The 141,114-nt window shown below is 53.0% G+C and overlaps 3 protein-coding genes across 5 annotated transcripts in view; all 3 read left to right on the top strand.

Moving 5' to 3' along the window:
- ZNF892 (zinc finger protein 892) overlaps positions 1–3,620 on the top strand; it is an 11,784-nt gene extending 8,164 nt beyond the window's left edge. For 2 of the 3 annotated variants that reach the window (XM_079941299.1, XM_079941298.1), the window contains one exon: positions 1–3,620. This exon is cut by the window's left edge and continues 575 nt beyond it. In XM_079941299.1, the coding sequence (XP_079797425.1) occupies positions 1–693 (693 nt within the window). In that variant the 3' untranslated portion in view covers positions 694–3,620. The other variant, XM_079941300.1, reaches the window with a different exon arrangement.
- A 22,950-nt stretch (positions 3,621–26,570) lies between these two features.
- Positions 26,571–40,206, top strand: PROM2 (prominin 2; the record flags this gene model as incomplete). Its single annotated transcript, XM_079940790.1, has 23 exons — positions 26,571–26,930; positions 27,598–27,647; positions 28,079–28,281; positions 28,377–28,497; positions 28,793–28,856; positions 29,081–29,170; positions 29,452–29,651; positions 30,046–30,120; positions 30,959–31,022; positions 31,267–31,426; positions 31,745–31,897; positions 32,846–32,969; positions 33,520–33,611; positions 33,739–33,823; positions 36,516–36,662; positions 37,156–37,227; positions 37,847–37,939; positions 38,075–38,128; positions 38,412–38,492; positions 38,715–38,783; positions 39,396–39,485; positions 39,686–39,792; positions 40,143–40,206. Exons 1-23 carry the CDS (start codon positions 26,687–26,689, stop codon positions 40,204–40,206), a joined length of 2,502 nt encoding a protein of 833 aa, XP_079796916.1. The 5' UTR covers positions 26,571–26,686.
- Positions 40,207–48,384: 8,178 nt separating this feature from the next.
- KCNIP3 (potassium voltage-gated channel interacting protein 3) lies at positions 48,385–138,592 on the top strand (the record flags this gene model as incomplete). Its single annotated transcript, XM_079940427.1, is given in 10 exon segments — positions 48,385–48,402; positions 48,404–48,487; positions 61,698–61,860; positions 128,155–128,279; positions 128,732–128,801; positions 129,059–129,129; positions 134,189–134,296; positions 135,034–135,138; positions 135,886–135,948; positions 136,461–138,592. Coding segments are annotated over 10 exon segments (855 nt in total). The 3' UTR covers positions 136,509–138,592.
- Between the last annotated feature and the right edge of the window lie 2,522 nt (positions 138,593–141,114).

Below are 141,114 nucleotides of genomic sequence, written 5' to 3'. Positions count from 1 at the left end.
ATTCGGCATCATATAATCCATACTGGGGAGAAACCCTATGAATGCAATGCATGTGGGAAGGCCTTTAATCAGAGTTCATACCTCACTCAACATCAGCGAATTCATACTGGAGAGAAACCTTATGAGTGTAATGAATGTGGAAAGGCCTTCAGCCAAAGCACATTCCTTACCCAGCATCAGGTCATTCACACTGGAGAAAAACCCTATAAGTGTAATGAATGTAGGAAAGCTTTTAGTGATCGTTCAGGCCTTATTCAGCACCAGAGAACTCATACTGGGGAGAGGCCTTATGAGTGTAATGAATGTGGGAAAGCCTTTGGCTACTGTTCAGCCCTGACTCAACACCAGAGAACTCACACTGGGGAGAAACCCTACAAATGCAATGATTGTGCCAAAGCCTTCAGTGACCGCTCAGCCCTTATTCGTCATCAGAGAACACACACTGGAGAGAAACCTTACAAGTGTAAGGATTGTGGAAAAGCTTTCAGCCAGAGCTCATCTCTTACAAAGCATCAGAAAACTCACACTGGAGAAAAACCTTATAAGTGTAAGGAATGTGGAAAAGCTTTCAGCCAGAGTTCATCCCTTTCTCAACATCAGAAAACTCATTCTGGAGGGAAAACCAAGGAATATGGAAAAGCCTTTAGTGAGCATTCAGCCTTTGGCCAGCAAAAGAGAATTCATACTGGATAAAGGTCCTGTACGTGTAGTATGTTCAGAACATATTTATTGAACAATTACTATACATGCTGTGAGGGCTACAAAGGAATTTAAGACTGTGTTACAAAAAAAGATCTAATTGAGAAGTCATTGTTGATATGGGACATAGCTTATTTAGAGTGTGAAAGAAGGGTTTTACATTTTTTTAAGTAACAGAGGAAGTTGTGTATTTCCCTGGGGAGAGAGGGAAATTATTTCCAACACCCTAATGTGTATGTAAGCTACCAAATCCTTGTGAGAGAAATAGGGTGTGCCATGATGGAAAGAGGCCATCTTGGCTGGGGTAGGTGGTCTCATAATGCTAAGGAGATGAAGTTTTGAAGGGATAAATGGTCCTTTTAGGCAAATTGCAAGGGTGGAAATAAGAGGTTGGCAATTCACAATGAACCCGTACAGGGTTGAGAGTGGTGGTGGAAGGGACGTTGTCCTTGGTCTTAAATACCAGAGCACTTAGGAGGTGGATAGAAAGCATAGACAAAAAGAGCTTGGGGATGAACTCACATGTTGATTGAGATAACTACTCAAATGAGTACCAAGAACCAGGAAAAATATCAGTCAGGCTTGTTAGTTAGTCACAAAGTTTCCATCTTGAAGCCAAGGAATATTGGCCCGGCAAGTCCACTTCTGTACTTTTGCTCTTTTAGACAATGTTCATTGAGAAGTTACCTACTAAGAATCACAACTCCAAGGGTCAAGGCTGACAACCTAGAAAGGGAGATTACAGAAGGGACCTCTGATGCTTTCAGTCTGTTTTAAGGTGAGTTACCTGAGAATGTGCATATTTATAAAAATTTGCCTCAGTTGTATGTAGTTTGTACCCTAACCTTTTTCATACCATCGTTTAATTTACCTGTAGACCTGAACTGACACGGCATATTAGGTGGTAAACAACTTGAAAACACTAGAAACACCTTTCATCATTTTACTCTTAAATAGAGGCAGGTGACATCTTTATATTTGTTTTTTTTTTTCACTGAAACTTTGAAGATTATTTTTGCAAACATTTTGAGTACTGTGTTTTTAGTGGTTACAAGTTCGACTGTGATGTCTTAGTGTGCATTTCTTTCAGTTTATCCTGCTTTCTGTGCTTCTTGAGGCTGTAGGTGTGTGTCTTTTGCCAGATTTGGGGGATTCTCAGCCACCATTTCTTTGAATACATCTTCAGCCTCCACCCCCACCCCTTCTAACAAATGTTAGATCTGTAGTCTCACAGGTTCCTGAGACTCTGTTTACTTACTTTTTGGTACGTTTTTATCTTAGTCTGCATGGGTTGCCATAGCAAAGTGCCATAGCTTGGGTGATTCAAACAACGGAAATTAATTTCTCACAGTTTTGGAGGCTGGAAGTCCAAGATCAAGGTGTTGGCCTTGGTCTCTGATGAGGGCTCTCTTCCTGGCTTGCAGATGGCTGCCTTCTTGCTGTGTCCTCATATGGCCTTTTCTTGGTGCCTGAGCATGGAAGGAGAGAAAGAAAGTGCTTGCTCTCTTCCTTTTGTAAAACCACCAGTCCTGTCCGATTAGGAATCCAGCCTTATGACCTCATGTAGCCTTAATTTACTCTGAAAAACCCTATCTCCAAATACAGTCTCATTGGAAGTTAGCACTTCAACATATGAATTTTGGTGGGATACAATTCAGTCCGTAGCATTTCAGTCCCTGGCCCCCCAAATTCATGTTCTCACATGCAAAAATATATCCACTCCCTCCCAACAACCCCCAAAGTCTTAACTTATTGCAGCATCAACTCTAAAGTCAAGTTCAAAGTCTCACCTAAATATCACATAAATGAGATATGGGTGAGACTTGAAGTATCATTCATCCTGAGGCAAAATTCATGTCCAGCTGTGAACCTGTAACACCAGATAGGTGATGTGCTTCCAAAATTCGATTGTGGGACAGCATAAGATAGACATTCTCACTCCAAAAAGGAGAAATAGGAAAGAAGAAAGGGGTGATGGATCCCAAGCAAGCCCAAAACCTAGCAAAGCAAGCTCCGTGAGATCTTCAGGTGAGGATAAACCTCTCTGGCTTTGTGTCCCACCTTCCAGACCTGCTCGTGCAGCCATCCTGCTGCCTAGCTCTGCTGGGCAGCCCTGCCTCCAAACTGTGGCTGGAGGCTGTCTGGCCTGTTGAAACCAAGCTGATGTCCCCACCCTTTGAAACTGAGGAGGCAGCCTCAAGATCTCTGAGTCGACTTCAGAGTCATTCTTCCCTTTCTTGAAGCACAGCGCACGTTTGCAGCTGAATAAGCTCTATTGTCTGGCCCTATAGGATCTAAGAATTCCAACAGCCTTCCTTCATTTGTCTGGTTTTTCTATCCCCTTTAGTCCCAGCTGGCTGTGTTTCTGCTGGTATAGTCCCATTTCTGTCCCTGGCTTCTGCTGAGATGGCTGATTAAATCTACGAGTCACATCCATGATCTCGTTATCAAATGGTTGCTCAGCCTCGCCCTTAGTGTTCTCTTCAGAACAAGTTTTCTCGTGTTTTGCAACATGGATAGAATTTACTAAACCTCCAAGTTCTAGTTCCTTTTGGGTTAACAGTTCCTTTTTCATTCATCTCTCTTCTCTCGAATATTTTGTTTCTTGGCTGGGTTGGGTCTTCGTTGTTGCGCACAGGCTTTTTCTAGTCGCAGCGAGTGGGGGCTATTCTTCGTTGCGGTGCATGGGCTACTCATTGTGGTGGCTTCTCTTGTTGCTGAGCGTGGGCTCTAGACGCGTGGGCTTCAGTAGTTGTGGCGCATGGGCTCAGGAGTTGTGGCACACGGGCTTAGTTGTTCTGCGGCATGTGGGATCTTCCTGGACCAGGGCTCAAACCAGTGTCCCCTGCACTGGCAGGCGGATTCTTAACCACTGCGCCACCAGGGAAGTCCCTCTCCTCTCGAATTTTGCTCTAATCAGTAAGGAGGACCCAAGCTGTGCCTTCAATACTTTGCTTGGAAATCTCCTATGTTGAACATCCAGTTTCATTGCTCACACGTTCTACATTCCACAGAACACTGGAACACAGTGCAGTGAAGTTCTTTGCCACTTTACAACAAGGATTGCCTTTCTTCCCGTTTCCAATGATGTGTTCCTCATTTCTGATGTCTGAGACCTCACCAGAATGGCCTTTAATTCTAGGAGTCACCTCAAAACTCTTCCAGCCTCTTTCCGTAACCCAGTTCCAAAGCTACTTCCACATTCTTAGGTATTTGTTAGAGCAGCATCCCTCTTCTAGGTACCAAAACCTGTCTTAATCTGTTTGGGTTCCAAACCAAAATACAGGCAGACCTTGTTTTATTGTGTTTCATTTTATTTGCACTTTGCAGGTATTCTGGGATTGTTTTTCTGTTTTTTGTTTTCCAAATGTAAGGTTTGTGGCAACCTGGTGTTGAGCAACTCTATTGGTGCCATTTTTCCAACAGCATTTCTCAGTTCGTGTCCCTGTCATATTTTGGTAATTCTCTCAATATTTCAAACTTTTTCATTATTATTATATGTGTTATGGTGATCTGTGAACAGTGGTCTTTGATGTTACTAGTATGATTCGCTGAAAGTTAGCATCTTTTAGCAATAAAGTTTTTTTTTTTTTTTTTTTTTTTTTTGCGGTATGCGGGCCTTTCACTGTTGTGGCCTCTCCCATTGCGGAGCACAGGCTCCAGACGCGCAGACTCAGCGGCCATGGCTTACGGACCCAGCCGCTCCGCGGCATGTGGGATCTTCCCAGACCGGGGCACAAACCCATGTCCCCTGCATCGGCAGGCGGACTCTCAACCACTGCGCCACCAGGGAAGCCTGCAATAAAGTATTTTTAAATCGAGGTACGTACTTGTTTTTTAGACATAATACCATTGCACACTCGATAGACTACAGTATAAAGATAACTTTTATATGCACTGGGAAACCAAAAAACAGTATGTGACTCACTGTTGCGATATTCACTTTATTGTGGCTTTCTGGAACTGAACGCACAATATCTCTGAGGTGTGCCTGTACCATAGGCTGGGTGGCTCAAACAGAGATTTAATTCTCACAGCTCTGGAGCTGGGAAGGCTAAGATGATTTGGTTTCAAGGGGCCAGCAGATTTGGTTTCTGGTAGGAGCTCTCTTCCTGGCTTGCAGGTGGCCACCTTCTTGCTGTGTTTTCATGGCCTTCCCTCAGTGCATGGGTGTGGAGAGAGAGAATTCTTTCCCCCTCTTCTTAGAAGTCTACCAGTCTTATCACATTAAGACCCCATACTTATAACCTCATTTAACCTAATTACCTTCTAAAAGCCCCATCTCTAAATACAGTCATATTGGGGGTTAGGGCTTCAACATATAAATTCAGGGGACACAGTTCAGTCCATAGCAATTTTCTCTTTGTTGTTCAGATTGGGTATTTTCTATTGTTCTGTCTTCAAGTTCACTGGTTCCTCTGTCCCTTCCATTCTACTATTTGAGCCCATTATTGGGTTTTATGTCAGTTATTGTGTTTCTCACTTGCACTTGATTCTCTATTCTGTTTCTCTGCTGAGACTTCTATTTTTTAAATTTGTGTCAGGTGTGTTTGTAATTGCTCACCGAGGCATTGTTATAATGACTGTTTTAAAATCCTTGTCAGGTAATTCTCACATTTGTGCCATGTCAGTGTTGGCATCTGTGGATCATCTCACTCAGGTTGAGATTTTCCTGGTTCTTTGTGTGATGAGTGATTTTCCATTGAAATCTGGACATTTTGAGTATTATGAGGCCCTGACTCTCTTTGGAGATTCCGTCTGGGCAGCCTTCCTCTGACACTGCTCTGGTGGAAAGGGTTGGGGGGACACTGCCTTATGACTATAAGTTGGTGTTGGAAGTCCCGGTCCATCATTGGCCTCTGTTGATACGTGGGACAGGGATCCTCAGTACTGCTGGGCTGGGGGTGCAGAGGAGTTCCAGCTCCCCATGTGGCCTCCACTGACACCACACCAGTAAGGAAGGGGAGAGACGTCTTATCTCTGGGTAGGGTTGGAAGCCTAGTCTCCCCTAGAGTCCCCGGTGACACTGCTGAGGTGGGATGGGGGAGGGGTTGGCTTTGACAATCCTGTCCCCCACTTGACCTTCTCTGACACCACTCAGGGTGGGGATGGGGCATTGAGGAGCCTCATTACAGCCTGTGAGGGTGGATATGTAGGCTCCCCACTTGGCCTTTGTTGGTTGTGGATAAGAGCACAGTGTTTTTCCATGGTCTCTGGCCAGAGTAGGGTGGTTCTTGTCTAAAAGTTTTCTGTCTTGCTAAGCTGCTCTTTTTTCCTAGTCCTTTGGCTAGAATGAGCAGACTTTTCTTGGGCTTTTTTTTTTTGGTCTGTGCTTGTTGTTGTTTCTGGATTTCCTGCTTCTTCAGAACCCAGTCTGGGACAAATGAAGCAAAAAGAAAACCCAAGGAGCCCGGCGTTGTTCTTCAGGTCCAGAGGTCCCCAGCCTGTATTCTCTCCACCTTTCAGAATCTTATGTTGTTTTTTATAGAACGTGCAGGGGTTTTAGCTATACTTAGAGTAATGGGGGAAATCACCACTCCACCTTTCCCATGACATCCTCCATCTGACACTGAAATGGCAGGTCAAGTTGCATCAAAGGTTTGTAGCTTACACCGGGCATTTGTAACCAAGTAAGGACCAAGAGGAATGCTCACTTGTTCCCCAAAGATACATTGCCTAGTTGGAAGGTAGAAACTATCAGGCTGCAAGCGTCATCTAGCTTTGAGGGAACTATAGTTTTTAAGTTGAGGAAATACCAGCATTTAATTGTAGTTTACAAATTCAAGAAGGAAGAATAAATATGACTAAGAATATAAACTATGAGGTTAAGCATTTTTATTTGTATCTTTGCTCCAAGAACATGTGAGGACCACTGGAGAATTAGATTCAGAATTGTGTGTTTTTTTCCTATTATGTATTATCTATGTGTGTATATCACAAAGAACCAACAAAATAAAGAAGGAAAATAATTGGAATTTGGGACAAATCACGTCATCCTTTTAAATCTGTTTCCTCATTTATATATATTTTAACCTGTCATACCTCCTTGAGAGTGGCTAGATTAGGTAGATAATGGGTGCAGAGTGATTTGTAAGCTATCAAGTGCTGTATGACTATTAGGTATTGGTATAGCTGTTTCTATGACCTGCCATCAGCTTTATGATGGTGTAGCCCAATAAAATGATGATGAATATAACATGTGTCTTTTAATCTTTTATTTAAAAAAGTTTTTTTTAATGAACAGTAGTAAAATCTGCATCTTTTGAGATGATTGTATGGTTTTCTGTAATCTGTTAATGTGGTAAATTACATTGATAAATTTTCTAATGTTAAAGAACACTTGCATTCCTGGGATTTACACAACTTAATGATTTTCCCTACCCTTGGAAGAGTTTGTGCTCCTTGAATGTTTAGTTACATTCACCTGTTAAACTGGGATTATTGTTGTATAGTGTGTGTTTTGACTGGTTTTAGGGGATATTCAGACTTTCTATCTCTTCTTGAATTTTTTTAAGTTAGGCTTTTCTAAAAGTTTTCTTTTTTGCCATTAAGTTGTTCAAATATTTTTATTTTATTTAAAATCCCTGTTTTATCTGTAGTTATGATCTCTTTTTCATTCCTGGAATTGCTTGTTTGTCTCCTTTTCTCTTGATTGTGTTTCCAGAGGTTTGTCAGTTTTACTACTCCAAAAAAAAACCTGGCTTTTGGGCATTTTATAAAATCAACTTTATTAAAGTATACTTTTAGATAAATAAATTCACCCATTTAAAGTGTCCAGTGAGTTTGATAAATATAATACCTGTTTAACCACCAAACTTGTGTGTGTGTTTATAGTATGGTTTTTTCCTTCTTTCTTTCCTCCTTTAATCTCATTGACCCAACTAAAATAACCCAACTATTAGTTTCATTGATTTGTTTCTATTGTTTATTCTCTATTTTATTTATTTCTGCTCTAATCTTTATTAGTTTCTTCCTTCTGCTAACTTTAGTCTTAGTTCTTTTTTTTTTTTTTTTTTTGTGGTACGCGGGCCTCTCACTGTTGTGGCCTCTCCTGTTGCGGAGCACAGGCTCCGGACGCGCAGGCTCAGTGGCCATGGCTCACGGGCCTAGCCACTCCGCAGCATGTGGGATCTTCCCAGACCAGGGCACGAACCCATGTCCCCTGCATCGGCAGGCGGACTCTCAACCACTGCGCCACCAGGGAAGCCCCAGTTCTTTTTTTAAAAATATTTTTCTGACGTGGACCATTTTTAAAGTCTTTATTGAATTTGTTACAATATTGCTTCTGTTTTATGTTTTGGTGTTTTTTCTGATTTCGTTTTTGTTTTTTTATTTGGCCGCAAGGCATGTGGGATCTTAGCTCTCCAACCAGGGATCGAACCCACACCCCCTGCATTGGAAGGCAAAGTCTTAACCACTGGACCACCAGGGAAGTCCCTAGTTTGTTCTTCTTTTACTGCTTCCTTGAGGTATAAAGTTAGGTTGTTGATTTGAGTTCTTTTTTAGTGTAGGTATCTACTACTATAAACTTCCCTTTTGGTACTGCTTTTGCTGCAAACTGTAAGTTTTAGTATGTTGTGTTTTCATTTTCATTTGTCTCAATATTTTTTATTTTTTTTATTTTTTGCGGTACGCGGGCCTCTCACTGTTGTGGCCTCTCCCATTGCAGAGCACAGGCTCCGGACGCACAGGTTCAGCGGCCATGGCTCACAGGCCCAGCCGCTCCATGGCATGTGGGATCCTCCTGGACCGGGGCATGAACCCGTGTCCCCTGCATCGGCAGGCGGACTCTCAACCACTGCGCCACCAGGGAAGCCCCAAGATTTTTTTTTTTTTATCAAGATATTTTTTAAGTTCCTTGTGATATCTTCTTTGACCCATTTGTTGTTCAAGAGTGTGTTGTTTAATTTCCACATATGTGTGAATTTTCCAGTTTTCCTTTTGCTATTCATTTCTAGTTTCATTCCACTGTGGTCAAAAAAGACACTTAATGTGATTTCAATCTTCTTAAAAATTTTAAGACTTGTTTCGTGACCTAAAATGTGATTTATTGTGGAGAATGTTCCATATGCACTTGAGAAGGGAATGTAAATCTCTGAGTTTTTTCTTTTACCACTTTGCCCAACAAGATCAGGAGTAACCAGCCAACTTTATTCTCTTTGTTTGTTTTTGTGTTGTCAATCTCAGCCTATAATGATGCTATTGGCTAGAAGTGCCTGAGGTACTCACCTAGGCCCATACTACTTGTAGTGAGCCCGGAGCCAATGTTGTGGCTGGACCAGCCCTTGTGTTTCTTGTTATGACTGCAATATGCACTTCAGCAACAACCATCAGAGTACTTCAAAAAAAAGATTTATTACTCACAGGTCGTAGAGGGTACCTGGCAGGCCCAAGGGCTATACAGCATGGTCAGGGGTAGAAAGAGAGAGAGTGTGGACCTGGGACTCTGCCTTTATTGGGGTCTGAGTGTTTCACAGTTTTATTCTTTATTTGTGAATTTAAAACATAAGAGCAGGAATTAGTGCAGGGGAAGAGAAAAGCAGGGTCACTGGAGTAGTCAGTTACCTGGGTTGCCTAGGGCTTTCTAAAAGGGGAACATACATCATGGGTGGGGCAGCCCGGTTTCTTATCTAGTTGCTTTACTATTAGGTGTGTCATACCACTGACAATTTATTTATTTGAGATGGATGTCTTTGAAATGGATGTCTTGGCAATCAAAAGCTTAATGTCAGACACACAACAGTTAGTTTTCTAAAAGCGTCCCTCCCAGCTTCTTGCCTTTTTACAAATGGTGGAAATGATTAAGAGTATCCAGGGCAGATATTTTGCATATCTCTGTGGCCAGATCACATCATAGACTGTCGGTGCTCTCTTTACTACTGGAAATAGCGTCATGAGGGTCTTTAAATCGAATCGGATTAGAGAGCCAATTCCAGAACCCCTAGGACCAATTCAGAAAACTCATCCTTAAAGTTTTGATTTTCTAGAACCACTCTTGGTACCAAACTCTGTATTAGTCAGGGTTCTCCAGAGACACAGAACCAATAGGAGATAGATATAGGTATAGATGGTATAGATATAGATATCTATCTATATCTCCAATTGGATAAATAATGATATTTATTGTAAGGAATTGGCTCCTGCATTTATGGAGACTGAGAAGTCCCATGACCTGTTGTTTGCAAGGGGAAACCAGTTTTCTGGGGACCCAGAAAAGCTGGTATATAGTTAGAAGGCCTGAGAGCCAGAGAACAATGCTGTCGATTCCATTCCCAGTCTGAAGACCTGAGAGCCAGGAGTGCTGAGGGCAGGAGAAGACCTATGTCCCAGCTCAGCACTCAGGCAGGGAGAGCCAGCTCACCTGTCCTCTGCCCTTTTGTTCTATTCATGCCTTCAGCACGTTGCATGATGCCCACCCACACTGGGGAGGGTACTCTTCTTTACTCAGTCCACCAATTCAAATGCTAATCTCTTCTGGAAACACCATCACAGACACCATGTTTAACCAGCTATCTGGACATCCCCAGGCCCAGTCAAATTGATCCATAAAATTGGCCATCACACTAATATATTTTTACCATTTAGTCTTGTGCTTTTTTTTTTTTTCCTCCCTCCACTTTTCTGTTTTCTTTTGGATTAATTAATAAGTTTTATTAAATTTCTTTTTTTCACTTTATGAGTTTGAAACATATATACCCTGTTTCTATTCTTTTTGGTGGTTATTGTTCATATTTTAACAAGCTGAGTTAGCTTAAAGCATGTTTAACTGAAACTCTAAAGTTAATCAATTTCATTCCTACAAAGAAATTAGGGACCTCAGAATCCTTTAACTTCAATCACTCCTATATCAGCTAGCTATTGTTGCATAGCAAACCATTCTAAAATTTAGTGGTTTAAAGCAATAACTATGTCTTATTCTCCATGAATCTCTGGGTCAGCTGGATGGTGCTACAGATCTGATCTCAGCTGGGCTCGGTCATGTGTATATAGACAGGCTGGCTGGCCGAGGATGGCCTTGGATGGGATGCCACTGCCCTCCTTCTGCCATTCCAGCAGGCTAGCTCAGGCATGCTCTCCTGGTGACAGGGGTCCAAGAGAGTGGAAGCATGCAAGGCTAGAAATTAGCACACCAACTCTTTCATCACATTCCTGGGCCAAAGCAAGTCACAAGGCCAGCCTGGATTCAAGAGGTAGGGAAATAGATTCTATCTCTGTATTTAAGTCACCAGGGACTCCCCTGGTGGTCCAGTGGTAAAGAATCCACCTTCCAATGCATGGGACGAAGGTTCGATCCCTGGTCGGAGAACTAAGATCCCACATGCCGCAGGGCAGCTAAACCCGCATGCTGCAAGCGCCTCAACGAGAGAGCCCGCGTGCCCCAAACTACAGAGCCCACGCGCCCTGGAGCCCAAGCACGGCAACTGGAGAGATAACCGAGCAGACCGTTTGCCGTAAGGAAAAAAAAGATCCCACATGCCTCAACGGAGATCCCGTGTGCCGCAACTAAGACCCGACACAGCCAAAAATAAATAAATTTTAAAAAGGAAAATAAATAAAATAAATATTTAAAAAAATAAAAATAAAGTCACATTACAAAGGCTGTGGACATGGAGGGGTGAAGAATTGGGTCAGTCTTTGCAACTGATATACCACACTCACCCTCCCATCTTAAATATTTAAGATATAAATATCTTAAATATTAACTTATAATATTAAATATTATAAGTACTGACATGGTCATTGTTTTATAAAGTCAATGTTCATTTAGATTTGCCCACAAATTTATCTCTATTCCTTCTTGCATTCCAGAAGACCTTCCTTCTGGAATCATCTTTCTTCCTGAAGGATATCTTTTAGAGGTTACTCTCGTGAGGATCTGTTGTAAATTGTCAGTTTTTTGTTGATTGATGTCTTTATTTTTGCCCCAGTTCTTGATGTATATTTTCACTGGGTATAGAGTTCAAGGCTGACTGTTACTTTTCTCTCAGCATTTTTTTTTTATTGGCTTGCGGGACCTTAGTTCCCAGACCAGGGATTGAACCTGGGTCCCATCAGTGAAAGCACTGAATCCTAACCACTGGACCGCCAGGGAATTCCCTTCCTCAGCACTTTAAAGATACTGTTCTACTTTTATTCTGGTTTCGTTTTTCATGGTTTCATAGTCAGGAGTTGTGAGCTTAAATCTTCCTGATCTTTTTTTTTTAATTTTATTTAGTTATTTTTGGTTGTTTATGTTTTTCCTTTGCCAACCTATTTGAAACTAGATTGTTGACATTCAGTTTCAGCCCTGATGTCATATATTTTATAAGAATATGTATCAGCGTGTGAGCAAGTATATCCTCCGACATAACCACAATACCATTATTCAACCCCCAAAATCTAACATTTATGCAATAATATTATCTAACATATAGTCAGTTTTTTTCTTAAAATATTTATTTATTTATTTATTTTGCTGTGCCAGGCAGGTCTTAGTTGCGGCACATGGGATCTTTAGTTGCAGCATGCAGGATCTGGTTCCCTGACCAGGGATCAAACCCGGGCCCCTGCATTGGGAGTGTGGAGTCTTAACCACTGTTCCACCAGGGAAGTCCTTGGTCAGTTTTAATTTATCCACGGTTATCCCAAAATGTCATTTACAGCTCCACCGTCTGTTTCCAATCAATGATGGCACATTGCATTTTTTTGGTCCTGCCTCTGTAGTCTGCTTCAGTTTAGAATGGTCTTTTAACCTCTTTTTGTCTTTCACGGCATTAACATTTTGAGGAGTCCAGGCCAGTTGTTTTGTGGAATGTCCCACAATCTGTATTTTCTGATTATTTTCTCATGATTAGATGCAGATTAAGCATTACTGGCAAGAAAGCTATATAGCTGTTGTGTAATCCTCAAATCACATCAAGAAACTCAAGATGCCAATTTGTCTATTGTTCCTAATGCTAAGTTTGATTACTTTGCCTTTGGTTCCTTTTAATGAGAAATGATTTTTTTAAATATTTATTTATTTATTTTGGTTGCACCAGGTTTCAGTTGAGGCTCGCCGGCTCCTTAGTTGCAGCACGTGGGCTCCTTAGTTGTGGCATGTGGGATCTAGTTCCCTGACCAGGGATTGAACCCAGGCCCCCTGCATTACCTACTGCGCCACTAGGGAAGGCCCGAGGGTTTTTTTTTTTTTTTTTTTGGTTTTGACATCTGAAAGTAGTTCTTACATTTCTATGAGCAGACCTATGATTTTTTTTAAATACTGTTTTATTATTTTTTTAATTTATTTTTGGCTGCTTTGGGTCTTCGTTGCTGTGTGTGGGCTTTCTCTAGTTGCGGAGAGCAGGGGCTACTCTTCATTGCGGTGCGCGGGCTTATTGCAGTGGCTTCTCTTGTTTCGGAGCGTGGGCTCTAGACGTGTGGACTTCAGTAGCTGTGGTGTATGGGCTTAGTTGCTCTGCGACATGTGGAATCTTCCCAGACCAGGGATCAAACCCGTGACCCCTGAATTGGCAGGCAGATTCTCAATCTCTGCGCCACCAGGGAAGTCCCACTTATGATGTTTTAATCCAGCATTTCCATCTGTGTGTGGAGTTTTAGAAAGAACATCTGCCTCACTGAATGCTGACATAATAGTTTATATGAACGTTTATTCTCCTTGTTTCCCTGCTCATATAGAATTGGACTTCTCCAAACTTTAGAAATAAAAGGAAACTCGTACACTGATGGTGGGAAGGTAAAAATGCTACCACCGCTTCGGAAAATGGTTTAGCAGTTTCTTAGAAAGTTAAACATATACCTACCCATTGACCCAGAACTCTGACTCCTAAATATTTACCCAAGAGAAATGAAAACATTTGTTCACAAAAGCACTTACACAAGGTTGTTGCTAGTAGTGCTGTTCTTAGTAGCCAAAACCGGAAACAGCCCAAATGTCCACCAGCAGTGTAATAGCAAACTAAAGGACAGCATATGCACACAATGGACTACTGCTCAACAATAAAAAGAATGAGCTACTGATGTATGGACGGATTTAAAAAACATCATGTGAGTGAAAGAAATCAGAACATACAGTACATGCAATACGATTCCATTTATACGAAAGTCTAGAAAAGACAAAACTGATCTATAGTGACGGAAGGTAGGAGAGTCACTGCTTCCTGCGGGAGCACTGCGTGGGAAGGGGCACAGGGAACTTTCTAGGGTGACGAAAATGTTCCTCCTTATCTTGATTGGATGTGGATTCTACAAGTGTGTATCTGTCAAAACTGTACAGTTAAGGTTTATGTATGCATGGTACGCGACATGTTTCTAAAATGCAAATAAATGTATGTGTGTATGATTCACATCTCCACGTTTAAAAAGAGATAAAAAGGGAAGGAAGGAAAAAATTTTTTAACATCTTTATTGGAGTAGAATTGCTTTACCCTGGTGTGTTAGTTTCTGCTGTATAACAAAGTGAATCGGCTATACATGTACATATATCCCCATATCCCCTCCCTCTTGCGTCTCCCTCCCACCCTCCCTATCCCACCCCTCTAGGTGGGCACAAAGCACAGAGCTGATCTCCCTGTGCTATGCGGCTGCTTCCCGCTAGCCACTCTCTCACTTCGTCCCAGCTAACCCTTGAAGGAAGGAAATATTAACTGCCTGGCAAAGACTCAGAATTAACTGAGTAGATCACATTAATTTAAGATTAGGCGAAAGGGGGAACTGAGATCTCTGCAGTGTGCTGGATCCCCTGGCACTGCTGTCCAGGAGCTCAGCTTCGGTTTTGCCCTTTTAAGCGGCTTATTGTCTTTTTAAGAACTGCCCTGTAGTTCCCTTTGGCTTCACCAGGTGGCAGTGTTGTACCAATCAGTCAGGGGCGGGGACCAGTCAGATCTCTGGAGATGCCTGTGGTGTCCAGAGCCGCTAAGGAGAACTGGTTTCCTTTTTGTCATCATTATCATCATCATCCACTTTTGGGCAGATGACATTACTCATCTCAATTACCTATTTAATTTACCAGCCTCAGCTGAAAATGACTCATCTTTTTCCAGCCTGAGGAGGAGTCTGGAAAATGATTTACCTTCACAGAGCCGTGCCCCTGAGATTTTCAATTTATTAATGAGCTCCAGGCTCATTATATTGAAAATTACCAACATTTATTGAGCGTTTGCCACGCAGCAGGAGCTGTGTAAGTGCTGAATATATATTATATCATTTCTGCTTCCGGAGGGAGGGACTGTTCATAAACCAAACTTTCAGGTGAAGAAACAGATGAAAAGGGTCCTGTGATGTCCCAGTGCAGGGAAGAGGGGAACTGGGCCTGGCTCCAGCAGCGGGCTCCAGGGCCACGGTCAAGGCGAGTGGACCTGGGACTCTCCTGGTCTCGTTGCTGAGCAGAACAATAGGAGACAAGTTTTGCTTGACGTTTCCATGACAGGACTTTGCTTTTCATCCCTTCCAAACTCTGGGGTGGCTTCACCACTTCAGTGCATGTCATTCTTAGTACATCCTGTGGACTGCCAACAGGATTTTCAGCCTGTCTGCTTCAAAGAGGAATGAGGTGATTGGTCTCTTTAGAAGCCTTGTCTATGGAGAAATCACAACAAGAAAATGATTCTCTTTTCTTGTCATTACTGAGCACATCTCTGTGCCCTGATCCCTGCCATGGGTCCTGCTAATTTAGACCGCTCCTTTTATATCTTCAGGAGACAGAGTTGTAGAAATATTCCTCCATCGCCTTGTGCTCCCAGCTCCCAGCACGGTGGTGGATACACAATGGGTACTCAGTGGAGGTTGGTGGACTGAAAGGCCTTTTGAATTCTTGGCAAAACACACCTGAAATTATTTTTAGCTCTCTAATGATAATTTGCCTCATTATGTGGGATGTCCTGTTCTCTGTTGGACTCACTGTTTTCGAAAGATGCGCTTTCTCTGGGGCTGACTTCAAGTCACGTTCGAGGCTTATGGTTTTAGATTTTAGGAGCACACCTTCACCCAGAGTTCCTTTTTTTTTTTTGCAGTACGAGGGCCTCTCACTGCTGTGGCTTCTCCCGTTGTGGAGCACAGGCTCCGGACGCGCAGGCTCAGCAGCACGTGGGATCCTCCCGGACCGGGGCACGAACCCGTGTTCCCTGCATCGGCAGGCGGACTCTCAACCACCGCGCCACCAGCGAAGCCCCCAGGGTTTCTTTTAAGGACTCCAAATTCTAGCTCTTCGTTTTAGCTTTTTACAGACACACACACACACACACACACACACACACACACACACACAGGTTTTTAATAGTTCTTTTCCTTTTCAATACACACGTTTGCTCAGCTGGGGCTGCTGCTTTGTGCTCCTGCCGCCCCACAGAACCAACAGCTGACACATGGTTCATCACCCCGTGTCTCCCACAGAGTCAGGTCTGTAAAGTCGTTGCCATGGAGATGACTGGAGGCCGAAGGATGGGGGAGCAGAACACGACCTGCTGTGGGGAGATAGCTCTGACCCCAGCTTCTCGGCCAGGAAGAAGGAGGGCCCTGTGCCTTTGAGTTGGGGTTCCTTCTGACTATGTGCTGAGGTGAGACCCAAGGCCCCTTGCCTGGAAACATGCCCTTGGGTGGTTCTGGTCCAAGCGAGGCCTTCACACGGAAACCCAGTCCAGCGTCCTGGTGAGCCTGCTCCGAATTCTTGCAGTGCTGTAGACTCATTTCTCAGAAACTTGAGTCAAGTGGAGACAGGAGCAGAAACAGTTACACTCGCAGAGCAGAGGTGCAAGACAGGTGCTCGGGCCTCAGCCCCACTGGGCGATGCAGTCAGCGGCTTAGCCGCCAGGAACTTCAGGAGGGTACTTGGGTCGGGACACAGCCTGTCCAACAGCAGAGAAATAGAAGCATGAAACACGGGCAGGCTGGGGGCAGAGCAACTTCAGCGCGGCTGTCTGGGGCTGGAGGGGTACGGCAAAGTCTCTGGAGTTGATGGTTGATGGAGAGCGCCTGATCCCCGGGGTGTGGGTGGAGGGAATGTATTTAGTTAGGATCGTCTAGGTTATGCTTCAGTAACAGATGAACGCCAGACCTCAGTGCCTAATCCAACGAGGATTCATTTTTCACTCTGGTGGCCCAGGGTTGGGGGGCCAGTGTAGTCTGGGGCAGGGGCGGAGGGTGTTGGGTTTGGCAGCTCTGCCAAGGCCCCGGGATCCAGGCTCATGGAGGTGCCACCGTCCTGTAACATCCTCATCTTTATGTGCGGCTGCAGGGGCCCGACGCAGAGGGAGAGAGTTGTGGGACCTCATACCTGCCCTGCTGTGCTTTGGCCACAGAATAACTCCCTCTACTTCTGCTCACAGCCCGTTCGCCAGGATTAACCAATCACACGGCCTCAACCCAACTACAAGGGAGGCTGGGAAACGCAGTCTGCCTCGGCCTCCGGGAGAGGAGGCTGAACCGGGGCTGGGGCTGGTGAAGGCGGACACTGTCTGTGCTGCAGCATCTGACCAGCGCTGGGGACGGAACATTATTAGGGGCACGAGTAGCCCTGAAGTATTTCACGTAGGGGGGTGTCATGACCAGATGGGGTCCCCTGTGGGCCATTCCCAGGACAGGCAGACGGGAGGTGCAGAGGCTCCACAGGTGCTGCTGAATCACAAGGATTTTCATCTGCCAGAGAATCAGGGGAAGGGATTCCCGCTGTGCCCACTTCCCCGACCTGAAGCAAAGGCCATTTCTCCCCGAGAGTTTCCAGGTGTTCCTGGGTGCCTTCCATCTACCCAAGAGGAGCCACGTTCGGCCCAAGTCTCCTTACGAGAACTTGGGTTTGGAGGGACCTGAGTCCTTGAGCTGACCCTGGGGGGCTCCCAGCAGGCCCCAGAGCTGGGCCTCCTTCTTCCCACCACCCTGGGCCAGCTTTCCTGCCCTGGCTGCCTGTTGCCTGCTGAGACTTACGCTCACCTGCTGGTGCCTTGGAATCTGCACTCACCTGGGTCCCACCTGCGTATCTAGTTCCTGCCGTCCTTAGCCTGCTGCTACCTCTTTTTTGTTTGTTTTTGGCCTCGCAGGCTGACTTGCAGGATCTTAGTTCTCTGACCAGATTGAATCCACGCCCTTGGCAGTGAAAGCGCGGAGTCCTAAACACTGGACCACCAAGGAATTCCCGTGCTGCTACCTCTCGATGCCAAACTTCTGTCCACCGAAGGTTTGCCACCTCATTGCCTTACACTGACTCTGATGTGTGTGTCTGGACTGCATACATCCTGCCGGGTCCCCAGTTTAGTCTAGATCCTTGGTCCCAGTGTACTCCCTTAGCTCTTCCTCTCGTTGAGCTATCCTGCTGACACCCACATCCCTGCTTTGTCCCGCCTCCTTTCGAAGGGCCCAGTCTGCTTTGGGGTGCAGTGCCCTCATCACCAAAGTGTGCTCCTGGCCTGGCCATCCTCGAGCAGTCCCCTTCCCAGCTTGCAGTCATTCATCCCACGGGTCGCCTCGCGGGGCATCAGCGTTCACCCCAGCTGCCCCTCCATCGATGCCCTGATGTTCTCCGTCTCTTGGGTTTGCACCCTCCCTCCTTCTGGGCCAGAAAGACCCCGGCTCTGTCTCAACCCTGGAAACGGGCACCCTTGCCTCTCGTCCCCGGCCTGCCTCATCTGTGGGAACGATGCTGTCTGGACCAGAACTCGCCCTGCTGCAATCAGTGGAAGTCAGCCGTCACTGTGTGGGATTGAGGGGCCGACCTCAGCAATCAGGCAAGACCAAACCTCCCTTTTGCATTTGCGGAAACTGAGGTCCTAAGAGGTTAATGAGTCTGAAGTGAGAGGCCGGAACCCAGAGCCGACCTCCCTGGGTGTGACAGACGTGTCCTTGAAGTGTCACCTGCTGTGTACACGGAGGGCGCTCATATCCCAGCCCGAACAGAATCCCTTGACGACTGTACCCTCAGGTTACAAGTTGGGGTTTTCAATACCAGGACCTGGGACAGGAGGAAGACTTAAGACAGCACAGTGGAGGAAGGGCCTGAGGACAGACAGAGCCCCGGAGAAACTTCCCCCCGGCGAGAGCTGAGCGGGTTGCTAGGAACGCGATGACTGACATTTCAGTTTGAGGATTTTTTCCTTCATCTGCCGCAGTCACCTTCCTTTACCCCCTAGCCCTTAGTCAGAGATCTTTACATAATTGTTTTAGTGGTGAGTCAGGGATGAAGGAAAAAGGCCGGCTCCCCAGATGCCAGGTGATGACTGCTGCAAGGTGAACAGGGGCCCTGAAATATGGTCCTCGTTCGCTCCAAGGCCTCCAACAGAGAAGTGACCTTGAAAGGGAGTGGGGGCGGATGGTGCAGGGCAGGAGTTGAGCCGTATGACCGGGACAGGAGAGGAGAGGAGGAGCTTGGGACCTCCAGGCAGCAGTCCCTGCTCAGGGGTCCAGTCCCGGGGGTGCAGCTGGCAGCATGGGCCCCAATGCAGGACCTGCAGCTCCCCTGCACCTTGAAGGCTTTGCCTGGAGCTGTTGTACCCGCCATGCACGCTGTACCACATTTGAGTCCCAGCAGAGTCAAACGCGAGCGAAAGGGGAAGAGGAAGACACGAATGATGTGGCTTGGGCTTGGCAAGCACAGGGTCCTGTTCTGATACAATTTAGGGATGAACGTTTACGTTTTCTTCAGTACTGTATAATTCGGTCTTAAAATACTTTAACTACTCGGGGACTAGGAGAGTAGAACCTAAACGTATTGGGCAGCTAGACGTAACACATTATTCTGCAGGTTAAAGGAAAACACACTTTCTGAACTGTGCTCTGAAAACAAAGGCTTCTGTAGTCAAATATGCTTGGAGCACCCAGGGTAGCAGTGAAAGCTCGATCTACCCAGTGTCCACACCCCACTTCTTCCTGAGCCACGGAACCCTGGCTTTATTCCAGGCACAGAGCACCAGCCCAAAGAGCATGTTCCCAGCCTCCCTGTAGCTCCGTGTGGCCTTCTGATCAAGCGCTGGTCAATGAAATGTAAATTCAAGGTCTGGGAGTGACATGGTGGGGGGTGGGTTGTGGGGGGGTGTAGAGGCTGCTTTAAAGGAAGTTGCCTTAGCCAGGAGGGATATCAGCCCCTCCCAGCTGTTCCCCAGCCCGGAATGTCAATGTGATGACTGGACCTCCAACCCTCATTTTGTTCCAGGAGGCAATCACGAGGTTGGAAACCGCCAGAGTAAACAAAAGAGAGGAGGAGCCTGGGTGCTGTTGCTTCGTGGAACTGCCGGGCCAGCCCTGGATGACCAACCTCCAGTCTCACTTTATGTGAGACTACATTCCTGTTTTGGTTTACCCATTGTTATTTTGGATTTTCTGACGTAGTCAGTTGAATCTAATCTTAACAGAAACGGCTGGCATAGAAGACTTCCTTTTGGGAGACTCAGAGATCATATTAGCAAATTAGAGACAAATGAGAAGCTTTGCAATAAAGTAACCTATCATACGCAGAAGTCTAGAGATATCCCCTGAAGATTCCTGTCCCTTGGTTATTCACCAAACACTATTCTAGGCACTGCTGTGATGGGATTTTGCAGATGTAATTAAGGTTACTAATCTTCTGGCTTTAAGATAGAAAGCCAGTTCTGGAGCATCCAGGTGCGAGTCCCTAATCACAGACTGGGGAGAAGAGTCGGCCAGAGAGACGAGCTGGAAGAGGCAAGAGAAATATGATTGATGGGGAAGTCAGTATGGGAAGGATCGGAGGCACCATCGCCGGCTAAGGGATGTAGGGGCCCACGTATGGGAGCAGAGAGCAGCTGCTAAGATCTGCCCGAGGCTGACAGCCAGCCAGGAAGTGGGGACCCCAGCTTGAGGCACTGCTGCCCTCTCCTCTCCGTTTGGAAGCCGATGCTACCCTTCACTGCTCCACTGCCGTTTTTTTTTTTTTTTGGCGGTACGCGGGCCTCTCACTGTTGTGGCCTCTCCCGTTGCGGAGCACAGGCTCCGGACGCGCAGGCTCAGCAGCCATGGCTCACAGGCCCAGCCGCTCCATGGCACGTGGGATCTTCCCGGACTGGGGCACGAACCCGTGTCCCCTGCATTGGCAGGTGGACTCTCAACCACTGTGCCACCAGGGAAGCCCTCCACTGCCTTTTGAAGGGACTGCTCCTTTGCCAACTATTTTGGACGTCATCTGCATCTGGAGGTGGTCCTCCTCTCTCCCCGGCGTGTGGAAGGTGCTGAGCCCGGAAAAGCAACTACCCAGTTCCCTCCTGCAGAGAGCGTCCTGCCTCCTAGAGGGTGGTCACTGCAGACATACTTCTCAGGGGCCTGCTGCAGGGGTGCAGGAGTGCCTGGGACCTCTTGGGTATCCGGGCGCTTCCTGTGTCCTCATACACGGTCTAGGGGGACGCTGACGCGTTCAGCCCCATCGTCAGCCTGGAGGACACACCAGCAGCACGGAAAAGGGGAAATGCTGCTGGCGTGGAGCCCCAGCAGGGCTTCGTGTGCCCGTCCGTGTCCCCAGTGGCTGTGACCAGGTTCATGGCCCGGTCTGCAGTGGGGCAGAGGAGGAAGGAGACAGGTAGGGGCGGGGTTGGGGGGACAGGCAGGGCAGGTCTCGTGGCTGCTTCCAGCATGGAAGACGGGAAGCCAATGGGGTCTTTTCCCTGGCTCTCCTGTCCTTCCTCCTGACCCCTGGGGGTGGTCCTCTCCTGGGCACAGGTGGCCGCTCCTGGCTTGGTGCTCTGGCCCTGCCTCACCTACCTAGTCGTGGCTGTCACGAGAGGGAGTTTAAGTTCCAGAGCAGGGCTGAGCCGCACAGGACAATGGCCCTGGCCTCCGCAGGGGGGACCTTTGACCTCTCAGGCTGGCTAGCATTACAAAGGCATCTTAGCTGTCTGACCTCATTATTGAGGTGCTGCCTCAATAGTGTGCTGCCTTGTGGTCAGCTGGCCCATTATGGTCTTTTCGTTTCCACAAACAGTGATGAATCTAGGAATCTGTTTGTGAATTGCCTGTGAATAGTTCTCCTGGCTGCATTTCATGCTGCGGGTTTGAACCCCCCAGTCCCGTGGATTGAGATTCTTTCGAACCCTCACTCTGTTATCAGGACCACACACCATTCCTCCTGGTTTCGCGTAGTCGATGTTGAACAGGAGACAGGTTCTGATTCAGAGTAGGCAACACGCCACCTGAAACTACGCTGTGGACTTTAGATATCACTTTTCAACTCTCCACGATGTAACCCATCTGCTGGTCATGGTGGGGTGGGCTTATCTTTTGGGCTTAGCCCCCCTCTTCCAGGTCTCCACTCTCGGGGAGCCTCTGCTTCTATAGCCTGTGTCCTCGCAGAGCTGTCTTAAGGGGACAGAGGGTGGAGCCATTTTTTCCTAGCTACAATATAGGACCTTCCTCTTTAAGACTTTTGGTCTGGACCTCCTGGGCACCTGAATGTGCCCAAGAGGAGACTCAGGGGTCAGACAGAGCTCCTGAGGGTCTGGTCAGTGGTGCTGTCACAAGCACCCAAGGGGAAGCAAGGGACGCAGGGCACCTCCAAAGAGGGACCATCAACAACCTTCCCTGGCACCTACTGTGGTGATGGGAGGAGGCTGCGCTGGAGAATAGGGCCAGCGGCCCTTCTCCAACCTGTGCCTCTTTCCCTTCTAAGTCAGGCTCTAGGGGAGGCGCCACCGGCTCCTGCGGTGCTCCTGGACCTCACGACTCCCAAAATGGCCCCGAGGTTCTGCAAACCAGGCCTCTGTCTGTCTTCTCCCCAAGAGACCATGGCCGCAAGTGCCACAGGGTGAGGAGGGAGCTGATGTCAGTGTCAGATGAGACCTGGGCCCTGACCTTGGAGAGAGAGGGCAGCCCAGGAAGTCTGGCTCAGGCCAGAAGATGCTGTCCTCCCAACTGACACAGAGATCAGGTCTTGAGGACATGGTGACCTTGAATCACATTCAGTTTCAGACTCTCTGGCTGCAAGAAAATCTTATCTTCAAAGGTTTTGAAATCTGCTTTCCTCAAGCCTAGGGAAACATTTATGAAGGAATAGTCGGTGTGCCGGGGACTGTACATGGGGCTGAGGAGATGGTGAAGGTGAATAAAATACAACCTGTTGGTACTTCCCTGGTGGTCCAGTGATTAAGACTCTGCACTTTCAGTGCAGGGGCCCAGGTTCCATCCCTGGTAGGGGAACTAAGATCCCACATGCCGCATTGCACAGTCAAAAAAAAAATTAAGAAAAAACCCTAATGAATAAATACAGCTTGTTTATGTGGGGGAGACAGACTGGTGAACAAGTGATAGGGAAGCAGCCTGAAGGGGCCCCCAACTCAGCCTGGGGGAACGGTCCGGGGAGCCTCCTAGAAATGACCACCAAGCCAAGTCTTAGGGGATTAACAGAAGTGGGGTGCAAGATGGGAACAAGAGTGAAGAAGAGGGGATCCTGTGGCAGGAACAGGACAGAGGGGAATGTCACAGGGAGGGCAGAGCACTCGGGAAATTGCCGGGGGGACTGAGGTGGGACCAGTGGCCAAGGGCCTGGTGAGCCAGGTTAAGGAATTCACTTCTATCCCGAGGCTGGTGCAAGAGCCATTGGAGGGTTTGACGCTGAGGAGTCACGTAGCCTGATACCCACTTTCGATGGTCCATTCTGAAGAAATGCCCGGGAGGGGGCACTGGAAGGACACTGCTGCGTGGCTGGATGCAGGTATGAGGGACGAGAAGCCAGGGATGCTCTCGTGGGTCTGGGTTTCCCCAGGTCTCCACCTCCACTCTCCCCTCCCTGACCTCAGGGCTGTGGGGTTTGGAGACCATCAAACTTCTGATGATGTTTGAAGTCAAGTGTGGGAAAGTGGCCCTGGGAAGTGTTCCCAAGGTAACAAGGGCCAGCTTATCCTAGATCAACCAGAGAATTTCCATGGGGCTTCCCTGGTGGCGCAGTGGTTGAGAGTCCGCCTGCCAATGCAGGGGATGCGGGTTCGTGCCCTGGTCCGGGAAGATCCCACATGCCACGGAGCAGCTGGGCCCGTGAGCCATGGCCGCTGAGCCTGCGCGTCCGGAGCCTGTGCTCCGCAATGGGAGAGGCCACAACGGTGAGACGCCCGCGTACCGCAAAAAAAAAAAAAAAAAAGAAAGAATTTCCATGGATGGTAGCGGGGCCCAGGAGCAGCGGGACGAAGGGAGGTGCAGGTGTGCCCAGAAAGGCATGACTAAAAGGAGTGCGCAGGACAGAACCTCCTTTGGACCCCCTTCCCGACATCTGGAAGCCCTCCAGCCCTGCTGCCTGCCAGCCCCATGCCCTTAGAGGCTGCTGCAGGGGTATCCCCGCTGCCGAGGGGCCCGGCCCCACACAGTCTGCTCGGTCTGTTCCTCCAAGGAATTCAATTCTAGCAGCAATTTCATCTCCTCCTCTGCCCAGCACCCAGGGCTGACCCCTGAACCCCACCTGCTCTCCCAGTTAGGGCTGGGGGAGGGGAGGAGACTCAGGCTGACCAGCCAGCTTGATGATAGATTGTTCCATCAGGATCTGGCTCAGGAAGGAGGCTCTTGACTTGGCCACTGACTCGGGAAAATCCCTTCTTCGATGCCTCACTTTGTCCACCTATCAAATAGGCAGATTCAGTATCTTTATCAACCCTCCTGGCCCTATGCTAGAAAAGAGGCTTGGTACGTTTTGTTTTTTTCTTGGGTGAACGCTTATCTTCAACGTGCAGCGCTTTTATTAGAGACACAGGAAAACAAGAGCAGTCGCGACTGATTGCCTTAATTACAGCAGCTGAGAAGAGTCTGGCGGGGAGACAGGACCTGGGGGCCTGGGCTGCGTATTTCCCAAAGCTCCAAGGGTTCCTAATCCTCCCCAGGAGGCTGGGACCTCAACTCTCCTACACTCTCTGGGATGCACCCAAGTCAGAAAATACAAAAAAGCCTAAAGGGCATTTACTAAATCACAAAGGTGGATTATATCAACCTGGGAAAGGGCTATTTCCATGCTGCTGGTGGCGGGACTCGTTATTGATAGAAAGTGATGGCCGGGGGAGTCATTCCTTCTGACAGCTCACATTGGAGGAGGAGAGCGAAGAGGGGCAGGCAGGCTGTGGGGAGACCAGGCCTTCCTGACGGCAGCTTCCGGGAGGCCAAGACACCCCCCAGCACAGCTGCTGAGCTCAGGTGAATCACATGGGAAGGGTGAGGGGTGGGTACGGCCTGCGTTTAGCTTTTCAGCACAGTCAGAGGGGGGAGGGGTCAGGGGCCTTCCCCCGCGACTGAGGTTGGGCTCCAGGGGTCAGTGCTGGCCCTGGACTGCACCCCCTGCCCTGGACCTGAGGAACTAGGGCACCCCCAGCCCATTCCCCACTGCAGCCGTGACCCTCATCTCTGAGTCACCCTTTGATGAGGTTCCGATTCCTGTCTGCACCCCGTTATTAACTGGACTCTTCCTTCCACAACTGTGTACTCTTATCCCCCGGCTCTGAGCAAACTGTGGGGGCAGCAGTGGGAAGCGTGGGCACTCTGCCGCAGGCCCAGCCGTGACTTACACTTAAATCACTTCCCTACTGCAGACTCCCGTGAGCAGCCAAAGACCCCTGTGCCCCTCACACACCCCGCAGACCAGGGCTGAGCCGGGGGGACGCAGGGACAGGCCCAGCCTCTCCCTCCAGGGCTCCCATGGGGGCTGCTGTGGAAACTCACAAACTTCTAATACTTCTTTGAACGCAAGTAACGCATGCTTGTTGCACACACATTAGGAAGCACAGATGAGCAGAAGAGAATTAAAAATTGCCCGTGATTCCACCCGGAGATGATCATTGTTTTATGCCTTCACTCCGTGTATTCAGCCATTTGTCATCAGCTGTTCACACTTGTTAGTGCGCTGCGAGCGTCGTTCAGGGCAAAAGAGCCATTTCCACATCATTTTCTTTAATGACAGCCCAGTGTGTGAGGTGGTCATTTCCCCAATTTTTTCGCGGTAGTGCCATCGGGGCTGCTTCCTGTATCATGAATAACGTTGCCAGGATCATCTTCCATCCATTTAGCAATATTTTCCCCGACTGCTCAGCTACAGGCATCCTCTGGGTACTGGGCTTACAGCCACTGACAAAACAGAGGCCTGTGCAGACACATCTCTGGGCATATTCTTTTTTGTTTTTTTTTTTAACATCTTTATTGGAGTAGAATTGCTTTACAATGGTGTGTTAGTTTCTGCTTTATAACAAAGTGCATCAGCTATACATGTACATATAACCCCATATCTCCTCCCTCTTGCGTCTCCCTCCCACCCTCCCTATCCCACCCCTCTAGGTGGTCACAAAGCACTGAGCTGAGCTACCTGTGCTATGCGGCTGCTTCCCACTAGCTATCGATTTCATATTTGGTAGTGTACATATGTCCAGGCCACTCTCTCACTTCATCTCTGGGTATATTCCTGATAGTTCTTTCAGCTGATGACTGGATGGGACATTGCTGGGCACAGCTTTGCTGGGATTCACTCTCCCAAAGGATTGTGCCCGTCTCAGTGGCCCTTCAGAGAGCCGCTCTGGACAAAGCCCTGTGGCCTCTGTGCTCCAGAATGACCTGGCATGGGCACAGGCATGACCCTAGGAAACAGAGCAGGCCCCAGAGGAGTCTGGCCGCACTCTGGGCCAGACTTTCACAGGGTGGTTGTTTTCCCAGGCCCCAGATTTGGCGGCTGCGTCTGGGCGCAGGATGTAATAGTTGAAATTGGGCCATCCTAGATAACCCAGAGGTACTGAGGTGCCTTCCCCACCCAGCTCCGGAGGCAGCCCTCCCAGAAGCATCTGGGGAGGGGAGAGGGCGCCCAGGCTCCCACCCCAGGCCGCTGGGAGCGGGTCCGGACCAGGCCCTGCCCCCCACCCCACAAACCCCACCCCCAGCCCAGGCCTCCGCCCCTGCCCCGGCCGCGCTCCGGCGGGTGCCCAGGTAGCCCAAACCTGTCGGGCCGGTTTCGAGAGCAGCGGGACGGAGGCTGGTGAAGGATGCACGGCCAGCCCCGTGCGCGGCCCGCACTCTCGGCCGCCTGAGCCCCGTCCGCCCGGCCCGCAGCCCACCGGCCGACCCCATGGTGCGTGCGCCCGGCCTCCTGGCGGCCCTGCTGGGCCTGGGCCTGGGGCTGGCCCTGGCCCTGCGGCGGGTGGGCGCGGCGGACTGCGGGGCCCTCGGCCCGGCGGAGCGCCTGGCGTTCGCCCCGGCGGCCAAGACCCGCTGGCTGGCCCCTCGCGTCCGCGCGCCGGGGCCCCTGGACCCCCTCTACGGCGCCGTGCGCCGATTCCTCTCCATGGTGCAGCTCAACCCCTTCCCCGCCGGTGAGTGCGTCCCTCCCCCGGGCGGGCCTCGGCGGGTGTTGGGTCCCCACTCTGCACCCTAATCTCCTCTCCACCAAGGGGCGCACCCACCGTCGGCAGGCACTTGGAGGGCAGGGTCCCCAGCACTCCCCAGCCCCATCTTCCTCCCCAGAAGGCCCGGGCACCCAGGGCATCACCTTCCTGTGTGACCTTGGACAAGCCCCTTTCCCTCTCTGAGCCGCGGTTTCTCTGTCCTAAGGTAGAGGAAGGTACAGGCAAAGTTCTCCAGCAGCGGGTTGAGCTTTTTCTCTGGGTCTGGTGGCTCCGTGCTGGCTGTGAGGACCAGGACGGGCAGCAGGACAGCTCCCAGCCCGTCGCCTGCCTCTTAGGGGAAGGGCTGCTGCTAGGCCAGGCCCCTTCTCTGCTTTTAACCGGGCTGCCGGCTTCCCCGCTGCAGGGCCTACCTGGGAGGCGCAGGAGGAGGGGGGAGCCAGGCCTCCCTGCAGACACAGCCTCCTGTAGCCCGGCTGAGGCACGAGGGCTCCGGGCTGTGGTGACACTGCCTTCTCCGAGGGTGCCGAGGTGGTGGGAGGACCCCCTTCGGAGAGCCCACCTTTGCCTGGCAGCGGGGGTGGACGCAGGGGCAGGGCAGTCGCTGCCCCCAGACCCAGCTTGACTCTTTTCCTAGAGCTGATAAAGGCCTTGCTGAATGAGCCATCCTCCGTGAAGGCGGATGAGGTGAGCGGCCGGGGGGCGCTGCCAGGGGAGGGCGTTCAGCGGTGAGCACGAGGGACCGGAGAAGGAGAGGGGCCTCGTCGGCTCAGCCCACTTGCTGGGTGTGCCCCAGGGTGGGGTTTCTGGCATCCCTTCCCCTTTTCCGTGAGCACTGCAGTCCGCGGACCTGATTTCTAACCACGGCTCTGCCCTTCAGCGGCTGTGGGGTTTGCAGGGAGCCCTAGCCTCTCTGGACTTCAGTGTCCTTTGTTTGTAGGATGGTAACACGGTGCCCCTCACAAGAGTTAAAGGAGATGCGAGATGTGTGCATAGTGCCCCCGCCGCCCCGCCCCCAAGTGTGCCTCCCTCCCCTCGGGTTTCCCTCCGGAGTCAGGCGGGAGAGGGCTGGGATGGCAGGGTCAGGACAGCCCCTCATGCCTTGCTGCCCTGCCCAGGTGGTACAGTATGAGGCAGGCTACGTGGTGTGTGCCGTGATCACCGGCCTCTACCTCCTGGTGGTACCCGCCGCTGGGCTCTGCTTTTGTTGCTGCCGCTGCCGCCGGCCCTGTGGTGGCCGAGTGAAGATGGAGCACAAGACGATGGCCTGCGAGCGAGGCACCCTCATGGCCTTCCTGCTGCTGACCACCCTCGTACTGCTGTGAGGGGCGCCCAGGTCAGGCGGGAGGCGTGGGCCGAGGCCCAAGGTGTCCACAGGCATCCAGCCAGCCCCTTGCTCTTCCCCCATTCCTGCAGGATCGGCGTGGTCACTGCCTTTGTCACCAACCAGCGCACGCATGAGCAGATGGGCCCCAGTGCCAAGGCCCTGCCGGAGACTCTGCTCAGCCTCCGGGGCCTGGTCTCCGATGTCCCCCAGGTGAGTGCCAAGTAACCCCGCACGTGCCCCCATGAGCGCCAGCCGTGGGCGGGACAGAGCAGGGTAGGTCCTGCAAATTCATGCGTAGCCTGCGCATTAGAGAGGGTGCCCCTTCCAGCACGCGCCTGACTGCCCCCTGCTGGAGAGTCCCTGTAATCCATGACGGCACCCATGGTATTCTCAGGACAGACGCCCAGTTGTGGCGGGTAGTGGGGGAATAAGGGCTGGGGAAGGGCCAGGAGCCGGGGTGTCCGGGGACAGGAAGGAGCAGCCTCGCGGCCCTGTGTTTGCCTAGGAGCTGCAGGCCGTGGCACAGCAGTTTTCCCTTCCTCAGGAGCAAGTCTTGGAGGAACTGAATGGTGAGGATTCCAGCTCAGGCCTGCCTTGGGGAGGCCTCTCATCCCCTCATCCCGGGCTCCACCTGGGAACACCCTCGCAGAGGCGGGGATAGGGTCCAGCTGGGGAGCACGGCGGCCGCTCTGCCGCAAGACCACCCTCCGGAACCCAGGGGAGGAGGATGGTTGGCTGGGGAGGCCCCTAGTCTCCTGGGGGCCAGCCCTGCAGACTGCCCTGCGCTCTCCAGGTGTCCACAGGAGCATTGGGAACACGATCCACACGCAGCTCCGGAGCACCGTGTATGAGGTCCTGGCCTCTGTGCTCAGCCTGGGCCAGGGTGAGTGTCGCTGGGGGGCAGGCCCCGCCCTCGCCCAGCCCTGCATTTCTTACACTGTCGGCGGTCCGCCCCTGACTTTCTCACGGCTTTATCCTAGGATCCCTTGTGGCACCTTTGCCCACTCCTGGCTTAACGTGCCCCAGGGCAGTTTCCATTATAACTACAGAGATTAAGGACCACCGGTCCCCTGGGTTTGGGAGGGAAAGATGTTCTGCCTCCTGCAAGGTCTCCAAGGATGCTGTAGCAGTGGAGACCACTCAGTCCAAATGTGGGTCTCGCAGCCCTGCAGGTCTCCGTGGACCACCTCCGAGCCCTGAACGCCACCTCCGTGGAACTCCAGGAGGGGCAGCGGGCCCTGGCGCCGGCTGTCCAGGGGCACCGGGAGCGCCTCCTGGCCCTGCTGCAGGAGCCCAGCTGCCAGGGCTGTGCAGAGGCCCTGGACAGAGCCCACGCCTTGGAGCTGGGAGCTGACTTCAGCCAGGTGCAGGCCCAGGCCTGAGGCCCCTTGGGGTGAAAGGGGTTGCTCTGCCCGCTGCCCCAGGAATCCCTGGGCAGCCTCTGTTCCGGCTGTTTCCTGAAGCGGACTCCTGATCCCTCTCCCTGGGCTGCCCCTGCCCTCTCCACGCACCCAGAGTTAACGATGGTCATCCTGGCAGTGGAGTGAGAGCTTCCCTGGGCCACGCGCTGTGTCGTGAGCCTCGTGTGACTTTGCTTCTTGAGTTCTCACTGCCACCCAGGGCCTTCGAGGCTGTGGTGGTCCCCATCTTGCACACGAGGACACAGTATTCAGAGGCCTCTGCCCCCATCCTTCCCCAAGGACCCCTCCCAGGCCTCTCTGTGGACTTTGTCATAAGAAGCTCCTCAAACCATTTCAGGTGCCCTCTGTGGACGAAGCCCTGCATCGGCTGAAAGGTGTCCCAGAGGCCAGCTTCTCCAGCATGGTCCAGGAGGTGAGTGCCCGCCCCAGTCTACCCGATGGTCCAGGAGGTGAGTGCCCGCCCCAGTCTACCCGACTTCTTCGCAACCTGGCTGGGAACTCAAATGTGAGGGGCCTCAGTTTTTCTCTTTTGGGGTGGGAACCCAGTTGAACCTAAGACTTGGGTCACATCAGGGCCTCGCCTACCCCGTGGCGCCCTGGGCTGGAGGCTCGCGATGCTGGTCCTTGTGTGCACGGGGTCTGGTGGGGGAGGCAAGCCTGGAGCTCAGAAGGAAGAGCTAGGACCCTCAGGAGCTGGGGTCTGGGGATGGCCAAGGAGCGAGCACACCAGCTGAGCCCCAGACGACAGGCGGGCTCTCCTGGGTGGAGACGGGCTGTGGGAAAAGGTGCAGCATGAGTCAGCGCCTGTGACCCGGGGCCTGGAAAATGCCGGGGTTGGGGAAACGGTGAGTCAGTCGTGCTGGGTAACTAGAGCAGAGTGTTCCAGGAGGAGGGAAATAGGGCCTGAGGCTGGAAGAATAGACTGGAGCTGGACTTCAGGGAAATAGCCCTGGTGGTCCTGTGCAGAGTGGCTGGGAGAGATGAGAGGATGGCTAGGAGTCTACTGCAACAGCCTAAGCAAGAGGGGCGGGGACAGAAAGGAGCAATGTTTGGGGGAATTGAGTCAGGCCAGGCTGAGGGAGGGGAGAAGAAGGCACTGACTAAGAGAGCAAAGGGAAGCCTGTTTCCTGATTTCCTGGTCTGGGAGCACCGAGGGGGGCTGCTCTCCCACTGGACCTGGCATGCAGGGGTCCCCCAAGCTAGGACACCCGGGCGGACAGCAGGAGGCACAGCTGCATTTGCTTCCGCAGGAGAACAGTACCTTCAACGCCCTCCCGGCTCTGGCTACCTTGCAGACGGCCGACGTGATCAGAGGTGAGGCCCCGCCCAGGGGCCAGGCTGGCTGCCTAGGATGCCCCCCAACCCAGCCCTACTGACGAGGCTTGTTGAGAGAGGAGTGGGGTAGTGGGGTGGGGAGGGTGCAGGCTGTCCTCTTGGCTGGACCTGGACAGAGAGTGAACCATCTCTGTGCATCCCAGATGTTCTTCCTGTCCATCCGTCTCCTCCCTGGGCCCCTGGGGGTCTTCCCCATCCCATAAGCCCCTGCTGCTTTGGGCAGAGCTGAAGAAGGTGGTGGCCCAGCAGCCTAGAGAGCTAAGGACACTGGTCGAAGCATTCCCAGGCTGGGAGGCGGCTTCTCGCTGGAGCCAAGCACTGGAGGAGGTGGAACAGTGCAGCCGCCCCTACCTGAAGGAGGTGCAGAGATATGAGAAATACAGGTGCCTGGGAACCCGTGGGCGTGGGTGGAATGGGCAGCTCAGCTTCTCAGCCACCCTGGAACCAATTTCCAGCCCTCATCAACCCTCCTTATACTAAGTCTCCGCCTCCATTTAAGCCAAGACCCCTCTCTCGTTGGGCCTCCGTGTCCCCACCTTGGCTGTGTGCCCTGGGGATCTGAGCCTGGGGACCCTGTAGGAAGTCACACTTCTAAAGCCTCAGCCTCAGGGTAGTGGCCCCACCCAGCCACTAGGTCCTCCACCAGCCCCTCCTGTGCCCACTACTGCCCTTTCCGTGACGTCCCACCTTCTCTGTGGCAGGTGGATGGTGGGCTGCCTGCTGTGCTCTGTGGTCCTGCTTGTGGTGGTCTGTAACCTGCTGGGCCTCAACCTGGGCATCTGGGGGCTCTGTAACAGGGAAGACCCCAGCCACTCGGAAGCCAAGGGCAAGGCTGGAGCCCGCTTCCTCATGGTGTAAGAAGGGCTGGGGAGAGGGGGAGGGTCTCTCCCCCTGCCCCCGGGCTGGCACATTCCTCTCATGCCCATGGACAGCTTCTGGTGTAGCTGCAGGAGCGAGTCCTGGGGATCAAGAGACTGAGCTGTGGTCTGGCTCTGGGCTGACTTGCTGGGTGGCCCTGGGCAAATTATAACCCACCTGGGCCTCAGTTTGTGTAAAAGCGTTGGCCTAGAGCAGGAATGCAAATAAGAAGCACTTCCCCTTCCCACACCAGTGGCAACTTTAATAATTAATGGGCACCTTTTCTCTCTGAGCCCAGATACAGCCTCAGAATCCTGCTTAACCCAGTGTCCAGGCAGCACTGCCATTAGGAGGTGGCACCAGAGGTAGAATCTGTTTGCCAGCCCTGAACTAGATAGTCTCTAAGGCCAGGGCTGCCACATTCAGTTGTGCAGGAGGGTCACTGTATAAAGGTGCCTGGCCAAAGGGGTGAGTGAAATCCAGCCCATGTTTCACTCTCCAAGCCTCAAATCCTGGCATGGGGCCACGCCTGTCTCACAAAGAAGCCTTGGTCAGTGGCACAGGTCCTACTCAGATGCTGTAGGTTGCTGCCTCTGCTGGTGGGTCATGGCTGGCCATGCCAGGTGGCCCCGTTGAGGCTGAGCTCTGGAGCTGGTCACCTCCATGTGTCCTCGGCCCAGAGGCCAGCAGCCCTGGCTCTTTGAGCAGAACAGCTGTGCTCTCCTCTAGGCTGCCAGGGCCAGCCAGGGCAGCAGCGGTAGAGTGGGGATGGGGGAGGATGAGGTGGGGCCGGTGAGCAGAGTTCTGCTCTGAGTTCTGAGTCCTCTCTCCTGCGCCGGGGCTGACTCACTGACCATGCTGGCCCCGGGATGGAGATGGGGATGGAGCGCACGATCCAGGGCATCCTCCCTCCTGTCTCAAGCCTGTCTCTCCGCCTTCCCCAGGGGTGTGGGCTTCAGCTTCCTCTTCGCCGCGCCCCTCATCCTCCTTGTCTTCGCCACCTTCCTGCTGGGCGGCAACGTGCAGACCCTGGTGTGCCGGAGCTGGGAGAGCGGGGAGCTCTATGAGGTGGGCCTGCCCCGCTCTGGGGCCCAGAGGGACGAGGACAGAGCTGTGGGCAGAGCAGGAGGTTTAGAAGGAAGTAGGAGCCCGAGGGGTTGGAAGGGAGAGAGAGACAGGAGGAATGATGGAGACGGCCAAGGAAAGAGATGGAAAACCACCAGTGAGAGAAAAGAGCCAGTGAGTCCCCGGAAGGCTGCCCAGGCCCCAGGCAGGGACCTCGAAGGATGGCCCCCAGACCTGAGGCCCTCTGCCCTCCTAACACTGAGTCTTGGAATTGGGGATCCTTGTTCCCTGTTGCACTGAGCAGGTGAGCCGAGATGCTGGCCTGGGTCCTCTGCTGAAGACAGGCCGGCCACCCTCCTGGAGAGTCACGGGGAGGGTCCCTGCCAGGATTTAGGGCCCTGGAGTGATCTGAGTTAGAGGCAGGTGTGGGCTGGAGTCCCAGGGTTGTGGTCTCTGCTGTGCCAGGGCAACGTGGGACTAGGCCCTGGGAAGCTGGGTGGCCTTGCCCCCCCACTCCCCGCTCCAGGCCCGTTCCTCTGTGTCCCATCCCCAGTTTGCAGACACTCCGAGGAGCTTGCCGTCATCCATGAACTTGTCCCAACTTCTTGGCCTGAAGAAGAACCTCAGCGTCCTCCTGGCCTATCAGTGAGCAGGGAGTCTGGGCTGGGGGCCGGGGTGTGAGGAGGGGCTGAGGCGGGCATCCCATTAGGATGACGTCAGCCCCCACCTGCCCGCCCTTCTCTCATCTCTGATGCCTGTCATTCCTCCGCAGGCAGTGCAGGCAAGGGGCTGCGCTCTGGACGGTCCTGCAGCTCAATGACTCCTATGACCTGGAGAAGCACCTGGATATCAGCGAGGTGAGAGAACCTTCTGGAACACACATTCCTGCAGATCCCCCCTCTTCTGGTCTTGCCTTGCTGGAGGGACCATCTCCTTGAACCCGAGAAGTCCACAAGAGCAGTTGAGGCGCCTCAGGGGCAGAGGACCCAGGTGCAAGCTCAGGACCTGGCCCAGGGCTAGGGCCCAGGGCAGCTTCCAGAGCGTATGGGTGAGTGCGCAAATGCCTGGAGGCTCTGACCAGCTCTGAGCACTGCGCTCCCGGAAGAGCCGAACACAGGTGAGGTTGAGGCCAGGGTGGTGACAGTGAGTGAGAGGACCAGGGTGTGTGTCCTGACTGAGGACAGGCATCGGTTTGGATGCTGCAGTGGGAGCGGGGTGGTTGGCGAGGGAGTGTGACAGTGAAAACGATGGTGATGAAGTTGGGTACCACTGGAGGAGGGCTCCCCACAGCCTGTTCCCTAACCACTGGACTTTGTCAGAACTTGCTATGTAGAACTGGAGAGATTTACTCACACTGGCAAGAGACAGTTCTATAGAACAAAGAAAAGGAAGTGCTCCTTCATGAGAGGAGACGTCCTTTGAGAACGTGGTTCTCCTAAGGGTGCACAGAAGCTGTAAAACACCCCCTCCTTTCCTCTCTTCACGCCTAAATGAGGTGGGAGGAGAGCTGCCTTGGCTCCCAGGGTCCGCCAGGAGCCCTTCCCAAGCATATCCTGGGAAAACCACATTTCTCCCACCTGCTTCTCCCCCACCCCTCCTAAACTGCTAACTCCTGATTCTGCCTTGTCTCCAGAAACCTTCCAACTCCTCTTGAACCCACCACCTGCACCTAGTCCGCAGGCTAGCATAGCCAAGTGGTCCAGATTTCAGTCCCAACTCCACGCCTTAAACTATAACCTGGAGCAGTTTCCTTAATACCATAGCCGTCTCCTCTTTCAGCGTCTCTAATCAGAAGAGAGGCCCACTGAGCCGGCACTGTCCTGGTGCAAGGCTGGCCACAGAGGCCTGCAGCAGGGGGCCTGAGCAGAGGAGGCCCTGTGCTCTGCTGGCTGAAAGGGGAGGGCTCTCAGCCCTGGTCCAGGGAAGGGAGGGGTCCAGGTCACAGAAGAGTCTGGACAGATAGGGCTTCAGGTCCAGAGGGACTGGGCAGTCCTTGGGGGCCATCTGGCAACAAACCAAATGTGACCTTAGGAGAACTTGTCCTCGAAGGAGATAATAGTGAGCTGATGATGCAGAGATAATTAAGACAAGGTGTGCTTTCCCAGGCACCACGAGGACTCTGCCCGCCTTGAGACATCTCCTTTACCTGTGTGTTACTGGTGCCTGAAATGCTGCTCCAAGACCCCTGCCTCTGAGAGGATGGGTCTTTTCTCCCCCTGGGGAAGGCAGTGAGGGATGGCGAGAGGTGAGCTGAGCTGGGCTCCGTACTCTGAGGCTCCGCCCTGTCTTCAGCCTCTCACCTGTGAAACACTGGGGCTGAATTTCATGCCCTTTAAATCTCTCCCAGCAATGGTTGGAAAATGTCGAGTCCCTTTTTTTTTGCGGTACGTGGGCCTCTCGCTGCTGTGGCCTCTCCCGTTGCGGAGCACAGGCTCCGGACGCGCAGGCTTAGCGGCCATGGCTCACGGGCCCAGCCACTCCACCGCACGTGGGATCTTCCCGGACCAAGGCATGAACCCGTGTCCCCTTCATCGGCAGGTGGACTCTCAACCACTGCGCCACCAGGGAAGCCCTCGAGTCCCTTTTTTTTTTTTTTTTTTCTTTTTGCGGTACGCGGGCCTCTCACTGTTGTGGCCTCTCCCGTTGCGGAGCACAGGCTCTGGACGCGCAGGCTCAGCAGCCATGGCTCACGGGCCCAGCCGCTCCGCGGCATGTGGGATCTTCCCGGACCGGGTCACAAACCCGTGTCCCCTGCATCGGCAGGCGGACTCTCAACCACTGCGCCACCAGGGAAGCCCTCGAGTCCCTTTTTATTTTTATTTATTTATTTTTTATTTTTTTAACACCTTTATTGGGGTATAATTACTTTACAATGGTGTGTTAGTTTCTGCTTTATAACAAAGTGAATCAGTTATACATATACATATGTTCCCATATCTCTTCCCTCTTGCGTCTCCCTCCCTCCCACCCTCCCTATCCCACCCCTCCAGGCTCGAGTCCCTTTTTAAACTGTGCTCTGTCTTAGAAATGTGATTGGGTCTATTCACTCATTCATTCATTCACTCATTTTTACACATTCGACAAATTTGTACAGCCCCACCACGTAAGAGCCTCTGCTCTAGACGCTGAGGGTTTGGTAGAGTGGGCAGATGAGGTGCGGTTCTCGTGGAGCTGATGGCAGTAAACTAGTACCCAGATAAGTAAATAGCACACAGGTGCTGTGAAGACCTTAACACAAGGTGACGTGATAAAGATGGGCCGGGGAAGCTCTTTTTCTTCTGTGTGGCCTGGGAAGGTCTGTGCTGCCGTCCAGTAGCCAGATAGGCGCTGGAGGAGAGCTGGGTCTCGGTGGGGGTAAGGTGGAGTTGGGGATGGGTGGGGAGCAGAGGCCTGCTGGGAGCCTGTCTGGGGCTGGGAGTGTCCAGAGTAGGGGCCCTGGATATCCAGAAGGAGGGCCCTGAGGGCCTGCTGACCCCTCACTTAGGATAGCAGCTGTGGGGTCCTGGCTCACCCACAGAGCACGGCTCCACCCTGCTCCCTCCCTCCCAGTACACTGCCAAGCTGCAGCAGGAGTTGCATAAGCTCAAAGTGGACGTGAAGAATCTGGACCTGCTGAGCCCAGCCGCCCGCCAGGACCTGGAGGCGCTACAGAGCAGTGGGATCGAGAGCATCCACTACCCAGGCTTCCTTGTTGAGGTCAGCAGTGGGCGCCTCAGGCCAGACCACGGCAGAGCAGAGGGGCCCGCAGAGGAGCTGGGGGTCGGGGAGCTGTCTCACCTTGTCTTGGCCCTCCACCGTCCCTGGACCCCTCCCCCTCCACATGTCCCTGGGGCCTCTTCTGCCAGGGGTGTCTCCAGACCCTGTGTCCCAGCTGCCAGCACCTGGGCTGGGCGAGAATGAACGCGCCTCCACCCAACAGCGTGTGTTGCTGTCCGTGGTCCTGAACCCACTGCTGTGGCGAATGCTGGTGGGACGTCACCTCTCCGTTGGGTTACACCAGAGGGCGCCTCATTGTTTTTTCTTTCCTAATGGAAAGTGTCTCATACGTTTCGCAATTTCAGGTCAAACCCACTGTGACTGATGTGTCACAATAGACTCAGCTGGTGTGGGTGCTTTTGCAAAGACTGGGAATTCTGGGGCTGGGGGAGCCGGGGTTCACCCCCTCTTGGCCTCTCCTGTCCGTCTCCAGATTCAGAAGCCTGTGGTGAACATCAGCGTGGAGAAGCTGGCCCGGGAGCTGGAGGGACTGGCCCAGACCCAAGTGAGAAGGGAGCAGAGACCCCACTTGGCAGGCTGGAGCCAGGGGCCTGGGAGGGGGGACGGGATGGGAGTGCCTGGATTGGGGAGGGGACTGAGGGCCCCTGTCACCGAGGGCTGAGACTCTGGACCCCCGGCTGGGGTGAAGGGTTCTGTAGCATCAGATGCTACATCTGACATCGCACAGCTGGGCAAGCATCGCTAGGTGCACACCGCTTGTGGAATCTGCTGGGACAGATGCTGTGAGGACAGCTCGACGGATCAGATATCATGACAGTTGCCTCTAGAAGCTTCAAATGGACTGGGAAAAGTAGCACTTTGTATTTATAAATATAGAGAGTTTAAAAAGTTCTCTTCAAGACATCTCATAGACACCCCTCCCCTACCCCCCACGATGCGCAGAGCAAGCTAGGGCCGGACCTGGAACTTGGGCTCAGGCCCCCAAACCCAGATCTGGCCAAGGAACTTAAGGAGGCCTCAGTTTTCTGCCTCTGAGGCTAACCTCTGATTCCAGCGCTTTCCACATCCCTCCAGTATGTCTGGTTGAACGGTTTGGTGAAGGATGTGTCGTCAAAGCCTGTCTCGGCCCAGGCAGAGTGCCATTCTGATATGTCTCCCCTCAGGGCAATACTGTGCTGGCGCAGCAGCTGCAGAAGGAGGCCCAGGGGCTCAGAAACCTCCATCAGGAGAAGCTCCTCCTCCAGCAGAGGCTTGTGGTAAGTCTGGAGGCTCAGGGAGTCCGGGACCTGGAGAGGAGATGCAGGCAGGGGGCAAGGAGGAGGAGAGGGATGCTGGGAACCCTCCCTCCTACCAGTTCCTTCCCCTGACCAGCCCTGATCTCTTTTTCACAGGCTAAGCTCAACCTCAGTGTCCATGCCCTGGCATCCTCTGCCCCACTTCTCCAGGTGGCTGCTGGGGATGGATGGGGTGGGGGGGAGCAGGTGGGCAGCAGAGGGAGCAAGAACGTGCGGGCCCAGCTGGCTTGGGACCTCACCTGCTCTACCCAGGCCCACTGGAAGTTGAGGGTGGGGTGGGAAGATCCTTGAGGACCGCCATATGTGTCCTCTGTCCTTAGGGCCTAACACCACCCACCCCAAGGTGAGTATGTTGTGTGTCGTACGTTGAGTTAATGAATGGATGAGTGAATGAGTGGCTGTTCCCTGACCGAGCCCCTCTCCTCTCCCCCAGCTGGAGACCTCAGATGTCCTGGACAGAGTCACTCACCTGAAAGGAGAGCTGCCTACCTGGGCCACCCGTATACTGAAGAATGTGAGTGGGAGGATGGGGCAGGGCTGGGGGGTGGCTTCAGAGTCAGAGGTGAGTTGAAGGGTTAAGGCTCGCAGGGCTCCCACCCCAGGATTCTCCAGCCCTGCCGCCTCACCGTGGCTCCCAGGAAAGCCAGCTTGGCCTGTCCTGATGGTGCCAGGCATGGGGGGCAGGGGTGCTGGCCCTGGGACTCCGACCAGCCCAGGGCTCCTCTCTTCCCTGCAGGAAACTGAGTGTTTCCTGACCCGGGAGATGGGCTACTTCTCCCAGTACGTGGCCTGGGTGAGAGAGGAGGTGAGTGTGGGCTCAGACCCTCCTGGCCTCAGGCAAGCTTCCAGCGGTACCAGCTGTTCGACCTCCTCTGCCCCCTGAGAGCCCCTGGGGGTGCCCTAGGCCTTCAGGATTGAACCCAAACTCCCAAACCTGGCATCTGGCTGGCTGGGTTCTGCCCATCCCCCAAACTCTGCCATAGCCCTTCTCTGAGGCCTGAGCGTGGACCGGGCTGTCTACCACCCACACTGGACTGGCAGGGGTCTCGCTTAACCCTGAGTGTGTCTGTACATGGGTGTGTGAGTATGTGTGTGTGCAAGTATGTACGTGTGTGCAGTGCATTGTGTGTGTGTGCACACGTGTTGCCTCCCAGTGAGAGTGTGACTTAGAGAACAGCTCTGGGCACACAGTAGGGGCTTAACCCAGGCTGGTGAACAGGGTGGGAAAGGCAGGAGGTGAGCGATGAGCTGATGGCAGTGTGTCCTCCCTTCTCTGTGTTGCCACATCCGTGTGTCTGTGTACAGCTGTGCAGTGGCTCCCCACTGTGTCCCTGGGCCTGTCTGTGTCCCTGTCAACCTCCCTCTGAGGTTGGGTCTGGGTGTGTCTGCATGTACCTGCCTCACGTTGACACCACAGGTGACTCAGCGCATCGCCACCTGCCAGCCCCTCTCCACAGCCCTGGACAATGGCCGTGTGATCCTGTGTGACATGGTGGCTGACCCCTGGGTGAGTGCCCCCCAGCCCATCAGGGCTCATGGACGTGGAGGCCCCCACGGGAGGGGCAGCGTGAGCGGGGCCCTGCCCTGGGCCTACACCCCCGCCCTTTCCCTCAGCTCTGAGAATGCGTTCCCGTGCCCCACACTGAGTCAGCGGGGGGACTGGGGGTGCCCAGACGCAGTGCGCTGACCTCACCTCCTCTGCTCCAGAATGCCTTCTGGTTCTGCCTGGGCTGGTGCGCCTTCTTCCTGATCCCCAGCGTCATCTTCGCTGTCAAGACCTCCAGATACTTCCATCCCATCGGGAAACGCCTCAGGTGAGGAGGCTGCCAGGCCTGTAGGGTGCAGCAGGGGCCCAGGCAGGAGCCCTTCCGGCTGCTGGGCCCGGCCCCTGCTGCACGCCATCTTGAGACCTCCAGGCAGGGGAGGCTTACGCCTAACCCTGAAGTCACACAGTCTGAGGAGCTCCAGGGCCAGAAAGTTCTTCCATGTGTCTACCCTGAATCCTTCTTGCTGCAACGCATCCACCAGACCTAACTTTTGGGCACCCTTGCTACCCCTGAAGAGCTTCTGAGGCAGGAAATTTCGGGCTCTGGGCTTGTTCCTGTGTCGGGGCTGAGGGCCTGGGCCTGGGGGCCTCACTCACTCACTCCCTGTGATGCTGCAGCGCCAGCAGCTCTGAGGACACTCAGCCCTTCCACATCCCCCGTGTCACCTCCCTGAAGCTCTAGGACCGCAGTGAGTGAGTTTCCCCCTGCTTTACTGCTTGGTGCCAAGGGTGGGGCTGAGAAGGGAAGGGAAGGGTTTGGGTTCTGGGGTCTCCAGGGCCCAGGAGAGCAGGAAGGTTCTGGGACTTGGCTGGGACTGATAGGCCTGAGCTCAGCTCCTCCCCTCCCTCCCCTCCCCTCCCCTCCCCTCCCCTCCCTTCCCTTCCCTTCCCCCTCCCCTCCCCCTCCCCTGTTTGTTCTTAATCCACAACAGGGATATGGACGCAAGGTGATGCATGGGGCTGCCTGCCTTCCCTGCTGACTTTGCCTGGACCAGAGGATTTCTGTCGCTTTTGCCACCAGAGCCCAGGCTGGCATCCAGGCCTGGATTGTCCCCCAATTCCAGTTACCTGAGCCCATCTTGCTACTCCCTTTGCACCCCTTTCTGCTCACGACCCCTTCATTCATGCTCAAAAACACACTTACCTTCTGTTGAATCTCAGAGCAAACAGGTTCCTCCAGGTGTGTCTCCCTCATCCTCCTTGCTGCAATATATTAGCTCCAGGAAGAGCCTGTTCTCCACCTAGTGGAACCTCCTCTTCAGCCCCTTGGGCAGGACAGAGGCCCTGGCCAGCCCCACTCTGTCCCATCTGCCCCTCCCCCTGCCCATGCCTCCCACACGTCTCCAAGCTCCTTGCCCCTTTTCCTCCTCTCCTCTGACCCCCCACTTGCCCCACTTCACTCTGTCCCCTCCCCAGCCCTCACTCCCTCCCCCCAGGGAAGCCCTTTCCCCCCCTTTGTCCCCTCTTTACCTGTCCCCTTACTACCTGTCGGCCACAGGGACCCCTCCTGCCACCAAGCAGGCCAGGGGCCACCATGGCCTGGGCCCGGGCCGGCTGCAGGCTCTGCCTCGTGGCCCCTGAGCCCTCCGCTGCTCAGGGGGTGGGACCCTCCACAGACCCCGGCCTGGATGTCTGGCCCCCAGGGGGTGTGGGAGGCCCGTGTGAAGGCTGAGCCCCCGTCTGCACCTTGGGCTGGAAGTCACACTGCTGTCCCTCGCCTTAGGGAGCACTGACTCCCTAAGAAGGGACCTGGGATGTGGGCTGGAGCAGGGGCTCCCCCTCAGCTCCCGAGAAGGTAGCCTCTTCGACAGTCACCACCCAGCTTTCCAGGAGAGATCTGGTGGCCACAAGAGGATTTGGCACTGTGGCCCTTACCTCTTCTATCCTATGCCCCTGACTGGGCATCACCCCTAGTCCATCCCTGTGCCCTCCCTGCATGCTGGACCCTGAGTTCCAGAAATGGGGAGGAGGAGGGGAGAGAAGAGGTGGACAGGACGGATCCATTAAAGTGTTCTCACCTGGCTAAGTCTTGGCCTTGGATCCTTCCACTCTCCCAGGTAGGGCCCTGGATGGGGTTGGCGCTTAGTGAGTGTTTGTGGAGAGAATCCAAGGCCTCCTCTGACCACAGGCATCCAGGGGTCCCCCCAGTAATCAGCAGGTGGGGAGTGGGGCCCACACTGAGAGCAGGCAGACTTGGGTTCACACCTGGCTCTAACGTTTGGTAACCAGGGCACCTTGAACATGATCCATGGGTCCCCTAGACCTCAGTTTTTCCACCTATAAAATGGGGAAAATAGTCATAGCCGCCTCCTAGGGTTGTGAATAATGTGACAGTGTGTGGAAATCCCTTGGCAGGGGCCTGGCACAAAACAAAGACTCAAATGCTGCTTTTTTTTTTTGCCATGACTGCTCTGGGCTGGGGGCAGAGCTGGGTCTGGGCAGATACAAGCGAAGTGGGAGATGGGTCCCTGTTCAAAGGAGCAAAGCCCTTCAAGATTAGAGTCTGCTGAGTTTCAGAGGGTGTCTATGTTTAGTTGCATCTTACAAACCAGCAACAAATTTGCTACTAGAAATTGGGATGGTGCCTACACAATGTATGGTCACTGTGGCACGCACACTCTCAGACCAGCATCCTTGAATGTAGCACGATCGCCTCTTCTGGGCTTTTCCCAGAGGATTCTTGGCTTGCTTTTCATGTTGCCCTGTGTGGGGAACTGAAGCACCCTGCATTTTAAGAATGAGATTGATGGGATAAAAATAGAACTAGAAAATGATTAAAAAATCATTTCTAGTTCTCTATCAAAATTGCCTATCTTACCTTTTATGTATCTGAGCAAACAAGTATGGTTATTTTAAAGTTCAATAACTCCCTAATATGGAGCCTCTGTGAGTCTGTTTCCAGTGTCTGTTGTTTCTCTTGGTTTTTGTTAATATTGTCTTGTCTCCTCACATACTTGGCAAAAATTGAGTGCCACACTTTGTTTTTTTTTCTTTTTTCTTTTTTTTTTTTGCGGTTTGCGGGCCTCTCACTGCTGTGGCCTCTCCCATTGCGGGGCACAGGCTCTGGACACGCAGGCTCAGCGGCCATGGCTCACGGGCCCAGCCGCTCTGCGGCATGCGGGATCCTCCCAGACCGGGGCACGAACCCGCGTCCCCTGCATCGGCAGGCGGACTCTCAACCACTGCGCCACCAGGGAAGCCCAAGTGCCACACATTTTATATGAAAACCTGTAGAAATAATTTGAGGCACAGGATGAAATTATCTTGCTCCGTGAGGATTATGTTTACCTCGGGCAGATGCCTTGGGATCCTGCAAACCAGGTTGTTTTACTTTACTTTCAGGGACTGAGATGATTTGCAGTCCCTTGGAGCACTTGTCTATTTCTAGTTCATTCATATTCTGGGGATGAAACCCTCTGGGGTCCCAACCCAAAGCATGAAAGATTTGCCGGGTACCCCCTGCTCTTGGTGCGCCTGGTTTTGACCTCCTTAGTCCCAGAGGCTGTTAACAGCTCTGCTCGCACCTTTGCAGTATCTTCTGGGCTCAGCAGACCCCCTAGGGAGAACGTAACCCCAGCTGCCAGCACACATCTCTGGGTTTCCTTCTTTTCCCAGAACTTGGCCCTGTGATTTTTTTACTGCCTTGTTTGCTCCCTGATACCCCTGAATCAAACTTTAAAAAATATATTTTTTGAGCAGCTTTTCGTTGTCCTCAGTTGGGAATTTAGTCCAAATTACCTAGTCCAGCATGATCAGAAGTTAATAGTCCTAAAAAATTAACTGAGCTTCCCCCTGTGAATTGGGAAAGGCTGCCACTCATTGAATTTAGTATCCAGAAACCTTGGCCTAGGGCATTGCACAGGGACTTTTCAAAGGAGCTCAGTTCAGAGCATCACTGTGGGCTCTGGTAACCTGGGGGTGGGGTGGCACTCAGCAGGTGACAGACAGAAATAGCCACAGAGAGAAATATATTACATATTTTCCCAGTTTTAAAATGCTGGGATCCTACAATGCTCACCCTACGTTATGTGTGAAACAAAGCCCCTTCGAGGTCACAGTCTCATCTGTTCTTAGGACACTCCCTGAAGCAGGTGGGGATCGTCATCCTTGTTTCACGGTTGAGCAGATGAAGCTCTGAGAAGCTCTGTGGCTGATTCAAGGTCCCGTAAGTTGAAGCCCCGCCAGGCCTTGATTCAGATGCCCTGACCCTGGTCTGGTGGCTCTGGAGGTTTCCTCCTGGGCACGCTGTCAGCCGCGTTCCCTGTGGGTGTGTGGGAGGGAGGCTCCGTCTCCCAGGAGATGTGATCCAAGTGTCCTTGCTGTCCCTGTAGCAGGAGGGATGACAGATTGGAGGCCCTGGGAGTTCTGCCAGCCTGGCCATCCCAGAGCAAAGGCCATAAGCAATGAGTGGCAGATTCTGCCAGAGAAATGCTACGTGGGCCAGGGTGTCAGGTCCCAGGTGGCTGGCCAGTGTAGTTCTGTCTGGCTCCAGGTGTGCAAAGGAAGGGCCATGCGGTTAGGGGCCTGCCTAGGCTCCCTGAGGGGCAAACAGTTTCACTTATTGAGCTCTGAGTATAAATCGGGAAGTGTGTTGAGCACACACATGTATTAGCTACGAGATAGACACGTTATTTACCTATTTATGGTTGAGAAAACTAAGGCACAGGACTGGATGCGGGCTGAGGAGAAAGGGCGCAACTTACCCCAAAGAATCAACTGATAATGGTAGCACTTTATAATTCAGGGGATACCTGAATCCTCCGGGTGGTCAAGGCCAGTGTCCCTCCTACCCTCCTGGACCCAGGGCCTGTGCTCGGAGCTCCTCGTGCCCTGTCTCTCCAGACCTGAATGCAGGGACTGAACCAGGAGTCTGGTGGCCAGCCTGGGCCACACCCCAGGAATGCTGGAATGAAGCCTCTTCTCCATGGCCCCTAATCCTTCCTTGCACTTCACGGCTGTGTCACCCCCGGAGCAGTTAGCAGTTACCCATCTTACAAACCGCACTGCAGCACCGGGGGAGGGGAAGGCAGGGTGTGCACAGAGATGAGCCCACCCGGCCCCTGACTTCTGCCCAGCAGCAATGCACAAGTTCAGCAGCCCGAGCCCTCACCATACTGACGGTACCCAGGAGTCAGGCTTTGGGGCTGGGGGAGAGATTTGGGGGAGGTGAGATGAGCCCAAGGGGAGGGGTGGGGGACCCTCCCTTCGCATCAAGCCAGAAGGAAGGGGCTTTAAAGAAAGGCTTCAGAGCCTTCCAGGTGTCCCTGCAGTTTGAGAAATCCAGCGGACGGGTCCCAGCCCCACCTGCGAGGTCTAAAGCACAAGAGACAGGCTGGCTGCTTTGCCGGCAGAGCCAGGAAGAAGGCTGCTGGGCCAGACAAGAGCCTCGTGGGAGGGAGGGTCAGCTGGAGGCTGCCTGGGGGGGTGGACAAGCCTCAGCTGTGCGGAGATGGAGCTGCCTGGCGGGCTGGGGCTCCTTGGCACCCCTGAGACCTACGTGAAGTACCCTGGTCAGGGGGAAGCTGCAGAGGTGCCCAGTGGTGGCCAGGCTCTGAGGACACATGGAGGCGCCTGCAGGAGGGAGAGGTATAGTTTCCAACCTCTGCCAAACCCAGAGTGACGTTCAGGACAGCTCCAGTGGGAGGCCCCAGCCCACCTGAGCTGGGCGGAGGCCTGGGCTGTGCAGCAGGAGGCCTGGCCTTGAGCAGGGCCCGGACCCCAGCTGAGACTGTTGTGTGAGGTGTAGTGAACCGCCGTATCTCCCTACCAGCGGCATCCCGGGTCTGCTGGGTTTCCATCCAGCCGCCGGGCGGCGGGCAGCGGAAGAGGTTTCCAGGGCCAGTGGAAGACGCAAATAAGGCTGCGTTCGGTGGCTTTCCAGTTCCACAGCTGTGCCAGCTCATGGTGACACCGGAGTGCTGTGGTGTCCAGGGAAGCACTGTTGTGGGGCAACAGACGTTTCTTGAACTCCTGTGGGGAGGGGTTTCCACATGCCTGGTGAGACCCACCTCCACCCAGAGGGGGCCTTCCTCACAGGCAGGGGCTCTTGGTGGAGCAAGGGCCCAAACCCTGAAACTGTATTGAACATCTTTCTGTCTGTCTCTGTCTGTGTGTCTGCCTCTCTGTGCCCCTCAGCCAGGGGAAGGCAGAACCAGGGCCCGAAAGGGTCTGGAAGAAACATACAGACTGGGGACTCCATGGGGCCAGGTTTGGGGTACTGAGGAGGAGGGGTTTGAACCTGGGCCTGGAGTGGAGAGGATTGTGTGTAACAATTGAGGAAGGTCCGGAAGACCCCCAAGGCTTGTGGGTAGGGGTGGTGTGAGCCCCTCACCAAGATGGGATTAGAGTGAGGCTCTGAGCCAGCTCAGATGGCCTGCCACTGCCTCTTCTCAAATGCAAGCTACTCAACCTTCCTCCAGGCTTGAAATGAGCCCCTCCTTCCCCCTTCCACACTCCCGCATCCTCGGGCTCGCCACTCTGCAGTGTGAGGAAAACCACAGCTGAAGCCTATCAGGCTGGAGTTCGTGGCCGGCAAGGCAAGGTCGTCCTGGAGCCTTCCTTGATCTTTTTCGGGTCTGGTGCACTGCCAAAGAATCTCCGGAAACTCCCAGACATTCTCAGGGAGAGTTAGCCGCTGCCCACGTGCCCACACCACTGTCGGGCCCGCTGAGGCCCACGTGGGGAGCCCTGCTCTGGGGTGTCCTTGACCTCCACGCTCTCCGGCCCTTTCTCATCCCTGCATTCCCCACAGGCCTGTGTGGGACCAGCTGGAAGCGCTCTAGAAAAGCCCCCGAGGGCGCTGGGGGAGGAGGGAGGATGGGGGGCACAGATCACGGCGGGGCACCCCCCCATGGGTGTTTTATGAGGTGCACCCCCTTGGTGGCAGCTGAAGTGGGAGGTACCCCAGGCCCAAGGGCATGGGGGCCTGGCGGGGGTGGGCGGCTGCCCTGTTTTCTTGTAGTTGGAAGCTCATTAGCTTGTTAATTCAGAAGAAAGCGTCTCTGGGTAGCAGAAGTTCAGTCCTGACGCCAAACCTGGGGGGAGGGGCCTTCTCTGGTTCCACCTCTGAGTGCCAGGCCATACCTAAGGCCAGGCCTGTCCTGGACAGCACGACTGGCAAGTGTCCAAGTTGATGTCTGGAGCGTGGGAGGTTTGGCGGGTCTTAGCCACGTGTTCACTTAGGGGTGAAAGGAACAGGCTTTTTGCACCAGCTTTGTCACTTTCTAGCCCATGACCTTGGGCAAATCCTTTAACTTTTCTGGGTGTCACTTTCATCATCTGCAGAGATAATGGCACTTCCCTGCCAAGGCCACTGTGAGGACTCAACATGTTCAGGGAACCCCTGCTTGTGCAGAGCCAAGGTCGCCAGGTGAAAAGGCCCCCAGGCTCTCAAGGAGCTCAGCCTCTGAGCCTGACCCTGCAGCCGCCCTCACCTCTTCCAGGGCACAGCCATGGGCGGCGGAAGGGGGGCCAGGGTCTGCTGAGTTCCTGCCTGGCACGAGGCCCAGGCGGTCCTGGAAGTCCAGCGGGGCCAGACACACGGGCTGCCTCCTGTCTAGAAATAGTCGTCCTCCCTCCATGGGCAAACAGCTCCAGACTATTTTCTTCCTCCCACGATCTGAAAGTTGGAGCTGATTGGCTGGCTCAAAAAAAAAAAAACACCCAAAAACAAAAAAAGAGAAGGACGTGCAAGTGCTCTTGTGTGCCCAGAAGAGGGGGTGTCTCAGGGCTCTGTTTCCAGGGGAACCAGTGGCACAGGCTGGCTCCTTCCTCAGGGTGTAGAAAAGAGAAACTTGCCTGAGGTTTCAGGCACCTGGCTCCTGGGTGGTTTCCCTGGGGGCTGAGCAAATGCCCAGGAGTCTGCCCTCCTGAGGGGCAGCCAGGGTCCCCCCTCCCCAGGATGCTCAGGGGCCCTCACCCCTTTCCTCCACCACCACAAGCCCCAGGAGGTCTGGTCAGGTCCCTCAGCTGCCCTGATGTGGTCCCAACGCGAGACACAGACGATGGGAACAGACACCAGGCTCCCTGGAGTGTATAAGGAGCTCAGGTTTGGAGAGGGCTCCCCGACGGCAAGGCCCCGCGTGCGGTGAAAGGAGATGAGTAAGCGTGGGGCACCCGTGAAACTAGTTGAAGGACCCCTGCCTGTGACCCACGTGACGTGGCCCTGGTAGCCATCACCATCTCTGGGTGGTGAGCCCCCATCAGTGGGGCCATTGAGGGCCCAGTGCCCAGAGCGATGTCCCCATCAGGAGGATGCTCCAGATGCCAGGGGTGCCCAGGGGTCATCTGCAGGGTGGCTGGAGGGACACCAGGGAGATCCCCCTCCACAGCCCACCTTGACTGCAATGGCCCGAGGTCATGGGGGGGGGGTCACTCCACCTGGTGTCCATAGAAACCAGTAGGATGAGAGAGGGGACAGCAAGGAGGGGAGGGCTGGCCTCTGCGCGCTCCACTGCCACGCCTCCCCGTGCTGGGACAGGAACTTGTGCCGGAGCTCCCTGCCCCCAGCCCAGGCTCTCGGCAACCCCCCACCTCTCCCCGCTCCAAGGTTGGGGAGCAGAGTGTGTGCTACAGACAGACGGGGCGGGGGAGGGGGACACAGAGAGAGAGAGACCCCTGGCGACAGGCTGAGAGGGCAGGGTTAGGAGTGGTTTATACCCAGAGAATAGGACGGAGAGGCTGGGAGAGAGACGGAAAAGATGCGAGAGGGAGAGGGAGAGACACACACGGTGGGAGGTTGAGCGGGGGAGGAGACAGAGCAGAAGGGGCGGAGCTTAGGGTAGAAGCGCGCAGGGAGGGCGGGTGGACAGGGGGCGGGCGCGGAGCCGCCGGTAACAATTACGTCTGGGTCCCAGCAAACATGAGGCAGCTGCCAGCCGGGCCCGGCAGTCCTGTTCTCTTCGGCTGCGCAGTGGGGAAGCCGGCAACAGTTTCCTCCGGTGCCCAGGATGCAGCGGGCCAAGGTAGGCGCCGGCGCGGGTGGAGAGCGGGAGCTTCTGGGGGTTGCCCCGGACCGGGGAGCCTTGCTGTGCCTCCACCTTTGACCCCAGCCCCTGCTGTCTCCTGTAGGGTCGCTTTTGGGAAAGTAAGTGTTGGGGTGTCCTGGCTGGGAGGCTGCCCCGTTTGGACGGCAGGGGCTTTAGGTATTTGTGGAACTGAAGCTGGACGGAGGAGGAGCTTGGGGTCAGCCACCTGGTTCAGTTAAGTCCCTGGGAGTGCTGACCCTGAGCCTGGGTCCATGGCCTTTTGCGTTGGGGGAAGGCTGAGTGCTGGGAGGCCGTGTCTTACGCTCGAAGGCTGGTCAGTGAGTGCATCGTCTAATTATCCAAGTAATTAATGAGTAGCCACTTCCTAAAGGGCTAGGAGACCCCTGACAAGGACGACTGTGATTAGTTCCTACTCTGTGGGGCTCTTGGGAGGTTGGAGACAGAGAGTGCAAGGAAAATGCCTGGAACAAAGTTCAAGAGATGGTAGCGAGGTGTTGGGAAGGATGAAGGATAATTAAATGAAGAATAAAGAGGGAAAGGAAAATACGCTAACCCCCAGAATAGTTAACACTCAGAACATCTGTCCTGATGCCTGGCCAGCTCCCCACGTGTTTGGGACAGTCTTGCTTTGGAGGGAAGAAGAAAGACCAGGATTAGATCTGGCTGATCGTAACAGAACAGATAACAGTGGTCTGAGCAAGGTTGCTTGCACTTATCTCTCATGCAGAAGTCCGGAGGGAGGCAATAGAAGGCTGGCACGGAAGCCCTACGGTCAGCAGGGACTAGGCTCCATCTGTCTCACTGGCTTCTATTCTTGAGGCTACGTTAAGGTCCAAAATGGCTGCTGGAGCTCCAGCCAGCACATACAAGCAGCAGGAAGTAGAAAGAAGGGCAAAAATAAATCTCGACTAAAATCAGGGTTTTATGGGTAAGGAAGAATGGATACTGGGCTGGCATCTGGCAGTCTCCCCCAACTCCACCCCATCCCCCCCAGAGATGGATTCCTGCCTCTCTGTCACCCATGGGGTCTTGTGGCTGCTGATTCCAGGCCATACTACCCCAGAGCCCCAGGCCACCCCTGCTCTGTCTGCTCCCTTGCTCAGGGGTGCCAGGAGGATTGGCAGAAGTGCTGACAGGAAACCCTTCGAGGCTGGCGACAGGGCATGTTGAGAAGGTATTTTCTCTCCAGGCACCTTAAGTCTCTCCCACAACCTTCAGGCAGACAGGGCAGAAGTAGAGAAACTTAGCACCTTGTGGCACGCACGCTCACATGCCATGTGCTCACTGCACGCATGTGCCACAGCTGGCACAGGTCACATGCATGCAGGGTCGTCAGTATGAACATGCAATGCACAGCCACGCCCTGTGACTGTGCCCACAGCTGCCTGTTCTGCACAGCCTGCGTGCACACAGAGGTGGGGATTTCCACAGAGTCAGGCTGCACGCAGGTGTGCACACGGCCCACTCTGTCCACCAGGCATGGGACAATCCTCCTCCTCTTGCAGCTAGGCTGGCCAGAGGCTGGAGTGGGTCCCTCACCTTCTGGTGCTGGGCCAGGCAGGGACAGTGGTCTGAGGGAAGCCACCATTGGGTCCCTCACCAAGGTCAGCAGAAGGATTATGAAAATCACCTTCCCCTCTAGTGGCAACAGGGACTACAGTTCAGAGCACAGGCTGGGAGTTGCCTGACTCATCCACCCTCAGTGCCTGTCACTGTCATTTGTGGATCCTCACAATGTCCTGGGAGGGCAGGCACTGCCACTTCCCCTTTCACAGACACGAGGCTCCAGTGCGGTGGGGACGGGGGGTGGGGGTGGGGGCTCGTCCAGCCCAGCACCAGGACTTGAGCTCTGTGAACTCTTAGGAGAAAGGAGCAAAGAGAACTGCAGGCTCTGCTCCTGGGTCTTCAGGGAGTGATGTCTTCATGACCCGGCATGTCCATCGGGACCCGCTACCTGCTCCGGTTCCTGCCTTCTTGTGGGGCATTTGTGGGAGGTGGACCCTAATCTTCTCCCCTATTTCCAAAGTAATCAGAGCCCTGAACTGTACTGGGGGGTGTGGTGGCTCTGACTCTTCTCGAGGTGGAGCCTGGGACAAGGTCAGGGCTGAAGGGCAGGAGCCCTTAGGTGGCCACTCCTCCCTCCATGGTCTTTCCAGCAGGCTCTGCACCTGCATTATTCCCCTGGACCCCCAGGCAGCCCCGAGGTCGCTCTTGGTATTGCACTCTCTTTACAGATGAGGAAACTGAGGCCCACCCATGATTGCAAGCTATAAAGTGTTACAGCTGGGATTTGAACCCTGCTCTGTCTTGCTCTAAAGCTCAGTTGCCTGGGGCTTGGGGGGATGGTTGGGGAGGTCATGGGAGAAGGCTACAGGGAGAGAGGGGTGTGCCTGTGACCAGGCAGCTGAGGAGGTGCCCCATCCCTGTGGGGGCTGGCTCCATGGAGTTGTGGCCTGTTGCACCCTCCGAATCCTTTAGAGAGTGCACGTAAGTCAGATCCCGCCCCTGGCCACGTCTCCCGATTAGCCATGTGACCTTGAGCCAGCCACAGCCCCTTGTCTGGGCTGCAGATCCAGAGCTGCAAAGGAAAGGACCCCGGCGTTTCGAAATCAGGAGCCCTTTTCTCATCAAAATCTTCTGCAAGAGAGGGAGTTGCTTTGCCACCTCGGGCTGGCTTGGGGCCCATCTACTCTCCCGCCCCACCCCAAGGCATCTCTGGTGATGGCCAGGAGCGCTGCAGAGCCCTGAATGTGGCCTCTGTGAGGAAGAGGGGCAACCTTGGTTTCCAAGGCAAAGAAAGGAGAAGGGAAAGAACTTGGCAAGTCTTCCTTTGCTGGTCCTCCAGCCCCGGGCCAGAAGGAGACAGAGCAGAAAGGAGGGTGCAGTGTGGAGTGAGTCACTGTGTCGCCCTCCCCATCTCCCCATCCCCAGCTTGATGTTTCCCTGGAACGGGTGCATCTGTCAGCTGTGATCAGCCCACATCCTAGAGCGCCACAGAGCGGCCATGTGACGGGGAGAGAACCAAGGGGACCTGCAGGCGCCAGAGTTGGAGGGGCATTGCTGAGCTGAGCTGGGCAGGACAGCTGAGAGGGGCCTGTCCCATCTCCCGGTTGGCCCAGCCTCCCCGCTCTGATCTGTTGCCTGAAGTCTCTGCCCAGCCCTGCCCTCCATCAGGCTGGCCCGCGCCTGTGCCGTGCTCAGCTAGGCAGAGCAGCTGCTGGCCTTAGCCGGCCTCATCTCCAGCTCTGCGGCCGGCCCCTGTCCTCCCCTGCTTCCAGCACATGCCTCCGGGGCAGGCAAGGGATAAATCCGAGTCCCGACTGCTGGTGCTATGCCTGGCCCTGTTTTAAGGTCCTCTCTTGGGACTTCCCTGGTGGTCCAGTGGTTAAGACTCCACGCTTCCATTGCAGGGGGCGTGGGTTCGATCTCTGGCTGGGGAACTAAGATCCCTCATGCTGTGGGGTGAGGCCAAAAAGAAATCCTCCCTCAAGATGGGCACTCTGGGCAGTGAGCCCAGAGAGCCACATTCTAGCCCCAACTCTGCCCAAGTGACTCCGTGAGCTCGGGCAGGGTCCATCCCCTCCCTGGGCCTCAGTCTCCCCATCTGAGCCTCAGGTGCGCTCATAGCCTCTGCCAGACCCCCTGTGCTGAGCAGTGGGGGCTGGGTGTGGAGGTGGGGGGGCCACCACCAAAAGCTCCAGGATGCTGTGATGCCTCCTGGCCTGTCACGAGGCCCACCTCCGCTATTTGTAATTGAGGAGCCCGGCCAGGAGCGAACGTGGTTGCGGAGACACACAGCTGCACCTCGACAGCTGTTAGCCCAGCTCTGCATCAGCAGATCTGGGCTCAGTCCCAGCCCCCTCATGCCCTGGCTGTGTGTCCTCAGACAAGTTATTTAGCTCCTCTGTTCCATGGTCTCCTCGTTTTCCTGGAGGAAATATCATCGACCTCCTAGATAAATAAGATCCCACACCAGCCCGCTTAGCACAGCCCCTGGCGCATCGCAAGAGCTCCGTAAATGGTGGGAGTGCCAGTGTCATCATTTGGGGATTACTGGGTAGAGCCTGGGAAGGGCACTCCCATGGGAGAATGTTGTCAGTGAGTAGCTCGGAGTCCACCCCTGGATTGATGAGAAACCCTCATTGCCTGGGCAGCAAGAGGCACGTGAAGAGCTAGTGTCCTGGCCGAGGTGGCAGCATTAGAGGCAGGGCAGGGACAACCCAGTCTTCCCCTCCCCTGCTCCAGTGCTCTGGGAGGGGCGGCACCCAGGCGTGTGTGTGTGTGTGTGTGTGTGTGTGTGTGTGTGTGTGTGTGTGTGTGCGCGCGCGCGCGCGCGCGCGCATGCCTGTGTTCTTCAGGGACTCATGACAATCTCAGCTCCCCGCTCAGGAGGCAGGCCGCCTGGCCCCTACCTGTTGGTGCTCAGGGGTGGGAGGAGAATCGAGGCTCCCCGAAGCCTCCCTATCCCAAATCCTCGGGGCCCGCACGACACAACGCCCATTGCCACTTCCTGCCATCTGTCCCAAGTGCTGGAAATAGAGCACGCCAAGATGAGTGGGCGCTCAGTGAGCTTGCCTGAAGGAGCACCCATGGACGGGGTCAGGGCGCCAGGCGGCCCCGCAGCTCAGCAGGGCTGCACGTCCCCGCTGGCCCAGGCTCTGGCCTCGAGGCAGCCCCAGCCCCGCCCCGGGAAGGAGGGAGAGTGCGAACCCCAGACTCCTTCCTCCCGCAGACAAGGCCCAGAGTTTCCTAGCCGGTGGAATAAGCCCTCTAGACCTTAGCTGCACTTTCAGATTGGCTGAGGAGCCTTATAAAAATAGAGCAGCACGGGCCCCACATTATGGGCTGCCCCCATAACGCAGCCCCCGGGCAGGCAGAGATGGGGAAGTCTCCCAGGGGATTCTGAAGTGCAGCCAGCTGAGCGGAGCGAGTTGGGCGTCCCCACTGATGTCACTGGGCCCTGGGCTTGGCCCTGCCCCTTGCGCTGAGCATCAGAAGGGTGAAGAATAATGCTAATCACTCCTGCTTGGGGGGGGGGGTTGTATATGTCACCTCGTTTAACCTTCTCCATAGTCCCGTGAAGCCTTGTTATTATCCCCATTTTACAGATGAGCAAACTGAGGATCAGGGTGGTCAAGTACTCTGTCCAAGGTGGCCCAGCCAGGAGGTGAGGGTCCAGGAATCCAGTCCCTGTCTGGCTGACCACAGACCTCTTCCCACTGTACTGACTGAAATAACATCAACCGGCTTGAAATTCCCCCTCCTCAGCTAAGTGTGTCTTCTGAACCAGCATCCGGTGGGTCCTGGTGGCTCTTATGAAACCGTTCGTGCTGTGTCTCACGCATAAATGCCTGTAAACATTTGGGAGAAGTTAGCTGTGCCTTTTGCATATGCATTGACTCAGTAACATTACCTCTGAGGAAGGGAGCCTGGGTGTTCTCGCCCCAAAGGCTGCCACGTGCCCACAGGGCACCTCTGCCGAGCCTTCTCTGAGATGCTCTTTGGGGGTTCTCCGGAGCCCAGCTGACGGGAACCACAGAAACTGAGCCAGCTGCTCAGTGGTCTGGCCTTGGAGTGCCCCTAGCGGCCTGACCAGATGGGCTTCCACAGGACGGAGCTGTGCACGCTGGGCATGGGGCAGTGAGCAGGGTCAGTCACCCTGTGGACCACTGGCGTTTCTGGGAGCCTGTTGGGGGTGAGGAGCCACCAGGTGGGATGTCTCGGTCCAGGTGCCCGTGGTTTGTTTAAAATGACCTGACCTCTTTCTATGGGGTGGTGAAAACTCTCAGATGATGGTTGAGAATGGAGCGTCCTCGTGGAGAATCTGGACCACATGTGTGGGGAGCTGGAAGGCATGAGGGCTTGTTCTGCTTCCGGTACCCATCTCCATGGTGACAATGTCACAGTTACTGAGGGGTCACCTTGACCCCTCCATCACTACCTACACCTACAGCAGATCCTAAATACTCATCACACTGATATTTCCACCACCCATCCCACCACCTGCGCCTGGCTCAACCCCCCCACCGTAGTCCCCCAACTTGGGCAGCCCCCCAAGTTAGCCACTTACCTCATTGTCCCCCAGTTCTCCTCCACACTCCACCAGACCACCTTTCTGAAGGTGACTGACGCTAGCCTGGACTTGGGTGGGAAAGGGGAGCTGGGGTCAGGGTGTGCCCTGGCAGCGGGAGGCTGCCCCAAACCCCCCAACTGGCAGGTCTGAGCACCATCTAGAACAGTGCTGGCCAATAGAAATGCATTACAAGGCACAGGTATCATTTGAAATGGTCCGGCAGACACATTAAAGAAAGTTAAAAAAAAAGATTTTTAATAATATATTTTATTTAACCCAATGTAAATATTATTTCAACGTGTAATCAATATAAAAATTATTAATGAGCTATTTTACGTTCTACTAAGAAGGATTTGAAACCCAGTGTGTATTTGCACTGATGGTACATCTCCACTTGGACTAACCCCATTTCAAATGTTCCGTAGTCACATGCAGGGAGTGGTCACTGAGCGGGACACCTCAGTCCGTGACCAGACTCCAAATGTCCTAGCTGTCTGTACTCTGCCTTCACCCATTTGGTTTTATCTGCCACAACCTGTGCTATTTTTTCTTATTTTTCCTTTAAATTAACTCACATTTTAAATTTCAGTAAGTTCATTTAAAAGGGAATCTGTAGGGGCTTCCCTGGTGGAGCAGTGGTTGAGAGTCCGCCTGCCGATACAGGGGATGCGGGTTCGTGCCCCGGTCCGGGAAGATCCCACATGCCGCGGAGCGGCTGGGCCCGTGAGCCATGGCCCCTGAGCCTGCGCGTCCGGAGCCTGTGCTCCATAACGGGAGAGGCCACAACAGTGAGAGGCCCACGTACCGCAAAAAAAAAAAAAAAAAAAAGGGAATCTGTAAATCATTATCGTAAAAGGAGAGCTAGTAGCAGTGGCTGCGGTAACCATAACAACGCCATGAAAACAAAACAACAGCATTAAATTCCAGCCCCTCCCACCCTCCCCCACTATGTGGGCTGCTGAGTCTCAGAGCTGGAGCTAGAGGGATGCTGCGGGCACCCAGGGTCTAAGTCATCCCCTGTACCAGGCACAAGATTCTCCCAGATGCTCCACCCGCTCCAGCCAAAGCCCAGCAGGACACACCTGAAGGTGAACTAGTTGGTTGACTCCTTGTTGCCCTTGGCCGAGAGAGAACACGCACCACGGGTAACGTGGTGAGCTTGGTGAGAGGGTGTGAGAAAGTCCTATTACAGGATCTGGGCTTCAGCTGGGCAATTTGCAGGAGGGCCTACGGAACCTTGAAAGATTGGTGTGAGCGTTAAATAAAGCACCCAGCTCAGAACCTGCAGGAAAGTAGGTGCATCGCCAGTGCAGTGCCCTTTCTGTCCCTCCTGTGCTCCCCACAGACCCGGGGACTTGGAAGGAAGCTGAGACCTGCCCTTGGACCCCACTAGCCGGGCAGGAGCTGCAAGTCTGGGGTGAGTGGCCGGAAACGGCTCAGACCACCTGCAGCCCCTGCCCTGAGGGGACCTTGTAAGCCTCCGAGGAGACTGCAGGTCCCCGGGGCCAGCCTAGGGCCATTTCTGGGACCTGGCCCACAATGCTTACACGGCCAGATGTACTGCTGGGGACGCTGTGCGACCTCAGGACCCAGATCTTCTGGCTTCACTGGTCTCTGCCACCCGGCTCTGACCGTCCCCTGAGGCCCGTGGAGGATGGAGGGATGGCTCCATCCGCTGTTAAAATGCATCAGTAAGAGCAGGCGGGGAGAAGGTCTGAGGCAAATTATGGGGAGAGCATTAGGGGGCTTTCACCGGGGCATTTTAGGGTATTTATTGAAGATTTTGTGTGTGTTTGTATTTTTTAAGTATTCTTTTTTTTTCTATGTACGAGAGTATTTTTTTAATGGAAAATTTATTGAGATCATTGTAGACTCACTTGCAGTTGTAAGAAATAAAACAGCCCCTAAATACCCTTTACCCCGTTTTATAACACATGCACTCTGTGTGTGTGTGCGTAGTGCTGTTTACTTTTATCACATGTCGGTTTGTGTTTCCACCACCACAGTCACGACACAGAACAGTTCCATCACCACGAGGACCCCTCGTGTTGCCCTTTTATAGCCACACCCACCTCCCCCCTTCCACGTCTCCCCCCATCCTGAACCCCTGGCCCACTGATCGGTTCCATTTCTAGAATGTTCTTTTGAAGTGTATAAATAGAATCACATAGTATGTGAGCTTTTGAGATTTTAGCCGTTCCCATGGTCCGAGTGGTATCTCCTTATGGTTTTAGTTGCATTTCCCTGATGGCTAATGATGTGGAACAACTCTGCATGGGCTTATTTGCCACCTGCACGTCTTCCTCGGTGAAATGCCTGGGGCTGTCTTTTGCCCATTTTCTAACTGGATGCTTTGTTCTTTTACTGTTGAGTTTTGGACGTGAGGGTCTCTTGGGTGTCGGGCTCTGTGATGCGGAAGAGCAGCGCACACAGCAGGCCAGGGCCAGCTCTCAGAGCTGACATTCCAGGAGAAAGAAAGAAATGCACCTCGGAAAACAAATAAATAGGGTAGGTTCAAAAGCAGTGTGCTGGGAAGCACAGCAGCTGTTGATATGGATGGTGAATGGCAGCCTAGAGGGAGCGGTCTCCCATCACCTGGTCTGACTGAGGCCTGACAGGGAGAATGTACAGGAGTGTGCAGGGAAGAAGGGAGCAGTGTGCAGGGAAGGGGGAAGGAGTGGATAGAGGGAGGGGGGAGGAGTGGACAGGGGAGGGGGAGGAGTGGATAGGGGGAGGGGGGAGGAGTGTGCAGGGGGTGGGGAGGAGTGTGCAGGGCGGAAGGCGTGTGCAGGGGCCGGAGGCGGGGGGAGTGTGTGGCGGAGGAGCAGCAGGTGCAAAGCTGTGAGGTGCTCAAGCCGGGCATGTGGGGGCACGCGCGGAACAGATGAGGCGGGCAGTGGAGGCGAGATGGACTCACAGGGTCAGGTGGGATTGACTGAGGGGTTTGCAGGTCCGCACAGGCCCTGGGTTTTACTGACATGCAGCAGAAGCCACTGGGGCCTCAAAGCGGGCTGGCCAGGGATTTAATTTGTGCTGCAGTCTCCTCACCAGCCCAGGCCTCGTCAACTCTGTCACCTCCCTGCACAGAAGCGTCAGGGAGTGAGGTGGTGTCACCTTGCGGGGCTCCCTCCGTCGATGCCCGAGAGCCCCCCTATTCAGCAGGAGGGAGTCTGGAGTGGCCATTAACGTTCCCTGCCAGCCCCGGCAGACCCTCCCTCAGACAGACGAGTGTCAGCTAGTCACGAGGATGAGCCGGTGGTCACTCCCCCGGCCTCCTCCCTCCCCCACCTTCTGAGCCTCTCCTGGCATTTGTGTGGCCCTGCTCGTGCCCAGCCACTGTGGGCCCTTCCTCTCCTCGCTGTCAGGACGCCCGCACCCATTTCAAGTGGGAGGCCATCCCAGGCCCCGCCTGTGGGCCTCACAGCGGGGTCCTGGCCCTCAGCCAGCTGGAGGACATGGCCCAGGGCTCCTCCACCGTCGTCCAACCCTCTCCACCAGGAGAGGTACTCCTTAGCCTGGGACATTAGTAAACCATTACTCTGACATGGTTGGGGGGCTTGGGAGCCCCTCGCCATCTTCCAAGGCCTGTCGGGGGCCTGGCCCAGGGAAGTTAAGCAGCACAGCCTGGTCAGGACTGCCTGAACTTTGGAACCAGGAGGCCATGAGTGCAGTGTGGCCCTGGCGTGCCCCCAAGCTTCTCTGAGACTTAGTTTCCTCATCTTTAAATTGGGCATGGCGTTGCCAACCTCCTGGGGGTTGTCATGACAACGAGGTGACCTTAAGGCCCAGAATAGACATGCGTGAGGGGGGCTCTCAGCCCCGCCTTGTGGGCCCTCCCAGCCGTCCCAGGAGGACAGAACCCCGGGCCACCGGCTGGGTCTCCCCACATCAGCTCAGACCTGGCTGTAAGACAGAGTGCCCAGGGCGGCCCCTGCCAGCAGCGCCAGCGCCGTCCTGAGATGGGGGGTGGGGTCCCTACAGACAGCTCCTGCCTGAGATGCTGAGGGCATCAGTTTCTCCCTCTGATGTTCTCTCCTAAGCCCATATGCAGAGCCTACAGCAAAGAACTCAGGAAATAATGAAGCACCAGCTGCCCGACTTCCCCCTACCCGCCTCCTGGACCGAAAGAAAGACTTTATTCATCGAGGCCGTTTCTCTCCTGAAGCAGATCATTAATAATGGAGAAGGTCTGTCTCTCTGACAGCCTGGGCAGTGCCTGTGTGCACGTGTGCGTGTGTATGGGTGTGTGTGCATGTGTGTGGATGTGCGTTCATGTGTGTGTGGATGGGTGTGTGTGCATGTGCGTGTGTGGATGCGTGTGCGTGTGTGCACATGCATGTGTGTGGGTGTGCATGCGTGTGTGTGGATGTGCGTGCGTGTGTATAGGGTGCCTCCCTCAGCATCCCTGGCACCCTGGGGCCCCTGGCCACCCCCGCTCACCCCCTCTTTCTGCCCCATTGGGATGGTGAGTGCCCACCCTAACTGCGGCTCCGGGCACCACTAACTGCCCCCCATTGGCAGGCTGAGCCTTGGAGAAGAGGAGGAATGTGGTGGGTGCCGCCGAGGGTGTGTCTTGGGGAGGTGGCTTGGGGGGGTGATGACTACAGGAGGGAAAGCCGGCAGCTGGGACCTGGCTGGGACGCTCCTGAAAGTCAGGATAAGGGGTTTGGATGTTGTCCTGTCTGGACGGCCACTTCTCCGAAAGCTGACCAGGAGGCCAACCGCCCAGCCCCAAATGTGGACGGGCCTCATGGGGTCGTGAGCCAACTCAGCACCTGGAGGGTTCTCCCTCCTAACCAGAGCCTGCAGGAGGCAATGCACCAGCCTCCCCTCACCTGGGCATTCGCACAAACTCCACAATTTAGGGGATATTTGTAGGGTTTTTCTTATTCCTCAAGTTCAGGAAAGCCTCCCTAGAGGGCATGAAAGATCCTAAAAGGCCAGAAGCTTGCTTTCCCAGCTCTCCTTGCAGCCAGGGATTAGGCATATGACCTGGGCTGGGACAATCTGACCCTTCTGCTCTTGACCTTGAAACTGGAGCTAGTGCCTCAACCGAGACTCCCCCAGCAGCCTCCAGGTTCCAGGGGCAGCAGGGCCATCACACCAGTGGGGGGTCCCAGGCCCAGTGCCCCTGGGATGGCAGTGCCAGCCCCAGGGTCGTGTTATTCAGCAGCAGCGGAGGTGCCCTTGCTGTCCCCTGGGTGACCGTGGCTGAGGTCTGGCTATCCAGCAGCTTCCTTCTTGGTCTGGTCTGTCTTCCAAGCCTGGCTCTCTGTCCTTCCCGGGGAGGACTGGCCTGGGCTCCCCACTGCTGATTCCTTTCCAGTTACCATCAGCCTGGGTCCGTCTCTCTGCTCCTTGTACCTGAGAACCTGACCGAGGCAGGGGCTGCGCTGGGGTCTCTGCATCTTCAGAACTTGCTCGAATGTACATCTGTTTGTGATTTATTTCGGACACCCGTATACTCTTCAGAACTGTACAAATGTAGCACACGTGAAACCCCACAACCCTGGAGGAACATCACCAACCCGTCACCCCAGTGGCCATTGTCCTGGCCAGTCAACCCACCCACTCAGAACTGGTACCCACGGGGGTGCGCTGCTTCCTCCCACGTCTGGAGCTCAGACCGCGCATCCCGGGTACCATGAACCTGGGGCTACCTGCGGCAGGGACCCAACGGGCCAGGCCACACCTATGGCACTGCCGCCCCAAGCAGGAGGCATGGCACAAGGGCAGCAAACCAGACTCAACAGATGCCCAGAGGGCCATCCTGCTGCCAGCCTGGGCACTGAGGATGGTGGGCCACTGGCAGGCCAGGTGAGGGTGCTCAAAATATTGATGTAGGAAAACAAATCTCACCACTCCGGGCCTCCACTGTGACCCCGGGCTGTCCTTTCCCCAGCCACCCTCACAGCCCAGCATCTTAACATCCCACCCACAGCTCCCTCCTCCAAGATTCTACCCGTCAGTTTTGTTTTTTGGGGGGTTTTCTTAAGTCTTTATTGAGTTTGTTACAATATTGCTTCTGTTTTATGTTTTGGCTTTTTGGCTGTGAGGCATGAGGGATCTTAGTTCCCCGGCCAGGGGACCAGGGATCGAACCTGCACCCTCTGCATTAGGCGAAGTCTTAACCACTGGACCACCAGGGAATCCCTCCCCCATCAGCTGTTTGAGTCGTTTCTTCAGATGGTTGCACAGAGTACGTCGTGGGTTGCATCCATGTGCCCCCTCCTGGGGAGGTCCTTGGGCCTTTGACGCGGCCTCAGTTTGCCTCAAGGTGAAGAAAGATCGAGGGCTCTGGCGTGAAGTGAGGAGGCCAGCTTTGCTGTGTGACCCTGTGCAGATCTGCTCCCCTCTCTGGGCTTTAGTCAGTGAGGGGTTTGGGCTGTGATCTCTAAGGGACTGTCTGGCTCTGACAGCCAGGGCCGTGCCAGGGTCGGGGGTGTTGATGAGTAAGTCTGGACCCTCACCTCCCTCCTTCCAGGGACCCCATCACGTAACAGACCAGGGTGCCCAGTGGGGGAACCCCTGCCCATAGACCCTGCCTTCAATCGGGAGTTCTTCCAGCAAATTCCCACTGCACAGTCCATGCTGTTGTGGAACTATCGGTGCAGGGACAGACCCAACTCCCTCAGCTTTAGAAGCCAGGGGGGCTTCATGGGGGAGGTGACTTGCTAGCGGGATCTTAAAGCATGAGCAGGGCTCGAGTGTGGAAGGGGTGTGTTCACAGAGCAGCCTGGTGTGGCTGGTGGGGAGCGTGTGTGGGAGCACAGTGTGCACAGAGCCCCACGGTGGCCTTTAATGTCCTTCTCAACCCACTCCTCCAGCTTGGGTCACTGGCGCAGCTTTTTCCAGCGGACACTGTCTGTGCCTGCAAGGTGGCCTCGCCACGCAGTGACCAAGGGCTCTTGGAGAGAGAGTGGGGCTGCTAAGAGACCGGGCAGGAGATGACCAGGGGCGGGGGCAGCAGCGGGCCTGCGGGCTCCTGGCATGCATCCCTGAAAGGCAAGACCCTGGGTGGAGTGAAGGACGGCCTCAGGGCTGCCCTGGGGATGATCTGAGGTCCCCTTGGGGAGCAAGGGCTCAGGGCCACTCTGCCTGTTCCTGCTGCAGGAGGTGATGAAGGTGTCAGACGGCAGTCTCCTGGGGGACCCCGGGCGCACACCGCTGAGCAAGGACGGCGTCAAGTGGCAGCGGCCGAGGCTCACCCGCCAGGCCCTGATGCGGTGCTGCCTGGTGAAGTGGATCCTGTCCAGCACAGCCCCGCAGGGATCAGGTAGGGGTTGGGCTGGCTGGGAAGAAGGTGGGGGTCTGTTCTGAGCGCAGAGACCTACCCTGGGACCCCAGCCTGGGCCACACCACCTCTGCCTCTGCGGGGACGTGTTTCTATTCATTCACGCCTGTTCCCATTCATCGGTGCCTGCTCCCGCCGGGTGCAGGGTGCTGACCCCAAGGCAGGACCCAGGGAGGTGGGGACAGATCGATAGGACCATGCTGGAATTTTCCCAGCTGGGAGGATGGAGCGGGGCTTCAGAGCCTCGCTGGCCGAGTGACCTTGGGTGACACAGTCTTCCTTTCTAAGTCCTCTGTGTAAAGGCGGGCTGATACTCACCTGCAGGGTGCAAACACGTGCAGGGGCCTGGGGAGGAGAAGGCCCGGGCTTCAGCGCCCCCTCGGTCCTGCCCAGTGCAGCCCAGGGGCTGGGGCTGGCTCTTTACCTCGTGCTGCATTCTGGGAGTTTGTGGCAGGAATGGATGGCCGGCACTCGCTGTTGGTGGTATTTGGTGTCTGTGATGCAGTAAGAGATGCAGGGGGACCTCATGCAACCCGTATACTCTCACACACATACCACACACTCACACTTGTGCACACCCACCAAGTGTGCACATACCACCCACGCACACCTGTGCACACCCACCAAGCACATGTGGGTGCACACACACAGGCGTGCACGCCACACACACCATGCACACTCCTGCGACCACACACATAGGCGTGCATGAGACGCTGCCTCTTTGACTTTAAGGAGAAGGTGAAGACTTGGATCCTGACAGCTGTGTCTTGTTCGTTGTCTCAGACACTGTTTTCCAGGGATCCTCAGTCCCCTTGCCTGGAGAATGGGTATACTCATGGCCCCAGCCTCCCAGGCTTGATGGGGTGGGGCCAGCAGTGTGTGCAGGCCAGGCCCCTGTCCTTTACCTGCACACCCACTCTAGGGTGCTCCCAGCATGACTCCAGTCCCCTCCCTTCTGCTTCCCTGAGCCCCTGCTACCTGTGCTGCTTCGTCACCCTTTTCTGACCGTTCGGTTACCCAGAGCAGCCTCCAGGGAGGCCCTGGGACCTGTGAATACACGTGGGGTCCATGTGCGCTCTCTCTCTCCAGCTTCTTGGGACGATGCAGAAACGTGAGGTTACTACAGTTTCATACAAACAGCTTAACTGGGAAGCTCACATCTTCACAGGGCTGTTTTTCTGCAGCAGAGTAAAAGCAATTGTTTTCCATGAGGGTAGGAACAGGGAGCAGAGGTGAGCCGTGGCGCCCTCGTGTGGCCGGCCTTGTGCGCCCGACGGGCTCGGGTCTGCTCTGATGGGCCCAGCCTCGCCTCGCTGGAGGCCCAGATTCTTTTTATTTTTTTTAGATTTACTATCTGAAGAATTTTATTTTATTTATTTACTTATTTATTTTTATACAGCAGGTTCTTATTAGTCATCAGTTTTATACGCATCAGTGTATACATGTCAATCCCAATCGCCCAGTTCATCACACCACCACCAGTTCTATTGAAGTGTAGTTGACTTACCATGTTGTGTTACTTTCTGCTGTACAGCAAAGTGACTCAGTTATACATATATATATTCTTTTTCACATTCTTTCCATTATGTTTTATCACAGGAGTTCCCTGTGCTCTACAGTAGGACCTTGTTTATCCATTCTATATATACTAGTTTCCATCTGCTAATCCCAAACTCCCAATCCCTCCCTCCTCCACCCCACCTCGCCCCTCGGCAACCGCAAGTCTGTTCTCTATGCCTGTGATTCTCTTTCTGTTTTGTAGATAAGTTCATTTGTGTCGTATTTTAGATTCCACGTGTAAGTGATATCACATGGTATTTTTCTTTGTCTGACTTACTTCACTTCGTACGATGATCTCCAGGTCCATCCATGTTGCTGCAAATGGCACTATTTCGTTCTTTTTCGTGGCTGAGTAGTATTCCATTGCATATGTGTGTACATCGCATCCTTCTCCGTTCATTCGAGGCTCAGGTTCTTACTGGCCTGCATCTCCAGGGTCTTCTTGGCAGCAGCTCAGGCTCCTCCTTTTCCCCCCGTGGAGCTTGCAGCCCTTCCGTGACCCCGGTGTCTGTCTCTCCCTCCCCGGTCCTCGGCATCTAGCACCCACCCCACTCCCAGGCCTCTCTCCTGCTGAGCCCTGGCTCCAGCTTCCAACTTCCAGCAGAAACATCTGGCACACGGCGGTCTTCAGAATGGGGCTGGGGTGTGGTGTGCCCCCCTCGCTGAGCCTTTTGCACACCTGAGTGTGCGTGGACACGGGGAAGAGCAAGCCCGGGGGGCAGGCTGGGTGTGTCTGGGGTCGCAACGAGAGGAAACGGGGCCGAGGGGACCACGCCCACGGGTCCCACCTTTAGCTCGATGGGCAGCGTCTGTTCCCGTCAGCTCCTTCTAGAGCCGTGTGGAAGCCTTTGCTGAATGGCTGGTCACGGCCATGCAGCAGTGGGGGTGGGGAAGGGGTACAGGGCCCAGGACACCACCAAGGGCTCTGCCCAGCCCTGCCCATTCCCCTGGTGACATGTTTACCAGGCACCCTGCCAGGCCATGTGGAACACACAAAACGCAATCCTTAGTTGTGTGAGGCTGGCACGGAGGGTCACTCTGTTTTACTAAAAGTGAACAGACCGACTCTCAAGAAGGTCACACGAGTCAGCGGGTCCCACGGGTCAGGGGCTGAGCGAGGTCTCTGACCTGGAGTGTCTTCCATATGCTGCGGGCCGGGCGCCCACTCTCATGTGTGTCTTCCCTGACTTTTCTCTCGGGAGCTGCGGGAAGGCGGGGCTCGGGGTCTGCGGAGGCAGCAGCCACCCTCCCAGGCAAGGAGCCGGGACCCCAGTGCACCCGTCTCTCCACTGAGCATCGCTCCTGGGCCTCGGCTCTGCCGTCCCATCACATCCCTTGAGGACACCTTGCTCACACCAAGGGCTCCGTGTGCTCGTGAAATGATCAGCCGTGTGCAGACGAGGTGCCTCTGCTCCTTCAGGAGCCTCCCGGGGCTCTGGGTGCAGAGGCCAATCGTGCCATTCGGTGTAGCTCTGTCCCCGCGCTCAGCCTGGCCCAGCTGGGTGTCCTGGGCTGGCGCCTGCAGAAGGTGGGCAGGTGGCCGGGACACTGCACCCTTGTTGGCGGTAGGGGTGGTTTCCATTCAGCAGAGACGGCCTGAACCACAGATTTCTGGGACATCTTAGAGCAGGACCCAAGGAGCGTGGCCCAGTGGAACACGAGGGTGGCCTGAGCCTCGGCGACTCGGCAAGGAGTGGGTGGGACTCAGGGACCAGGTGGCACGAGGACAGGGGGCCAGGCCAGCTGCTGCTGCTGCACCCTGGGGGTCACCCCTGGACTGTAAAAGCCCCAACATGGGGTCGGGAGCCAGTCAGCTGCGATGGCCTTTAAGATGGGTGGTCCCGGGACCGGGCCGCTCAGAGCCGTTGGCGCGGCCCCAGAAGTGCATCCCTCCCCAACGCTGGGAGGCCATCCTCAGTGACCCAGGGGCTGGCACTCTGAGCTGCTCTGCTCATCTCCCCGGCACCGGAAGTCCCTCCTATGAGAATGTCAGGCCCCCTCTCCAGGGGCGCGGCTGAGCCACCAACCGGACAGACGTGCTTCTCAAGTCTGGCTCGCGCGAGGACAGTGGGACTGGGTGCCTTTAACTGTAAGCCTGGAATAATACTATCACCCACAGAGTAAGCTGGGGTCTTTGTGGCAGACGCCTGAGTCCAGGTTGGCTGGTTTAAGCAGAGAGGCACTTACCCTCGGCTGCTGGGAAGTCTGCAGAAACGCTACAGGGCCAGAGAAGGAGGCCTGGATGTGACAAGGCAAGGGCCCTGCCTGCCGCTATGGGAAACACCCCATGTCCCAGCCCATTCCCCACGCAAAGGGACACATTCCTGCCCCTTCCCCCAAAGTGCAGACCCAGATTCTCAGCCACCGCATGCATCTCCGGGAGGTACTCGTTTCTCCTGGGGTTTGTCACCCCCATGTAAAATCATAAAGTCACCACCACCAGCACCAGCACGCATGATAAAAGAGTAGTCGTAGATACCAAATGTGAAATAGGTAGCTAGTGGGAAGCAGCGGCATAGCACAGGGAGATCAGCTCGGTGCTTTGTGACCCCCTAGAGGGGTGGGGTAGGGAGGGTGGGAGGGAGGGAGACGCAAGAGGGAGGGGATATGGGGATATATGTATGCATATAGCTGACTCACTTTGTTATACAGCAGAAACTAACACAACGTTGTAAAGCAATTATACTCCAATAAGTATGTTAAAAAAAAAAGAGTGGTAGTGGAAAGGTACGGGGATGAGGTAAATTAGCTAGTCTATAATACATAAGGATATATAACTATATACTAACAGAATTTTTTTTAATTAAAAAAATTATTTATTTGGCTATCTTGGGTCTTAGTTGCAGCAGGCGGAATCTCCGTTGAGGCATGTGGGATCTTCCGTTGTGGTGCTTGGGCTTCTCTCTAGGTGTGGCATGAGCGTTTTCTCTCTCTAGTTGTGGCACGTGGGCTCTGTAGTTTGCGGCACGCGAGCTCTCTCCTTGAGGCGCTTGTGGCGCGTGGGCTTAGTTGCCCCGAGGCACATGGGATCTTAGCTCCCTGACCAGGGATCGAACCCACGTCCCCTGCATTGGAAGGCAGATTCTTTACCACTGGACCAGCAGGGAAGTCCCTAACAGAATTTTAATGTGTTTGAAGCACCAAGGTATACTCAACATCATGTTTCAAAGTGAGATGCCAGATCAGGTGCAAATTTTCAAGGATTTATCTGAAAACTGTATATGGCTTTTGAAGCTTTTACCCTTATCAAAAGTATAGAAAGTTGAATGGTTAGAGCCTGGAGGGAAGATGATTTGTGAAGAGGATTTCTCTGGAGAGTTCAGCCCCCCAGTGTGAAGGAGAGATGCTTCAGTTACCTTTTGTTACCTAACAAAATACTCCCAAATGTAGTGGCTTAAAACAACCACCATTTTTTTCCTCCCGATTCTGTGGGTCAGGCATTGGGCGGGCCCCCCTACCTTCCCCCCGGATGGTACCTCTACTCCACATGGCATCAGTTGTGATTACTCACTTGCCTTTGCTTAGCTGGTGACTGGGCTGGGCTGGGAGGTTCAGGAAGGTTCCACCCGCACGTCTGGTGCCTCAGTGCCTGTCTTTCTCCACGTGGCTGCTTGAGCATCCTCACAGCATGGTGGACTCAGGTACAAGATGGCTGACTTCCAGGAAAGGGTGTTCCAATAAGTAAGGCGGAGAGTTCTTTTTTTTTTTTTTTAGGCAGAGAGTTCTTGAGGCCGAGGCTCTAGAACTCACACAGCATCACTTCTGCTGCATGCTATTGGTCAAAACAATCATAGGCTTAGTCTAGCAGAGGGGAAATAGACTAGCTTTCCGTGGAATTGCAGTATGAAATCTGTGGCCATTTTAATCCACCGCAGGGCCCTCAGCTAAGAACCAACCCACGGTGGTGTGATCCAAGCTCTCATTCTTGAGCGATCTGAGCCCTCGGTCATCCTACCTCTAACTCCACCCCACCCCCACTCACGTTGATCCCTGTATTTGGCAATATGAATAGGTTGCGTGGTGAGTTCACTAGGTCTGAGACGTAGTTCCCATCCTCCACCCCATGTAGGGGTAACACCTTCTCCCCTGGATAACCGGCATTATTCATCCCAGCCAGCGCCCTTTCACGTCAGCTGGCCTGAGTGGTGTGGGAGCCCCAGATGGCCAGGTGACGGTCTCAGCTTCCAGTTCAGCAGATGCACTGGTGTCTCCCCTTTGGGGAAGCCTTCTTCTTCTTCTTCTTCTTCTTCTTTTTTTTTTTTTGGCTGCGCTGTGCGGCACGCGGGATCTTAGTTTCCTGACCAGGGATCGAACCCCCGCCACCTGCATTGGGAGTGCAGAGTCTTAACCACTGGACCGCCAGGGAAGTCCCAGCATTCTTCTTTAGGGATCTAAAATCTCTTATCCAGAGCCCAAAGTATTGGAGATGAGAAGCCAAAATGCTGCAAGTATGTGGTTGGGGGCTGGTGCTTCCCTTGGTTCTGGACCCATGCTTCCGGCTGGAGGAGGAGCATATATGGTGGCACGTCCAGGACAGCACCTGCACCTCACCACTGGCACTGGAACCAGTGTACGGTGGGCGCTTTCGCTGTTCTGTAAGTCCAGCCGCTTCTGGGCACGGGGAAGAGGGGGAGGCCCGTGTGTCTTGTCAGCACTGGCCTTTGGCCACAACTCTTTGCTGTAAAACGAGTCTTTGAGTCAGTAACAATGATGCGTGGGACACAGCGATGGGCGGTGTTGTTGGCAGAAGCAAGGTGGGCAGAAAGCGACGTCTGTATTCAGAATGAATGTCAATTCCAGAAAGAGTAACCGATGGTCCCTGCCAGGGTGGAGCTGACCTGCCACCTGGTGGCTGGCTTGCCGCCCTGCTGGCAGGCTGGGCACCCGACAGCAGCTGTAGCCAGATCAGCCCGGTGAGGGGAAGTTCATTTCGTGGACCCATGAGTAATCCTCGTCCCCCATGGCCCTTTGTTCATGGCCAGGAATACAGGCTGACTGACGTGCACGGACAGGCCATCTTGTCCACCAGACTCTCGGTGCCTCCGCAGGCCTGGCTGCCCTTTGGACAGCGTCCACAAAGGACTGTGACACCCTCACACGTCCTAGTCACCGCTCCTCCAATCTTCTTCCCTCCACCTCCTTGACCCCTGAACGCAGGCTTAGTACCCACCCCTGAGTCAATGTCAATCTGTGCCTCAGGCCACGCCTCCTTCCAGACAACTTGTAGCTGGTGCCAGAATTTCTTGCAGCTCTGACTATAAATTACATACACGTGCTTTTCCTCCTCAAACGGTCTTAGGGACTCCCCATGAGGCCACAGGTGTGGGTTGAGGGGAAGGTGGCGATGCAGCTGCTACCATGGGGGTCTGAGCCCCATTTATGAGCAGACACCTACCTGAGCCTTCTAGACCCCCGGCCCTGAGCTTATACGTAGCACCTGTGCGTGACGGTGACGTGCTGTGCATGCCCCTTTAGAGCTGGGGCAGAGGTGGACACTTAGTTCCTGACGGGCAGCTCAGGTCTCAGGGTCACCTGGTGTCCCACAGTCGGGCCTTCCATCTCCCCGAGGGCCCAGGAGTGAGCCAGAAGTAGTGTCAAAAGAAGAAGAGATTTTTGCCAAAGAAAGCATGGCTTTGCTCAAAAGCAGAGGCTTCTACCGGGGCCCAGCCTGGGCCCTGCAGAGCACCCTAACTTTCCACAGACACACTGTGCGCCGTTGAATGTGCTGGGTCATCAGGCCCAAGGGGAGAGCCGCTTGTACGCAGCCTGGACCTGCTGCACAGGCTTTGCTTGTGCCTGGAAACAGTCTGGAGCAGCACAGCACCTGTGGTACACAAGAAGCCCCTTGTGTACGTCTTTTCACTGGCTAGGAGTGCAAGGTACAACAGCTGGTCTTTCACTTTGGAAGGAATGTTTTTACTTGCCTGCCAACAGAAACCCCAAACAACAGTAGCTTAATTTAGACAGAGGTATGTATCTCCTATCTGAGAAATCTGGGCTAGGCAGCGGTTGGCACTGGTTTAGCAGCTTGGGGATATCAGAGTCAAGGCCTAAGGGGTTTTTTGCTTCTTCCCTCACAGTTGCAAAGTTGTTGCTCTGGCTCCAGCCATCATGGCTTTGCTCCCGACAAGAGAAAGGAGAAATCAGGGGAAAGGAGGAAGTGGTGATGACTACATCAGGAAAGCAACACTCTCACAGAAATCTCTGGAAGATTTACGCTTACATTTTACGGGCTAGAGCTGAGCCACCCTGACTGCAAGGAACGCGGGGGGTGGCGTTTTTTTTCAAGCTGCGCACATCTCCCCCCCCCAACGACATCTGAATTCTGTAGGTGAAAGAGCAGAGGAGGATGCTGCAGTGCTGTTCTCCGCCACGCGTACCTCGTGGGGTTGTTTTGATGCCCAGAAGGGCCTTAGCGAGCTGCCTGCGCACACCGGGTGCTCCGAGAATGTGGGCTGTGTGTCTTCAGCAATGCCTGCTCCAGTCACATCCTTGGTTTTTCCTTATCCCCCTCAACACAGGGATCCCTTCCCATCTCCCCTTTCTCCGCTCCCCAGAGGCACCCGCAGGGCTGGGGGCTGGGGTCAGTGAGCAGAGGGCAGAGGTGAAGAGCTAGTCAAAGGCCGAGGCCCCCACTCATCCCCCAGCTCTGCCCAGGGCCCCTGGCCCCTGAGCCTCCTGGGCAGGGCTGTTCCCTTTCTGGCTGCACAGAAGCCCCAGGACCTAGATGAGGCCCCTTTGCAATGAGATCACACCCTCAGGCGAAAATCACACCAGGGGCACCTCCCCCATTGCTGCTGGGAGCTCAGGAGCAGTGCCCGCCCCCGCCCTCCTGCCCTCCCGGCCCCGGAAGCTGCAGGAGCCCTTCTGCCCCCAGGGAGATTGAGCACCGGTCGGAGGAGCCAGGGGAGGGGCTGGCCCTGGGGCAGGAGCAGGGCTGACCCCGGCAGGGCACCGGCCGGCCCCCGGGGGCTCTGGGCTGGGCTGAGGGGCAGGGGGCCCTGGGAAAGGCCGAGAGAGGGCAGAGGGCAGGGACAGAGATCAGAGGAGAGAAGGACAGGCCAGAGAGGCCGAGACATAGAGGGACAGGCTGGGGCCCACAGGACTGGTACTGAGACTGAGAGACTGACCAGAGGCGGGAGAGAGAGAGAGTTCTAGAGGAAAGACTGAGTGCCAGGCTGGGAAGACGCAGGCAGAGGGGGCACAGAGCAGGCCGGGGGGCCGGTACTGTGGCTGCTTGGGCAGCGTGAGAAGGGCCCCTGGGCCAGGCCTGGCGATGGCAGGGCGCGGCGAGGCCCCTGGCGCACCCAGGGCGCTGCCCTGAGGCTGCAGGTGTGCCCGCACGGCTGCAAGAAACACCTGGGCAACACCATCAGCTTCTCCTTCCGCTTCATCTCTGGGAATCTGACTCGAGATGCGGACTGCTCTGGCAGGGCTGGGGGCAAGGGGGCAGGAAGGGGCAGGCTCGGGGTTTAAAACTGTGCCCACCTTGAATGGGGCAGGGGTGACGGGGCACAGCGGTCCTGAGAGCAGGACTGGAAGGGATGCCCAGCCTTAGAGTCCTGCCCGGCGGCCGGTAGACAGTGAGTGCCAAGCTGGGGCTCCCCCACCCGTGGGTCTGGGGAGGGAAAGCAGGTGGGAGGGGGGCTTCCTTCTCCAGGGCGCACCGACACAGGCACAGGGAGCATAGGCTGGGAGGGGGCTGGCGGCTCTCGGGCCGGGGGTCCTCTCCCCTCTTCCCTCCCTCACTGGGGACCCCTCTCCTCCCTCAGCAAAGACAGATATGACATCTGTAGCAAGGATTAAATAAAACGAGCAAGCATGTAGAAAGGCCTGTGTCTAGAAAGTGCTCAATCAGTGATAGCCATCTTTCAGAATCTATAAAACCCACCAACCTGGAATTTTTAGCAGGGACACAGCAGGGGGCTTCCCTGGAGCCTGTGCTCTCAGACTCAGGCCTGCGGAGGAGTGGGAGTGGGAGTCCCACTGCCCCTCTGCCTCCCTGCCTGCCCTACCCCGAGCCAGGTGCTCAGGGGCTGAGCAGGACCTCGTCCCAGGCTGGGCCATGCGGACCATGCAGACCAGGCACAGGGAGAGGGGCTCCTGCGTCTGGGGCCCTGCGGTTTCCTTGGCAGGACACCCCAGGAAGGGCTGGTGTCAGGAGCTTCAGACCCTGGAAGGAGAGACCCTCAACAGCTTGGGTCTTGTGTGTCCTTTTGTTCTATCCTGTTATTGGAGGGATGTGAAGGAAGCTAAAGAAATCACGATTCCCTAAAGAGAAATCAAATTAAATCTCTAAAACATAAAGATGAGGCAGTGGAGACATGTGACATGTTGGCTTTTTAGCCAAAGCTGAAAGCTTCTTATGCTGCTCAAAGAAGCTCATGGCCACTGAGGGACAAAGGGCCAAGCGAGCGGGGCTGGGCTGGAGCACCCGACCTTTGTCCCCTCTCCAGGGCCGGGTCCCCCATCTTGTTCCCTGCCCTGTCCCGAGTGCCTAGCACAGAACTTGGTGCTTGCTAGCACAGGCCCCAAATACTCGTCAAATTAATGAATGCTCTTTTAAGAAGGATCAAAATTAAAAATTGAGCATATAATCAATCATCTCAAAATCGGTCGAATAATAACGGTTTAAAACCCTCAAAAGCAATAATAAGTCTCTAGGAATCAGAAGACAGGATTCTGATACAGTGAAGGTTTGCAGAGGGAGCTCAGATGGGAATGTGAGTCTAAGGCAGAGGGGCAACCTGAGGGACCTCCGGGGGGCACTTGGACCACTGCTGCTGCTGCTGGGAATGGAAGCCCAGGGTCACCCCGGGCTTTTCAAAAGAAGGGAAATGCCGTCTCTGCTCGTGAGGCCGCTAAGCCCTGCCTCCCAGCTGCTGCGAATTCCTCTCTCCAGGCTGTCGTTTTGGGGAAGGATGGAACTTTGAAGTTGGTGGTCCTTGCAGAGAGATGCCTGGGGGCTGGGCCCTGGGGCAGAGGGAGGTGCCTGGCGTCTCAAAGCCTCTGGCCACGATCCTTCTAGCTACTCCCACGTGCTCCTGCTGGCCGGTGATCTGGAGCAACTCTCCTGCCCACACTGAGCCCCTCCTCACCTGTCCAGCCCGGCAGGGGTGTAGGGAACGGCACCAGCTCCGCAGGGCATCTGGAAGGGTCAGTGAGCGCCCTGGCTTAGTGGAGTTGCAATCCATGGGCATCTTTACTGCTGGTAGCTTTCTGCACCTTTTCTAAACCTTCTTACCCACCTGATACCGCTGCAGGTTCATGGGTGCTTTCTCTTGCTCCCTCTGTCTCAGTCTTTCTGGAAAGGGAAGGAGGATACTGCAGGTCTGTGTCACCAAGGGTGCAGTCTGCCTCCCGGACCTCAGGTCCCTCATCTGACGACAATCACAAAGGCCTGGGCTTGCTGGTCTCCCTCTGAGCCCCTTCCAGCTCCGGGGAATGCTGGTTCTGGGATTCACAGGATGGCCAGGGTGGGAGGAGCTGCCTGGGGGCAGGAAGCGGGGAGGTGGGACGTGGGCGGCCGATAAAGTGCAAATACTTGACATCAACATATGAAACAAGCTGGAGGAAGCGCAGCTCTTTGTCACCTCTGAGCCTTTCAGTTTGCTCTGTGGGATCGCTCTTGCCAGCCATTCAGATGAAATTCTGTGCACATCCTGTGGTCATCTTTCTGGTGTTAGCGGGTACTCAGGGAAGCCTTAGAGCTCCGACCTTCATCCACCCCGGAATCTCCTCCCCCTGACTCGTTTCAGGCTTAAGGCTGGAGCAACAGGGCAGGGCGTGGGCATCTCTGAGCATCTCTGCTCTTTCTCCACTCTGCTCCTGAGGGGTGCCGGGGCCAGGCCAATGCCACCGCCCAGTTGTTGTTTCTCACGCCCAACTGTTGAGATTTCCCCTCTCCAGGCAGTCTTTCTTGGAGGAGGATGGGCCCCCAGCTCTCTTCCACAGCGTCCAAGGGAGCCCTGCAGAAACACACCCTCTGCCTCCATGACCGTTGCTATGTGGATATCCACGTCCCTCCCATCACCCTGGGTACTTCTGGCCAGTGTAGCCATGATCATCACCCTGACCTCTTCCAGGTGTGCGTCAGACAGACCTGGCCCTGCATCCCCCGGACTCCAGGGACACGTGCCCAGATCCCCACAGGCTTCTCAGATGCCCCTCACTTGGACAGAGGACCAAAGCCCCCCTGTGGGAGGAGGAGGAGTGACACCCCAACACACCAGCCAGCCTTTCCAGAGACATTCCCTTCCTTTGCCTCGCCAACCTTTCTCTTCTCTGGGTGAGGAGGGGTGAGTCACAGAGTCAGTTTCTCAGTCCCCTAGTGTGACCTGCAAAGCTGGTCTTGGCCTTTGGACCTCTGCCCAAACTCAACAGGAAAAAAATCACATTTAATACCTGGACATGAGACATGGAGTCCACACCAAGACGGGGAGAGCTCTGTCTTCTGGGCCTCACACCGCACCCTGCAGCAGGTGCCCAGACCCAGGGCTCCCAGGGACGAGGCAGGTATGGTGCAGAGGCTGGGAGGGGCCAGGAGAGAGGGCTTGGGCTCCAGATTGAGATAGCAGAGACCCAAGGTTACAGACAAAGTTGGGCACAGCTGGCTTGAATTGTCAAAGCATCATTCTCGATGTGTTAAAAATATCATTCTACAAATAGACAGCATGTGTCAGGTTCTGTTGAAGTCCTTAATGAGGCAACCGGCAGAGTGACAAAGCCGATGCAAAAGAGAAAGAAACAGGGGGTTTTAGAGAGGATGGAAATAAAAGGAACACAGAGGTACTGCTGCTCCGGTATGAAACTAGGCAAGATCCAGGGCAGTGAAACCACCACCCTCTGCACAGAGGAGAGGAAATCATCACATCTTATCAGCTTTACAAGCTTGTACGACGTCTGGGCCCTAATCAATTGCACTGCTTCGTTCTGCTCCCCTGGCCAGTCAGATGCCCTGGGCAGGTACTGGACAATGCCCCAGCAGGGCCCGGAGGACCATGTCCCCTGCATCGGCAGGTGAACTCTCAACCACTCCGCCACCAGGGAAGCCCTAAAAACAATTTTTAAACAGCAAAGAATCTTAACTCTGCCACTCATAGCTGTTAGAGGGTAAAAGGTAAAAAACACACTAAACATTTCAAGGGAGTTCCCTGGTGGCCTAGTGGTTAGGATTCTGGGCTTTCACTGCTGTGGCCTGGGTTTCAATCCCTGGTCAGGGAACTGAGATCCCACAAGTCCTGCTGTGTGGGCAAAAAAAATTCAAGAGTTTATTTGAATTGGGTAGCACCAAACCAAAGGTGGTTAGGAGTGTTCCACTGACAGGAGCTAATGGGGAGGTTTTTATAGAGAAGATGCAGAAGCAAAGCAAAGCAAGGAAATTGACTGGTCATAGCTTAAGCAGTTGTCTTATTTGGGAGAGCCTGTCTCTGATTAGTTGTTCTTAAGTTGCATTTTCTCAGATTTAAGTGTGTTGACTCTGGCTCAGGTTTTGGTTTGTTTACATAAGCTACCAAGGCCTTAGAGGCACCTCAGTCCGACAGCCACTTAAGTACTTTAACAATTCCTCCCTTTTGGTCATCCTCTCATGCATGAGAGACTGACCAACAATTTGGTATTACTGCCACTGTCCATCACCCTCAGGGGACTTATCTCATCGTGAAGTTCATAGGTTATGATGTCGAGCCATGGGAGAATTGTTTTTGCTTTTCATCTCGTCCATCTTGTTCCTGTTTCTCCATCTTGTTCCTGTTTCTGACTTGCTTCACTTAGTATCGTCATCTCTAGGGCCCTCTATGTTGCCGAAAAAGGCATTATTTCATTCTTTTTTATGGCTGAGTGGTATTCTATTTTTTATAGAGAGAGAGACCATCTGATGTACTGCTGATGGCTTCAAACTTGTATTTAAGACCCCTAAGAGAACATAGGCCCCCAGGGAGACTACGGTGGTGAATGTCAGGAGGATAATACCAAGAGACTGAGTTTGCTCCTTAGCCGGGGTCCCCATGAACCAAACCAGCTGGTATCAAGTAAATCAAAGAATGCACCTGAAGAGGCATCAACCTTTCTTAATCAAGTGGCTTGTTTGCAACTTTCTTGTATTTGAGATTCTACTCTACCAGAGTTGTTGATCCAGGTACAGCAGGAGGTCATCGCTATGGCACAGACAGCTTGTTCAACCAGCAGATAATCTAAAGCAGTTCTGTTATCTGAAACCATTTGATCAGCTCAAAATAACCCATAAGCCAAAGAGGCATATTTTGGGGTGGCAGAGTTTGTTACCCTGTGTTCCTTGCCTTTGAAATTTCTCCAAGAAGTCTCACAGTCTAGAGTTCGAGTTGGTAGATGTCTCCGTCTCACTGGACCAGTCTCTTAGTCCTGAGAGCAGGTCAGTTCAGTTAAACAGTTGAGTCTTATTTCAGGAAGAGGTGTTGCTGAGTGGGTTTCCAAAATTAAGCCTGTATGGTACAAGCAATCGTATTTAATAAGACGTGTTTCTATGGAAACAAAGGAAAAACAAAGGATAATGGTTGGAACAGGTTATAGATCAGTTTCTGAGTCCAGAGGACAGCCAGTCGAGAAGATTTCTGGAGGTTGGGTTCCTAGATGTTGGGCTTGAAGCAGCTTTTGTAGTTTGAATGTCTCTGGTGATACCATTGGATGTTCTAGTGAACTTTCTCAGTGGACCACACAGCAACAGGCACAAAGTTTATCCATCCGTGAGCTGGTGTGATGATTTCTTTGAAGTTCGTATCAAGTTGTTCAGCTGTAGTTTGCAGGGCTTGGGGAAAAGGACAGTTTTTGTTCTCAGAGATTCTAAGTCAGAAGGGTGGAAGAAAATTGGAAACATTAGTTTGGAGGGTTGTAGCCAGATATTGGAGGAAACTAGAAGAATTTAGGATCCAGTGTAGTTTCCAAGTAGATAACAAAACCTCAAGACAATGAATCTGACCTCCACAAGGGGGTGTTAAAGTTTTCTACAGAAACGTAATTTTTCTCTCTACAATTACCCTTCTAATCACAGTAAGATGAATTTCTTTTCAAAATAAGCCTAGTCTCATTAAACTTGGCCTGATTATTTGCATAAGAGCAGCAAGAATAGTGACTTTATGCCTATTCTTTTTTTTTTAATTTTATTTATTTATTTTTGGCTGTGTTGGGTCTTCATTGCTGCACGCGGGCTTTCTCTAGTTGCGGCGAGCGGGGGCTGCTCTTCGTTGTGGTGCGCGGGCTTCTCATTGCGGTGGCTCGTCTTGTTGTGGAGCACGGGCTCTAGGCGCACGGGCTTCAGTAGTTGTGGCACGTGGGCTCAGTAGTTGTGGCTCGCGGGCTCTAGAGCACAGGCTCAGTAGTTGTGGCGCACGGGCTTCGTTGCTCCACAGCATGTGGGATCTTCCCGGACCAGGGCTCAAACCCATGTCCCCTGCACTAGGCAGGTGGATTCTTAACCTCTGCGCCACCAGAGAAGCCCCTATGCCTATTCTTAAAGATGATATTCCATTTAAAGCTTGGTGATACCTCGGGCTTTATTGGCTCAACCCTAGTTTATTAAATTTTTGAAAGCCTGTTTAGTCTAAGAAGCCAAGTCAAGGACTTGTCCAATTTTGTCCTGTTACGAAGAGGACAGATTCTTATTGAACTTATGCAAATACCTACATTGTCATAAAAAATAAGAATATTCAATAAGAGTTTCTGAATCCTGCAGCGATCAGGTAGAGGGAAGAAGATAAATATATACCATTTCTGTTTACAAAAGTATACTTTACCAAATTGCTGTGATATAGATTACTTAAATCAAAAGAGAAAGGGGGTTCTTTAAATCTGAAAACAAACCATTGAAAAATCAGCAATGTTTCAAAGTCATAAAATTTATAATTATCCTCATCAGTTCATTCATTCTCATGTAATTAATTCCTTTCCTTTTCTTTTCCATTATGGTTTACGACAGCATATTGAATACAGTTCCCTGTGCTATACAGTAGGACCTTATTTTTTATCCATCCTATATATAATAGTTTGCATCTACTAATCCCAAACTCCCAATCCATCCCTCCTCCACCCCACCTCCCTCTTGGCAACACAAGTTTGTTCTCTATGTCTGTGAGTCTGTTTCTGTTTCATAGATACATTTATTTGTGTCATATTTTAGATTCCACCTATAAGTAATATCGTATGATATTTGTCTTTCTCTTTCTGACTTACTTCACTTAGTATGATAATCTCTAGGGCCATCTACATTGCTGCAAATGGCATTATTTCATTCTTTTTTATGGCTCAGTAGTATTCTATTTCATATATATATATATATATATATATATATATATATATATATATATATACACCAATCTTCTTTATCCATTCATCTGTCAATGGACATTTAGGTGGTTTCCATGTCTTGGCTGTTGTAAATGGTACTGCTGTGAACACATCGGGGTGCATGTATCTTTTTGAATTAGAGTTTTCTTCAGATATATGACCAGGAGTGGGATTGCTGGATCATAGGGCAACGTGGGGAACCTCCATACTGTTTTCCATGGTGGCTACACCACTTTATGTTCCCACCAACACCATGTAATTAATTCTTGATTAGTACTTGACCTTGGGTCAGTAGTTTCGTGAATTCATCAGTTTCTCCACCAGAGTTCTGAAAATTCTGATTCAGTTCAGTGGTATGATCTTAAAGTTATCAGAAATCTGTACTTGTAAGAATTCTTTCCATGAATCCCTTTGAAGAGGAAGCCCTTTTGCAATTGCATCAGAGTAAAACCATAACTGTCTGTAAATGTCAAAAGACTTACAAAGGGCCATGGCTAAATATCTGATGAGAGTTCATTATAATGCAGTTAACAAGGAATTTTTATTGTTTCTGTGACATACAACATTTTAAGATAATAACTAGAATTATGATTACATTACGCCAGGACATATCAGATCTCTAGGAATTTTATACAATTTCTCATTCTAAAACAACCAGTTATTCTGCTTTAAAACAAAGTAACTTTATTTTCCCTTAAAATTGCCTTTCCACATTCCATACCTTTTCTTACCAAAACACATCCTACTTTTATTGTATACAGAGTCATTTTTCTTATTACTTCTTGTAGTTTTGATTACATATATTGATTAGAATTCTTAACCCTTAGAAACCTTAATTTCTATTGAAACCAAGAAACGAGCCATTGTGGACTATCTGTTACACCAGCATTGTGTACATTGGCAAACTTATCAATACATTTCATAACTTCTAGAAGCATATGCTTCCTCATAGTGAGCTAAAATACTGAAACATTAATTACTGAACATAGGTTTATCTACTTTTGGCTTCTTATTACAGAGGGACTGAAGATATTTGGGTCTATTAATAAACATGTTTTGTGTTTCAGTATTTTATCTTATTTGAAAATTGTTTGGGAAGGCAGTCTCATATATGCAGTCTTTTGACCCCCTCACTCAGCCGCATGAGAATGGGCCTTGGACCCAGAACACTTTTTTACCAGGAGATAAAGAGCTCACACAGCTTGTGCTGGGCTTTTCACCTTGTATAGGAATATCCCTCCTTGTTTAACTTTCTGAGTATTCCTTTGTCTCTGCTTAAAGCGTGTGCGTCCTATGGTAGCTGGCCGACCCACTGTGGTATCTGTCCTCTGAGAGGAGGGGACAGGGTTCTTCCACTGTGGCATGAGAGGAGTGCTCATAGGTCAGTTGCCCTGTGTCAGCCGCCAGGAGAGTCCTGCTGGCCATGGGGAACCAGTCTCCATTATCAGAATCCATCTTGCTTGGTCTCTTCTCTATGTAAGTAAAGCGTTCCATCCAGTGCTCGACTGTGTTGTTTTCCTTGGAGACGCCAATAGAAGAAGCTGCAGTGGGCAGAAGTGTTTAGAATCCTTCCCTGGGATTGGAAACCAGTACTCTGTGCTCTTCTCCCTTGGGACTGGTAAAAAGAATAGGTGGGCTTTGAATTGCTTCTATAGCTGCTTTTTCTGTTCTTGTAAAGACGCAATTTGAAAGGCAAGAGCAGTCGTTTTCAATTCCTCAAAGAACTGGGTTGCAGCCTAAATGATATCAAGGGCTGGACCCACCCATCCAATTTGCTTCTTTATATCAGGGAGATTTCCAACTAAGATGGAAATTAAAAGGTTTCTATGTTCTAGATTTAGAGCTGTGTATCTTTGGAACGTTTTAACACATGGTTCCACAGAGGCTTCAGAATACTGTCTTTCCCTCTGGATACATAGTTCTATATTATTTTATTTTATTTTTATTTTTGGCTGCGTTGGGTCTTCGTTGCTGTGCGTAGGCTTTCTCTAGTTGCAGTGAGCGGGGGCTACTCTTCGTTGCGGTGCACGGGCTTCTCATTGCGGTGGCTTCTCTTGTTGCAGAGCACAGGCTCTAGGCGTGCGGGCTCAGTAGTTGTGGTGCACGGGCTTAGTTGCTCCGCGGCATGTGGGATCTTCCCGGACCAGGGCTCGAACCCATGTCCCCTGCATTGGCAGGCGGATTCTTAACCATTGCGCCACCAGGGAAGTCCCATAGTTCTATTTTAGCTTAGGAAAGAAGGCTTCAAAAAAGTTCCTATCAGGCTCTGAATATCAGTCTCCAATTCAGCCAACTTCTGACCATAGAGTTCCTCTTAAAGAAAAAAAATCCTTTCCAATATCTTACCATCAGGTTTTAGCTGGGACAAACAGTAAATATTCCTGGCAGTACTGAACTCTTTAAAAGAGACAATTTTGATTCATTTAGTCTCAGAAGCTTCTGTGTACCAATCAAACATGCATCCCATTTTTTGGGGGAAGTTTGGGGCTCCTTTAATCTCTAGGGCATCTCGTAAATGGATAAGCTTATCTAGTTAAAAGTTCCCCACTGCAGCCACTGTGATTCGAGATTATCTTTAGTTAGGTTAACCCACTTGTTCAGACAGATACAGGTTCTGGGCCTGTAATTTTTATACATATAGTTAGCCCAGATAGGGGAGTCCCAGACTCTTTGGACTCGGAGGGACCCATTTTCTCCTTCCTCTCCTTTCCTTAAAACAAAATTTTGCTTTTCTGAGGCCTTAGTCCAGTTTAAGTTTGACCCATTCCAGTTTAAGTCAGAGAAACATTTATAGTGTTTAAGGTGGACCCGGTGCAACTCTGGACCCAGTCTGGTAAGAGAAATGCTCAAAGTGAGGGAGCTCATAATGCATAAACTGTGGAGCTCAGTTATCCAAGAGGGACTTACCCATGACCTTTAGGTGCATTGAGAAAGCAGTGAGTGCAAAGGGCTCAACAGGTGGCTATGCCTGGTTGCATGTTGCTCCAGGGAACCACTGGAGGGAGGTCACCTTCATATCCCACTTTTGACACCAGAGCTGTTAAAAGGTAAACATAAGCACACTAAAATTTTCAGTAGTTTATCTGAGCATACATTGATTTGAATCAGGCAGTGCCAAACCAAAGACGGTTGGGAGCACTCCACCAACAGGAGCTAGGGGAGTGGTTTTATAAAGAAGATGCAGAAGCAAGACAAGGAAATTATTTGATTGGCTATAGCATACGTGGTTGTCTTATTTGGGAAAGCCTAACTAGCTGTTTGTGACTGGTTGTTCTTAAATTTATTTTCTCGGGCTTGAGTACATTGACTCTGGCTAAGGTTTTGGCTTGCTTCCGTAGGCTACCAAGGCATTAGAGGCACCTCAGTCCAATGGCCTCCTTGTTTAAATATTTAACCAAGCTCTGCATGAAGCAAATTGCTTCTCACCTCTCTGAGCCTGTTTCCTCCCTCATCTGTAGAATGGTTACAAGAATAATGAGGTCATTAAGAAGACTGTTTTCGGGACTTCCCTGGCAGTCCAGTGGTTAAGACTTCGCCTTCCAATGCAGGGGGTGCAGGTTCGATCCCTGGTCAGGGAGCTAAGATGCCACATGCCTCACAGCCAAAAAACCAAAACATAAAACAGAAGCGATATTGTAACAAATTCAGTCAAGACTTTCAAAATGGTCCACATCAAAAAAAGAAATCTTAAAAAAAAAAAAAAGATGGTTGTCATATGCACACGAAAACCTCTACACCGGTGGCATGGCTGTTTACCTTCTCCACTGTGATACCATGGTGGTCTCCTATACTGGCTTACCTTGTGTTGGTATGTGGCTTGGGGCAAGTTATTTGGTCTGTCTGAGCCTCAATTTCCTCATCCATTGAACAGATACAATAGAGGGTGATTTTGGGGATTCTAGCAGAGTCTGTAAAGGGCTAGGGTAATGCTATCCCTTGTGGTTTTAGAGGCATCGCTGGTGATAATGGGGATTTACTGTGTGACTCTGAGCTGGAGTTTCCCCCCTTTCTGAGCCTCAGTTTCCCTATCTGTGAAATTAGAGCTGGAGAGGGAAATTTTCAAGGCCAAGAACCAGCTCTAAAATCTGTGATTTCTCCCCATCCCCTTGACCCAGGCACAGGGACCCGGGAGCTTGGGATGTATTGGGCTGGCCAAAAAGTTCGCTCGGGCTTTTCTGTAACATCTTGCGGAAAAACCTGAATGAACTTTTTGGCCAGCCAAAATATCTGTGACTCCTGCCTTTACAGCCACTGCCCATTCCTGCCTCTTCCTGGCTTCTCCTTAGATGCTCCTTCTGGGTCCTGAGAGACCCTGTGCCCTTCCAGCATTCAGAACGCCTCCCAAACCTCTCCCCAGGGCCTTGCTAACAAGGTTAAGTTCATTAAAAGTCAACCTTGAGCACCTTGACTCTCTTCCTCAGCTTTAGCAGGGAGGTTGGCGTTCTCCAGACGGATATAATGGGCTGCGGTGGTCTCCACCTCTGCACCGGCCTCTGCCGACCTGGCCTCCCCCACTGCCTGCCTCCAAATGTCCAGATCAAAATAGGCAGGAGGGGGTGGACGGCGATGCAGAGGAAGGGGTCGCTGGGCACTGACTGGAAGGGTGGGCAGGGGGACCCTAGAAGGGTGTTTGGGAGCCACCCGCCCAGACACAGGGGCCCAATGGTCCTGGTCCTGTGTCCGCATGGTGTGTGTACTGGGGGGTTGGCCCTGCAGCTGTGGGAGCCAATTCCCTGCCCTCTGGGGTGGAGGAAGATTGGGGGTTATTTGGGGTGGTGGGGAGGGAAAACAATAGCTTCCAGATGCTCCAGGATGGGAGGAAACGTTTGTGCTGCACTTGGGGCGGCTCAGGGAAAAGGCAGAACCCTGGTGACCAGGTGGTTGGAGCTCCCGGGCAGACGCTGACAGGCTGGCGAGCCTGGTGCCCACCGGCCTGGCCACCACTGACTGCCTCGCTCCTTTCCTGCCCGTCTTCCTTGATGGGCATTCCCCCATGTGCCCACCAGGGGGCAGAGACGAGCATGTCCACCATGCAGGACTTTTTTTTTTTTTTTTTTGCGTTATGCAGGCCTCTCACTGTTGTGGCCTCGCCCATTGCGGAGCACAGGCTCCGGACGCGCAGGCTCAGCGGCCATGGCTCACGGGCCCAGCCGCTCCGCGGCATGTGGGATCCTCCCGGACCGGGGCACGAACCCGTGTCCCCTGCATCGGCAGGCGGACTCTCAACCACTGCGCCACCAGGGAAGCCCCATGCAGGCCTATTTTAATGTTAAATCACCAGCTCTGCATTTCCTGCCACCAACCTGCCCTATCCACCCCGCATCTTCACACCTTAAGGGCTTAAGGACAGAGGGATCTGGGCTTCCCGGGCTGTCACCTCTCTTCCAGGACACATCCCGTCTCCTGATGCCCTGAGCTAAGCCCAGGGCTGGCTGGGGATCCTCTCCCCAACAGGCCTCCCCTCCCCGCCGCTGCCCATGAAGTCACTGAGCCGGGGTGTGCCTGGGTGGCAGTGCTGTCTTCTCAGGTCACCTCCAGAGGCCTCAGGAGGGCAGGGTGAATCATAGGGTGTCACAAAGCAGATCTTCTTTAGCTGTCCTCCTCCTGTGGATAAGGGACCAGGCTCGGACAGGAGCCATGGGTTTGTGCCAGATGTGGAGTGGGCGGAGCCTATACGGATCTGATAGGAATGCTTCCCACGATGGACAGACCAGGCTCCTGACTGCCAGTCTGTAGGCTGGTGTGGGTCTCCAAGGTGAAATTCAGAAAGATGGGCAGTGAACTGTCAGTAAACTAAACAGTTTCCCTTCTGATGTTTCACATGATCATTCTCTTTTGAAATAATGCTGAAGGTAGAGAGTAGTTAGGGTTTTTAAAAATATGTTTGTCTTTCATGCCCTTGCATTGCAAAATAAAAGACAACACCGTTATGACCTCTTCCCAATTTGGAGGGAAATATGAGGGGTCTATATCCCTGCCTGGCTGAGGCTGGGCTGGGAGGTCGAAAGGGGGCTCCAGTGATAGGAGTGACAGGCAGCGGCCAGGGACGAGGTGGGGAGGGCAGGTGTTCTGGCTGGGCCTCCCTGCAGAGCAGGGTGCAGCCATGTTGGTGGGTCCACAGGCCTGGGCCCCCCACTCTGGTGACCAAGAGCTGTCCCTCCCAGAGAAGGACAAGCTTAGGATAGGTCCTGAGCAGTGACCAGAATCCTGGGACTGGGGAGGGGAGTGACAGACACCACACAGGCCTTGGAACAGAGCACAGCCAAGAGTGGGTGAATGAATGAGGGAGTGAGGCAGGGAAAGGAAGAAAGGAGAAACCAAGGAAGCCGTCGTCCAGAGTATTGACCCAGCACAGCCCAGCAGGAGGGAAAAGCTAACGGAAGCCTCGCACAATCTCCAAGTTTGCAAAAGAAAAGAGAAAGAGAGCAGTGAGAGGGTTAGTAGAAACTCACGAGCCATGGGCAGCCCCGGGGGTCTGGCTGAGAGCGGGGCGATTGCAAGCGGGGGGGCCCCCCAGCTGGAGAGGAGGCTCACAGGGCAAGGCCACCACGTCCCCTCCCCACCCCAAACAGAGGGGCTGCCCCCAGAGGCGAGGGAGAAGCCAGGGCGGGGGCAGGTCAGGGGTGGATGGAGAGGCTGGGAGCATTGGGCTGGAGTGTGACGACGGTTTGGGGAGAGCAGGTCCCCCGCCAGCTCTGCTCCATCAGCCAGTAACCCCTGCAGATCAGTTCACCTCTGGGAGCCTCTGGCCGCACACCTGTAAAGGTGGGGAAAGCACCAGAGGTTAGCTGCTCGTTCCTGTCTGCCTCTTCTCAGTTCCGTCTCTCCTGCCAGAGGTCTCTCCCTGGAGGTGGCCCCTGCAGACATGCTCCACCCAGTAAGCAGTCAGAGGCAGCTTTGCAAACTGAAACAAGTCACTCTCTTGCCAACGCCTCCCTCCCCCGCCACCCTGTGGTTTGCCTTGAACCTTGAATAAGTTCTGGCCCCGCCCTGCTCTTCCCCGGGAGGATGTGAGCCCAGGTCATACTCTTGGTCTTTCTCCCCCTTCGAATGTCAGCTCCTCCAAGGACTTGCCCTGTCACATCTCACCACCACGCCCGGCCCATACCACGTGCCTGATCAAATGGCATTTGCAGAGATCACTCTGTCTTTTGGGGCTTCAAGCCAGACTCTGTTCACTAGGTCTAGAGCTAGATGCAGATCTAGGAGGCTGCTCCTCCAGTTCAGTTTTGGGGACCCTGGGTCAACCAGCCAAGGCCAGACGTCCTGCCAATCAGACTACACTGCTGCCTATGCGTTATGCTAACCACGTCCACTTCATCTCTGCCACCCAGGATCCTAACGGCCCCGTTGCATTCGGGCATCCCAGTTCAATGACTCTGAGGTGACAGGCAGGCCCCCTGCTGGCTCTCTCAGGAAACGTGCCTGCACACGCAGGCCCGCACATAAACACTCACACCTCCTGGTACACCGGGAAGCAGGGGGCATCGTTTCATGTACAGACACAGTCTGTGCGGCTTTGAGCACCTGCTGTGGCCTGAGCAAGGGACCGTCCCAGGTGCAGAGGGGACTGGAGTGGCCAGGTGCTGGTGCCCACGCCTTTGCCCTCAGCTCATCCTCACGCTGATCCTGCAAGGTGGGCATCACCATCACTCTCGCCTTCCAGGAGTGCCTGAGGTTGACAGAGGGAGGTATCTGTCCATCCGTCCAATGCACGTCTATGAAGCACCTACTGCACCTGGCACAGAGCAGGGCTTGAGGACAGCTGGGAGGGAAGAGGAGCCAGGGAGGCCTTGCCCTCTGCCCACCCCATGCCTGCAGGGCCCCGTCGGACCTGTCCCCCCAGACACACCTGGGAACCTGCTGTGGTTGGCCTGTCGGGGCCTGGCCTTAGTTGGGGATATTTGAAGACCTGCTGCCAGCCTGTGCTGGACAGATCTGGAGCTCCCGGGCGCCCTGCACCCTCTAGGGGGGATGTGGGGACAGAGGCAAGGGTCTGGGAGCAGTTTATCCTCGACCCCCACGAGGATCTCAAAATCACCCCTCCCCCATCTCCCCTGGGCCTGGGAAGATGCATCAGATATCAATACAGCGGCAGACTCCGCCCCTCCCCTAGCCCCTGTGGCCTTCCTTACTCTTGGACCTGCCGAGTTTTCCTGGTACAAATGGAGAAACAGGCCTGGAAAGACAAAGTGAACTGGCCAAGATCTAGGTCTGGGAACTCCCAGGACTGTGCTCTGTCCTCTACTCCACGCAGCTGTCTTAGCCTCAGTGTCCGTGTTCGGGAAATAAGAGGGACCCGGACAGGGAGGCTAGGGCCCTGCCTCAGCGCTCTGAGCAGGGCGGTGGGGTGTGCAGTGGGCGGCTGGAAGGTGGCTGACGTGAGTCTCTGGGGCGGCTGGAAACCACTATGCGCTGTCTCCGCTGCGTGGGTGTGCGCACGTGTACGTGTGTGAGAGTGTGTGTGTGTGTGTGTGTGCACGTGCTCACCATCTACATGTCCGCTGCGATCCACGTGGGCTTCATTGAGGAAGAGACCAGGTGCTGTTCCTGGAGCGACATCCTCAGTCCACGACGAGAGGGTCCTTATTTTTTTAATTTAAAAATTTTTTTGGCCATGCCGCACTGCATGCGGGATCTTAGTTCCCCAACCAGGGATCGAACCCGCACCCCCTGCAGTGGAAGCGAGGCGTCCTAACCATTGGACCACCAGGGAGGTCCCGAGAGGGTCCTTAGAGATCAGTTGAGCGCCCCCTGGGACAGCCTGGTCCGTGCAGGCCCCCTTCCAGCATGGGTCTCGGGTGCAGGGGCTGCTGGGTAGAACACACCTGGCAGAGCAGTAAACAGAAGACCAGCCTTTAGATATGCCCTCAGGCATGTGGGCGGCTGGCTGGGGCTGGGGTACCTCTTAGTGGCCTGTGGAAGGAAGAGGGGGTACCACGGAGGAGGAGGAGAGAGCAGAGAATGGGTAGGTCTCAGCGTAGCCCTGGGGTTCCTAGAAAGGGCGGGAGGGACCTGGACTCCAGTCCTAGCTCTGCCACTTACCAGCTGTGTGACCTTGGGCAAGTCACTCCACCTCTCTGAGCCTCAGTTTCCTCATCTGTAAAATAGGGAGTGAAGACAAAGAACTCTCCTTTCTGGGCTGCTGTGAAGATTAAATAAGACACAGCACTTAGCCCAGGAGTGTCTGGCATACAGTGAGTACATAGTAAATGCTCTGGCTCCCGGCTCAAGGCCAAGCCTCCGGGCAGCCCCACACCAACCATCTCGCATTTCTGGGGCTCCTAGTTAGAGCACCCCACTTCTGAGACTTAAGCTGATCCTGTATTTTAACTGAGCAAGGGTCCAGGGTAAGACTGGAGCCCCAAGCATCTGCTCCCAGGTGGGCGTCCACCTCCTGACCCCCTGGGCCCGGGCCAACAGGACTTGCATTTACCCAGCGCTGACCTCCTGGGCGCTGCACTGGGAGGGCTCACATGCGCTGAGGTGGGCGTCATCGACCCATTTCACAGATGAGTCCGGAAGACCCGGGAGGTTGAGCAGCCCGTGAGATGTGACCAAGCTAGGAGGCCACTTCATAGCCCGCGCCCCCGGGGGGCCTACGGCGTGGGGGCCCCTCACACAGGACTGGCCAGTGTCCAGGGGGTGCGCCCCTCTGGGCAGCCTGATGGGGCTGTGTTGGGCAGGACACCCCCCCCCCCCGCCCCGTGTTAAGTACTGGCTGGCGCACAAATTCACAGTTAAGCCGAGTAAATATTTGCAGCCATTACGGCAATCGCCTTCGATCCTGCGTCCTGCTGTGAGAGAGTCCCGCTTACGCACGCTTTCTTAAAACCGGCCTCTTCTCTCACACATCTTTAATAATTCAGCTTCCAACACAAACCCGAAAATGCCAACTCAGGGCCTTCCTCCCCACCCTGGTCCTTCTCTCGTCCTGCCTGCCTCGTCCGTCCTCCCCACCCTGGTCCTTCTCTCGTCCTGCCCCCCCCCTCAGGGGGAGGGGCCCCTCACCCGGGCTCTGCCGCAGACCCTGCCCCCCTGCCTGGCCGGCTCTCGCTTCGGGGCGGGGCCCAGGTTTCCGGTGTTTCCCCGCTCCGGCAGCTGTGGCCACAGGGAGGAGCAGCTCGAGCTGCTGAGCTGCAGGGTTGAGCTGGGAGGGGCAGGAAGGTGCGGCTACAACCCTGCAGCGCTGATGAATGGAGGGGAGGGGCGAGGACACCAGCTTCCTTGGGGTGACAGGGGAGGCCATCCTGAATGGGTCCCTGGAAAGGCCTCAGGCCAGAAACTGCTCTTGCCTGGGCCTGGGGGCTGCGGGTGGAGTCAAATCAATACTATAGCACCTCCGGGCCAGGTCTCCTGGGCTGGGTTTCCTGGCTGGCGGTGCTCCCCAGCGCCCTCTGGGGGCCATCTCCATAAAGGGGGGGCTGGGGGGCTGCACTGGACCCCACCCCTGCCTGGCTGGGTGACCAGGGGCTACTAGAAACGCCACTCTGAGCTCCACGTCCCTTCTTCCTCGATGTCCAGCCAAGTTGACACAGGGGTGCTAAGGAAGAGTTACCTGATCCCTCAGGCAGAGCATCTGCCCAGTGAAATCCTCATGGCCACTTGGGCAAGGCCCAGCTGGGCTGGACACCATGGCGGGAGCAGCAAGGAGGGAACCAGCGGTGGTGGCCTGTCGTAGGCCAGCACCCGCCACTGCAGAAGAACAACTGGGCCCGGGCTTCCCATCCCGGCGAGGTCTCTGGGCTGCTGCTGGTCCCGTGTAAATTTCCAGGACCCCCTGCCCTCCAGCCCCAGGCCAGGCTGAGAGCATCCAGTTGTATTTTCACTCTGCAAGCCCTGGAGTTGGTTTACCAGGTGCTGTCCTGGGCCCTGGGGACACAACAGGGAACTAGACAGATCAAAATTTCCCTAGAGTTTATAGGATATAAAATGAGATGGATAAATAAATGATAGTTAGAAAAGAGTAGGGCTATAGAAATTACACAGGGCAGGGAAGATGGATGGGGGCTCCCAGGGCAGGGCTTGGAGGGAACGTGACAATTGAATACAGACCTCAGGCGGTGACAGAAGAGCCGGAGGGGAAGCTTTCCAGGCAGAGGGACGGTCAGGGCCAAAGCCCCAGGGTGGAGGCAAGCTGGCGTGTCTGTGGAACAGAGAGGTGGCCCATGTGGAGATGCTCAGAGAGCCTGGGGGCGGATGGAGAAGCACCTGTGCGCCCCTGTGGAGGCTCCAGCTGTTCGTAGGAGTGAGGTGGAACCCAGGGGTTTGAGCAGCGCAGTGCCAGGAGCTGCCTTCCGCTCTGAGCTGCCCCTCCAGCTGCTGGTGGAGAATAAGCCGCAGGGGCTGGGAGGGTGGCCAGGCTGTGCGATCACCGGTCACCAGGCACCACGGGTTGGGGCAGGGTGGAGGTAACAGAAGTATGAGAGGCAGGTGGGTCCTGGAGGCATTCTGAAGGTGGAGCTGAAAGGATTTACCGGTCGACAGCTTGCAGAGTGTAAGAGAGAAAGAGAGGAGTCCAGGATGACGATGGGTCAAGGGTTTTGTCCTGAGCATCTGGAGATCTGAGCGCTTATTTACTGTGGTGGGAAAACCCTCCGTTTCCCCATCGGGGGTGGGGCGCGGTAGCTCGGCTCTAGTGTGTTCAGTTTGAAACATCTAAAAACATCCCACCGGAAGTATCGAGTAGGCGTTTAGCAATTGGCATATGAGAGAGGTTGGCACTGGAGATAGAAAATTGGGAATCATTAGCACAAAGATGGGATTTAAAGTTGTAAGACTGGACGGAGGTTGTTTAGGGCGAGCCAGGCACCAACGCCAACGCTTAAAGGTCTCTGGCTCGGGATTCCCTGGTGGCGCAGTGGTTGAGAGTCCGGCTGCCGATGCAGGGGACACGGGTTCATGCCCTGGTCCGGGAAGATCCCACATGCCGCGGAGTGGCTGGTCCCGTGAGCCATGGCCACTGAGCCTGCACATCCGGAGCCTGTGCTCCGCAACGGGAGAGGCCACAGCAGTGAGAAGCCCGCATACCGCAAAAAAAAAAAAAAAAAAAAGGTCTCTGGCTCCTGTGCCCACCCCATGAGCTTGGCCCCTGGCATCTGCAGAAGGGTTCTCTTGTTCATTCTATCCAGAAAAGCGCTTATCTGTGTTCCAGACCTTCATTTTGTGCTGCACATTGGTTGGGGTGAAGGTCCCCAGCTTTTCACATGCTTTTTGGTCTAGAGGTGGACCCCCGAACCAGCCGGCCAAGTAGTGGAGGGGAAACCCCACGGGCAGGCCAGGCACCAGGCCCAGGCTGGGCCGATGACAGCCTTTCTCGGATTTGTTGACAGTGAGTGGCCCCAGGTCTGGAACAGAGAGGCTGTGACTTACAGGCCTGGTGTCTTCTAGTAACCAAATATCACGCCACGCGGAAGAAGCCATTTGGGGAGAGTGAGACCCAGTTTGAGCCCATGTGTCTGGTCATTCTTGTCCTTTCTCTTGCTGCAGTTTGGTTTAAGGGCTGATAAATCCCTTTGCTGAGCGAGTTGGATCAAGGGAACCCTAATACAGCATCTCAGCAGTCAGATGGAGAGAGGAGGCGTGGACAGGGGAGCCAGGGATGCCCAGAACACAAGGGAAAGACTGACTCTGGACAGATTGCCCGGAGTCAAGCCTAAGAGTAGCGTGTGACACACCAGTGGTCACTGCGGCCGGGGCAGCCTTCACTGGGGGAACGTATGGTGGTCCGATTGTACTCAGAGTCCACTGCTTTTTTTTTTTTTCCACTGTTTTAAGATATACATAAGGCCCATCTTGGTTCATTTGGGTTCCCGACAGAGGTCTGACTTCCCTTGTTTGTTAATTTCCTCCACTAAGAATCAGGGAAACAATGAATATATGGATTAGGTTCGTTTGCAGGTAACGGGGGTCATTTGGGGGTTGAAGGCTCAGGGGTGCTCCCTTCCCATTGTGGGCTCAGGCCTTTACAAGGTCCCTTGTTTGGTGCATCCTTAGCAATGGATAAACCAGACTGCACGCAACTGGAGAGCTGAACCGAGGTGGGCATCTCCGCTCAGGGCCCAGCACACACCAGGGCTCGGCAGGTGTCGCCTTCATGAGTTTTTCTCACAAACCTCAAAGAGGTGGGAGTTACTGAGATCAAGCTCCTGTTGGTTTATGTGTTGGTTTACTGGGCCGAGACAGCACACCGCGTATATGCTTCCAGCTCTCCTAGAAAGGCAGAAAAGATAGCCAGAAAAGAATGAAGAAGGGGTGCCCTCAGTGGGCCAGAAATTATGAGGAATCCCCAAAAGGCAGAAGGCAGGTGGGATTACACTGAAGAGGGAAACCACCGAACAAAGGGACATAGAGAGTGCCGCAGCCTTTGGACTTGGGAGGGGGCAGAAGGGGTACAGAAGTAGCAGCATCCCGGTGAGGACCGCCCCTACCACTCGTCTGTGTGTGGAGGTGCTCACACTAGACCAGAGCTAAGTGTGGGCATGTGGACCTGAGAAGCAGAGCAGTTGCCTGGGGTGACTGGCAATGCCCAAGAAGCACAGGGATCCTAGTCCCAGAAGACGGGCCATGGGTACACCCCATGCTCCGCCTACCCCCCCCCCCCCGCCCCATCCTCTCTGCAGGGATGGGTCCATACGCGCTTTACAAACAGATGTGGACACATTCTCGAGAGCCACCCAACATTTGAGGAAAACCAACAACATCAAAGAGAGACGTTAAGCTCAATGAAATGAAGATAACACAGAGTTACTAAGACCAACAAGAGAAAAAGTATAGAACAGAATGAGTATAATTAATATTCTCAGAGATCCAAGAAGAGGTTATCTGCATACAAAAGCATCAACGATCTTAGAAGTGAAACTATAATTGCTGAAATGTAGAAAATGTCGTAGATGGGTTGAATAGCAGAATGATTACCCTAAAAGGCAAGGCACTGTAGCCTAGAATTTCTATCAAGTTATATATACTAAAAGATAAAGAGATGAAAATATGAAACAGAATTAAAGGTCATGGAGGAGATTTCAGTAGGTCCAATTTTCATCTAAAAGGAGTTCCAGAAAGCAGGCATTGGGAGAACAGAGAGAAGGAACTATTAATAGAAAAATTCTGAGTGTCATTTTATTTAATCTTCCCAACAATGCAGTGAGGACCCAGAGGAGATGGGAAAGGGGCTTTTCCAGGTCCCCACAGCTAGGACGAGGATCTGCTCCCAGGTCTGCTTGACTCCAGAGCTGGGCTCACGCTAAGACACGCTGGCTACTCCCTACAAGTTTACACGGGAGAACAGTTTCTCCAAGTGTGGGCCATGGGATCTTAATATGTGTTCCATGAAAAGGGTTCTGTTGCAAACACATTTGAGAACTGCTAGCAGAGGCGGTTTGATGAATTGATGCCCTCTTTATATTTTGAAAGCAAAGTGGTGGCTAAGAGCCCTGGCTGGCTTTGGAATCAGTCAGACTTGGGTTCTCAATGTTTCTCTGCCTCTTTCTTTTTTTTTTTTTTGGATGACGTTTGGGAAGACATTTTGCACCACCACCCTACCCTCCCACCCTGCCAGGCCTCAGTTTTCCCATCTGTTAGATAGGAATCCTAGTTACATCCCTGATATCCCTGGCTGTCTTCCAGGCTTTAGGGGCCAGAGGAAATGTTAGCTGTGAAACTGCTCCTAACGTATAAGATTGTACAAATACAAAACATCCTGTCTCCCGTGAGTTCTGTCACTAAATCCTCTGTCTACTTGCTGCTTCAGGCTATGATGGGCAGCTGTACAGACTCAACGTTTCACACACAATTTATTTGGACTCCAGTCTGTTCTTTTGGTAAACATGTGAGTGATGAGAAGAGGCCAGGATGCTCACTTCAGGGAAGCCCTGGGCGGCACCTGTCCTTGTGCCTTGGACACTGGGGTACAGCACAGGGCAGCCAGAGGCCCATCCCTGCTGCTGCTGCTGCGGTGGCGTGGGCTGTGCGTGCTCCCCCAACCCCCTCAAGCTGCTTCCAGGTTTTATTTATTTACAGTAAGTCCCCTACGTACAAACCTTCAAGTTGTGAACTTTCAAAGATGCAAACGTGCATTTGCACGTCCAGTCACGTAAGTTAGTTCACATGTCTGGCATACGCTGTCACGTGCGTGCATCCTCTGCAAGTGGTTGTGCTTTTTGGTCCTGTACTGTAAGATTAAAAATGTTTTCTTTATTTTTTGTGTTTGTTTTTTATGTATTATTTGTGTGAAAAGTTTTATAAACCTATTACAGTACAGTACTATATAGCTGATTGTGTTAGCAGGGTACCTAGGCTAACTGTTGGACTTATGAAAAATTGGACTTACAAATGTGCTCTTGGAATGGAACTCGTTCGTATGTAGGGAACTTACTGTATTTAGTCAGTTAATTAATTGAAGTACAATTGCTGTACAATGTTATATAAATTACAAGTGATTCACAATTTTTAAAGGTTATGCCCCATTTATAGTTATTATAAAATAGTGGCTATATTCCCTGTGTTGTATGATATATCCTTGTAGCTTTTTGTGTGTGTGTGTGTGGTACGCGGGCCTCTCACTGTTGTGGCCTCTCCTGTTGCGGAGCACAGGCTCCGGACGCGCAGGCTCAGCGGCCATGGCTCACGGGCCCAGCCGCTCCGCGGCATGTGGGATCTTCCCGGACCGGGGCACGAACCCGTGTCCGCTGCATCGGCAGGCAGACTGTCAACCACTGCGCCACCAGGGAAGCGCCCCTGTAGCTTATTTTATACCTAATAGTTTATACCTCTTACTTCCCTACCCTTATATTGCCCCTCCGCCTTTTCCTCTCCCCGCTGGTGGCCACCAGAATGTTCTCTATATCTGCGAGTCTGCTTCTTTTTTGTTATTCTCACTAGTTTGTTGTGTTTTTTAGATTCTACAGTAAGTGATATCACATACTGCAGTTAGAGTGGTCGCTACAGAGAAGGCAGACTAAATGCTCCTTTGCCCTCAGGATGAAGTCCTGTCCCAACTCAAGCTTGACCCTGGGCCCCTGCCTGGCCCCGCCTCCTACTCCCCCCCCAACCTCGGCCTCTGCTCACTACGACCACGACCACGCTACCGGCACCCCTTCAGTCCCACACCTCACCCACCCCTGCTCTCGCGCTGTGGGGCACTCTTCTGCCCTGGAGCTCCATAGCCTGGCCCATCCGCTCCAGATTCTCCTCTCACCCTTCTTTGCCTTCATACCTCTACCTGGACACATCCAAGCTCCCTCTGGGAAACCTGCTCTGGGCCTCGAGTCTGAGATGGGAGCTCCTCTGATGTGATTTTTCCCATCGCAGTCTTTGCCATGTCGATTATAACTGTTTCATTGTCTGCCTCCCCTCGAGAATGTAAGCTCCTTGAGGCCAGTGGCTGTCTCTGCCACATTTAATACTGTATCTTCCAGGCACAAGGTAGGAACTCAGTAAAATATATGTTGAATGGGTAAACGCATGAAAGAAGACTCTTCTAACTCTGAACTCTCCAGATTGAAGGAAGAATCGAAACACATTTTTCCTCCTCTGGGTCCAGCTAACAGACTCGTGTGGGCCCTGACCTCTCCTCCGTGACGGCCTCACAAGTACCCGCCCTTCGGCAGTCCAGCCCTATGAGAAGGAGGAATGCTTGGGTGTCTACAAGGAACTTCTCAGTGCGCGTGTTCAGGTTAGAATCCCGATGCTTCTGGAGAGCAGGACGCAGGGCAAGTCCTGCAGCCTCTGTTATTTGCAGTTGTGATTGGGGATACTGATGGGGGCGTTGTGAGGATTAAATGCTGTGATGTATGTCAGTGCCTAGGAAAGTGCCTAGCGTATAGTAAGCACTCAATAGATGAAGCTGCTACTATGATTATTATTACCCAATTCCCTCAGTTCACTGAGCTCGGAGAGGAGGATGGACAGGTTGGGGCCACAGGCTGGAGGCAAAGGTTGGGCTCAGATCCTGGACTTCCAGCTCCCAGTCTGGAGCTCTGGCTTCTCCCCTGCTGTTTTCCATCTCAGATCCCAAGTCATTCATCTGCACCCAGCTGACGCAGAGCATCTGTAATAAACATACCTCCCTGAGCTGCCAGAGGCCACCGCAGAAGACGAGAAACAGACACCAAGCATCGCAGATGGAAATTCCCCAGGACACCCTTGGGCCCTCAGCTCAAGTTCAAACAAAGAAATGCTTATGTCCAGACATCTTCACAGATCAGCAACAAGCATGTGACTTGAGATCACTTAGCATCGGTGTCATAAAGCATGAGGATTGATGACCGCCTGTGACTGGGGTGAATGCCAGGGGGAGCAAGCAGACTCTGAGTTGGCCATTGATGTTTCCCGTGTACCTTTTGCGCACAGGGCCCCAGCCTTAATTCAGCGCGGCGTTAAAATACCACGGCACTAGTTGTTATGTCCATGGAACCCCTCAGTGCAGAGAGCACTCTCACGTGCCTGGGCGCACCTGAGTCTCATGACAACATATGAGGGGGTGTCCTTGGGATTAAGGAATCCCTGACTTTGGAGATGAAGAACTGAGGCCCAAGGAAGTGAGAAGCAATGTAACTTGGGTTACACAGCCCTGGATCTCCTGACTCACCATTACCCAGTCCTCTTGCCAGTACAGAGAGATGGGAAAGCCAAGTTCAGCCAACAAATATAAATTTACCCAAAGAAACACAAATCAACATGGTGGACATTGCATAATCTCTAAGGGTCTGAAGTGAAGTTGCTGAGAAGCGCTATGGATGGCCTTATCCATGTCATTCTGGAGCTGGTTGGTTCCCCTGGGCTGGAGCTGGGTAAGGTTAAGAAAAGACACAAGAAGAGATGAGAAGTCCTCCAAGTGACAGAGGGAATGGGAATTGTCCATCACGGTGGACCAGGGATAGGATGAGGGGCCCTGAGAACACGGTGCTCTCAAGCATCCCTCCTTCCATCACTCATTCAGTATTACTAGACTCTTGTAAACCCCTGGGACATTAGATGGGGATTTGGATATGCCTTGTATAGGGATGGTGGCACGAAGACAGATCCTCTCCTTCTGACCAAGGGGGAATCAAACAGGTCACTGGGCAATCAAAAGAGAGTTTTCCCATCAGTAGGCAGTGAGGGGTCCACCATCACAGTGACACTTGGAGATGTGTGCACATGGTCAAGTAGCTCAGTTCTCTCATGCCTTCTAAGTCTTTCCAGACCATAAGAACCGTGGGACCTAGAACTGCTTAATTAAGGAACAGGAAGTTCCTTTCGTACCAGAGACCACTGGCCCTAATTCTGGTCCGAGATGCTGAGAGATCCCATGATTCCTGTGATGGGCAAAGACTTATTCCTAGAAGCTGGTTCCAACATGGGGAACTTCATCTCTTTAGTACTTCTTGTGGAACATGTCTACTGATGACAAATTCTCTCAGTTTTAAACTCTGAATGTCTTAATTTTTGCTGGGTATAGAATTATAAGTTGTCCTCTTTGAGTACTTTGAAAAAAGTGTTATTCCATTGTATTCTGGCTTCTACGATTTTTGTTGCAAAGTCTATCATCATTTGTACTGTTATTCCCTTGGATGTCCTTTTTCCTCTGGATGCCTTTAAGGTTTTCTCCTTACATTTGGTTTTCAGCAGTTTGGCCGTGACATGCCTAGCTGTGGTTTTCTTTGTATTCATTCTGCCTGGGTTTTGTTGAGCTTGTTGAAACTGTGTGTTGATATCTTTCATCAGTTTTGGGAATTTTTCTACCATTATTTCTTCAGATTTTAATTCTGTCCCTTTCTCTCTCTCCTCTTCTTCTGGGACTCTAATTACACATTTGTTAGGCTTTTTAAACTTTTCCCTTTATCCCATATCTTCCTTATATTCTTTTCTGTTTTTTTTTCTTGCATTCATTTTTCATCCATTCACACGTAATTATTGTTATGGTTGGATTTACCTCTGCCATCTTACAACTTCTTTTCTAATTGTCTCCTTTTTGTTCTCCCTTCCTCCTTTACTGCCATTTGTTGTGTTAAATATTTTTTTACTGTACCATTTAAATTCCCCTATTGATTTTTAATAAAAATTATTTTGAGTTACTTGCTTAGTGAGTCTTCTAGGGATTACAGTATACATTTTAATTTATCACAGTTTACTTCAGAATAATATTAAATTAATTCCAGTAAAATATAAAAATGTTCCTTCAATATATTTTCTTTTTCTCCCTCCTCCTTTTATCATCACACATATTGTATCTATGCATGTTATAAGCCAAAGCATACAGTGTTATAATTATTGGTTTATGCAAACTTATGTCTTTTAAAGAACTTAAGAGTAGAGCTTTTTAAAAATATATTTATGCAGTCTTTTAAATTTATTCACATATTTACAATTTCTGGCACCCTTCATTTTTTTCCTGTGGATTTGAATTATTTTCTTTCAGCCTGAAGGACTTCCTTTAGTATTTCTCATAAGGCAGGTCTGATAGCAATGAATTCTCTCGGTCTCTGTTTATCTGGGAATGTCTTTATCTTCATTTCTGAAGGATAGTTTTGGCTGAATAAAGAATTCTTGGATGATAGTTTGTCTTTTCTTTCAGCACCTTAATTATGTCATTCCACTGCTTTCCAGCCTCCATAATTTCCGATGGGAAATCAGCTTAAATTCATATTGTTGTCTGTATATGATGTGTCAATTTTCCTGTGCTGCTGTTGAGCTTTTCTCTCTGTCTTTGTTTTTCAACTACTGACTATGATGTGTATAGGTGTGGATATCTTCATGATTATATTTTGGATTATTTGAGCTTCTTGGATCTGTAGATTTATGTTTTTCATCAAACTGGGGGATTTGGGGCTAATATTTCTCCAAATATTTTTTCTGCTCCTTTCTCCTATTCTTCTGGGACTCTCATCACATATATGTTGGTATGTTTAATATTTACCCACAAGTATCTGAAACTCTTTTCATCTTTCTTCAATGTTTTTTCCTCTCTGTTCTTTAGTTTTGATAATTCCTATTAATCTGTCTTCAAGTTTACTGATTCTTTCTTCTGCCAGTTCAAATCTGCTATTGAACCCCTCTAACAAATTTTTAAATTTCAGTTATTTCACTTTTCATCTCCAGAATTTCCATTTGGTTCTTTTATATTTTCTATCACTTTATTGAGCTTCTCTATCCCCTAAGTCATTGGTCATTTTTTCATTGAATTTTTAAAATATGATTTCCTTACATTCTTTGAATACATTTTAATAGCTACTCTGAAGTCTTTGCTAAATCTGGCACCTCATGATACTCAGAGACAGTTTCTTTTGACTGCTTTTTTTCCTGAGTGTGAGCTGTGTTTTCTTGTTTCTTGGCATGACTTTTAATTTTCTGTTGAATACTGGGCCAGGCACACGTGCAGCTCTGTGTGGCAGATGCGATCAGCTTCTGTGGGTCACCTGTGTTGTCAGGGTTGAAGGCGGGGGGAGACAGATGTGGGTTCCAATTTGTTCTTACCTTCATTTCCTGTCCTTGTTTTTTGTTGTTTTGTTTTGTTTTTTCCTATCTTCTGGTGCTACTGACCTACAGCAACTTCAGGGATACGTAGAGGGAACAGCCTTCCATAGACTTCTTTACTGAACTGCCATGACTGTGAAAGGACTCGTTCTTATAATAAAGCCCTTATTCCAAATCGCTCATGGTAGTTCTGCTTCCCTTGGCAAACCCTAACTGATACAAAATCCCAATTCTCTGTTAAAATTTCATCTTTTCATTCATTTCTTTTTCCATTTTTTTCAAACATATTCATTATAGTTATTTTGAAGTCCTTATCTGCTAACTCCAGCATCTGGGTCATCTCTGGGTTGTTTCTGTTAACTTTTGTCCAGCTGTTTTTAGTGGTAAGATAAGTCTGGTGCCAGCTAATCCATTGTGATTGGAACTTCCTTTTCTGCACTCAAGGGAGCTGAGAGAGGTAGTGGCGTTTGTATGGTTAAAAACACCGATGTATTCAAACTCACCCATGTTCCTGCTTGGTCTCTGAGTGTCATTAGGATGTGCAATAAATCCTTTCTCTGTAATAACAGAATCTACAGCCCTCAAATGGGCAAAGGACACTGTTCTAAGTGTTTTACGTGTACTAATTTATTTTACCCTCACACTCACTCTGTGATATAGGTATTACCATTCCCATGTGTAGTTGCAGAAACTGAGTCATATTGAGGTTAAGTTACTTGCCTAAGAGCGCATGGCTAATAAGTGGAAAAGCCAGGATTTGAACCCATGCAGCCTGACTACAAAGCCTGCACTATTAACCTCTACACTTCACTGCCATTTAAAAACGATCTCAATTTTTTTTTACCATTTTGTTATAAATAGTAAGTTATGAGAAAATCACTGTATCGCTGTATCAGCAGCAGAGACTTAAAAGCGACAGCTTTTCCTCCCCAGCTGCATTTGGGATGTGCAGATTCTGTCGGCTTCATTCATTCTGTCAGTGAGGTTCCCTCCTGTCCAGACCTTCCACCTCTCCCTCAATCCAGGCCACCCTCATCTTTCAGCCAAGCTCTCCTCTGTCCTCATCGTGGGCTTCTGTGCCTCCACGGTTGTTCTTGGAGCAGCAGGGCCAGAGAGGAAAGGCAGGAAGTTAGGCTGGAGAGTGCTGATGACGACTGGGGCCAAGAAAACCCACTCGACTACTGGGCTAGAGAGTGGGGCAACCTGGAGGTAGTGAGGAACAGCAGAGGACAAAGAGCTGGAGACCTCAGGTGGAGACTGGACCTTTAGAAGGAAGTTCTCACCTCGAAGACTGGCAAGGGAGAGGCCTCAAGGCCAGGATGGAGGGGAAGGGGTTGTGGGGCATGCAGCCATCTCTCTGTGGCACTGACTTTAGAGTGACTTCAAGCCCTGGCTCTGCCTCTTACCAGCTGTGAACACTTGGGGTACATCTCGTAAGCCTCAGTTTCTCCTCAGCTTCATGGAACAGAAAACCTAAGTAATGATGACTTAAATGAGACAGGGGTTTAGTTTTCTCAAGTAATGAGAAATCCAGAGGTAGGTAGTTGTTAGGTTTAATTTGGCAGCTCAAGTCAGCAGAATCCTGTATTCTTCTCTCGTGGCTCCCCGTACAGCCATCATAACCCCATTCTAGAAAGCAGTGGGGGGAAGAAATGCAAAAAGGCATATGTCTGTCCCACTCCCTTTAGGATGGTTTCCTAGGAGCCCCACCCAATGCCTTCTGCTTATATTTCATTGGCCCAAACTGAGTCACATGGCCATCTCTAGCCACAAAGGAAGCTGGGAAATGTAGTGGGGTGTTTTTTTTGGCAGAACACATGGTTGCCCCTCTACAAAATTAGGATTCTGTTAGAGAGAAAGAAGGGAAGAACAGATACTAAGTCTATGTAACCAGAAGTCTCTGCCACAGGGTAAATGATGTTGTTTCCTCCATTGTTAGGGTTGATGTGGGGATGAAACCAGGTAATTCTTATAAAGCATTTAGCAGGTACCTGGCTCAGTAAATGGCAGTGAGTATTCTTGAACTTGAACTTTTATAGTGGCCCATCTAAGGAATGTCTTCACAAGAGGCTGACTCCTCTGCAGACCGCTCACCAGGACCACCCATAGAGTGAGGGCTCAATAAATACCTGTGGCATTGACTTGTCTAAGCCCCGCCCAAGGAGAGGCCTGTCAGTAGAGGCTGGTGAGACACAGCCCTTTTTAAAACTCTGCATTGGAGGAAATTGACTCTCTTTACTTCATATCTCTTTACTCAGAGGGTAGAGGGGTGAGACCTTGGGCCTTGGGCTTAGATACTATAAGGAGAGGGGTATTCGTGCAGACACTGTTGCTTATTTGCCCCAATCTACCCCTTACCTTCTCCCTCTTTAGAGAGCTCTGGTTTCCGCCCCAGATTCAACCATGAGAAGAGCTGAGCCTTCTTCCCCGCCCCAGGGGGTAGTCCTGACTGATCTGAGCCATCACATTTGTATTAATTAGGGTAGCTCAGGTGCTGTAACAGTGAGACGCCCAAAACCCAGCAGCTTAAGAACAAAGAAGTTTACTTCTCTCTCTTTGACCATCTTGAGCTCTGTGTTCAGGTTGGTCGGAGGCTCTGCTCTACACAGATACTCAGGTGCCTTCCACCTAGTGGCTTTGCCAACCCCTAGAGCTGTGTCACTGTTACATGGCTAAGGCTGGTCACTGCCACATGTGGGCTCCAGCGGTAGGGTTGGGGAGGGGAAGCTATGCCCAGTGCAGTAAGGGCTCCACCCAGAAGGGGTGCACTTCACCTCTGTTCACATTCTGCTGGAGGGAACTTAGTCACATTTCCAGGCCGTGGGCGTTTTAGAAATGCAGTCCCAAGCTCCATGTGTTCAGGAACAACTCTGTTTGTCACCACAGAGGGTAGAATGAATTTTGGTGGGGGACTGGCAGTCTCTGTCCCTGTTCACCAGCAAACACCTGTGCCCATCCTTCTTCCATGTCTATAGCACACTTCCTCCCAATGTAAGGGAGGTAAGGTAAGAACGGGAAACACACAGTAGACAGTGGTCCATTGCAATTCTCAAATCCTGCTACATGGAAATTACAAATGGAAGTATCATTGCTGTCAGAACTCTCCCTATCCAAACTCAGGAACTGCACAGAGTCAGATAAATTTTTGAGCTGTCTTTCCTTCATGGACTCTCATGTTTGTTATCCAAAACTCAGGAATCTGATAGATTTGGATAACAAATTACTCATGACCTGAGCTTGTTGCAGGAAGGGGGATCCCATCCAGGGCCCGAGAGTGGGCTCTTATCTAACACTTGGAAATGAATTGTCTGAGGAAACACACGTGCTGACAAAGCAAAAGACTTTATTGGAAAAGGGCGCCTGGACGGAGAGCAGTGGGGTGAGGGAACCCACGAGAACTGCTCTGCACACGGCTCGCAGTCTCAGGTTTTATGGTAATGGGGTTAGTTTCCAGGTTGTCTCTGGCCAATCATCTTGCTTGTGCCCATATTTGGTCTGACTCAGGGTCCTTCCTTGTGGTGCGTACATCTCTCGGCCAAGATGGATTCCAGCTCGAAGGTCTCTGGGAGGTTGGCAGGACATATTATGGGCTGATGTCTCCTTCCTCCTTTTGGCCCCTCCCGGATTCTTCCAGCTGGCGGTAGCTTGTTAGTTCTTTGTTCCTTATTGGGACCTCCTGTTGTGAGATAGCTCTTGCAAGCTGTCATTATCGTGACTTGCCAGGGTGGGCGGTTTCAGTCAATGGTTCCCTAAGAAACTCACTAAAAATAACTCTCACTATCTGACTTCAGGAAACACGTATAGTGAGGATTTGTATAGGGAGGATTCCTGGGCTACCTGCCCTGGCAGTGAAATGAGAAAGCTCAATCGGCCCAGTTCTGCTCTCTGAGACCACCTACCATGTCCCCTCCTCCAAGGTCCCAGCCTTACCCTCCAGGAGGACCTTCCCTCTCCATTTCCCATTTGTGTTCATTTGGCCACATTGGAAGTAGGTGTTGGGAGGTGTGTCCTCCTTTGAGGCCATAGAGCTGCCCAAGTTTTCTGCTAGTGCAAGTTGGGAGGCCCAAGAGTTATTGTAAGTCTTAATTAGACACAGGCTTTTGGGGACTAGGCTTCTGACCACAATATAATTCCCTCAAAGACTTGGTCAGTTTCTGCTCCATTTGCTTCCAGTCGGTTCCTTGGTCAGTAACCATTGACAAAGTTCTTTTCCGAATACAGTTCTGACAGCTGCTCTATTTCTTGGCTTCCTTGTCCTACCCATCACTTCCTCTCACCTTTGTTTGGCTAAATGTTCGGCTGGTGAATCTTTATTTTTTTTATTATAAATTTATTTAGTTAGTTATTTTTGGCTGCATGGGTCTTCGTTGCGGTGTGCGGGCTTCTCATTGCGGTGGCTTCTTTTTGTTGTGGAGCACGGGCTCTAGGCACGCGGGCTTCAGTAGTTGTGGCACGCGGGCTCGGTAGTTGTGGCTCGCGGGCTGTAGAGCGCAGGCTCCGTAGTTGTGGCGCACGGGCTTCGTTGCATCGCGGCATGTGGGATCTTCCCAGACCAGGGCTCGAACCCGCGTCGCCTGCATCGGCAGGCGGATTCTTAACCACTGTGCCACCAGGGAAGTCCCGGCTGGTAAATCTTAAAGGACCCCTGAAAGATGCTTTTTTGCACTTTTCTCTTCTGTTTGGTCCAAAAGCACTTTCCTTTTCCAGCACTGTGAAGCCTTCAATATCTGGTATTTCCCTCTTCTCTTCCACTTCTACTTTCAAAACAGCCAACTTTCACTTGATCTTTTTAGAAGTTTATTTCTTTCTCCCTTAACAGCTCATGGTGAGTGGTCCAGATGGGTGGGAAGCTGTGCTCCATGTGGTCATTCAGGGAGCCAGAGCCCTTCCATCTTGTGGCACCATCCCCCCAGCCCCTTCCCAAGTTTGTCATGATCTACATGGCTGAGTCTGGTCATCAACATGTCTGGGTTCCAGCCAGTGGGAGAAGAGAAGAGACAATGACTAGTAGACTTACTCACTGTCTTAAGTGACAGTGTGTCCAAAGCAGCCCATCACTTCCACTGGCAAGAACTTAGGCACATGGCCACCCCTAATTGCAAAGGAGTCTGAGAAATGCTGTCACTATCAGGCAGCCATGTCCCTGGTTAAGACATTTTTTTACTGTAGAAGAGAATGAGTTTTGATGGAGGGCTAGCAGTCTCTGCTACAGTGGTGGTCTCGCTCCTCTTGCCAGCAGCTGATTTAGGGATGGCATGTGAAACAATTCCAGCCAATGACACATGAGGGATTGTTCATGAGAAGCTTAATGGAAAAGTTTTCCTTGCTGTAAGAAAGAGACACAGGAAGAGATGGTCCCTTCTTTCCCAGGACGTTGTCATGTCAGGGCGTGATGTCTGGAACTAGGCATTCATCTTGTGATCATGAGGTCAATACGCTGTGGATAAGGTAGATGCTCTGTGGCTGGCAGTGTAGGTGGATACAAGATCCCAGGTCCTTAAATATACTGCTGGATCTGAGCTGACTGCCCCTGGAGCCAGCCTCCTACTGGACTTCCTGTGTGTGACATGCTATAGTTCCTTATAGTTTAAGCTAATGAATGGAGGTTTTCTGTTACCTGTGGCCATAAATCTCTCACATTTCATCTGAAGCTGGGCTGGAACAGAGCTTGTGTGGATGGGTTCTGTGTGGCCCCACGGGTCTGTTTGATTGCAGCGTTTGGGTGATGCTACAAGGCAAAGAGGACTGGTCGTGGCTCCGAGGAAGCAGGCTCCTTCAGGAACAAGGTCCCTCGTGTGTGTTTTTGGATCCTTTCACATCCATCAGCTTCTCAGATGCTCATAGCTCATAGTGTGACTGGCAGGTAAATGTCAGCAAGTTACCCCATTTTGCAAGAAGGAAAGGAAAGCTCAGAGAGGTGGTATGCCTTGGCCAAGTCTGTTAACAGGCTAGGGCTGGAACTAGGGACTTGGCCCTGGTTCTCCTGGACTCCCAGTCTAATGCTCTTGCTAGTGACACAGGACACCCTCTGCTGTAATAATTGGAGAAAAGGCATCGTCCGACATTTTGCAAATACTCATACGAGGCAGGTAATACCTGTATCTTCAGGAATGTTACAATCTAGTGGGAGAGCATAAACAAATAAATGAACACACAAATAAATATCTAAGTTCACACTGTGATAACTGCAAAAAGGGAACGGGATGGGGGCCATGTAGAGACTAATAAAGGGGAGGAGGGCAGGGAAGTCACCTCTGCAGACGTGACATTAAGCTGAGAACCAAAGGACGAGTAGGATGTGTGTAGGGGAGGAGGAGGAAGGGTACTACAGCTCAGGGAAGAGCCTGCACAGAGACCTGGGGATGGGAGAGTCCTGGTACCTGCAAGTGTGGCTGGGGTCACGTGAGCAAAGGAGAGGAGGAGGAGCCTGACCACATGGGTCTAAGGGACAGGGTGGCGTTGAATTAAACTCACAGGCTCTGGGGCTTCCCTGGTGGCGCAGTGGTTGAGAGTCCACCTGCCGATGCAGGGGACGCGGGTTCGTGCCCCGGTCCGGGAAGATCCCACATGCCGCGGAGCGGCTGGGCCCGTGAGCCATGGCCGCTGAGCCTGCGCGTCCGGAGCCTGTGCGCCGCAACGGGAGAGGCCACAACAGTGAGAGGCCCGCGTACCGCAAAAAAAAAAAAAAAAAAAAATCACAGGCTCTGGAGCTGGACTGCTTGGGTTCAAATCCTAACGCTGTGGTTTATCAGCTGCCCTTAAACGAAGCATTAGCCACTCTGCGCTTCAGTGTCCTCCCCTTGCCAAGCCCCTGCCTTATCGGGCTCTGTGAGGAACGAGGGACGTGAGCTGTGCTGAAGTGCCTGGTACACAGCAAGTGCGCAGAAGATGTCCGCGGCTCTTATGGGGTTTGTTATGGATTTTGGCCTTTGTTCTGTGAGTAGTGGAAAATGCATTCATCGGGACCATCTTGGTTGCAAGGGACAGCAACCCAACTCACACTGGCTTAGGCAACAATAGGAGGATTTATTGGCTCCTCTAACTGAAAGATATAGGTTTCAATGTGCCATCAGGCACAGCTGGATCCAGGCGCACGGTATCGTGTGCCGGACTCAGTTTCTTTCTCTCTACATTTTGCTCTGCTTTCTCATGAGGTGACTACATTCTCAGGCTCGCTGGCCTCACACAGTGGCGGGGTGGCCACTTAGCTGCCATAGTAAGAGAGAGTGCTTCTCCCCTGCTTGTCCAGGGCCAGTCCCACGAGGTCTGTCATCATCCTGGCTCCCATCTGGTGCCCATCCCTGAGCCAATCACATGGCAGCAGAGGGGTGTTGTGGAGCAGAAAAAGAGGAACTGATGCTGATCGACCAGTCGTATCCCCAACCCCCTGAAATCACTGGCCTGAGGCTGGCAAGGGCAGGGGGTTCAACCAAGGAAATCAGGGTGCTGTTACCAAATCAGGGGGAGGGATACCGAGCAGGCAAACACAACCAGTGTGGAGTCCGAGAGCCACTGGAGATTCCCAAGCCGGGGAAGGACGGGACCTGACATTCACCTAGAGATGAGCATTCTGGCTGCTGAATGGAGAAGAGATAGGAGGACAGAGCGGAGGTGGGGAGAGGCTTTGGGGCCGCGGGTGATGTCGCGAGTACAGGGGAGAGGGACGATGGCGTGGCTGGGCCGGCTGCCACTAGGAGCGGAGATGGATGAGAAAGAGGCATGGTGCCAGAGCTAGGTGACAGACTGGGCAGGAGCGGGGACAGGCAGAGCCCAGTCTAAGAGCCGGGGTTTTGGCCTGAGCAGTTGAGACAGGGAGTTTGAGGAGAGGCTGGGGTGGGGCAAGACCGAGTGTCCGGCTTTGAGGAGCCCTGGGACATCACGGGGAGGAGTCCTAGAGGCATGTCTTTGGCCTGTGGAATTCTTGTCTGGTTGTTATGAAATATGAGAAGGATGAATAAATTGCATAACGCCTGCTCTGCCCAGGAGAATGCACTAGAACCAAGGGAGGCCTGCCCTCCAGAGAGTTGGGACAGGAACAACTAACTTGCTGGGCTGTTTGCAGGCAACGTGTCCCTCTAAACAGCCTGTGTCCGTCCCCATTCCTCCCTGAAGAGTCAAAAGACCTCTTGAAATCCTTGGGCAGCTAGGTGATCAGCAACAGCAGGCAGGCGGCGTCCAATGAATGTTGGCCAAACTGACAGGGTCCCTGCCCACAAGAGCGGTGGGGCAGCGCGGATGCCATGGAAGATGTCTGGGCTGACAGCTGAGACACACAGCGCAGAAGGTGTGGCCCACGCAGCAGAGGCCTCGCGGGTTCAGGGGAGAGAGGGTTAATGCAGGTGGTTGGTGGTGTGATCCGGGCTGGTTTCCTGGAGGCAGAACTGGAGTGGCATCAAAAATATTCCAGGCCAAAAAAACCCCCCAAAATTCCAGGCCAAAGGAAAACCGTAACCTCAGGCATCGGGGTGCAAGCCTAGGTTTGGAGGGCGCCCCACCCAGCTCCAAAGCAGCTGGGTTTCTGAAACGTTCTAAGGTAGATCAGGACACCGGTGCCTCGGGGACCTCCAGCGAGGGCTCAGGGCCCTCCAGGCTTCCCTCGTCCTCTGAGGAAGAGCCAGTGGCTCCCTCTTATTTCTCTACATCTGTGGCAGCCCTCAGCCCCCTGCCCTGCAGAGATGTCTGTGTCTGTGCCCCTCCCCTGAGCCTGCCCCTCCCCCAAGGCAGGGAGCTGGCACGGAGCACTGCCGACACCCAGCTTGCCTTTGGGGGGTGGGGGAGGGGTGAGTGCATGCCAGGGCAAATGCCGCCCTGGGGGGAGCTAGAGGCAGCTGGGAAAGGCCTGGCCTGGCACCCCATGGGTGTGGGGAGGAGGTATAGGACTCGGGGGATCGTCTGCCAGCTCCCCTCTCTAGGTCCTGGGCAAGAGGAGGTGTGACAGGGCTGCCAGCACAGCCTCAGTGGACCTAGGTTGGCCCCAGAGCTGGCAGGCCCCGGGCTAGTGAACGAGCAGGCGGAATCAGCTTCCCATCCATTAGGCCCCTGGCCCCGGCTGCTAATGCCGGGCGGACATTCTGCTCTCAGCCCCGGTATCCACTTAGGCGTCGTTAATATTTTACACCGCAGAGCCAGAGATCGATGTCTCGTTTCTAGCTCAGTGTTTATGGGCAGTCATTGAAGCTTTCACAGGGGAGACGCTCGGGAGCACCAGGGGAAACTGAGGCAGGGAGCAGGGCTGGGGCAGCTCAGGAGGACCCGCCCCCGTCGGAGCCTGCGACACGTGCCGGTCCTTGTCTTATTCAGTCCTTTACAAGCCCCTGGAGAGGTTGGTATCACCCCTGTTTTATGGATGAGGAACAGGCTTAGGGAGGTTTCGCATCGCTGGGCTTTTAACCAGGCTGTCGAGCGAGGACTGGTGGGAACTAGCTGCGACACAGGCTAGATTTTGCTCAGCACTTAAGTGTGTAAATTAGATGGCAGGAGGCTTTTTAACCTTTCTAGACTTTTACACACAAGCAACTCGTGGGCTCTAACAGAACCACATTCTCCTGCAATCGTTAGCATCTCTACTTCGACCGCTTGCCTTCGGTCAGTGGAGACTCACCACATGCCCACTTAAATGGAATTGAAAGCTGTGCATTTATAGTTCTTTAAAAATATCTCCAATAACTCAGTCTTTTACCCAGGTGTGTTAAATAGTGAGGTTGAACTGCACAGGCGGCAAGAGACGTCACAGCCTCTCTCTGCTTCAGCTTCCACCAGGAGCAGTGCGGTTTCCTGGGAAAGCATCTGCTCTGGCATCCAGCAGGCCTGGGCTGCACCTATATCCCCTTCCATAATCCACCCTCTAGGTCTCGGTTTTCTCACCTGTAAAATGGGGGAAGAGGAATGCCCACTGGGGGAGCCCTTAAGGATTACAAGTAAAGCTAAAGCCTTGGCTCGCTTGCAGCTCCTGCGGGGCCCTCAGCGGCGCACGCGGCGGTTTCCCGCCCTGCCCTGCCCTGGGAACTGTCCCCTGCGCCTGGGACGCAGTACACTCTCAGTATTTGTTGAATGAATGACAGAGTGGGTAGTAGAGGCTCCATAAATGGAAGCTGCTATTGTTCAGGCCCCAGGTCCAAACAGGGTTAACGCTCACAAGCGTGGTACGGGGCTGGATTTCCCCCTCCACTAAGACAACAGAGAAAAGGAGAACTTGATGTTCACAGCAGCGCACGCTTCCAGCGCCTGGAGTCTTGGGCTGGTGAGGACACCGCGGTGCGGAGCGCCCGCTGGAGGGCAGCAGAGAGTCACGGCTCCGGGCCTCAAGTCCCGGAGTTTGGGGGCTTGGAGGATTCCGGGCCCCGCCCTGCCACGCCCCCTCCTCTCCCCTTCCTCTCTCCTTCCTTTCCGCGGCTTTCCTTTTCTACCCGGTGACCCCGGGCTGGAAGAAATCGATCCACAAACGATTTAGCACTCCTTGCGCTACCCGCGCGTAGCACTTGGCATCCGCTCAGCTCTTTCCCACAGCCGGAAAGGCAGGCACCAGCCCCTCTTTGGGGAGGAGGAGGAGGAGGAGGCGGCGGCAAGTCCGTGACTCGACCAAGGTCACGCAGCAAAGTCAGAATCTGATCTCAGCTCCATAGACTCTAATGCCAAAGCCCAACTCCCTCCTAAAGCCTCGAGCGCATGCGGGTTTCCTGAACTTTGGATACCAACTTTTCCATTTTCAGCGGGGGCCAGACCCGGGCCAAGTTCAATCTCGGGCCGTGGGCTGATGGTTGTGGGAAATACCCTGGGGCGAGAGGCCTTCCCGGATCCTCCGAAGGCCAGCTCTGCGCTGGCCCGCCGGGCGGAGATTGGCGGTGGCCAGGCTTAGTGCTCCTCCGCCAGGAGAGGGGAGCCCCGACTCCCCACTGGGAGCGGTGCTGCGACTCCCTTCCTCTCCGGCCCCGGCCCCCTGCCCAGCCACTCGGCCCCACCCTGCACGGGCGGTTCGGTGAAACCACCGACCGCCCGGCCTCCCGGGGGCTGGCGGTGTAGTGGTGGCTCGGAGCCAGACTCCGTCTGGGGGCTGGCCCGTGCGGGGCGGGGCCGCCTCCCTCCGCCCCTTCCCGGGCTGGCGCGGGGGGGTGGGCCGCAGGGGACTCCTCCCCGGGTGGTCGCCGCGCCTAGGCCAATGAGCGCGCCGGGAGCCGCGATGGAGGCTGGGGCAGCCGGGAGCGCCCGGGAGCGCTCGGGACCTCCGCAGACCCCGCGCCCTGGAGCCCGTGAGGCTGGAGAGGGGGCGAAAGAGGCGCGGCGCCCGCGCCGGGCATGGAGGCACCTCTGGCCCGCGCCGGCTGCCCGAGCTGCGCTCCGCGCCGCCGCGCCTCGAAGTTTGCCGGCTGACTTGGAAAGTTGCGCTCTGCTCGGCCGCCGCGCGGGGTCCAACCTCCTGGCCGGTCCCAGCTCGCCGCCGCCGCCGCCGCCGCCGCCCTCCGCGGGGCCCCGGCCCCGCCGACACCCGCAGCGCCGCCTGCCTGGGGCATGTGAGCCGCCGTCTCCTCTAGAGGCCGGGCGGGCTGCACCGGCCCCTGTGCCTCCAGAGGCAGCGCGCGGGCGAGGGGCACGCCCCGGCCCCAGGTAGCCCGGGCCGCCATGGGCATCCAGGGCATGGAGCTGTGCGCCATGGCAGTGGTGGTACTGCTGTTCATCGCCGTCCTCAAGCAGTTCGGCATCCTGGAGCCCATGTCCATGGAAGGTAACGCACGGCCACCCGCCCTTCCGCTGCCCTGCGCCGGGGGCCAGCGGTCAGAGGGGAGGGAACAGCACTTGCGCTCCGGGGTGCGGGTTCCCGGGTCCGGCGAGGAGCGGCCCTCAGGGACGCTGAGCTCCGCGGCCCTGCCCGCCTCGGCCGCCGCCCCCTCCCGGCTCCGGAGGGCTGGCCTGGGACTAAGGGGGCAGCGAAGGCTCGGGCTCTGAAGAGTCCCAGAGGGGATGGAGCCGCGGCGCTTGGGGTGGGTGTGAGTGAGATGCTGGTGACACCTTGAGAGGCACCCCTGGCTGTCCTAGGCCCGCCGGTCTTAGCCGCCCCCAGTGAGCACGGCCGGCTTGGCCGCCCGGTGGTGGGGGGTGGCACAGGGTGAAGATTACAGGAAGGACCCTCAGCCCAGGGCATCAGGCTGCAGCAGCGAGTAACATAAAACCTCTGCTGAGTGATGGGCCGTTCCTTCGACTCTTAGCCCACAGTCCCCTTCCCCAGGCAAGGCTCAGGGATAGGTAACCAAACCCTCAGGCGCCACGTTTCGGTCTCAATAAAATATTAACTGAGGAGACAGACCTACTCTTAACTCAGACACTGATGGCCTCCCTGGGACCCCTGACAGGGACCCTTAGAGTTGCTTCCCAACCTTAGGTACCTCCCTCCCACTTCTGGGCAGGTTAGAAGGAGCCCCTCCAGGGCACACCCATTGTGAAGGGGACCTTGACCCACCAGGCCTGTAACTTATCCTCTGCGCCCTGAACCTCTGGACTGTGGGGAAGGGGCCAGCCAGTCCTGTTCCTGTCACCTGTGTGCCCCTGTTGTCCTCTCAGAGGAGGATGGGCATCCTGCCTGTCTCAGCACTCTGCTGACCTTGCCAGGCTCCAGCTCCTGGGACTGAGACCCAGAGGCCCAGAGAGGGGAGGAGGAAGAACCTGTCCTTGCTGCTGGACTACCCCGCAGCCCCTCTCTCTGGCCTAGGGATGCGCCCCAACCCCCTGCAAACGGCTGCTGAGGGCAGGAAGGGGCCCAGGGCCAAGAAGCAAGGCCCGGCTCCATTCAGAGCCCAGGGCTGGTTCTTTACCTGAAGTCCACGGCCATGTGCCCTTCAGAACCCACTGGGCGGCATCACACCTTTTCTGAGTTCAGGAGGCCGAGAGAGAAGGGACTTGCTCAGGGTGGTTCTCAGAAGTGCCGCCTTGAACTTCACATTTTAGTTGGGGAAGAAAATTGCCCAAACTGGGCCTGCACTTGGCTGGATGGCTGCTGACCCTGGCAGCAGGAATCTATGACAGGTGACTCCATAGGCAATGCAGGTAGGGGTAGGTGGGCATCCCACACTGCTGTGCCCTGAGGACCCATGTTTCCTGGGGGCACTAGCCTGCCCACTATCCCCTATCCTTTCCCCATGGAGGATAGGGGAGACTGCAGTGGGGTGGTTGGTACTCGGAAACCACTACATTGCTCTTTCCCCATTTCCTGGGCCCTCCTGGGACCACCAGAGGCCGGGGGCAGCAGCCAGGTTGGTTCACTCTACTTAGTACTACAAACCTTCTTAACCGAGCCCACCATGCTCACAGGTCTGGCAGCCTGAAGTTTACCTTTGTGATTTCTAAGGAGAAGGGATTTCTTTACAGGGTGGATCGGATGCGCAAGACTACGGATGGTTTATTCAACTTGCTAAAAAAAACCCACTTCAGGCTCTAATGAGTTTGTCTTTTCTGGTATATTTGCCCATTTGTGCCCCTTGGAGTTCTGGGGTCTCGATGCGGTGGGAGAAGCACAGAGCCTCAGAGTCAACCAGGTCTGAGTTGGGATCCTGTCACCCACACGTACTGGCCGTAAAGCTCCTTAACCTGTCTGAAACTCAGCTTGACTGTCTGTAAAGTGGGGCCGATAACTCCTGCCCCGTGGGGCTGCAGCACACTTTAGTCAGTAGGGCTTTAATGGCCCCCAGGATTGTTCCTGGTGTGTAATAACTGCACAAACGTGTGAACCATTGCTATCACCAATAATTAGCGATCGAATGATTACTCTTAATAGCAGAACTGATTCACAGATGAAAACATTCTCTCACTCAGGCCTCCCCTGCCTGCGTCAGAGGGAGGGAGTTATAAGTACCAGATGTTCCATGTTGATGGGGAGTGGTGCCCGCTAAGTGCCTGGAAGGACCCATTGGTCAGGCAGGGTCTGAGGGGCGCAGTCATGGCCTGGGATTGGCCCAGACCCTTCGGGCCCAGCCTGGAGGTGAGCTGGCACTGAGGGAAGAGGGCTAGTGCCCAGCTCCCCTCCAGGCCTTCTCGTGTGCAATTGGATGTGCTCTTGTCCTCTCCGAACCTCCGTAGTTCTCATCTGTAAGAGACCAGAGTTATGGTGCCCCTGGGGATTGTCAGGAACTAATGGATTTGAGTTCTAGGGACACAGGCTTCCAGAAGTAGATGCAGAAGTTGAAAGACCTTCCTCTCTCCGCCCTGTCAGTCTCTGTCTTGGGGCGGCTCCATGGGGGTGAGTTCCAGCCGGGCTTGGCCACTAGCTCACCGGGTGACTTTGGTGCATCTAAGCTTCTGGAACCTCAGTTTCCTCATCTGTAGAATGAGGAAAATAACAGACTATTTTCTCTTATACACTTCACAGGGGTGTGGTGAGCTGAAGCACTTTGAAAAAGTTACAAGCGAGACGCAAATCTAAGGGACCTCAGAAGTGCGGGCACACTGGTAAAAAGTGAGCCTGGGCTGGTAAGCCTGGGGCCTATTTGCAAGGCCGGCCCAGCCCTGACAGCAGCCTTTTTCATCCACATCTGTGGCCCAGGGCTTGACTTTGACTAATGCCTCTCTCATCTCAGTTCAGATTTCCCAAGTTCTAGACTAGTAGCTCTCGACCGAGGGCAGTTTTGCTCCTCAATGGACGTTCGGTAAGGTCTGGAGGCGTTTGGATGTCACGGTTGATAGGCAGGGTACCACTGGCATCTAGTGGGCAGAGGCCAGGGGTGCTGCTAAACATTCTGCAAGGCACAGGCAGCCCCTCACCGTGAAGAATGGTCAGGCCCAATGTCCGTCGTGAGGGTGAGCACCCTTGCTCTGGAAGGAATTCTGACCTGGGACCGGGAGAACTGCCTTGCAGCTCTGATGTGGTCCCTGACCTGCTGTCATTCACTTGGGAAGATCACTTTTCCTAGCTGAGCTCTGCTTCCTTGTCTGTAAGTGGGCGGTTGGATTAGAGGCACCATCTCCCCTGGGAATGTTCCCTGACCCTTCTGGACCCCTGCCCCTCAGGTTGTATTAGATGACACTGTCCTGAAATTTTCTCACTGTCCTGAAATTGTCTACGTCCCTGTCCCCATCAAATGTGAGCTCTCCAGGGGTGGCACGGACTTGTGTCCATACACTTGTGGCCCCAGAGTGTGTGCCCAGCACTGCCTGGCAAACAGCAGGCGCTGAGTCTGTGTAAACCATATGCCGTTTCCAGCCACAGTCGTTGGGCACCCATCGTATGCCAGGTAGTGTGATCTCGACCCTCCCTTTAGGGCAGCCCTGGGGGATGCCGTCTGAGGCCAGGGTCCCTCTGGCTGGGGTGGCGGCAAGGAGGCTGGATTGTGAGGGCCTGAGTACAGGCAGGTATAGAGAACAGAGCAAGAGAGAGTAGTGCCCGCGGCAGAGATACGCACAGCCTGGTCCACCACCCTGTTGCTCCCTCTGAGCGGCAGCCCCAGCCCTCTGCAGCTGCCCTCTGCACAGCTGCCCATGGGGGCCTGGCCTCGCAAAGGTGACCTGGGTGCCTGGTGGGTCCACAGGCGACTCTTGGCTTGGAGTGGGCCCGCGGGTCTGCCGTTCCTCCTACCCCTTCTCCTGCTCTTCTTCCCCCCGGCACCCTCTGCTGCCTTTGCTGAGGGCGTGGTGATGTTCTGAGCACCCTGGGTTCCCTTCTCCTTGACGGAGTCCACCACTCTTGGTAAACTGCAAGTCCCTCAAGACTCCTGCAGCCCCTGGGCAGAGTGTCCAGATCTGAGATGCTAATGACAGTGACAGTAGCGGGCATCTAGTGAGCGCTCTCTGCTCTAGGCACTTGATACACATCATAATTTGGTCCTCAACAGCAGGCCCACTTTACAGATGAGGAAACTGAGGCTCGGGGAGTGGCAGAGCTAGTACCTTTTCGAACTCTGGCGCACCCGTCCTGGATGCATCTCTAACTCTGCACGGCTAGGGCGGCTTTGGACACAGCTCTGTGTCCCAGCCTCCTACAGTGCAGGTGTCAGGAGTCCAAAGTGGAGGCAGCTGCTGGGTTCATATCCCAAGTGGGAAAGGTCTCCCTCGTAGAGTTGCATGAATGTGCGCAGAGCTCATAAAGCAGGGCCTGGTGTGGAGTAAGTGCTGTATGTGTTAGCTCTCGTCATTTCTTACCAAAAACGTCCTAGCCCGAATTCCCCCCAGGGTCACACATCACTAACTTGTGGACTAGAAGTGAGTGGCAGAGGAGGATGCACTTGACAGGTACTTCACCACGGCGGGTGTCCTTCACCGTGTGCTCTGTAAGGTCCGGGCTCCTGGGCCCCCGGGCCTGGCAAAGGGAAGGAGAGAGGTAGGCTCTGTGTGGGCGGCTCCTGCAAGACAGGGAGGTGGGCTGGAGCCCAGGCCTGATGTTGCTGTGGGCTGGGGGACTTAGGCAAGGCCCCCTCCCCACCTCCCCAAGTCAGTGCCTCGACGGTTGCACGTCTAGACGCAGCCAGAGGTTTCAAAGCAGCTTGATGGAACCTCAAAAGAAGCCGTACTTAGAAGCCTGGACCCCCGACACATAGAACGGGCACTGCTCAGATTGAGAAGGGAGTCTTGCTACACAGGCCTCCCCTTACCCCACGGCAGTCCCTGGGGCTTCTCTGTGGGACCCCAAGATCTAGGTGTCACTTGACCAGCAGAGAGTGAGGGATGAGATCCGCCAGCTGAGTTCAAGAGGGGCCGGAGCCATCAAGTGCGGGCGGCAGCTTGGAGTTTTGCTGCCAAGGGAAGCAAAGCTGGGTGCTGGCTGGCAGGAGAAGCCGCCTAGTGGGAAGCCCCGCAGAGGTGTCGGGGCAGCCAGGGTTGTGGGAAGGCTCCTGCATGGGGGCAGGTGAAAAGCGCCCCTCACCCAGTACCTGGTGCCCTTAACTCAGAGAATGAAAGACTCAGAGCCACCTTTCCCAAGCCCCTGCAGGTGGGTCCTGCGCAGAGGGGGCTGCGTGGAGTGGGGGACGGGAACAGGGACTGAGACTTTTACGCAGTGGGAAGAAAGCCTGGTCTGTAACCTATCAGGCTGTGGTACGACCTTGAGACGTTTAGCCTTAAAACAATTCTCTTCAAGCCTCGTGCTTTCACTCCTTTGACAAAATGCTTGTTTGATAGAGAGGTGAAATCTGTATTGCTGACCCTCTGGTTATCAATGAATACTACTTAATGGGGAGGGGATGGCCCTGGACTAGCCCCTAGAGAGGGGAGGGGAGGGCTGAGCACAGGGCGATGACAGAGGCAGGTTGACTTCACAGTTTTGCCAAACAAGGCCCCTCGGCGTGTTGAGGAAAGCCGTGCAGGTGGCTGTTTAGGTCCATTGATCGCCGGTGCACCTGTGATTGCAGAAGGAGGGTGTGATGTCTTGGGCAGCTCCTAAGAGATCTGGCTGCGTCTCCACTGAAACTAACCAAAGAGGGAGGAACCTGTGGATTTCTCCTGTGCAAGAGCCAGGAGAGGCCTCCAGCGCCCCTGGGAGCAGGTAGGGTCCCTGGCACCTGGCCTGACGCTGTGGGCATCAGGAAGGAACCGGGCTCCCTGCTCCTGGGACGACCCCACAGAGCCCAGCATGAGGCCAGCGGGCTGGGCAGGATGCTGTGGAATCGGGCTTCTGGAGGAAGGGGCAGCCAGCTCCTCAGGAAGGAAGGTGGGGAAGGGTCCACAGAGCCCGGGAGTCGGGTGGGCGTAGAGAACTGGTAGCTATTTCCCAAACCAAGAAACAGGAGGGATTTCCTCTGCCTCTTGTATTCTGCCGGCCGAAGTGCAAGTGTCAACGTTAAAAACTTGACTCTCACTTGTTTAGGGAACAAGCAGGAGAGCAAAGCTGTTTCAGAAACTGATGCTACATAGGAATCAAAACTGTTTGATGTCCCAAAGGGCAAATTCATAGCCAGTAACTTTAAGGGCAAATTCATAGCCAGTAACTTTAAGGGCTGTATTTTCCAAGGATGGAAATCATTCCGTCCCTAGTGGACACAAGTCATTTGCAACCTATCAGTCTGGTTGACGTCTAGCTTCGCAGCACCTGGGCTCTGTTGGATAGAAGATAAGTCGAGCAGAGTTTCCTAAAGCAGGTGTTCTAGTGTGACGTTGAAAAGCCCTCGGCGATCTTCCTGCCTTATCTTCCAGTTCTGAGTAATTAACACCCGCGTCTTGGTGGAAGGCACCAGCAGTCACTTAGTCTCCCAGGTCAGAAACATGAGGTCATCCTTGGCTCTGCCCACCCAGCCCTGGTCCACTTGGTAGCCAGGGGCAGTGGCTTCTTCCTTCTTGACACCTTCTGCCGGTCTCTCTTCTCTGTGTCACCTCATTTGACACCCAAGGCCACTCTGGAATGAAGATCAGACAGGCCCTTCCTCCACTCTGGCCCTTCCGTGGCTCCCGTGCCCATATATCCCCTGGCTCACCTTGGACCCTCTGCCCAGGGTGCCCTTTGACCGTGCTGTCATTGCACCTGAGTCTTGGAGTATCGCCTTTCTCTCTGATTCCCCACCCTCTCCCTGCCTAACAGGTGTGAACCACACAGCATGTTGCTTCAGGAGGTAAGCCTGGACTAGAGACGTTAAAGGTGACACCCAAGGCAATAATCCATGAACCCACCCAAGCAAACACAGCCGTGGGGGATCCGCCCATCCAGCATGTGCTACAGAGCGTGCCCCACGTACAGGTACTGTTCCAGGGTTGGGTGCAGCAGAGAGCAGGCAGGAGAGCCAGTCGTCTTGTTCTGCTCGGGCTGCTATAACAGAATAGCACGGACCAGGGGCCTTAAACAACAGAAATTTATTTTCTCGCAATTCTGGAGACCGGAAGTCCCCGATCAAGGTGCCAGCAGGGTTGGCTTCTGGTGAGGCCTCTCTTCTCGGCGTGCAGATGGCCACCTTCTTGCCGTGTCCTCACATGGCCTTTCCTCCCCCTCATGTTGGAGGGGGAAATCACTCTTCTTCTTCTTATAAGGTCACCATAACCTATTGGATTAGGACCCCACCTTTATGACCTCATTTAACCTTAATTACCTCCTAAAGACCTCATCACTTTGGGGGTTAGGGCTTAAACATATGAGTTGGGGAGAGAGGGACACAGTTCCGTCCATCGCACCAGTAAACAGAGGAATATGCACATGCCAGGGAGTCATGGCCAAATGAAGAAAGTAAACAGAGACGGGGGATAGATAGGAACGCGGGGTGTGTGTGACACCCCTGAGGAGGTCATGATTGATCAGAGGCCTTCAAGGGAGGAGCATTCGAGCCAGCGAGAAGAGCAAGGGAGTGTGCCTGGTGGGTGTGAGGGGCCAGAGGGGCCAGCATGGCTGAAGGCGGGGGGAGCAAAGGAAGGGACCTGGGAGATGAGGTCAGAGCTGGGGGCGGGGGAGCACATTTATTGGCCATTTAAGGACTTTGGTGCAGGAGGTTGTAGCATGGAGGGGTACCTGAGGATATGTCTTCAGCAGCTTCCTCCAGCACGACTTCAAAAATAGACCGATGGGATCCAGGGCAGAAGCAGGGAGAGAAGCCGGGAGAGATGATGGAGCCCTGGAGCCTGGTGGGGGCAGTGGAGGTGGGAGAGGGGCTCAGAGGCAGGTGCAGGTTGAGGGTCGCGCTGGCAGGGTTTGCGTGGGGATCGAGTGTTGGGAGGAAGGTCTATGCCCAGGGTTTCGGCGTGAGCACCCGCGGAATGGAGTCGTCGTCCGTTCTTGCACCAGCCGCACAATTGTTATTACAGTGATTATGAATATGTGTTAGTGTCTAATAGGGAAAACTCCCTCTTTGCTCTTCCTTTCTAGATTTTGATGGATATTTTAATTCCTCGTTATACATTTCAGAGTAAATTTATCAAGATCTTCAAAAAATCCAACTGGATTTTTGAGATGGTGTTGAATGTACAGTTTATTACAGGAGAAATAACATCTTTATAATGTTATTATGGTCCTATCTAAAATAGAATATCTCATTTATTCAGATTATCTTTCTATATAGCAGTCCTTCGAGTTTTGCTTAATACTTAGATACTTTTAATTTTTATTGCTATTATGAATGTTATCTTTTTTATTATATTTTTAAGGGGTTATTACTGGTGTAGAAAATTGCTGTTGATTTTCATAAATTAATCTTGCATCTGGCAACCTTACTGAACTCTCAGGTATATTGATTCTTTTTGTCACTCTAGGGACCCTACCATCTATAAATAGTGTTAGTTTTATCTTATACTTCCCAACTCTTACACTGTTGGGGGGGTTTTTTTGGTTGTTTTTTGGGTTTTTTGGGGTTTTTTTGCCTTTTTCAAGATTTCCTTAGAGCATTGGCCAGACATCAATTAGTGGTGACTGTGGCCAACCTTGGCTTGTCCCAAATCTTAAAGAAAATATGTCTGAGCCTTTACCGTTAAACCTAATATCGTCTGTAAATAAATATATGGTTCGCAAATATAAGCTGCATCAAGTTAATAAAGTTCCCTTTGATTCTTAGCTTGCTAAGAGTTTTTGTCTATTTATTTAATTATAAATAGATGCGGAGGTTTATCAAATGCCTTTTCTGTATTAGGATTTTCATATGATTTTCTCTCCTTATACTCTTACAAATAAAACCTTCTTGATCCTGGTGTACTTTAAAAAAAATAATACAGTTGGATTCAGTTACCTGACATTTGGTTTAAGATTTTGCATCTATGTTCAAAAGTGAAATGGGCACATAATTTTCTTTTTGTTTATTTGTTTGTTTTTCCAGCTGTATTGAGATATAATTAACAGGTAGCATTGTGTACATTTATGAAATGATCACCCCAATAAAGTTAGCTGATACATCCATCACCTCACATAATTACCATTTTTGTTGTTATTGTGGGGAGAGCAATTAAGATCTGCTCCCCTAGCAACTTTCAAGTATACAATACAGTTTTGCTAACTGTAGTCCCCATGCTGTACTACAGATCCCCAGAACTTATTCTTTTTTTTTTTTTGGATAGTTACATTTTTTTTTCTTTAAATTTATTTATCTATTTATTTTTGGCTGCGTTGGGTCTTCGCTGCTGCGTGCGGGCTTTCTCTAGTTGCGGCGAGCAGTGGCTTCCCTTGTTACGGAGTATGGGCTCTAGGCGCACGGGCTTCAGTAGTTGTGGCACACGGGCTCAGTAGTTGTGGCTTGTGGGCTCTAGAGCGCAGGCTCAGTAGTTGTGGCACACGGGCTTAGTTGCTCCGTGGCATGTGGGATCTTCCCGGACCAGGGCTCGAACCCATGTCCCCTGCCTCGGCAGGTGGATTCTTAACTGCTGAGCCACCAGGAAAGCCCCAGAACTTATTCTTGTACCCTTTGACCAACATCTCCCCATCCCTCAATCCCCACCGCACACACACCCCCACCGTCTCCTGGCAACCACCAATCTACTCTCTGTTTCTTTGAGTTTGGCTTTTTTTTAGATGCCACATATAAGTGAGATCATACAGTATTTGTCTTTCTATGTCTGACTTACTTCACTTAGCATAATGTCCTCAAAGTTCATCCATGTTGTCACTACTTTTCATACTTGTGTTGTCCTTGTATGATTTAGGAATCAAGAAGACCGTACTGATCACTGGATTAGCAACGTGGAGATCACTGGTGATCTTAGAAAAGCAGTTTGCGTGGCGCGGTGGGGCGGATGCCCCATAGAAGTTAAGATCAAGGGAGACTGGGAGGAGAGGAAGTGAAGACAGTGCGTTAAAGGACAGAAAAAGTCACTAGCTTGAGGGAAAATAGGGTCAACGGAGTTTTGTTTTCTGGATTTTCGATGAAAGAAATAGCAGCTGGTTTGGGATTTTTGTCTTATTTTATTTTTTGGCCCCCAGGGGCAGAGGATTAAGTTAATTGACTCTATTAACTTCACGGGACAGTATCAGTCTTGACCCACTTAAAACCCATCTCTTATTTATTTTTTTTCCCTTTTATCCCCTCCTTTCCCTCTTTGCCTAGAGGCAACTATTCTAAGTTTTATTTTATTTTTTCTAATTTATATACAGTACACTTAGCCTTTTTTTTTTTTGATGTCCAGTCCATGAATTTTGGCAAATAGATAGTCATGTCACCACTACCACAGTCAAGATATAGAACAATTCTCTCACCACAAAAAACCTCCTCATCCTGCCCCATGTGTAGTCAACCCCTCCCTTGCCCCCCAGCCTCTGGCAGCCTCTGATATATCCTCCTTCCCTGTGATATTCTATAATTTTATCTTTTCCAGAATGTCATATAATTGGAGTCATACATTACGTGGCCTCTGGAGTCTGGATTCTTTCATTTCCCTAATGCATTTGAGATTCATTCGTGCTGCTGTGTGTACCAACACTTCGTTCACTTTTACTGCTGAGTCGTATTCCACTTTACGGATGTACCAGCGTTCGTCTATCCACGCACTAGCTGAAGGATATTGGGTTATTTCCAGTTTTTGGCAATTGTGAATAAAGTTGCTCTAAACATTTGCATAAACGTTGTTAGGTTTCATTTCATTTGGGTAAATAACCAGGCGTGGGATTTCTGGGCCGTATGGAAAGTGTATGCTTATAAATGACTGCCAAGCTGATTTCCAGAGAGGCGGCACCATTTTCATTCCTGCCAGCAAAGTATAACGGTTCCCGATACTCCAGATCCTTACCAGCGCTTGATATTGACAATATTTGTTATGTAAGTGATTCTGATTGGTGTGTAGTTGTATTTTATTGTGGGTGTTTGTTTTGTTTTGTTTTGGGCTGCATCGGGTCTTAGTTGGGGCATGCGGGATCTTCACTGTGGTGTGACTGCTTCTCTCTAGCTGTGGTGTACGGGCTCCGGAGCACGTGGGCTCTGTAGCTTGGGGCACACAGGCTTTCTAGTTGAGGCGCATGAGCTCAGTAGTTGTGGCGCGTGGGCTTAGTTGCCCAGCAGTACGTGGGATCTTAGTTCCCCAACCAGGGATCAAACCCGCATCCCCCGCATTGTAAGGCAGATTGATTACCACTGGACCACCAGGGAAGTCCCTCATTGTGGTTTTAAATATCTTTAAAACCATTTATAAAACCATTAAGTTTTATAATCAGTGTGTCTGTATCTATGAAAAAATTATCCTGGGATTTTTATTGGAATTATGTTAAATCTGGAAATCATTTTGAAGATAATTGACATCTTTATGATGTTTCATCTTCCAATGCATGAACACAGTGTGTCTCCTCACCTATGTGATTTCTGTGACTTCTTTCAGTGGCATTTTGTAGTTTTCAGTAAACAGATTATATGCATGTTTTGTTAGATTTTTTACCTATTTATTTTTATATTTTTATTTTATATTATCATTATTTATATTTATTTTATATTTTTAACCTATTTTCCCTATTTCATTTATGGGGTGAGTGATTGTAATTAGTATTGTTTTTAAATTTTTGGTCTCCAGTTGTACATTGCTGATCTGTAGAAATGTGATTGATTTTTGTGTGTTGACTTGGTATCCTGTGACCTTGCTACGCTCACTTATTAGAAGATTTTTTTTTTTTTTTTTGGAGGTACGCGGGCCTCTCACGGTTGTGGCCTCTCCCGCTGCGGAGCACAGGCTCCGGACGCACAGGCTCAGCGGCCGTGGCTCACGGGCCCAGCCGCTCCGCGGCATGTGGGATCTTCCGGGACCAGGGCACGAACCCGTGTCCCCTGCATCGGCAGGCAGACTCTCAACCACTGCGCCACCAGGGAAGCCCATAGAAGATTTTTTGTATATTCTTTGGAATTATCTACATGGATAATCATGTCATCTGCAAATAGGGTTAATTTGGGTTTTTTTCTTTCTAATCTAACTGGTATGCATTTTCTTATTTTTTTCCCCCTTTTTGCACTGGCTAGGACTTTCATTATGATGTTTAATAGGAGAAGAGAGAGCAGATATTCTTGCCTTGTTCTCAATCTTAGGGGGAAGACATTCAGTCTTTTGCCATTATGATGTTACCTATAGATTTTTTGTAGATGCCTTGTATCAAGTTGAGGAAGTTCCCTTAGATTCCTAATTTTCTGCGAGGTTTTTTTTATCATGAATGGACACTGAATTTTGTCAAATGCTTTTTCTACATCAATTGATATGATCACATATTTTTTCTTCTTTAGACTATTAGTAGAATAGATTATGTTGATTTATTTTCAAATATTGAATCAACCTTACATTCCTGGAAAATCCATTTGGTGTGGTGTATTATTTGTTTTATACATCAATAGATTCAATTTGCTGAGATTTTTGCATTTATGTTAATGAGAGATATCAGTTGGGACTATTCAGGTTATCTTTTTTATCTTGGGTGAATTTGGGTAGTTCGTGATTTTTTAGGAATTAGTTCACTTTATCAAGGTTATTGAAGTCTCTGTGAGCAGAGACTTGTTCATATTTCCTTTTTAACCTTTTAATGTCTGGAGAGTGTATACTTACTTCCCTGTTTCATTCCTCATAGCAATTATTTGTGTCTTCTCTCTCTTTTTCATTTTTGCTAGAGTTTTATCAATTTTATTGATGTTTTGAAAGAACCATCTTTTGGTTTCATTGACGTTCTCTGCTGGGTTTTTGTTTTCAGTTTCATTGATTTTTTAGAAATATTTATTTATTTTTGGCCACGTTGGGTCTTTGTTGCTGCGCGTGGGCTTTCTCTAGTCGCGGCGAGCAGGGTCTACCCTTTGTTGCAGTGTGTGGGCTTCTCATTGTGGTGGCTTCTCTTGTTGTGGAGCACAGGCTGTAGGTGCGCGGGCTTCAGTAGTTGCAGCGTGTGGGCTTCAGTAGTTGTGGCACACGGGCTTCAGTAGTTGTGGCATGTGGGCTCAATAGTTGCGGCTCACGGGCTATAGAGCGCAGGCTCAGTAGTTGTGGTGCACGGGCTTAGCTGCTCCGCGGTATGTGGGATCTTCCCAGACCAGGGCTCGAACCTGTGTCCCCTGCATTGGCAGGCAGATTCTTAACCACTGCGCCACTGGGGAAGTCCAATTTCATTGATTTTTGCTTTTCCTGTTTCCTTTCTTCTGCTTGCTTTGGGTTTATTTTACTCTTCTATTTCTAGTTTCTTTAGGTGGAAGCTTATATTATTTATTGAAAATCTTTTCTCTCTTCTAAAATAGGCATTCATGGCTTTACATTTACCTCTAAGTACTGTTTTAGCTGCACCCCACGAATTCTGATATATCTTTTCATATGCATCCAGTTCAAAATATTTCTGTTAGCTGCCAGTTATTTTCCTGCAGAACTTGATTTCCATTTGATGTCATTTCCCTTCATCCTAAAGTTCTTCCTTTAGCATTTCTTGTAGTTCGATTCTGCTGGCAACAAATTCTCTAGCCTTCACTTATCTGAAAATGCCTTTATTTCACCCTTCTTTTTTGAAAGATCACTGAGCATAGAATTGTAGGTTAATAGATTTTTTTCTTTAAAGAATTAAAGTGTTGTTCCATTGTCTTTTTGATCTCCATCACGTCACATGAGAAGTTAGCTGTCTTTCTTATTGCTGTTCTCCCGTAGGACCTCCCCTTCTCCAGTGGCTACTTTTAAGATTTCCTCTTTATCTTTGGCTTCCATCAGTTTGATCATGATGTTCCTATGTGTGGTTTTCTCTTTATTTATCCTTTTTTGGGTTCACTGAATTTTTCGAATCTGTGTATTGATACTTTTCAACAAATTTGGGGAAATTTTGGCCATTATTTATTCAAATATTTTTTATGTCCCACTTTCTCTTTCCTCTATTTCTGGTATTTTAATTACATACATATTAGGCTGCTTGATATTGTCATTAAGACTCTATGCATGGTTTTATTAGTATTTTTTTCTCTTTGTTTTCAATTTGGATAATTCCTATTGACCTGTCTTTATGGTCACTGACCTATTTTTCTGTAGTGTCTAAACTTAAGTTCATCAAGTGAATTTTTTTTTAGATGTTGAGGTTTTTTTCAGGTTTAGAAGTTCCATTTGGTTCTTTTTTGTTGTTTTTTTTTTAATAGTTTTTACTTCTCTGCTAAGATTCCCATCTGTTCACTTTTCTTTCCCTTAATACTTTCAACGTATTGGTAGTAATTGTTTTAAACTTAAATAATAATTCTAATAATTTAAAAACCTGTTAATTCTGATGGTTGCTTTATCTCTTGATCATTGGGTTACATTTTCCTGCTTCTCATGTCTTTTCAGTTTTTATTATATGATGGCTACTATGAGTGGTATATTGTAGGGAATCTGGACTATATTATCTTCACATAAAGCCATTGAATTTTAGTTTGACAGGCACTTAAATTCCTGGCAGATCCCTTCATCAGCACAGACTTTATTTTAGACTTTGTTAGAATAGGTTCGTCTTAACTTTGTTCTTAGTTCTAGAGCATGGTGCTTTCTCCCAGGGCATGGCCTTTCTGGGGTTTCAGCTGAATGCCTGAAGTTCATAGGGAAGTGTCTCCATTCTAGATGAACCAGAACTCCCAACTTTTTTCATCATTGCATGAACTCTGGTATGTCTTTTCAGGTCTCTGTCCTACTACCCCCCAACAGCTGCTCACAGCTGGGCCTTACGAAGTCTCATTCAGAACATGTGTAGCCCAGCTCTTGGCCAAAGCCCCAAGGGAAATGCCACACAGACTTCTGGGGCCCCATCTCTGTGCAGTTCCCTCCTCTCCAGGATGTTGCTCTGCAAGTCCATCTGTCTCAGCAGCCCCAAACTCTGATCTCTGCCTCATCAGCATTTCCCCACGTCACAGAAAGCATCCCCAGCCCATATCCAGGGTGAATGTGGAGCTCGCTTCATATGTTTCCTCCTCCCAAAGATTGTAGTCCTGTGCTGTAGTCCAAAGCCAGCTAATACTTGCCTCACATATTTCTTCCAGTTTTCAAGTTGATTGTGGTGGGAAGGCAAGTCTAACACTCACTACCCCATCATGACCAAAGGCAAAAGTCTAAGCAGTATGTTTTTTTAATTGAGGTATCACTTACATACAGTACAATGCACAGATATTAAATGTTCAGTTCAGTAAATTTTGACAACTGTATATACCCTTTTAACCACCACCTGCTGTACTGCTTTCTAATGCCATGCGTTACTGTTACTTGTCCTATAATTCCATATAAATGGAATCATAAAGTATGAACTCTTTTATCTCTGCTTTTTTCTGAGCATAATTTTTGAGATGCATCCACGTTGTTGTATATATCAGTAGTTCATCCTTTTTTAAATGGAGTATACTATTCTGTTATGTGAATGTGCCACAGTTCCATTCTTCTGTTGATTGAGTCGTTTCCAGTTTGGGACTGTTATTAATAAAGCTACTATAAATATTCTCGTACAGGTCTGTTTGTGGACGTATGTCTTCATCTGTCCTAGGTAAATAGGTTATAAGGTTGAGGTATGTTTGACTTTATAAGAATCTGCCAAGCAGTTCTCCAAGATGGTTCCACCATTTTACACTTTCCCCGACAATATATTACATGAGAGTTCCAGTTGCTCCACATCTTCACCAACATTTGGTGGTGTCAGTGTTTTTGAAATGATAGATCCTTGGGTATTTTGCATTGGAATATCTGCATTTCTTTGACAGTGAATGCTGTCAAGCATCTTTTCCTGTGCTTATTGACCAGTTGTATCTCTTCTTTTGTGAAGTGGTCTAGTCTTTTGCCTATTTTAAAAATTGGGTTATTAAGTCTTATTTCTGTTGATTGGCAGGAGTACTTTCTATATTCTGGAAGTGAGTCTTTGCCAGATATGCGTACTGCAGATATATTTTCCAGTCTATGACTTGCTTATTGAGTTTCTAAATGACTTTATTGCTTTTTCTCTATGTTTGCCTGTTTTCTTTTTCATTAATTTCTACTCTTATGATTTTTTTTTCTCCCATTGCGGAGCACAGGCTCCGAATGCGCAGGCTCAGCGGCCGTGGCTCACGGGCCCAGCCGCTCCGCGGCATGTGGGATCTTCCCGGACCGGGGCACGAACCCGTGTCCCCTGCATCGGCAGGCAGACTCTCAACCACTGCGCCACCAGGGAAGCCCTCTACTCTTATTTTTATTATGTCCTTTCTTATAACTTTGAGTTTAATTTGCTCTTATTTTTAGATTCTAGAAGCTTATATCGCTGGCTTTACACTTATCTTCTTTTCTAATAAAGGAATGTAAAGCTAAAAATTTCCTTCTAAACACAGATTTACCTGCATCCAGAAAATTATGGTATGTTGTTTTCATTATCATTTAATTCAAAATATTTCAAAATTCTCTTTGTGATTTTTCTTCTCTAACCTATGGGTTAATTAGAAGTGTGTTGTTTAGGGAATTCCCTGGAAGTCCAGTGGTTAGGACTCTGTGCTCTCGCTCTCACTGCCTGGGGCCTGGGTTCAATCCCCAGTCGTGGAATTAAGATCCCGCAAGCCATGGGCTTCCCTGGTGGCGCAGTGGCTGAGAGTCTGCCTGCCGATGCAGGGGACGCGGGTTCGTGCCCCGGTCCGGGAAGATCCCACATGCCGCGGAGCGGCTGGGCCCGTGAGCCACGGCCGCTGAGCCTGCGCGTCTGGAGCCTGTGCTCCGCAACGGGAGAGGCCCCAACAGTGAGAGGCCCGTGTACCGCAAAAAAAAAAAAAAAAAAAAAAAAAGATCCCGCAAGCCACGGCAGTGCAGCCAAAAAAAAGTGTGTTTTTTAATTTCTAAATATTTGGGATTTTAAATAGATCTTATTGTTTTAGATTCTAATTTAATACCACTGTGGTCAAAGTCTGGCACGCTGCAGGGTGAGCCCGGTAAGGCAGCCTCCCTGATGACCCACCCCGGGCCTGCAGAGCCTCACACACCTAGCCTGATCCGGCTGAGCCCTGTGCTGGGCCAGCTCCGTGCCTGGGCCTCCACCAGGAGCACTGCCTCTCAAGAGCTCTCTGCAAATTACCCGGCAATCAGGCTCTGTTGCCTTGGTCCATCCATGCACCCATTCTGCAAGAGAGCTATTTCCTTCCTTCCTTCTCTCTAAATTTCCAGTACCTCCTCCCCCCGCCCCATCCTTACCCTCAAGTTGCTTCCTACTTCACAGAAGAAAATTTCGCCAAGCTCCTACCATCACAGAGCCTTGACTGCTGAGGCCGCGTTGCAGGGCTCACCCTGCAGTGGGAGCAAGCAAACAGCTGTGCGGGTAACCATGGGCTCACAGTTCCTTGGGGAAGAGGGGAGACGGGATGGTGACAGAGCAGTGGGGATGGCGCTGCCCATTTCAGTGGGAAGTTCTGTAATACGGGAGCCTGCTACTCAGCAAGGGGTAGGTATTCAGTGCCGTTTTGTTTATAGCTTTGTTTTATATTATAAACTCGATATGTGCCGTACTAAAATAAATTAGGAAAATGTAAAAAAAAAAAACAAAACCCCATAAGTAAAAAATGAAAGATCACCTGAAATCTACCTCCCTTGCAAAAGGTAGCCATGGTTAGTTAATATTTTGATGGCGTTGTTATTAAAAAAAAAGATCTGGTCCCTGCCCTACGGACCCTTGACCTCCTACTCAAATGTGAATAAAAGCCCCAGACCCCGTGCGGCTGGGTAGCAGCATGTTAGGCTGGATGAGCCAAGAGGAGTGCCCTCCCAATTCCTGGGGGAAATCGGGGCGGGGAGAGGCGCATGGAGGAGGTGGTCCAGGAATTGGATCTTGAAGGTCAAGGTCCCCTGTGCTTGTCTGCTGTTTTTTTCCCTCCCACCTCCCCTTGTTCAGTGTCTCTCCAGGACAAGGCCTGCTCCCAACTCTCATCCCCATCCCACGCTCAAGGTGAGGCCAGCGGGCAGGGCCCACTCCATGTGAGGAGCAGGGCAGCAGAGAGACCAGGAGGCACAACTCCTAAGTGTGCTGTTCCTCTGTAGCCTGTACATTTGTGCAGTGCACAGCCTGGGTGACTGTACATGGTAGTCGCTCGAGGAGAGTCCCTCCACCCCTTACTTCTGCCCCTTACACTGGAGCAAGATGGGGCGGGGCCGCATGTTCCACCCTCCTGGGTCTGTATCCCCCTCCAGACAGCAGCGACAGTGAGCTGGAGCTGTCCACGGTGCGCCACCAGCCGGAGGGGCTGGACCAGCTGCAGGCACAGACCAAGTTCACCAAGAAGGAGCTGCAGTCCCTCTACAGGGGCTTCAAGAATGTGAGTGCCCCCCGTCCCCCCAGGAGAGGCCCCGATCCCCCCGGCTTTCCTGTCCCTGGCTGCAGGGTGCAGGCAGACCTTCTGACACTTCCCATGGCACAGTGAATGTCCCAGGGCCTTTATGGGGCCTGTGTTTTGTGGGAGAGCTGTCTGGGGGGTGGGCCAGGTCCTAGAGTCAGTGTTCTGAGGCACCACACCCCCTTCTGTGTGTCTCGATGCTGGTGCAGGGGAGGAACCTGCAGAGGGACCAACCTGGCATGAGGGGACTCACCACCCCCTCCCGCCGTGCCCACCCCACCCCCCAGGCTTTCCCCAGCACGGGGCTGGTGGAGCCCAGCGGTGCCTCAGGCAGCAGGTGTCCCCCAGAGGGAGGAGAGAGCCCAGGCCCTGGGGAGTCAGGGTGTGGGAGGGGGGTGGCTGGGATTACTGAGAGGGGTGCCTTCCTGCTGCAGGAGTGCCCCACGGGCCTGGTGGATGAAGACACGTTCAAACTGATTTACTCCCAGTTCTTCCCTCAAGGAGGTGAGTCTGAGGCCAGGCCCCCAGTTCCTCCAAAGTTCCCGCTTCCCTGTGGCAGCCCTGCAGAGGGTGGGCATCCCTTTTATGCGGAGGGGACCCTCACCCACACACACCCTCCCCAGCATCCCTTGCCCGGTGCTGCCTCTATCCGGCAGGCAGGGGGCGCTCCAGCCCAGGACTCAGCAGCGATATACCGAGGGTGCTGGGGGTAGGGGCTCAGGCGGCCCCGACACTCCCAGCCTTGCCCTTGGTCTCCCCAGATTCCACCACCTATGCGCACTTCCTCTTCAACGCCTTCGATGCAGACGGGAACGGGGCCATCCGCTTTGAGGTAGGTCCCTGTCGACCCCTCCCACGTCCCCTGGTCCTGCATCTCCCGGCCACGGTGCCACCCCCTCAGGGCCGCCAGAGGCTCAGACATGACCCTGGTGTAAACGGTCCAGTGCGTCACCCAGGGAACGAGTGGACTCTGCTTGGCTGGCCCTGGGCCTGACTGTGAAGTCAGTGAAATTTGATTTTGCTGTCTGGCTACCCTATTCTCAGCCTTTCCTTCCATTCCAGCCCCGCCAAGCCAAGGGAGCTGTTAAGGGGCACTGAGGCGGTAGTGACCCAACGTGAATTTGCATTTGAAAAGGGGGCAAGGTTTAACTAGAGGTCTGTGCTAAGGGGATCCGGGCACCCCGCCCTGGAACTTAGCCCCTTGCCCGAAAACAGGCAGAGCATCCCGGCCCGAGCAGTCTCGGGGGTCGTCCCAGCAGCACCGTGAGCGAGCCTGCCTGTCCTACCCCCGCCCCAGCCGCCTGCCCCCAGGAGGGCCCCACCTGGGTTCTGTGTGGGCAGCACGTGGGCTCCACTGAGGCCCCCGCTGTGGAGCCCAGGCCCCTAAAAATAGCTGCAGGAGAAAAGCTGAAACCTCTTCGGAGAGGAAAACCTTGCTGAGAGCCAGGCTTGATCGATAACCCCCCAGCTCGGCTTCCAAGGCCAAGGGCGGCTGACGGGAAAGTGAGAGAGAAAGCCCCTGTGCCAGCTGGGGTAATAATAACTCAAGATGCTTCTCAGCTTCCCTTATCGCTCCAGCAGGCCCGCTCGCTGACCCTCGGCCGGGGTGGGGCAGCCCAAGGCCACCGCCAGCTCTGTGACCACAGGGGTCTCACCTTCCCCGGGCCACACCCTTAGTGGATTTGTGAGCTTATAGTGTTTTCAGCCTTTTTGTTTTCAGTTTTGCCTGCACGTGGTAAAAATTCAATCAGTACAAAGGAGTAAACAGGGAAAATCCATTTTCCTTCCCTGGTCCCACCCCTGTGTGTCCTTTAAGAGGTGCCCGAGGCTCCTGGGAATGAAGTGTGAGAAGCAGTTGTGTGACGGACCCAACAGGGACTTCGGTGATGGTTTCTCGTTCAGGAATCAGATGACCAGACAGCTTAGCAGGGCCCCCGCATGGCGGCGGGTGTCAGGAAGGTCTCCATCCCCCTCCCGTGGTCGCCTCTCTCACCGTGGTCCCTTTAAGGGGGTCGATGGTGGGTCTTTGTTGGGGAGGTGCTGTCAGTGGCTGCGCAGGGGCGCTGACCTGACCCCCTTCTGCTAGGCACCTTCTCAGAAGGTCATGCTTCTCCCTCTTGAAATTAATTCCTCCGATTTCTTATGGGGAGGCTTGCTTACCTTGGGGACCTTCTTGTTTGTTCACCTTCGGCATCTTGACATCAATGCTCTGCTCTAGGAGGCCTTTTTCAGGAAGGGAGGGGGCCGTGTATCTCCCAGGGGCCTTCCAACGGGCAGGGCCTGATCCTGGGTGCACCATGGGTGGGGATCCCTGTGGTCAGGAAGGATCCAGAGGGGTTGGGGGGAGACACTCAGCCCTCCTCGCTCCCTCAGACCAAACCTCTCAACGTGCTCTTAAAACAGAAAGTCAGGTCAGCTTATCAATATTTACAATGATCCCATCCTTTGTGTATATTCTTGGGATAATACACATACATGTTAATTCGAGTTTATTGACATGGTGAAATATTGTAACTTCCCTGCCCTCACCTGAAAGAGTAAGTAGACGGCAGAACAAGCAAACCTCAGGCCTGGTGGCTGCCCTGTCCATTACCTGCCCCTGCAGTAACTCGCTTCCTGTGCCACTGGCCAGATGATGGCTGTGGTCAGTACCCTCGGGAAGGCTTGCAGCCCCGTGATCTAATCACCCCCGCCCCACACTGAGCTCCTGCTCTGCGCTCTGGGCTGTCCCAGCCCGTGTCACTGAGGAGCCGCTCAGGGACAGCACAGAGCAGGGGCTGTGGATACGATGGGCTTCATACGCCTCGGCATTGAGACCAAGGAGCTCCGACAAGCGGCAGTCCCACGTGAAGCTGTGCTGTGTGCGGCTGGAAATGTAGAACCAGCACCTGGACGTGGGCTGGCTAGACTTGGGGTCCTCTGTGTGTGACTGGGGACGGGCCAGTGGTCTCGCAGGGGACATTCCGACCCACCTCTCTCCTAGCACCGTCCCTATCATCCTACACACCCGCTAAGGGACGCCGAGTAGGGACGGTCCTGAGTGTGGCTGAGTGTGGCTACACGGCGTCTGAGGAGACTGGATGGGAGGACAGTGGTGCCGGGGTTCCCCCATGCCCACACGGGAAGAGTGGGTCCTGTGCGGGACCCACTCGTTCCCTGGTGCCCAGCTTAGGAGTCCGAGCCTTTGCTTCCCACTGGGAAAGCCCGTCAGACCCCAGGAAAGAGGCGTGATGTGGCTTCAGGAATGCGCTGCCTCTTCACTACTTCTGTAAATCACACGCGAGCTCAGCTTCAGTGGTTGGCATTCCTCAAACTCAGGCACATGAGAAATATCACACTGTTTCTCCCTTCGTACATCTTTATTTTCTTCACTTATACACACACAGGACTTTCAGGCTCCAGTAGACTTACAGGATGTGCTTTGGAACAACAGCAGGTACCACCCCCCAGATATACCCGAAGAAGCAACTACCTCCCTTCTTTTAGCCGATTGTCACTCTGTCTTCTTGTCGCCTAATAGCATCGTGTTATTGCTCCGTCCCGACTGCCCAGCTTTAGATGCTGCCCGTTGACTCCCTGCACGGGTGGGGAGTTGGGTCTTCTGCACACACGCCTTTGCCGTCCCCTGGCTTTCCAGGACGATGGAGTTCAGATTGGATAAGCGCTCTCGGTTTACTCGTGATGTGAATTTGTTCCCCAGATGAGCCTTGCAGTGAACTGTGATTACGTCCCCCTTCCCTGCACACATTTTTATTTTGCCTTCAGTTCACTGTGGTCCCGATTTGTCATCTGCCTGGTGTCCGTGACCTCATCAGTGATTCAACGCCGTCCTCCAGTCATCTGAACGGGCATCTCCCTAGCCTTCGACCAGCTCCATCGTCCTGGTGCTGGGTGCCCTCTCTCTTCCCCTCTCTCCTGGGTTGGGTCTCCTGGTTCTGGAATCCTTCATCTTCTTCTCCCTTGCTTTACTCTCTCTTTTCAGAAGCATGTCTTGCAGGAGTTTCCTACAGAAGAGTACGTGGGAGGTAATTTCTGAGCCTTTGAACGCCCGGAAGTGACTTCGTTCCATTCTCACTCTTGCCTGATCTGTTGTGTGGGACCAGAGCCACGGCGGAAGCCGTCCTGCTGATTCCCGACCCTGCGTACAGGACCTGATCTTGTTATTGTTGTTGTTGTTTCTGTTTGGTTTTGTTTTCCTCTCTGGAAGCTTGTAGGATCCTGTCCTTGCACCCGTTTTCTGAAGTGTCTCGTGATACGTGCCTGCAGGTCACACCGTGGGCTGTTTCCCCGCATCGTTAGGTCCTCGGCAGGACCTGAACACTCAGTCTTCCCCTTCATTGCCTCTTGGACACGCTTCCCTCCGTTTCCTCCGGCTCTTCCTGGAACTCCAGCTGGTCAAGTTTCGGTCCCTCTGGAGTGGACCTCTCATTATCCGCCTTTCTATCCTATTTTCCAGCTCTGCCTTTTCACGCTGCTTTATGGAAGATTCCACGTGCTTTTCCAGCCCTTCTTCTGAGTCTGTCATTTTGCTTTCTCATTTTTAATTCCCAAGAGCTCTTTTTTGTTCCCAAGTATTCCTTTTTTATAGCATCCTATTCTTATTGTAGGGATGCCAGATATCTAATCTCTGAATCTAATAGTTTATGTTAAGTATTTTTTTCTCCTGGAATAATTTTTTGTTTCATCCAGACTGCTTTTCTCTGTTTCCCTTAGTCTTCCTTTCTCATGATACAGGCTTCCTCTAATCCAGAAAATCTAAAATTTGAGTGGGGGAAATTCCCTGGCGGTCCAGGAGTTAGGGCTCAGCGCTTTCACTGCTGGGGCCTGGGTTCGATCCCTGGTCAGGGAACTAAGATCCCGCAAGCCACATGGCGTGGCCAAAAAGATAAAAAATAAAATTTGAGGGCTTCCCTGGTGGCGCAGTGGTTGAGAGTCCGCCTGCCGATGCAGGGGACACAGGTTCGTGCCCCGGTCCGGGAGGATCCCACATGCCGCAGAGCGGCTGGGCCCGTGAGCCATGGCCACTGAGCCTGCAAGTCCGGAGCCTGTGCTCCGCAACGGGAGAGGCCACAACAGTGAGAGGCCCGCGTACTGCAAAAAATAATAATAATAAAAAAATTTTAAAATTAAAAATAAATAAATAAAAAATTAAAAAATAAAATAAAATTTGAGTGGGACCAAGCCCCGTGGTGCAAAGCCCTGTCCCTCCCTGCTTGTCCTCCATTCCCCCCCATAGACAGCCCTTCTCTGCTCCCCTTCTTTCGGAGCAGCCTGAAAGGACCCCACGGGGCAGGGAGGGCTTAACCTGCAAACCTTCTGGAAGGGGCAGGAAAGACTTGCTTCCTACCAACTGTTATAAAAAAACAGTTGAAGTTTTCACACGGAAGCCATTCGAACGTTCATTCACATTAGTAATAAACTGTCTGTCACACCTGTGACTGCACACAGGTATAGCATGACCCCAGAACTGAGCACTGTTAGTTTAGTTTTTAAGCTGTAAGTTTTTAAGCAGCTTGACACGCAGACACTTGGTAAAGTGAAAATAGAGCACCCCCTTCATTAAAGGAGCACCCCGAGGCCTTCTCTGTCAGTGGCAATGCATTAAATGGGTCTAAGACACCATACGTTTGAGTGTCTTTATTTGAGATGATCAGTTCCAGCCACTGTGCCATCCCCGCCACACACATGCACACTCACATGCACACTCACAGGCACACGCACACACACACACTCACACTCACACTGTATTGACCTGATGGACACCATCTGCCCGCTCTGTGATGGAGGTGCCTCACCTATACAGGTGTGAATTTCAGTGGAAGCCACACCGCGAACTGGAAATAGAATCTGAGCGCTGGACCGTCACTCCTCCCCCTCCCCTTCCTCCACAGGACTTTGTGGTTGGTCTCTCCATCCTCCTGCGAGGAACAGTCCACGAGAAACTCAAGTGGGCCTTTAACCTTTATGACATTAACAAGGATGGCTACATCACCAAAGAGGTACGGGGGTGGCTGGGGAGGCTGGGAGTGACCTGTCTGCCCTCCACCCCACTGCTCTATATCCCCAGCCTCTCTCCTCCTCTCTCCTGCTGCCCTGGCTTCCTGTCCCCGCTCCCTGGCCAGAGACACAGCTCACAGCCTGGCCTTGGAGGGGACAGCAGCCAGGACCTCTCCTCCTCTCCCGGGCTCTCAGGCCTGGATACCTGGGTGCAGGGGACGTGGAGCTTTGGTGCCTCTCACCACGTGTCTCGATCCCGTTCAACAGGTGTCCTGGATCATCCTTTCTTATGGAGAGGTCCCGAGGGAGACACAAGTGGAGAAGCTGGGAGCAGGGGTGGGAGCTGGCCTTGGCTCCCACCAATTGAGGGAGAGCAGTGTGGTCCCTTAAGGCAGGGTGCAGACGGGAGCAGGGGGGTGCCTGACCACACAGGCCCACAGTCTGGCTTCGTCTGGCCCAAACATTTTTCTGTCTCTGAAATAGTTGCTACCGTTTCAAATTCTGGAGATTGCATTAAAAATCTAGCTCCAACTGCTCTTGGAGAGATAGAAGCTTGCGCTGAGTGGACTGGGTGAGGGTGAGCTCGCCTCTCTCCAGCTCCCACAGCCCTGGCCACTCACTCACCACCGCCCCTGAGGTGCCCCCCACACTTGGATGCAGCCCCTCCCCTCAGACCCTCGAACCCTCACCCCACCTCCTTACAGCCAGGCTCAGGCCAGCCCCTCCGGCCCCCCTGCAGGAGATGCTGGCCATCATGAAGTCCATCTATGACATGATGGGCCGCCACACCTACCCCATCCTGCGGGAGGACGCGCCCCTGGAGCACGTGGAGAGGTTCTTCCAGGTGAGCGCTCCAGCCCCGGGCTGCGCGGGGAAGGGCAACTGGAAGAGGAAGGGGCTTCCGCTCTTAGGGCAGTCCTGGGCCTGCCACTCCCCTCTGTGGGCCTCCCCGCCCCCACGAGGAGGTTCAACTTGCATCCCCCATCTGGCTGGTTGTCCGGATCCCAAGGAACGATTAAAGCCATCCCCGCTCACTGATCTGCCAAACTGCGTCTCAGAGCAGGCAGGGGCTCACATATTCCAAGGTCGCCGACACCCCCCAGCAGTGTTCTTATGCCTTCCAAGAGCTGCCCCCCGCTCCGCCAGGGACCTCTCTGCAGGAGGAGAGGGTTGGGGTGACTGCTTTGTATCCGTGGGGACTGACGGAGCTAGGGCTCCGCCTCCCACTTGCTGGGGGTCCTTTAGACATGCCTCCATCCTGACTTCAGCTGCTCCACCTGCCCTGGCTGCCTGTCAGCAAGGTGAGGGGGTCCGACAAGCACGGGGCTGCTTTCTGGGGAGCAGGAGCCCGGGAGAGCTGCTGGAAAGTGTCCGGGGTGGGGGACAGACTGGGGAGACCCCAGAGAGGTCGGCCGCGTGGTGGACGTGGCTGGAGAGGGCACTTTACGTGGCCTGGATCCCGGGGAGAGGACAGAGGGGACGGGTTGGGGTGGAAGGAGCCCACCACCCGCCCCCTGGCACGTCCTCAGGCCTGGGGCAGGGGCCGGCCTGGTGGGACACAGACTCACTGAGGGCGTGGCTTGACTTGCAGAAAATGGACCGGAATCAGGATGGGGTGGTGACCATTGATGAGTTCCTGGAGACCTGTCAGAAGGTAGGCGGCGTCAGGGCTTGGGGACCCCGGTGTCCTGCCCCTGCCAGCCCACAGCCCAGCCGGGCACACGTCCCTCAGCGGCTCCCCTCAGAGGGGAGAGACGTGGAGCCCTCAGGACAGGGTCACACTGGGGAAGGAGCCTGGAGCCCCCGCATTGCTGCTGACACTCCCATGCAGAGCGCCTTCAGGGGCCAGGACGCCGGGCCTCCGCTGGCCTCGGCCGTCGGCCTCACCCCCCGGGCGGCCCCTCGGGTGCCCCCGGCCTCCATCTGGGCGCTCAGCCGGGGGTGGGACGGCTTGGTCCATCAGTGAGTTAACAGCTCCCAGACGGCCTGACCATCAGGCCATGGGGTTGGAGACAGGCTGTGCCTGACAGCTCCCCCTTCGCCCAGTGAGACAGGCAGAGTCCCTGGAGGGTTCCAGGTCCCTGACGAGAATCTGCTCACAGTGACATTGGATTTGGGCCCTGCTAGCCCGGAGCTGACCAGGCCTCTCGTCCTCTCTCGATGCAGGACGAGAACATCATGAGTTCCATGCAGCTGTTCGAGAACGTCATCTAGGATGCTTGTGGGCGAGGGGTGTCCCTGAGTGGCTGTTACCACCTCTGCCCCAAAGATGCCAGGAGCAGCCTCCAGGAGAAACTTGTTTCTAATATATTTGCACAAAGTGAATAGTTTGCTGCACACACACACACACACACACACACACGCACACGCACACGCACACGCACATCCTTCCTCTGGGCTCGCAGGTGTGGGGGGACAAAGGTTAGGGAGGGGCTGAGTCTGGCTGGGACCTGGGTCCAGGTGATGAAAACCACACAGCTCCCACCAGCCCCCTCCCAGGCCTCCGAGTGGGCAGCTGAAAGAGCCATGTCTTCAGGCCACTGGCCGCTGTGTGTTGCCTCCCCTGCCAAGGAGGGTCCAGGCTCTAGAGCAAAGGCCGCTCCCGTGGGAGCCCACTCGCCCCTCCTTTCTGCCACCCTCCTTTCCCACCACACAGGGGCCAGGCTCCGAAGACTGCTCTGGCCTTCTCGTTCCCCAAGCCACTCCCTGCCCACTGACTACACTTCCAGGATGGCTCTGACCCCAGGACCCCGGAGGGGCAGCTGGGGGTCAAGGGAGTTCAGACTAGGAAAGAGGTGGTAATTAGAGGCAGCTCCTTCTTGGAAATGTTTCCCTGGGTCCCAGGACGCCAGCCGGTCCACTGAGCTGGTGGGAGCCCCGGTGGTGAGGGACCAGTGGGCTCTGTTCTCCTCCACCCCAGGAAGGGGGCTTTCTAGCTGGGGGTTTCTTGGTGGGGAACCTGAGGGGAACCGTCTGCCAACTCCACCTCCCCTCCCCCAGGCTGGCTCAGTGGGGATGCAGCAGGGGGCCTGCCCACACCCCTCAGGCACCCAGGTCATTGTGGGTCCTGGGAAGAGGTCACATGGCTCAGAGCCTGGCCCCCAGGAAGCCCGGGCGGGCAGAGCAGGCCTGGGAAGGGACTTCTCCCTCCCTCTTTCCTGTTGGCCCCCATCTCCCTGAGCCCAGCAGCCTGGATGAGCCCCCTCTTCCTGGTTACGGTCCTGGAGCCTTGTAGCCGTGCTTCCACACAGACTCACCCCAAACCCCATACAAAAAGCACAAACGCCCCCAGCAGCTCAGGCCGCAGCCCACGAGGGGAGCCCATGTCCTCCTGCTGGGCTGAGGGCTGGGTGCCACCAGCCCCCATCAGGTGGCCCCAGGGTTCTGTGGAGGGTCAGTTCTGTGCCTCAGAGCAGTGGCGGGCTTGAAGCCCACCCCCCGCCCATCCCAGCTCACCAACGTTCAAAAGCACAAACCCCGGGGATTCTGCTTGGCTGGGTTCTGCTCTGAGGATGGAGGCCGGCGTCAGCCTGAAGCCAGCGCCAGCAATGAGGGCCAAGGGGCCAGAGACCGGGTGGCAGGTCAACAGAAACTTCCAGGAGAGAGAGAGACAGAGGCTGCTCCCGCCTGCCCAGGCCGCCCCAGGAAGAAACCCAGTCCCAGGCAGTACGGACCGTCCCAGGAACATTCCCAAAGCATACATTCCATCGGCTGCCACCCCATCTCTGCTCAGGCCTGGCCCTAGGGTGAGCAGGGCCCTCAGAGGAAGGGCAGGGTGGCGGAGGCCATGGAGGTTGGCCTGGCTCGGCCGCAGGGACCCCTTGGTACCCACACACAGGTGGTCCTCCCCCTTGGAGTTGCACTGACACCCATCTCCAGTCTGACTGGGGGCTCCCTCTCCCCTCCTCCAGGAGGGCATCAGCTTTCCCCGGCTCAGGGATATTCTCCCCCATCCCCATCCCCACCCCCTCAGCCCAGCCCTCGCAGCTGGTGTGGCTTTGCTTCTCAGGGGCCAAGGCCAAAGGAGAGGGTCACCACCATGCCCTGCCCACCCCGGCCTTGGGCCAGACTGGCTGTACGTCCAACCAGGAGGGGTCTGGCTCCCACTCTGGGATGCAAACTGGCCGCTTGTCTGCATGGCAGAAAGTGTCTCCCTTGGAAGCAGCCTAGGCGGGTGGTGCCTGTTCTCAGCGCCCACCAATATTCAGTCCTGTATATTTTAATAAAATAAACTTGACAAAGGAGAGGGACTCTTGTTGGCTTTATCCCGACTCTGAAATTTGGTCCAGCCCCTCCCATCCCCGCTATGAGGCATGGCCTCTGCCCAGTGCCACACTGGTAAATGTTTAACATTCCCCGAATTGTAGCGTTTGCCGATTTCCACGCTCAATTTCAAGTTCCCAGTGTGCTATCAGTGAAGGCGGAGCGAAGAAGAGATGCCCGCGGTTGGGAAGCATTTATGAGAAGCTCCAGCCCTGCAGCCTGTACACAGAGCCACGAGGTAGGGTGACTCCTTGAGGTGCCACTTGTATTTCGTTCCCAAGTCATTTCTCTGCCAGTTCCAGGAAGTCGTTTCTGCGTGTCCCCTTGGCTGGAGGGTGCAGGTCACAGGGCAGAAGCAGAATTTGCCTGAAGACGTCTTCCTTTCCTGGGTCAGTGAGGGTTATGCTAGAGGAGGGGCAAGAAGTGGGAAGCTGAGGGGAGGAGAGGAAGGGGTTCCCCAACTCAGGGATGGGGAGACGGAGGTTCTGAGGGGTCTGCTAGTGCTTCAAGGGCCAGCGCCCAGGCCATGTGACGTCACCTCCACTGTTCGGCTGATGGGTGTGTCATCAGTAACCGGGAGGATAGATGGCGGGAGCCCCCTTCCACCACCAGACACACCGAAGGCTCCAGTCTACCGGAGCCCCAGGGCCTTGGCACAGTCCAGGCAAGGGAGCCCTGACCTTGCTGCCTGGGATGGGATGTCCTGCGTTTGCACAGGCTGGCCACTGTGCTGAGGACCTTTGCCGTGGCCACAGCCTGTTGGGCACAGCTGGGAAAGCTGGGCTGAAAGATGTTGGGGCCCCCTCAGCCACTGAAGAGTGGAGCCAGGACTTGGACCCAGGCGGGTGGCCCCAGGCCAGGTGTCAGCACTGAGCCGCCCATTTCACGGCGGGGCTTCCTGTCTCACCTTAAGCATGTCTTTACCTGGCTGAGCCTCGGTTGCCGTATCTGTAAAATGAGCAGAAGAATCTCTGATAGGATCGTTATGATGATGATGATGATTTCCTAGCCTCTCTGTAGAGGGGTGATTCGTATCAATAAGCCACCAGAGAAAGGACAGACCTTTCGGAAGGAGTTTCCAGGTGCTGCAAATGAATCTGTGATGGTCCCCAGTTGCCCTGGTAACCCCAAGGCCCATGTGGGGGCCAGCTGGCTAAGGCTGTCCACACACCCCACCCTCCCACCACCCCTCACTGTGTGGCCTCACTGACCTGCCCAGGGCCAGGAGTAAGAGCTGAGCATCCCGTGGGCCTGGCTTGATCCCTTCATTCTCACAAAGACCTATGGAGGAAGGCCCTTGTTACAAACTTTACGGCCTCAGGTTCCCTGGAGGCAAAACCTCTGGGTCCAAGTGCTTTGCTTCCCGTTGACCACCAGGGGGCGACGGTACCACACACCAGCCTTGTCACCAATTTCTTGCCCTAGGGTCACCCCCCCACACACACACCATCCCCCAAAACCGACCTGGAAGGGAAGCTACTTGTCATTTCTTTCAAGACCTCAAAGACACTTTCATATTCCAGCCTCATTCTCCACTTGGTTTTCCCTCAGAAAATTATATCAAGTAATGATTCCACAGGCACACACACAGAGTCCACTGAGCTGGACACAGTTGCCAACCCAAAGTGGGTCCTGGGCCCCCTCCTAGCCCTCTCGCCAATTCACAGGGGCCCTGGCCCTTCGGGTTAGGGGAGCACCAGAGGCCAGCCAGCTCCGGTTTCACGTGATCAGCTATAATCGCGTGGACTTTGAACAGAGAATGTGCAGACTCTAGCTGCCTGCAGAGCGAGCTCTGTGGTTCAGAGACTGAAGAAGAGAGCGGGGTAGAGTCAGGGCCCAATCTGCACAGGGAGCAGTGTCTGTGGGCTGGAACCAGAGCCAGCCAAGATGAGGGCAACTGGAAGAAACTACTTAGCCATTGGCCAGAGCCGCGAGGTCCTGGAGGGACCGTGTAATGGGAGTGGGCCTGGCAGGAAGGCCCGGTGTGGCGCTGGAAAGGATTCAGGGCCTCCTGAGCAGGCATCTGATCACGGCCCTTTCTTGGGTGGTGGTAGCAGCCCGGGGAACCATCCGACCCACAGATCGCCCCCTGACAGCTGCCCCGACTGCCAAGGGCCGCCAGCCTTAGAACCGGGCTGTGCCTTTTTGTTCCGTCTGTTCCTCTAGCAGGAAAGCCCACCTTCCCTCTAACTCTCCTGCCCCAGCCCTACCTGTCTTTGCTCTGACACCGCGACCCGGGCACAGGGCTCCCTCTGTCCAGCTTTCTTGGCTGGCTTTGCACATTATTGAACCCCTGTGGTTGCAGGATCTATGTCTGCCCATCCCCCTGCCTGACATGGCCTCCTCCATTCCCCTGGCAAGAAAAGGCCTTTGGGAGCTTCTCTCCCACCGATGTGGGCGCCATGGGGGCAATGAGGAAGGTCAGCTGATTGGACATCAGTCTTCTGCCTCCGCAGCATCCTCCCTCTTCTCCTGGCAGCGCCCGAGGGTCCCTCTTCCACTGTCTATCCGTGCAGTCCTGGGGTCCACCCGACCTCCAAGACCAGGCCCAAGTCAA

Source organism: Stenella coeruleoalba (assembly GCF_951394435.1).
Source record: "Stenella coeruleoalba genome assembly, chromosome: 13".
NCBI classification, from domain to species: Eukaryota; Metazoa; Chordata; class Mammalia; order Artiodactyla; family Delphinidae; genus Stenella; species Stenella coeruleoalba.
This window is presented reverse-complemented; position numbering and strand designations above follow the sequence as displayed.